The 136,453-nt window shown below is 39.5% G+C and overlaps 1 protein-coding gene and 1 long non-coding RNA gene across 3 annotated transcripts; one reads left to right on the forward strand and one right to left on the reverse strand.

Moving 5' to 3' along the window:
- Positions 1–17,600: 17,600 nt before the first annotated feature.
- Positions 17,601–37,997, forward strand: LOC146424675 (uncharacterized). Its single transcript, XR_014846947.1, has 2 exons — positions 17,601–32,723; positions 37,622–37,997. It is a non-coding gene; the product is annotated as an uncharacterized LOC146424675 (long non-coding RNA).
- Positions 37,998–47,174: 9,177 nt separating this feature from the next.
- SYK (spleen associated tyrosine kinase) lies at positions 47,175–97,831 on the reverse strand. 2 transcript variants are annotated; one of them, XM_085043005.1, is made up of 14 exons: positions 97,180–97,829; positions 79,286–79,738; positions 77,667–77,827; positions 68,546–68,684; positions 67,024–67,105; positions 66,124–66,170; positions 61,880–61,948; positions 55,675–55,765; positions 54,830–55,007; positions 53,427–53,636; positions 52,815–53,004; positions 51,335–51,475; positions 51,012–51,124; positions 47,175–49,448 (listed from the first exon to the last, which is right to left on the reverse strand). In XM_085043005.1, exons 2-14 carry the CDS (start codon positions 79,697–79,699, stop codon positions 49,376–49,378), a joined length of 1,908 nt encoding a protein of 635 aa, XP_084899131.1. In that variant the 5' UTR covers positions 79,700–79,738; positions 97,180–97,829; the 3' UTR covers positions 47,175–49,375. The 2 variants fall into 2 exon arrangements, with proteins under 2 accessions (XP_084899131.1, XP_084899132.1); XM_085043006.1 differs by lacking the exon at positions 61,880–61,948 and having other exon boundaries at positions 97,180–97,831.
- Positions 97,832–136,453: the final 38,622 nt, after the last annotated feature.

A 136,453-nucleotide genomic window follows, 5' to 3' on the forward strand; every position in this document is an offset into this window, starting at 1 on the left:
TGTGAATACAATGTAAATGAGGCTGCAGTTCTGCATATTTCCTGGGTGAAAACAGGCTTTTAGATGCAGGAGTGTCATAACATAGTTACAAGACCAGATGCGATCAAACATGTGAAATGACCCTGAAATGCTTTTTGGAGGCCAACTTGTTCTACCAGCATGCTTGAACTTTTATGTTTCAGCAGTGTGAAAGCCAGTTTAGACATGAATTACTTGTTATAGAGACATCATCACTGAGTGTTACTAAATGATCACAAACGAGCAGTTAGCCATTTGAAAGCACTCAAATTCTGAAATGTTTATTTAATGGAACTGATATCCTAACTAATGCTTGCTACAGGTCAAGTGAAAAAATGCGGATACAAAATCAGATATAATAAAAATACATTCCAAATTCTACCCTGCTTTCTGATTTTTGTGCTTATTTTCACTTTACCCATGAGGTGCCATGTACAAAAGCTCATCTTTATAAACACTTATGCTTGGCACCACTGTAGTTGCTGTGGTGTGTTAAAACTGAAAACTGAATTTAACTGTCCAAAATACTATTTATTTCTGCAATCAGACACTTGTGCATGGAACAATCAATTTCTTACTGGAAACAGCTCTGTATGGCTTGTACAGGTTTACACATGATAACCATCAGTACCCCAGAGTGAGCTCAGGTCTTCCACATCCTTGGCAAGGACCTTAGGTAATACACCAGTTTACTTATGTTTCTCTGATGTTTTAAGGCACAGAAGAAACTGGGACTTAAGAAACAGTGAAGCTGCTACATAGCCAGTGTGACTCAGACAACTGTGAATTTTTTTGCTGTTTTGGTGATCTGCTGTGTAAAAATATATATATAAAAATTAACAGTGCTACAAATATGAGGGTTGTAACAGAGTTAGTTAACAGGTCTGGGTTTTCAAAAGGAATGTCTTTATTTTAGTTTTTTATTTTCTTGCCACTTGAGAAAATTCAGGATACAAGACCTGTGTTATTTAAAAATGCTCAGCGTCTTTTTTGGAAGGAAGACCCAGACTGTGCTACATTACCATCAATGGAAATATGAGTTGGGAGCCTAATTCTTTTGCAGCAGGGGAGATTAGAGAATATTGTGAACATGATTTCAGTATATATACTGAGTTCCCAAGGGTATCTCATCAACAACAACTTCAAAAGTTACTTTTATGCCACTTCCACTCAGCTGACAAGAACACTTGACATTTTGAGAAGGTTTAGAATAGAAAACATTAGCAGTTCGTGTTGATCATGCAACTCATTGGCAAAAACACTACTGTTTAAATATCATGTTCAGTCATCGCTGGATTGCAATCTAATGAGCGTAAAAGATGAGTACTTCTTAAAAGTGACTTGTTTTGTAACTTTCATGGTTACAAACTTGCAAAATGAAAACCATGGACATTTACTTCCACCCAAATGCTATTTTCAAGGTCAGTGTTCTTTTGTGTCTTGGAAACGCATTCCAAAGAGCTGTGAATAAATAGTCAGGATACTGTACTTTCTGCTCAGTGAAATCTCAATAGGAAATTTTCGTTATTATGAATAGGATGAGTGGTCTTGCTAATGGTATAATGACCAAGTGTGTTCTAGCTTGTCTTTGAACACCTCTAGCTTTAAGGATATATTTAGCCATTTTCAAGGAGTAGCATTCCAGGTGAGTCCTCAAATAGAAGGAAATGTGATGTCCTCTCTCTTCCAACTGGCATAATCACTGCTTGACTTTTCCTCTAATTGAACCAACTGGTGTTTAAAATTCACATTGGCATGGATCAAGGAGTGGGATTGCTGATGTCTTTAACTTGCTTGTTTATTTAACTTCCCAGTACATAATCATTTGTATAAAAATGACCTTCCCCTAAATATATCTGAGTGGCTATGTTATATTATACTAATGACTGCAACATGCAGAAAGCCAAAACAAGCACTTTGCCAGTATCAACAGAAATTATGAAAGTACAGTTTGCAGCAATGTATGAATTATTGCTGCCAGCTTGCAGTTCCCAAGTTAACTCCTGATGAAGTTATAAATTGTGACAATGAGTGCTGTTTCTATCTTGAGTAACAGTGTGGCCCAATTTCTGCTGTCACAAATGGAGACTAAAACCATTCCATTACAACTGGATGGTTCTATTTCTGTCCAACTAAACTCAGCTATCCTTCCAACAATCAAATAATGGTGGTGTAAGATGGACACCAGAATACATGGTAATTTCTGTTGTCTGGTTTCAGCCAGTTCAGGTACAGAGGTGGAAGATAACTCAGTGACTCAGTCTGAGATTTAACTTTCACCAAGATATGTGGTTCAGGGCTTTGTTCACTAACAAGCAGGTAAAGGAAATCTAATTTCAAGCTCCATTGGAAATTGAGGGAAGCAAACAATGTCTGAGAGATAGAAAGCAAGGAAGGGATAGGATAAGAATTAATGAGAGATATAAGGGGTGGGGAGAGGAATGGAATTGTTTATCTGAATCCTCCCTTAATGTCTTCAGAGACTTCATTCCAGACCATACTAGTTTTAGCTTTTTAAAAACACATCCTCCCTCTTGTTTTAAATAGGGGTATGCTAGAATTAGAAGCACTTACCCAAACCATCCAGGCTTTAACTTTCAGGGTTCAGAAAAAATGGGACCTGGAACTGAAACAGCTTTGGTTTGGCTTTTGCAAAGACCAAACCACCCCTTCCCCTTCTCTGCTGTATTTAGGATAAAGCCTGTGTCAGAGAACTAGCAGTGAATATATAAAACCAGCATGCACTAGGAGAAAGAAACACTAAACACTAAAAGAACAACTGCAATTCAGCTACTTCACTCTATGCAATGCAGACTTATGGGATACTGAAAAGGTAGTAGAAATGTTTCCGCCCAGAAGCAACTATGAAAAGAAGCAGAATCATTTGGGGAACATGGAGTCATTTGGGGAACATTGATGTAGCAGTAAGGCTGTCTACACAGACTTCCACTGACGTTACATCCTAAATCTATCTGTGATAGATAGCTTGCATCTTGGCTGAGAATAGCTGAAAGTCTGAAACATTTTCAAGTATAGTATGTGTACCCTGTTTTACTTCATCACTTTGCTTCATTACTGGGGTAAACTTCACTGCGTGTGTTTATAGAAAGCTTGTTCTCCAGGTTAGAAAACAAGATTTACTTTCATTGCTGGACTTCTTCCAAGCTCCATCATTAATTATAAATATATCTTCTTTAAATCTATTTTACACAATCTTTTGTTTGGAAACTTCACTATTTAAAGACCTGGATAACATCACAGTTTGCCAAAGGCCGTATTGTCTAAGGGGAAAGAGTATCCAAGATAAAATGCTTTTCTTCTTTTTCCCCTTGTGCAATAATGCCTCATTACTAATATTATTTACAAAAGGGATGATTTTTCTATTATCAACATATCTCCTGTACTGCACTTTCAACATTTAATAGCTGTTAAAAGAAATAAATTTTAAATATGTTTTGCTACAGGTGAGTTTGAATTAACTCCCTGTCAAACTCTAAAGTCTTTAGGACTTTTTAAACAGTAATTTGCCAGGACTTTTAAAAAGTTTCTGGAGCACAGAAAGCTTGACTATTCTAATCATGATGAAAGCATTTTAGATCAGTATATTCATTCTGAAAATATTCCCACTAACAAACAAATTATATGGAAAAAATTTAAAATATCTCAGAAAAATCCCAGGCAACCCTAGTGCATTTGTCATTAAATAAATCTCCATTTTATGAGCTTTCCACTGATCCCTTTCAGTTCTTTCATCTTCTCTTCTGTATGTTTTGTTAGAGAATAGTTGCAAACTATTTGTCTTTTCCAGGTAGGATATGGAGGGGTTGTTGCACCTACCCTGGGAGTGTCTTGGTCAGGTTTTTTACTGGAGAGAACAGAAATCATGTGTACTTCAGATACTTTCCTGCACAAGGAAACTAGATGATCTAGGACGTATTTTCAAATAAAATTGTTGCATAAGATTGTAAAACCTATCAAACAACAACTTCCTCACCACAGAAAACATCTGTAGAGGATGATGATGTGTACAGAGCTGTGATTCAAAATCAGTGTAATTTCCTGTAACAGCCAAATTTTAGGACACTGCATAGAAGACAAACATCTTCTGCTGACTCACCCTCATCTTGCTCCATGTTCATATATTACAGTATCTCTGGTCAGTATCACCCTTGGGTTGATGCTGCTCCTGTCACATCTGTCCTGCTTTTCTTCCCTTCTATGGAAGGAGCTCAGACCCAGCTTAAGCAAGATGTGAAAAGAGATGAAATTTCCACCTGCACTTTTACACTGTTTTTTCTATGCAAGAAAGTCTGGGGTCTGGGTTGGATTGTTTTGGGCTTTTTATAGTTTGAGTTAACATCACAGATAGACTCATGGGTGGGTATATATCCAATATATATATTGCTCTATGAACAGGTGGGAATAGCTGTGGAGATTCATTCATTTTACTGTTCCACTGTTGATGCCTGAAAATTACATGCTGCTTTTCCCCAGCCTTTTTTGAACAGGAAGATCTGCCAGAAGCTTACCCACTGTTTCCACATAAGTAGTATATGATCTGAGAGGTGTGAATTTTGGGGTGGCACATCCATTCACTCACGTCTTTTAGACAGAACTAAAGCCATTTCGTTTAACCTGGATGGAGAGGTTGCTCATATTCACTAGAGAAGGAGTTGCTGCTGCATTTAACAGACATGACTCCCCTTCTCTGCAGATACACATTTGCTGGAGCCTGATGGATGGGTCTGTTCCTTGCTGGTGAAGGCAAGGGCAATGAACAAATGCTGTGTGAGACTATGCAGTCTCAGTGGTGGTAGGCAGACAGCAAAGTATAGTATTACTTGATGTCTTACCTTCTTGAGAAACTAGGGTCACTAAAATGGGAAAATAGTTACTTCAATCGACAAGAAAATTGGCATAAAGAAGAATTGTGAGAGTTTTTATATTCCAAACAGAAGCAAAAGAAGGGACTGGCAACATCACTGCCTATCCTTTTTGCCTATCCTCTTTTTCTGCAATAAGTGTTGGAGCATGCTGTCCTTCTGGCCTACAATGACATTTCCTCTCAAGTGAAGCATTTAAGTCTATGGTGGTCTCAGGGAACAGAATGTCTTGTGGAAGCTCCATGTCACCCCAAGTGAAAAGAGTGACGTGTTTGTTTTAGGGACTGGTGTTTCTACTGTTGCTGATGTATCTTGGTATATTGGAAACCTTCAGGCATGACCATTCCTGGGGAGTGGAGCAGATCAGTTTGCTGTGGGAGCACACACCATCCTCTACTGTCCCCTTTTACTGGCAGAGAGGCTTGGGGTACTGCCTTAGAACAACACTCACCGACCTGGTTTGTTCCTAGAAAGAAGACTATCTCACCCAGGAAGAATACAAGAGTGTATTGAAGGACCCTGTAATAATTTGTAGACTGAAGTTATGCACACCAGAGCATGGGGTGAGGAGAGAGGAAATGCAAGATGCTGTTGAGTCTTGGCCCAAGAGAGGAAGAGTATGTAGCAATGTTAAATCTAGTTTGTGTGTGATGCTCTTTGTTGTGCTAGATAATTTAAAGAATTACAAACTGCACTTATGAATAAACAAATCAGAGCAGTGCTGCAGGCACACTGAGAGCACAATATGTGCACGAGATGTTATGTAGTAAATAATGGGATGTTGTCTTCATGATATTGCGGCCACATGCTTTGCATGGAGGACTTAAACATTTTACTAGAAGTAAATCCATTAGGAGAGACAATTGTTCACTCATATTGACTTTCTTCAAGCCAGCACATTGAAAAGAGGCTGTTTCCTTCTCCAGACATTCCTTTAGAGATGACAGGAACTCCCCCACCACAGCCTTAGCACAGGAACAAGTTGACTAGTGCTCTCTTTTTACTCAGAATTTTGTGTTTTGGATTTTGTTGATGTACTTCTCCTGCCATCTTAATGCAGATCCCAATGTGATCTTGAATTTAGGGAATGGAAAATACTGATAAACATCCGGGCTGCTGTGAATGCAAAGGACAAAGCCTTTGTAGTAAAACGTCTCTGACATACGCCCATGAGAAGTGTTTGATGTGCTGTAAAAGACATCTGTCTGAAAAAAAAAATGTTTTTCCTCTTTGGCTTTGTTGAGCAGGCTGTAGAAATAAATGACACAAAGTAACCCTTCTTTTCCTCTCCTACTGCCCCCCTCTTTGTTTGATCTTGCAGTGATGTGATAATGGTGAGTCTGTAACTTGAAAGTAATTTCTGTAAAGACTTATACCATGAACAGAGGGGGTTTTATTTTCTGCTGCTAAAGGGAGATCAAAGTATGATCTAGAGATTAGACCTGTTTTGAGAGAGAAAACTGAGTGGCCTATTTCTACCTCTGTCACTGAATTTCTGCACCAAACTGAGCAAGTCACTTAACTTCTCTGTGCCCTGGACCTTTTCTGTGTACTGTCACCTTCAGCTCTTGTGCTAATAACAAACATTTTGCATGGCTTAATGATAAATGATTGCCTGTGTGCTAATTAGCCACAGTCAGTGCAAAGTTTATTATACTTGTTTTCAACCTTTACACCAATTCAGGGAACTGGTGATGGCTGGTTTTGATTTAATTTTGGTCACAGCTTGCAGAAGGGAAAGGAAGAAAACACTGAGATCCACAGAGGAGCTGAAGGCAATGTCACAGACTGCAGGCTGATGGGAATTTGTGGGCTCAGGGCTGTACTTTACAAAGGATGCTGGCATCAGAGAAGCATTATTACAGTGTTTTATATTGGCCTGGATGAGTTTAAACAACCAGCTGAGCTGCTAGCAGCACTGTACACAGTGCAGGCCAGCCTTCCAAATAAGTCCTGTGTCTCACGCTGACTGCACTTGACTTTTGGTCACCAGGTTTTTGCTGTTGCTCAAACTAGTTCAAATAACTCTAGCTGAGGTATGCTGGCCTCCTCACACAGCTGTATTATGGAGGTAGTGCTTGCTTGTGAGCTCAGACTGGCAAATGAAAAAGTCAGGTCTGTAGTCTGGCAGTGTGCTTGTATCTGCACGAATGCACAATCTGCTGAAAAGCACTCAACTGCCCAAGCCCTTCAAATACCAGGGTAAAGCTGTGTCAACAGTTGTCTCCCTGACAACCTTGTGAGCACTCTTACACATGGAAGAAATCAGTCAAAATCAGTCTAGGAGGAAAAAACTTATGGAAATCTCTCTGCTCTAGACAAGGCTGCAATTTTGCCATTTGTAAAGAGGGAAAGATGGCAGGAGTGTCCCCTTCTGTGGCAATACTGTAAATTTAATCTGTAAGTGCATGTAAAGGCAATGTGATTAAATTAGAGGTACAGGAGCAATACAAAGCGATTCTGTGCATGGAAGCAGGCTCACATCAGTTCTGCATTTTGTGCACGGGCAGCCTAAGAGAAGAGACTTTTTTGATTCAACATGTCTGCAGTCTGTGTCCCTGGAGAATCAGCTGGAGTTGAAGAAAACTTCCAAATTTTTCATGCATCTGTGAGGGAAACAAGAAAGCTGCCTTCTCCCAAGATATCAACAGGGAAACCCAGGAATAAAGGGATTAACAGGTCCTGTGCAGGGTGCAATGTGTTTTGGTGTTTGGATTTTTTTTTGGGGGGGGGTGTTTATTATTGGTTTTTTTTGGTTGGGTTTTTTGGTTTTTGTTGGTTTCCCTTGTTTGTTTGTTTGTTTTGGGGGGTTATTTTTTTGTTTGTTTGGTTTGTTTTTTGTTTTTTGATGCATCTGAGAAAGCAGCAAATTCCCTGTCTTTCCCAGCATGACATGGCAAAGTAAACCCCATGAATCCCTGCAGTGGCTGCAACAGTGTCTTGGTGCCCTTTGTCCTTCTAAGGGGAAATGTTGGGTAGCCTACAACATTTAAAAAGTTAATGATAGGCTAGCCAGTAAAAGTGGAGACTTGCAGCTTTGGGTTGCAGTGGAGAAGCGGGAGGGCAGCCTGTTCATACCAAATGTCTGAGAGTACCTTATTCAGGGAAGCATTGGCAGACTATAAAGTACTCTGTTAATTATTGTTGACATTGCATAGAGAGCTTCATGCTGTTCTTTCTCTGCCTGCTTTGACTTAATTTGTTTGAGAAAGTACTTTTTCTCTGCTGCAGATTATGTAAATTCATATACTCTACTGCACTGACAGATGTGTCTTTGTTTTAGAAGAAGCCATTATTTTTTTCAGTGCTGAATGTGAATGGAACATTTCACACTGGTGGCTTCCAAAAATATTTATAAAGTGAAGCTGAGCAGCTCAAAATATTTTGCCCTCCTACACTGACATTCACAAGCCTTTATAGCAGCATTATCAAAAGCATTTGCAGTGGAACGTGCATGAGTTGGCCACAAAGACTGGGTTAGTCAACAAATGACTGAAGGCGCACATTTTAGTCAGCTCTACCCCACACAGTGTACAGCAGAACCCAGTTACAACTGTAACTAACAGGGCAATTATTCTATATTGTGGGTCAAAGACTATCTTATAATGATCCCTTGCTCTCATAACTCCTGCATATCTGAGGGGACAGGATGAAGAAGTAGAAAGTGAGTAAATTTCTCCTTTCTCCCTCTTTCAGCTGGTAAAATATGGTTTGACTGTTCATTGACTACCACAGGCAGTGCTTATTCTGAGGGTTGATTGCTGTTCATAGGTCTAATAGTCTGGCTGTGAGTGATGGCATTGTTTGCCTTCCACATTTACATTCCACTTCCACTGACCATTGCCTAGGTGTCCTTCAGCTCACTCTCCCACTCTTTGACTCTTCCTGAACATGCTGCTAAATAGTGAAGTAATCTGCATCCACCTGAGCAGAGAGAAAGGCTCCCTATGAGTACATAAATGCATCAGACTTTTAGATTTCACTATAATTTAAGATGACCTCTCTGCCAATTGATTGTAATGATTCCATAGTCTTCACCACTGTCTTGAACCCAGGGCTTCCCACAAGGAGTTATCCAAGAGAACTACACCTGCAATCAGTGCCCTCCAGCTGCACATAGAAGAGCATGCCTGACTAACTTCATTAGTATGGTGACAATAATTGACACACAATTATTTTAGTGATAAAACCAGATGTACTCCGTGTCCATTCTCAGCTTTGTGCATTTCCATCTTTGAAGTTTTAAAATATATCAGTGAATCCAAGGAATCCTACTTATAAACTCACTAACTAATGTTAGCTTGGTTGGCTTTGGTCAGCCCATCCCTGTCCCCAGGAGCTGGGGCTATGCATCACACCTAAAAACCCTGATTATGCTCAGCAGGCAAATGGATAAAGACATTTTAAGATGGGGAAGTCTCTCTGCCTGAATTAGTATAGAAAGGTGCTCGACAGCACAGAGGGGCAGCACTTGTCATACTATCCTGTCTTCCTAAACACAAATTTGCACTGATGAAAAAACACTGAGCAGTTTTACTCAGCAATGAACAGGAACTCCAATTTATCCCCCTTCTTCATTATATAGGAGATAAAATATCTCTCCAGTATACCCAATGATTGCACCCTCTGTAGGATGCCATTTCCCTTCAATGGGTGTAGAAGTTTCTCTTCTCATAATCCTTGCATTGTTTGGACACAAGCCTTTTTTGTACATTTGCATAGTTCCATTGCTAGATTTTTTTTTTAATTGCTGATGAGTGTGTGACCCTTTTGTTGTCTATATGCAGTGTTAATTCTGTGGTATTTAAGCACGTTTAAAGGAAAAGTATCTCAGTTGAAGATCATTCTCAGTGATTTTTTTTCTGGTAAAAAGCCAGTTATTTTGGCTTTCTTGGTGCATTTTGGAGGAGTGTACATTAAAGTTACTTCTAAAACCTTGAAAGAGGAAACACTAGGACACTTTAAAGCATGTGTTGCCATGTATTCTCTACCCCCTTTCTTACAGCTTGCAGCAGGTGAAAAAGCAGTAGTGGGTGACTAAGAATGCAATAAAGGAAAGAAATGTGGAGAACAGTAACAGCAAACACATGTGGCCTTTTGTATTCTTTTGTATCCTGCGAAGTATTAATTTCCTTTAGTGAATTTGTGGCTTAATTTACAAAACCCCAAACAAAATCTAAACAACAAACAAACTGAATTTTCCCTTTTGCTCAGCACAAAATAAGAGAATACTAATAATTTTGATCAAAATATTACTGAAGAAGCTATGCCTCTAGTATTTTTGGACTTGTTTTGAACAGAAATGAGATACAGAGTTTGCCTCTAATGCAACCATGCCAAGGAAAGTGGGAATTGATATGACAGATTATTTCAGACTATATGAAGAACTGGGTTATAGGATGAGAGTTGACAGGGATGTTCTTCTAGCATGAGGTAGCCCTCCAGATGAAGGTTGATGCGTGTCTGTGCAGAAGGCATTTGTTTTTGATGGCCAAGCCACGACTGTGAAGTAGGCTTCCTTTTCTCTGGGACCTTATCTCAGATTACACCAGCTCCTACTGCAAGTGAAGAACACCTTTCTTTGACCTTGACATTTCTGGAATAAACGTTTAGGGGCATGTAAAATCTCAAAACAAACACTCCTCTCCTTGGGAAACAGATAAGTGAGCAAACACGTGACAGATGATAGTGATGTGACTTAATGCGTGACCGATTCGCACGTATATTCTGCTCTCACTGAAACTGTAAGTGGCCACAAAAGAAAAACAGGTCATGTTACTGCTGTGCCCGCTGTATTAGTGAGCAGGTCTGTAAGCATATGCCTCTACATAGATGCAAAGATGCTGGATTTCCCATGGAAGTCCTGAACTTGATTGTCTTGCTAGAACTTTCGAGCTTTGTAAAAATTCCGTTTCAAAATTCACCTCCCACCCAAAAAGTACAAACGAATTTTTGCAACCAGCTCATAAAATCTTCCCAATTGCAACACGGTGACTCTGTCTTGAGAAAGACTTTTTTTGAAAATTTTACTTGGGATTGCATGCTTATGATTGGTAGCTGTACAGTCCTTATATGAACCACATTTTACCGAGAACAGGCCTGACAGTGTCCCTCATCAGGAGACAACAGATGCCTTGCAGCAGCTAGCTACAGGTGTGTAATGCTCACTGAGATGTCCAACTGCATGGAGAGATGGGAGAAACAAGAACTGCCCAAACTGGTTCTGGAGGCCCCGTTGGGGGCTCCCTGATGCTGGGTCTTGTTCAGGCAGTCTCTGAAGTGCGATGTGACAGGGTGGCTTCCATTGGAAAGAGCCTTGCACTCCCATTTTTTTTAATCGTCTCTCACTCCCATTTTTGTCCTAATTCCTTCTCCCCTTTTTATAGCGTTTTGTACGAAAGAATACGCTGGCAATGCTGAGTGCTGCATTGGAGGGAGGCCCCGGTTAAACCGGCTCCAGATGTGCTGTAGCTGGCGTGGCTGTGCGCCCCGAGGAGCGCAGCCTGGCTCTGCGCGGGGAGCAGCACCCATGTGCCAGGCGATGCACGTGGCTGGCTGCCACAGCCACTAACCTAGTATTAACTGCATTAATTGTGGACATAAACAGTGTTTAGAGCCAAGCATGTCACAAGCTGATTATAAAAGCTGTGGTGTAGGCAGAGTTTCAAATTGTGCTTCACTTTTAATTTTCAGCGCCCTTCCCTCCCCTCCTCCCCCCTTCCCCTCTACTCCCACCCCCTCCGAAATTCCTTGAATGTGTCTGTGTATTAACCAAAATACAAATGTGTACCGAGCGGTAGAGCTATCGGGCTGTAAATACTGAGTACCTGCTAATGGCTGGGAGCAAATTGTCTGCAGACGCCCGGAGTCAGGGCGGGAGCGCCTGCAGCCCCCGGCAGGGCAAGGCAAGGCAGGGCAGAGCCCCCAGCAGGGCAGGGCAGGGCAGGGCAGGGCGAGGCAGAGCCCCCCGCAGCCCCCCGCCGCCCCCTGCCCCCCCGGCCGGTCCCCACCCGCCCCATCCCGCTCCGCCGCTGGGCGCAGCTGACCTACTTTTCCTGCATTTCTCCCCACACTGCCCCGACCCCTCCCACGCATGGGGCTCGGAGGCTTTTAACCCTTGGGAGCGCAGCAGCAGCCGCGGCTCCCCACCGCGGCGGGCCCCGGGGCTGGGAGTCGGAGCGCGGCGGCCGCAGAGCGCTGCTGGTCGGGCTGGACATCACATCCACGCACCCTGTGCCCGCAGCACCACCCGCCGGGCAGCGTGCGGACACGGAGCCGCCGCACGGCTCGGAACCTCCGCTTCTGCTGGCTCGGCTATTGCCCGAAGCTTCCCCGGCACTGGTGTCCACTCGGCCACCCGCGATTCTCCACTATTTCTCCCAGCAACGAGCCCTGAACAAAACTAATAACCGTAATGAAATATGAAGGACCTAGAAATCACAGAAATGGTGCTTGTTGACATTACCGTACAATGCAGCCCCACCTTCCTGCAAGGGACAGGTCATCAAAGCGTTTTGGAGTGGCTCTGCTCTTTGTGGCTCATGCTCTGGCACTTGGTCTGGGAAAGGCTGAGTGATTATGGTGACAAAACACGTCTGACACAGCATACACTGAGTACTGCCTCGGTTTGAAGAGCACATGGAGGTGCTTTGTATTTGATGTGCTTAATGTCGTAAAATAGTGCTCACTATATTCAGCTGATTAATTTTAACTCACTTTTGAATTGCGTTTTGCCTTCCTGTGTTTTTGCTAGAACAGTGGGATGTCTTTTGCTCTTTTTAGAAGAATATTAGAGGAAAAGCTCTTTAGTTGCACAAATGTTTGGAAAGGAGGAAGATAATATGGTCACATTTTTAAATATAAGATTCTTTCTAGAAAGGCCAGAAGTAAAATGTTCTGAAATAAAAAAAATTTCCTTGGATGCACACTTTTTAGCGTGCAAAAATCTTTGCTTGCATTGAAAAGTGCCTGCTGGGTTTCAGTAAAGATTATTAGACAACTATGGAACTTGTCAGCAAAATATTTCTGCAAGTATAGAAACACTATTGAGTATACAAACAAATTGCATTGAAGTACATGAAGATAATGGAATGGTCACTTTGTCCGAAAAAGTTAAATTTTCTCTAGGGCAGCTGGTGAAACTTGGAACAAAAGTAAAACTGCTGGGAAAGGATTTTCCCAGCAGTGTGGATTTCATAGGTTCAGGACCAATGGGCATCCATGGAGTAATCAAGCTCTGTGGTCACTGTGACCGTGGAGTAACAGCTGTGGGTCACTCTTTTGGCTGTTGTTGAAGGATGGTGGGGACAGGCAATGGGCCTTGTTTCTGTTCTAGAGGAAGGCCACTTACACAATTGGTGAGAGCATTATCTGTGTTTTGAGAAAGTGCTTAGCTGTGCTCCATTGCTTTAACACGTTTCCACTGAGTGGTCACTGACCTATTTGTAACCTGTATTTCGCAGAAGTTTTATTTTGAGTGTGGTAAGTGGAGAGTTGCAGGGACATCTGGGCTTGATCTTCCCCCTCCCACAAAGGAGGCATCTTCAGTCAAGCTTTGGGCTGTCTAACGGTGTTGGATTATCCTTAGCTAATGTCATACTGTCCTGCTGTTAAGGGTAATAAATAAATCCCCTCCTGACTGTCAGATCTTTCAGCAGCCTTGATAGGAATAACTGACAGGTGACAGTGATAAGGCTGTGGTCCTTGGCAGCACTTTAGGGTACTTCCATGAGATACTGGGGTAATTCCTAGAAAAGCAGGATTTTATAGAGGGATTATAGGTATTTGTTCACCTAAATGGGTCAGAGTGCTCCTGCTTCCCCTATGTCTTTCTCAAAACATGGTATGAATATTGAGTTGCAGATGGCTGTCACTCATAAGCATAAATTAGAAGGACTGCAGGGTACAGCCAGTGAAACTCTCTATCTCCTTTGCAGCTGTTTCTGAGTAACTACCCTGGTTATCAGATGGTTCAGTGAGGTTGGTTTCTTCTGCTTGTTTTCAAAGAGCTGTAAGCAAGCTGTAGTGAACAGTAATGTGTAGGGACCAAGAATTTGCACTTTACACAGTGAGTAGATTTTAGGTACCCATCAAAGCAGAAACATGAAGATTCTGCAAAGTAATTGGTAGGCAAAAACATCTCAGCTCAAATTTAATGATCAATTTAGTATCATAAAGTGATCTTCAGGGATTTTTTAAAAAAATGAACTATTTCTTTACATCATTAATGATTAAGTCAAAAAGTGAGAAATGACTGCAAAAATCGGCCTTAGTTAGAGAGTTCATAGGATAAACTTACTAAGCGGAATTTTTTGCATATTTTTAGGTTAACCTAGAGAATCTGTGGTATGGGAAGTAAAAATGATGTTGAATGAGTGCCACCAAGTGTCTTCCTGCAGTATATGAAAGCCCAGGTCTTAAGTGGGAGCAAAAACAACATTGCACCACAAAGTACTGTAATTTTAAGAGGGACATCTCAGAGACAGTGAATTCTGTTAGAGTGAGAGGAGTTATTATTCCATTAAATTACTATTCCATTGAAGTGCAAGAGTAACCTCTGGAAAGCTGATAACGCTGGTGAAATGTCTGTGGTAGGGGCAGAAAAACAGGCATAGTGCTGGGTATGTATCCAGTTTGTCTCTCTGCTGCATTTTGCTTATCTTCAGAGTGAGTGCTCACTGTTGACACTGTGCTACCTGCGTCTGTGCTGTGCTGTGTCAGAAGATGGTGTGACACACCTCATCTCTCCTTAGTGGGGCTGGCATGTGTCACGGGACCTCCTAACAGGTAGCATGAGTTACAGAGCTGGCTGTTAACAGCTCCATCTTGGCCCTCCTTCGGCTGCCATCAATCCCAGTGCTACCCATATCGATAGCTGCCCCGGGGGAAGAACATCAGAGATCCAACAGAAAAAACAAACTACGTATTGTACAATGTCCTCCAAGACGGTTTCATCCTGGCTTCCCTGTAGATTAAAAGTTTCTGATTGATCTTTAGATTTTCAGTTCATTCACAAGTGTGACTAAAGAAGGAGGGTTTATATCAGTCTTACAGCTTTCTGAATTTCAGTTGATTCAAGCAATAGATACCCACGTGTGTTGAAATTCCAGTTGCATTTCTCTATGCTGGAGGTTGGGGCAAAAGAGTGATGCCAAAAAGCCATTTTACATTGCACACAGCAATAACTGCTCCTTGTCATGCTGGAGTTCATTGCCTGAATTTCCACACTGCAGCCAGAAACCATGTCCAAAGCAGCTACACATAGAGTTGTGGTGGGTGGCAAACTGATTATCTCTCCTCAGGAATATGAAGTGCCTTTTGTTCTGGTGAAACAGCATAAGGAGAGTAGACTAGGACACTGGTCTACCCAAAGGGTCTGTTTATGGCGAGGTTTTGGTAATGTGCTTGTATTTCTGTATTTGGACACAAACAGTTTAGGTAATGAAATTTGCTGAAGCCCGAGTACAGAAATTTAATGATTTTGCTAGAATATGTTTATATATAGATGAACTGATCAGTCTGTGGTACATGGCACCCATTAGACTTGGAGGAATGCCAGGAGCAAAGACAGCACCATACATTTTGGGGACTGGGCAGTGAGTGAGCCGGCGCAGAGTCTCTGTTTAATCAGCAGCCCATTCTATGTCTCAGGGCCTTTCCACAGAAGTTAATGGGTGAACAGAATTCTGCTGGCACAAATTTTCCATTGTAGCACTCTGTCTTGCTCTGTTTTATTATTTCACTATAAATTAACTTAAAAGAGTCAGGTTTACCATTGTCTGAGCGTGCTGTGAAAAACGTCACCTTTGAAACAGTGTATGACTCTTTGTGTGAAGAAGGGTGGAACGGCAAAGTACAGAGACAGGCATCAATGTATTGACCTTGAACTATTTGAAAGCACTTTCACCATTTGTATGTGTGATATATATTTTGTGGTACTTATTGTGTCCAAAGGGGCAACGCTCAAGTGATTTGGTCTCACTACACGTATAATTTGTGCTATTGATTTGGTATTTACCAGTATGCAGAGTAATTACACGCCACACCACTGCATGGTGTGCTGTTTAACTAGACTGCCCTCTGTGTATGAGAAGGCAAAGCAAGGTGCTAGACATATAAGAACAAGGTGAGAAGTACCTTTGCATGCTTGGTTAAATGTCTAAGCTTTGGTTTAGTCAAAATTAACTTTCCATACAGAACACTAAGTAATTAGCTGTCCTTTTCCTCTTGTGCCCTTGCCAAGCACAATAGACAAAGTTATCAGTATTCTTGCCAGTAATTGACCTATTATCTCAGTTTAAAAGTATTTCATTGTTTCAAGGACAGTTTTTAATATACAGGAGAATGTTCCTGTCAGGCTGTGATATCTGGGCATGATCTCACCATTCATTCAAGAGGAAAAATAAAAGCTTCTTCTCTGAAATGGCCAATCTTACTACAGCTTTAAAAGCACTCTTTGGGGAGCTGAATGAAAGCAAATGGCAAACTGAAAAGTGTTGCTAAGGAACAAATCCAGATGCTTCCAGATTTTATGGAAAAAAAGAAAAAACAAACAAACAGAAAAAAGGTACACAAGGACACACCCACTAAATTGGACTAATGATTTCCAAAAGGAAATTATCAGATAGATAGATATTCTTCCATTATCCAAAAATTCCTTACTAAATAATGGAATAATAATAAAATAAGAGCTTTGAGAGCCAGTCTAATTAATAAACATGAATGAGGAGGCTCTCCAGAGGACAAGATTTGCACAGGACCCGAACTTATAGTAAACATTCTATTTTAATAACGTCTGTGGAAAATCACTTAAACAAGTTGCACAGTTGATTGGACATGTTGCACTGGCGAGAATAAGGTGGAAAACCCACAGTAATGGTCTCCTTTGACGCAAGGAAAGTTCATGTTGTCATGACGACTATTGTGTGATACGTGCAGACATGCCCTGCAAGGCAGTCCCATACTCCCAGTCACTTACCTGTAGCAAAAGATGTTCTCAGCTTCCACTTTTCAGCTATTCAGTAGTTGTAAGAGAATGACCTCAGAGCTGTAGCTGTTCCCAGACAAGTTCCTCCTTAATGCACACAGCTTCGGGTGTTTGGTTTTCTGTGTTACCTATCAGCATTTCTTCATGTTTCTACTGAGCTTAGCTGGCTGATGAGGTTCGGTTTTCCTTTGATTCTTAGTCTTCTAACCATGTGGGTTTCCTCATTGCACTTATGAAGAACCATGTTGATGTATCTTAATATCTGGCAACAAAAGGTCAGAAATTATACAAACCAGTTCAGGAATAGCTGATGACCAAATGAGTCCTATTTTTTTTTCAATGTGAAATCTTCTAGTTATAGCAACTTTCTACAAGAAACGTTTACTGTGAACAAGTAAATGACCAAAGTGCAGATAACTGGGCAGAATTTACTGGAGTGGAAAGCTATGGAATACCTCTCAAAGTGAAATGGCCAGTATGTTTTTGGCCTTGGAAAAAACTATGGTTACCTTAGGTTTTATTTAATTACATAACACAGGAATATATTGATTTTGTGACTCTATTGTCCCATGTTTTTCTTAATGCAATTATACGTTTATATGTCTTTGTCTAATATTTTTTTTTTCCCTAAGACAAATAGTGTATGTTTTTTATTACAAAGAATTATGTTAAAATGTTAAATTGATTTTAAATAATTACATGACACAGAATTTTCCTCCTTCAACAATGAAAATATTTCCATTTCTAGCTAACGGCAACAATAAAAAATGTTTATTTTGTTGAGGACAGCTTTACTAACACCATGCTAATTGATGCTTAATCCAACTTCTTTTGAAGTATTTCTGCTAAAGGCATTTGGAATGGACTCTCTAATACTGGTTCATAGGGAGGAAGATAGTTATTTTGACTTTTTCCCTAAGGTTTATTGGACCTCCCTTTAGCTGTAGGGTGAAAAAAGTTGGCGTTCTTCAAAGAGCAGTTTCCTTTTATTAAAATCTGCAGTCAGAGAAACACAGCTTTCATTGTGCTTTTTCCTATCTGAGTCATGTTCTCAATGGGTGATTGATCAACACTTCGTCAAGCCTGGACATGGTAAACTACAAAAGCAACATGATGAATGGGATTTAAAATGTGTTTCAAAATAGAGTTCCTTCTTTATGATCGAAATGAAGGAAAATATTCCACCAGCACCTCAGATCCAAAAAAAAACCTGCCAAGCTAAACATTACAAAGTTAATTTAAGATTATATTCTGACTGGCGTGTACACATTGAAAAGTCAAACAGAACAAGGCAGATCAACAAGTGGACTAAGCAATGTTACCTTTGGATCTCATCATTACTCAAGCATCTTGAAAAATCAAAGAAAAGTGACAGTATTTGACCACATTCCTGGACTAAACTGTCTCTCCTCCTATCATATACCTCTAGTCCAGATCTCTGTGGATAGTGTCCAGAAGGTAGATGGAAGTTCTACTTCGTTGAATGTGAGGTTTTTGATTACTGTGATTTCCTCCCATATTCAGTCTTCTTCTTTAATTATATTTTCCATTATTTTTTTAAAGAAATGGCACCTGGAGGTATCAAAATATTCTTCTCCCTTTATATGCCTTTTTCTTTCCCCAGCTACTAACCTCAGGTCTCACACTACTTTACAAGGTGGCATCTGCATTTACCTTCAGTCCTGTGTGTGTTCTTGTAGTTTTGGACTACAGGCTTTCTGGGATAATTCCTTTCCCAAAAAGCTGGACAGCATGATCTTGACTAGGTGCTTAAACATAGTAGCACAGTAAATAATGAAAATGAACAGCTTTCTTTTATCTATAGCAGCAAAGCTGGATTTTAGTGTGACTGTTAGTTAAAACAGGGATGACAACATTTTACAAAGTTACTATCAGGCAGCTGCCAGTGGCCTGATAGTAGCACCTTGTGATCAAAGAGTGGCAGTTTCAAAAGTACGCCCATGGTAAAATCTCAATGGCTTTTTAAAAAATACTTCTTCTGGTTGATGAATGTTGGTGTCCTAGGACTGAAACACGTGCTTCTTGTCATCCAACATGTACAACTTGGATGTGCTCGTTGTTAGACGATGTGATTAACTGTGTGATTAGTTATGTGATTATGTGTAGCTCCTCAGCCTGACAGGGCAGCCCAGTGTCCTGCTGGAATGGTGGAGAGCCCCAGGAACCCAGCGAGAGACCCTGCTCCATCTCCCCTGGGCTGCTCCAGGAGCCGGCTGCTGGAGGCATCCGTGCCGTGTATGTACACGGATTTATTTCTCACAAAGGGCCATCGTTCCGTCCAGCCAGCAGGGGAGCAGGGCGAGGTTGCCAACAAAACGAGTGTTTGTGTTGGCGTGAGAGCTGAGCATGCCCGTGTGTGTGGCTGCCCTGCCCTGCCCTCACAGTGGCTGCGCTGGGGCACACGGGGTGGTGTCACCCTGACCTCTGTCAGGCCACCAGCTCCGTCAACCCCAAAGTTTCATAAATCCTTTGCACGTCAATAGGCTGCTGTTGACAGGGAAAGTGACACAATGCAGCAATTCCAAGGTGTTTCAAATGTCTTCAAAATAGCATGTCTGAAAGCTTAAAAAGCAAATAATGCCTATTTATACATTTTGTTAGGAATTTTAGTTTGCATGCATGAAGTGACTGGAAGTATACTCCTGTATTTTGATTAATGATATCTTCTTTTTAATAAGAGGGTGTTTGAGTGAATGGTGATTGTTTTCTTCAGTGTCTTCTCACAGGAGACTTGTCAGAGTTTGAATAGGCTAACCTAACTTTCCTGTATCCCAAGAAGATACCCGCAAGAAAATCCTTTGATAAAGTTTAAATGCACATTATTTCGTTTGGTGGATACTGTTGCCCCCTGGAGGCCATTTCTCAGTTATCACAATATTAGATTGAAACTTAAATTAAAACTTAGAAATGTTTGCTGTTATAAACAAAATATTCCCTTTAGTAATTAAAAATATTGTGACTTTAATTAAAAGGGTTTATGAGCTTATCAGAGAAATAACTGATTTGCTACTATGCTAATTATTTTTCTACATTTGCTGTTTAGATTTGCAAATTGCTAGAGAGTAAAATTTAATTGGTTTTTAAGGGAGATGAATATTTAATTTGAATACAGTACTTGGGAAAAATAAGGATTTCTTGAATATGTGTGTGTGTTTTTTAAACAGTATAGATAATCAGCCCAGAGAGTGTGAATGTCTCCACATGCACTGTACAGAGGTTTGTGTGCAATGCTACTATAGCTCACAGAAGTGTAAGAAGAAGGGCAGTGCAAGGTTGTGAGTAAAGGCCACCCTGGGCCTCGCTCAGGCTTTGTGGGTGCTGAATTGCACCAGGTTGGGAACAGTGCTGGAGTGGACAGCAGCTCATGGAGCTCAGAACTTTGTGCAGCCATTGACAGCAAGGGTTCAGCTAATGGCCAAGTCAGCAGTGCCCCTCAAACCTCACATCCCTCTCCTCCTCCACTGCATGGCCTCCTGGCAAGGGAGCCCTGCTGGGCTTCATTCTGGAGGAACACAGGGTGGCCTTCTGAAGTGGAAATGAGATCTCTGCATTTGTGTTAAAAATGTGTCCCCTTTTCCCTTCATTTCTGGGTCTGCTAGAGTCTTCAGGCCTTTTACAGCAGTTGGTGCTTGGCTATCTGCAGCTGACATTCAGCCTAGACAGCAAGGAATGTCAGTCACTGGCCATTGGAGTAAAATTTGAACTACTGGCCCAATTACATAGTTAAAAATTAATTGGGCTGCTCATGCAGGAAGATCTATTTTTACGTGACTACCAGTCTATTTCTAAATATTTATTTCTTACTGGCATTTCTAAACATTGTCACTAATGGTATGAATTGTTAATTTATACATGTTAAATTGTTTAGCTTTTGTAATTATTCTCTTGCCTATGCATGTAATAGACATTTTTCTTCACAGGTGATGTACAAATCAGCTGGTTCTCTGATTCCTGCTGCCTTCCCAGTGATGGAGGCACTCCACCAGTGGGGTGCTGGAGTTAGTTTTGCTCTTCTGCGCCAGGCTTCCTGCCCTGGTGAGCACCAGCATTTCAGGACATAGCCATGCTGGCAAAGAAATGACCCCGTACTAGTGCAGACAGCCTCAGGTGTGTGAAGGGAACAGAATAAGGACAGTGCTGGGTACTGCTTCCCCCATGTGTTGTCTAACCCCAGTGAGGCTGATGTATCTGGTGGTTAATGAGCCATACACCAGGACAGACTCCCAGTTTTAGAGCCCTTCTTGGTATCTGGCTGTTGCTTTTACATCCTCACATCCGTCCCATGCTGCAGGAAGTCTGGCAGCTTTCTGAACAGACTTATGGAGAGCATTTGTTTCTCCTTGCAAACTCTTTTGTCTGAAGCCTGTAAGTGTCCTTCCTTTTCCTGCTCTTTCTTTGCTTTCTCTCCTCACCATAGGTTCAGTTCTTCATTTTATGTGAAATATAATCTGGTCTGTTGCACTGAGCTTCATTAGCACTTCATGTGAGCTGAGTTAGTGCCTTTAAAACTGCTGAAAATCAAAGGAAAGTGCCTGTCAAGGAGTGCAGCTACTGGGCTTGAACTGGTTATTTTCTGCCAGTAATGTCAGTATCACTTGCAGTAGGTTCAGGTATTATAATATAGCAGGGTAACATCAGTTCAAATTATTACCCTTTTTTTCTGGGTGCACTTTTGAATAAACATTTCATGTCATATGAGATTCCAGGAATTTGTCGTTGAAGCTCTCTTGATATGCTTCCTAACTAATGAAAAGAATTAAATTTTCTTCTGGTGGGAATGTTCAGTCCATGACATAGCTCAGTAGTGTTGAAAAACTGAAAATATTTAAATTTTGAGGATGCTCTGATGATTTCAGTCTTATCACATGAGATTGCATGCATATGCTTCCACCTTGTTTTTCATGTCTCTTGCATATATTAAACACTTATATGTAAACCAACATTAACAATGTCATACTGTTCCTTCCAAAATTCTAGCTTTAGAAATTAAGACATACACAGACAGAAAAGCATTGAGGATGCTCATTGCAGTGAATGGAAACATCTTTATTCTCCTGCCTCTCTGCAGGTTCCCTCTGTTTCTTACTGCTGTCTCCCAGCCTGCTTCTACGTACCTAATCCTCCAGCCAGAATCCTTCTTATGTTACTTTCAGTAGATATATAAACATAAACACATATATAAATATATAAATATATAAATATATACATACATGCAATTTTTTTTATTCTCCCCAGTTTCTGAATGACTGTAGACGTCAAGTAAATGAGGTTACCCTGCAGTTGTCTCCTGCACTCCTGCAGCAAAGGTGCTGGCACAGCCTGGGCAGGTGGGGATCCAGGCTGAGGCCACAGCCCAAGGGACCTGAGCAGCCAGTTCCAGACAGAGGCAGAAAGGAGTATCAGAGGAGCAGGAGGATGTAACATGGAAGGAAGGAAAGGACTGCAGAGATTTGCACCCTGTAAACAAGGCATTTCAGAGGCAGGTGGGATGTGCAGTTCATCCTCTGGAAAACATCTGGAACAAACCTGCCAAAATTGTCAGAACAGGTCTGATTGATGGACCTGAGATTGGGGTGAAAATGGGCTTTTAAGGTGTGTGTGATTAAGTTTCACCAGGTTGAAAATGGATAAAATATCCATTTGCTATCCTTTTGTAAGGGAAAAATATAAATCTATGCATTATTCACAGGCAGGAGGCTTAAAATTATGAGTGAATGTCTTGGTTTCACCTGGGATACAGTTAATTTTCTTCTTAGTAGCTGTGGTTTGAATTCATTATGATAATAATGTTGATAACATACCTATGTTTTGGTAGTTGCTAAGTAGTGCTAACCCTAAGTCAAGGACAGCTGGCCTGAACTGGTAGAATGTCACGCCCAGAGAATAAAGTGGGGAGAGATTTTTGGGAGCTGCTGATCTCTGGAGGGAGACAGGCTGGGCTTCTGTCAGCAGGTGGTGAGCAAACAAGTTGTACATCACTTGTCTTTCTTGGGTTTTGTTTCTCTCTCTGTTTTTGTTGCCTCCCTTTTAATTACAATTAGCACTATATTTATGCTGTTATTGTATTTTATTTCAATTATTAAACTGTTCTTATGTAAACCCACCTCCACATCCCCTGCTGTGTTTAGGCTGCAGTAAGTGAGTGGCAGTGCAGTACTTATTGCCTGTTGGGGCTAAACCATGGCAGGGAAAAATCATTAGCTTTTCTTTCAAAATGCAATTTTTAACCTTGGTATACTTGAGACTTTGGTTGTGACTGCTCTTGAGAAATAAAGACTGCATATGAAATGAGGCCTCTTGGGAGAAGAAAAGGGCCCAGGCCTAGGACTAAAGCTGAAGGATGATGACCAAGGTCAAGGCAGATCAACAGCACCATCTGCAAGATAAGCCTGCTCAGCTTGTACTCCAGTGAATGTGAGCAGAGAGCCTTTACCATAATGTTCAACACACAGACGGTTCTTCCCAAGGAAAAACCTTTGAGAAACCTGAATAGCCATTATGGGGAGGCTGAAGCATAGAGGAAAAATGAGATATCTCCCCAGAAGGCAAACACAGTCTTAGAGATAAAGAATCCTGGCATGCTGACTTCTGCTCTGTGTTCATTCTGTTGGTTAAAAAGCTGGGGAGGGGGGAAGGTGTATCTCAAGGCTGTATTGCTTCAGAGAAGAGGAAGTTAAAATATCCACCTCTGTTTGAAACATACCTCTTTTTCCTGTTAATACCTCCAGTTTTAGAAACAGGGCTTTAACGGTCACCACAAGGAAGGTTTAGGGCTAACCGTGATAGCACTGACAGCTAATCCCATCTTCTCTTTCTGCTCTGACCACAAAATGCAACCCCTAAGAGGTTTATAGGCAATGATGAGGTGAGAGCTGCCCTGCCTGCATGCTGGGTGGTATTTACAGCTACAGAAATATGAATAAAGCATGCTCCAGAGGGGCGTTAATTACCATCAGTTATGAATACTGCGGCAGGAAGGAGAACTAAAACCAGCATGCAGCTTCTTGTGTTGGTGATGGAGAGCAAGTATAGCCACAAACAGAAGATTTGTGATAGAAAAAGGTATTTGTAATTAACAGCAAGGAAGAATTCTAAACTAGAGCAATTTTACGGTGACAACAGTGCAGCCCTGGGGCCATTAACACTGCTAGCATGGTTGGAGCTTGGCTTTCTCTGCCTTGGCAAATGGGTGGATAAATAGAAGATGACATTGCTGCATGTGTGTGCCTGAAACAGCTGGCCAGTTGGCAGGACTTCCAGCACTTTTCTCCCTACTAGAAGAGAAGTGCAAAAAAAAATCAAAATCACTTACTGACACAAAGAGGTGTCGGGCATTGTGAGGAACCAATAGCCCCATCCTGAAAAGCCCTAAAAGTCACTTGCTCAGTCTTCTTCTTTCTGGGCCTAACTTACTCAGCCCAGTAAACCCCAAACCTGTGCAGAGCTATTCTGGTCTAAGACAGTGTGACTGACTAGGGGGAAAAAAGCCACACAGGACCTTTGGAAGGTCCCTTCACATAAATTGCTTCCAATTAATTATTTACAATTTACATTAGCAGCCACACTCTATGCGATATCATTAAATTTTACAAGTCTGTGAATAAACAGCTTCATCTTACACCATATTTTTTCATCTTTGCATGTAGGACACTGGTTCTTTCAAGGCTGTACCCTAGGCAAATAACATTATTTTTTTATTCAGTCACAGTGAAAGCTGCCATTACTTCCTTGAAAATTTATACCTCTCTTTAGTGAGAAGTATTAACAGTATTCCTTAAAAGTTAGTTTACTTTGGCCTTACAGGTAAGGTGTGTGTGTGGAGAGGGGGGCAACGTGTTCTTAGAATAATTCAGCAAATGAGTTTATTTCAGAATTATGGTTACAGCATACAGTGCTAATGACTCATGGCATAGAAATCTTCTGGTGAATACCTGTCTTGGAGAAAACTCCCTTGCCTTCCTCATCATGTTAATGTGGGAACTTAGGCAGCTGTTACATCAAAGGCTTAAGGAGCTTCCCCTGCTCAGAAACCGGTGATGCTTTAAGCCTGGGCAAACTTAGCCTAGTGGTGTTATGGTGTTGAAGTCGACTTTGCTTGCATGCAAGCTGTCACAACACAAGGGGAGTTGGTACTGGGTTGTGACTGGACTTAGAGGGCTTTCTATACATAGGGACTAAAGCACACAGGGTCTTTTGCAATGGACTTGAAAGAAGTCTATTCCTCAGACACAGCTGGCTGAATGTGCAGATCAGTGAGGACAAAAGTAAATCAGTTTTTTCTCGTAATGCTAAGTGTGGAAATGTTGACTGGAATCCATACATCTGTGTGCTGATGACTGGATAAATTTGGCATAGCAGATGTACCTGGAGCAATTGTGTAGCAGCCACACTTGGGCATCTGTCAGCCTCTTAACCTCTCCCAGCTTTCAACCTAAGAGACAGGGCCTGGCAGTTCCTTCACTTCTTGAAATACCTTCACAGAAGGGATATGCCTGTACTTCCCATTCCAGGCCCTCCTTCCTGAAGAGACCTGATGTCTCCAAAACAAAGGACAGATCAAAAAGAGCAATGCTTCACTTGGGTAAGAGGGTGATGGACAGGGAGAGATGGACAGGTGCCCTAGGACACTGCTAACTGGCTTTTCCCAAACTGTCTTGCACATTTGCAATTTGCTCCTGACTTAAGGAACAGCATCCAAGTGTGATTTGTTAATTGACAAATGACAAGAAATTAGGTGGCTGCTCTTCTGATTTCTCTTCCTTATAACCAAGACTTCCCGTTCTCCCTGCTGCTCAGCAGAAGTAAACAATATTCCCTGGGACAAAATGTAGCTTTTCTCTAGAGCTTCATAACACTTAGCTCATAGCATTAACACTTAGTTAATGCCATTAGTCAGAGATCTCCAATTTAAGTGTCATAAAATATTAATTGTAATAAGGCACTCAATGTCTCTCCCCAGGTGTACCTGCTCAAGATTCTGCTGAAGTCCTGTTGGGCAGGAATTATGGGGACAGAAGAAGAAAAATGTTTTGTTTGTGCTGTGGAAGAGGTTAATTAGCAAACCTCTCACATTATTGGTGAACCTAATTAATTTGATTACTTTAGAAGAGAGTCCTGATTACACCTGGAAAAGAAAAGCCCAATAGCAAATTATGGGCAATTTGATACAAGACCACTCAAGGTTATGGTTACATGGCAATTGTGTGTTTTTCTGCCTTTTGAGTAAGAACTGTGGCTAAGACCTGGGCAGAAGGAGCAGCACAGAGTATCCATGGGTCCAAAATTGCCTTGTTCTGGTTTCCTGGGAGGAAGTCTTGATGATTTCAGCGAGTAAAAGAGAATGTTGCTATGGAAGGAGACTCACTGGTTGTTCCCTATTTTTACTAAGCAAATTAGTTTTGGAAACCACTTTTCCAATGATACTGTTTATCAAACTTTAGCTGCATGACCTATGTTTAAACTCTATTACACAGTATTAATAAACTTCATTCCTTATTCTGTCTATGGGTAAATAAATAACTAGATTTTTTTCAGAGATGTTGTGCATGTAGACTTACATGAACTCAGAGTTTATATGACTTTTAAGCCACCCTTCTACACCTGTTCTTTGAGAAGATGTGTTTCAAAAGCCGTTTTCCTTCCAGCTGCCGAGCTGATGATACGTGCGATTTCATCAGTAAGGCAGATAGATGCAAGCTGATGTCTTGGTTGAATCAGTTATTGGAGCTGGGGGTTACAGAAAATCCTTAGGGATGTGTGAACAGGCACACTGGTGAAACCGCCAAGGAAAAGAAAAATATAAAGTAAGTCTATGTCTTTGATATTGCTCAGAGCTTTGGTAGTTGTCCCAAAGGTTAGTCTGGCTTGGAGCTACTGTCTGAATGTAAAGAAAAGCTCTCTTCAGCTAAACACCTGCATTTTATTTTTCAGCATCTCCTTCCTTATAACACATTTATTAAACCTTGCATATTAATGTAATAAATATGCTGTTACGTCTGGCTTGCTATTGCCTCTTGCTATGATTGCTGGGAGGCTGGCAGAGTTTCCCAGGGTTCAGCAACACTGGTAATTCCCGCTGAGGTTTTTGTACCATTTCTTCCCTTAGCTGCCAAGCTCAGTCTGGGTTCTGGCAGCACAGGGTGGGGGAGCAAGGCCTCCTGGGCATGTGTTACCCCATGCCACTGGGACATGCAGCAGGGCATGGGCACAAGGCCAGGGATGCACCACGGAATGGGGAGGTTGTCTGTGAACATCTGGCTGCCTTGAGTAATGAAACAGGGCTTATGTAGTGAAACGAAGGAAAAATAAATCCTCTGCTAGGACCTCTGTTAATACAACAGGGAAGTTTTTTGTATAAAGTATTTCCTTTTGGATGTGTTGGCAATTGTTGGCTTTTTGCCAAATTGATCTTGCATCTAGAACTTTCGCCATTGTAAGTGTGTTAGGCAGGGAATGAAAAAGAAATCCAAGCTGCGCTGACAGTACCTTTCAACACTGATGAGGAATCACACACAGAGACGGGAGGTGAGTAAGAGACTCAAGGCCACGTTCTGCTCCAGCTATGCAGAGACAATATGCTGAGGAACAATAAAGCAGAGCAGTTTGCTTAGGAAAGTCTCTCAGGGCTGTGGGATTTTGGATATGTGCCCCCATTCTTTTGGGAAAGTAATAGCATTAAGTCATGGACAAGAGAAAGGAAGACACATACTCTTCTGAAAAATGGCATATTTAGTGTCTGCTTTTCTCTCTCTCTGTCCAGGGAATATATTGTGCAATGGAGGTGATGGAGGTTTTGCATCTACAATATCAAAAGATGAGAAGTATTTTCTTACAAAACTCAAAATCAGGCTGGGTTGTTTAAGAGAGCAGACTTGACATTGCACATGGTCAAGGGTTGTACAAGTTGTATATGTACTTCCATGTTGTATATATCTCTCTCCTATAGATTGGGGATTTATAGCAGATTGTATCCTGCCCGGTGAAGTTTCATGCTGTTAGTAGCATTAGGTGGTATGAGACAATTTCTGTCTGGAACCTTTGGCAAGCAGAGTCTCCAGCTGCTCTGAGCCTCGCAGCATCAGCCTGAGTGTTTGTGACATGCAGAATTTTGATCTACAAAATTTGAATTGTTCAGATTTGCACGAGGACTGGCAGTCTTATCTTGCAGCCTTAACTTTATGCTATAGTTTAAATCTCATGAGTAGGATCTCAATAAAAGACAAATGTCAAGTCTTTGTGTAAGCATGATTCGTCTTTTCTGGATATGCAATGTAAGTATTAAAGTCTGAAGACATTTTGCCCACTTCAAACTATCAAACCCATTCCTGTGTCAAAACTTACATCACACTGAATACTTACTTGCTGTAACAGTCCTACAAAAACTGTAGCAATACCACTTTAAATACATTCTTTTCAGCACAGAACTAACATGACTGTAAGGCACAGTTTATTTTTTTCTAAATTTAGTTGCTAAAGATCTGGCTGTTCCGTACCTACTAGCAAGTACTGAAGTGTTTATAATCATGCCAAGCTGCACAGCCATAAGGTGGTCAGGAACACATCCAAATAAGAGCTGAGATGAGCCTGCATATTTAGTGGAGAGTATTTCTGTAAACAGAGAGGGAAATCAAGCATGCATATGTTTGGGAACAAATTTCTTAATTTATGGAACTCACTGCTGCCCAGAGGAAGCTGTGACAGCTCCTTGCCTGCAGCAGATCTACCCCTTGGCTGCTGCAAGTGTGTCTTTGTATGGATTATGTGGCACAAGCTGAATGTGGCCATCCACACTGACTAATGTCCTCCCATGGGAATGAGACACCACTGTCAAAACCATAACTTTTGCAAAGTTACTATGTCCTGCATGGTTGTATTTTTTTTTCTTTTTTTGCAATGCAATACAATGATGCTACAGCCTGCACTCAGACTATTTCTTATCACGTTCTTCTTAAAAGCTCTTAAATTACATCAGTGGTAAAACTCCTAGTACCTGAGAGGAACTATCTGACCAAACTAGAATACGTCTACAAACTTCAGCATATATCCTTACAGATAAGAATATGAAATCACCTTTCAAGGTGTTGATATTGAAGACCCCAGCATGCCTCTAGGTCTTACTGATTCAGACCTCTAACAGGAGTACCATTAAATAGGTTCAGGAAAGATTTCAGATTGCATCTTCTCATCTATATAGGGATTTACTGTTACTAATGGGTTTTCTGAAGCAAATAATTTTGCCAGCAGTGTGGAAATTAATTTGGCCCTAAAATAAAAAGGGAAAAATCCATAGTTGTAAACCAGAACTACTTACAATGAACTTGTAAAGGAAAACTGTTTGCTATCCCATGTTCAAAATACAGCATAATTTCTCTAAACTGATTCCTACTTGTTTTCTTGCCCCTGTTGGGTATGACATAAAGGAACAGAATCAAAATAAGGGATGAAATACTTAGGCAAGGCAATAAAGCAGAGATAGTGAAGTGCTGGGACAGATTGACCGGAGAGGCTGAGGAATCCCCACTGCTGGTATTTGATGTTTGTCTTATCTCATCTAAAATAAAACAAGCATTTGTAAAGAATGACAGAGATAGTGATTTTGTCCTAAGAAAAAGAGTGGATGGCTTCTTGAAATCTCTTCCAGATCCTTGCCATCCTCCCCTCTACTTTCCCTGTGATTTATAATTCCTTGGGGTTTCTGCCTGCCATCTCCTATTTTCTTAACTGTGTATTATGGAGGACTCACATATAATTGTTGAATATTTGAGTGTAACAAGCTGTTTTTCATTTTCTTTGATTTTCCAACTACATTTTGGTTGTTACATATCCAAAATAGCATATGACCTTGTTAAATTGCACTTCAGTAAACCGTAGTTTGGAACGAAGGATGCAGATTTGGATTTGAAGTTCAACATAGAACAGACCAATCTCCTGCTACTGTTCTGCCAAGGAAAGATGTGGTATGTTTGAGGTGAAGGCCTTCAGAGACTACTCAGAGACCAGTGAACCATCTCCTCAGCCACAAAGTATATGGGCTGAATCATAGAGAGGGTATTAACCATGGATCATCTGGGTGGTCTTCATCCTTCAGCCTGGCTGATTCACAAACTATGCAAATCCTCACTCAGCAGATGAGCAAGTGAAAAAATGGAAGAGTACTTCTTTTCATGGTAGGTAAACAACATATTTCACTTTGCCCTTCAATCATGTCTCTTGAAGCCAAGTGGTTGAGTCATGAAGCCAAAGAAACCACTCTTTCCCCCGTGATGTTTAAAGCTAAGTCACATTCTCCAAAAATATAGTTTTACACAGAGACATTAGGATACCCTTTCTTGAGAAATTTTACAAAATGTCTATTGGAGACTGAAATGTTATATTTCATGACTTAAACATCTTCATGAAGGACTTTTGCCTAGTATAGCAAAACTGTACAAAAGCTGCAGAGAAAAACCAGGAAAACCTGAATAGGCTTTCTGACTGAGGCCCTGAACCACACTGCTCACTGCCTGCTGATGCAGATAAGTGAACTCAGGAGAAGAATACATTTACAGAGCACAAGCTTAGCACCCTTGGGGTGGAGACCACAGCCCCAGGATCTCAGCTGCCAGGAGGCACAGAGCCTCACACCAAAGGGTGGGGGAGAGGTTTTGGGAGTGTGGGGAGAAAGCCTCTGGTCAGAGGCAGTGAATGCCCCCCCTGTGCTGAGCAGGGGAGCCCAGGGGCAGAGTTCCTTCACCCTGGGGAAAGCTGATCCACAGCAAGGACAGCTGAGGGGTGTCATGGCCCATCAAAAGCCCCCCAGGGGCTCCCCAGGCCCTGCAGCAGAGATGATGCAACAGATCCAGTGTTGCAAGGGACATTGTCAAACCTAGCCCTCTGCAGGGGAGGCACCTGGGCACTCCCACCTGGCCCAAATGCATATTAATCCATGGCTTTTATATTCCTTGGCATGGTGGCAGTGGCAGGGGAGCCTCACCACCCAGCAGACCAGATAGAGGAGAGCAAGGAGACATCGTTGGGACCCCTGGAAGGGTGATATGTTTCCATCTAACCTCTGTCACTCTCTCCCTGTCCTCCCCCCCCCAACTCTTTTTGTACTTCTGTCTTTCTTGCTTTTTCTTTCTCTTTGCCTATTTTACTATTAAATAAAATATATCAATATTTTGGCACCAACATCTAAACTTGTTTGGTTTCAATCATGTTTTTTTGGTATTTTGAACCTTTCTGGATTTGATCTGTTTTATTCACAGAGGCTTAGCTTTCTTTGCTCTTCCATATTTAAACCAGATTGTAATAATGTCCAGAGTAGAATTTGAATATTTTCTCTCTTTAATGCATATATCCATACAGATATGGGAATATGTCTATGGCTAAGCAAGCCTACAGGCCAGGGCTGGGTGCTGCAGCTCTTACACAGATAATCCCCTGACTTCATTTTGAATATGTGCCACAGATAAAGCAAAAACCTTAAGAGGACTTACAAATCTGGGCTGCACACTATCTTCTTGAAACCTCAGACAGCATTACCTCTAAATACAAAACATCTGTGAGTTTTATCTCACTGCAGGCACAAGTGACAAGTGGTTTTTCTGCAAGAAGCAGAGCAAATAGATTGTGACAAGGTTTTCCTTCTCTCATCAAAAGTATAGTGGGTCAATCTGATAAACCATCCACTGCTTTCCTGCCCACCCTTTGTGCTTGGAGTACCCATTGATGCTGACAGATACTGGATTAAGGCAATAGATACCTGGGTTTAGACAGTGGCCCTAAGTATTGTATTTCACATCACAAAATTCACCTTAAGAATCAGCTATGAAAATAATGCGATGATTAAAGTGAAAAAAAAAGAAAAAAAACCCAAACTTTGAGGCTATTATTGCATATTTGTATTGTGTTGCCCTGAAGGAACCAGAGTCTGAAACTGGCACTTGAATGATTGTATTTGAGACAGTGAGTGTGAATGTGTGTGGGGGGGCATGTTTTTCTGCTCATACAGATCAGCACTCCCCTATAATAAGAGACTGCAGGTCATGAGGTCCTGACATAAGCATGCTTTCAGTTTGTCTCCTCACTCAAAAATAGGATTTGGGGGAGCAGAGAGACATGGGGGGGATATTGCAGTTTTTGGTTTTTGCACAAGGTGTACCTGACATAGTAACACAGAACATGATTGTTATCAGTTTAAAGCAAGCTGATTTGTTGTGTTTTTTCTGCCCTTAACCAAACCTGAGAAGCAATCCAGAGCTGTGGATTCAGCAACCAGCAGTATGAGGCTGAACTGTGTACAATCGGTGTTGGGTTTCCAGCAGATGTCTCAGATACCAAGCCATTAGGTCCCACCACAAAAATAGTTGTGTAAAATGTTTGTTCATTGGCTCTGGACTGACAGCAATGGGACTGTTGCCCTTCACTGAGCGGGTTGAAATATCCCACTTGGGCTGTGGTTTATGTCCAGCAAGCCTTCTTCCTCCATGGGATGGCAAGGTTCCTCTGTGCGGGAATGAGAAAGGGAAGATACGTGGGAGTTTTCCCTTCACTTTTACAGTTGTGTTTTTAAAAACTGACATGCATTTTTCTAACACGCTGCTGGCCCCTAGGTTTGCTGCCAGGAGGAGTAGGAGAAGAAAAATAGCAAGGCCTAAGGCTTCTGACTACTGTTAGGGTGTTGCCTGGCTTCAGGAGAAGACAGCCCTACAGGCAAACCCACAGCTGATGACAACTGCAGAGACCAATGATAGCAGCACTGGGAAGCTGATTTACACTCTCTGAGCATCTGGCCCTGCAGAAGAGGAGTGTTTTGCATGGCAGAATATGAGAACGTAAGGAGCCTGCACACTCAAGAGCATTTCTAATGTCAAGGCTGCTGTTGGTAATTCTTCTATTTCAGTATCTTCTGCTTCCCTCCTGTGGCCTTTCCTAGCCTTGATGGGGCAGAGCTGTCCTTTGCAGGATTCTAAGGGGATAGCTATTACTGACCACCACCCACACATATTTTTCAACAAATCTCCCTATAAAAATCATGCCACAAATTTTCCCAATTCTATTCAACTCAGTGAAATCATGAAAGATTGCTGCTTTTGAAAACAAAATGTTCTTAGGCAGAGGAGGCCATATGTTTTGTTCAGGGACCTTCAGACCTGGCTGAAATCTGGCTCTGGTGTCTTTGTCATTCTTGGCTTTCTGGGATGTGTACTGTCAAACTGAGCTGTGAAAATGGGCCAGGCACCACACCCAGAGAAGCAATAACCTGGCACCCTCATCAGCGAAGTGGTGGCGTCACAACCCCCCTTGTGTCTCTATGTGTGACAAAACCTATGTTGCCTGATGTGCAGGCAGACTAAACTTCCCCGTTAGAAGTTCAGTATATTGCAGCCATGCGTGCACATGGGTTTTACAACCTTCACAGCCCACAAGAGGCAGTAGTTTAGGGTGTGCTAGCAGTTTTTTTGTTTATTTCTTTTTGAAGAATCTTTAAACACAGTAGATTTTTCCATTTTCTAGGAGAAGCACTATAAGACAAGAGTGAGAGTATGAGCAATTGCAGAAAAAAAAATAGAGTAGTAAAATCATTTAGGTCAGAAAAGACCTTTAAGATTATTGAGTAAAACCAAACCTAATACTGCCAAGTCCTCGACTAGAGCTCTACTGTATAAAAGACACATGTTCCTAAGCACTGTGTCTTTTAAATACCTCTAGGGAGGTGACTCAACCACTTCCATGGGCAGCTTGTTCCACTGCTTGACAACCTGTCTGCTGAAAACATTTTTACTAATACAGAATCTAAACTTTCCCTGGTGCAAATTGAGGCCCTTTCCTCTTACCCTGTCTTGTTACCTGGCAGAAGAGACCAGCTCCCACCTCACTAGAGCCTCGTTTCAGGCTGTTGTAGAGAGTGATAAAGTCACACCTGAGCCTCCTTTTCTCCAGGCTTAACAACCCCAGCTCCCTCAGCTGGTCCTCCTAGGATTTGTGTTCCAGACCCTTCACTGTCTCCACTGCCCTTCTTTGCTCCAGCACCTCAATGTCTTTCTTGTAATAAGGGATCCAGAATTAAATACAGCACTTGAGGTGCAGCCTCACCAGTGCTGAGTACAGGGGGACAATCACTGCCTTGGCCCTGCTAGCCACACTATTGCTGATACAAACCAGGATGCCACGGACCTTCTTGGTCACCTGGGCAGAGCTGGCTCATGTTCAACCACTGTTGACCAAAATCTCCAGGCTGTTTTCCACTGGGCCGCTTTCCAGACACTTTGGCTGAAATCTGTGGCATTGCCTGGGGTTGTTGTGACTCAAGAGCAGAAGCTGGCATTTGGCCTTGTTGAACCTCATACCACTGGCCTTGGCTCATTGATCCAGCCTGTCCTGATCCTTTTGCAGATGCTTTCTATCCTCCAGTGGATCAACACTCCCATCTAACTTGGTGTCATCTGAGGGTGATCCCCTTACACAAATCAGGACTGTCCTGATACTGAGCCCTAGGAAGCAGCACTAGTGACCACCCACCTGTCCCTGGGCCTGGCCATCCACACAATACTCAGCTCACCAAAGAGAGCATGTGTCCATGTCATGGGAAGCCAGTTCCTCCAGGATAATGCCTGGGAAATGGTGTAAAACGCTTGGCTAAGGTCCATGTGGAAAACACCCACAGGCTTCCCCTCATCCACTATGTAGGTCACCCTGTCACAGAAGGACATCAGGTTGGTCAACCAGGATGTGACTTCCCTAAACCCCTGCTGGCTGGGTCTCGTCACCTGGCTGTCCTGTACTTATTGCATGATGGCACACAAAATTATCTGTTTCATGACCTTCCCTGGCACTGAGATCAGGCTTACAAATGTGTTGCTCCCTGGATTCCCCTTCCCACATTTCTTATAGATGGGCATCACATTTTCTAATCTCCTGTTACTTGGGCCCTCCTTGGTTAACCAGGACTGATGGTAAGTGACTGAAAGTGGCTCAGTGAAAGCTTAACCATCTCTCTCAGTATCCTTTGTTGGATTTCATCTGGTCCCCCAGACTTGTGTGTGAAAGTAGCTGGTTGCTGACCATTGCTCTTTGGATTAGGGAGCTTCATTCTGCCTCGCATCCCTTTCTTCCAGCTCAGAGGAATGGGTACTTGGAGCACAACTGGTCTTACTATTAAAGACTGAGGCAAAGCAGGCATTAAGCATCTCAGTCTTTTCCTCATCCTTAATCTCTCTGTTCTTGCCCCACATCCACTAAAGGATGGAGATTCTCCTTAGCCCTCCTTGTGTTGCTGATGTGTTTATAAAAACATTTTTCATTGTCTTTTACAGCAGCAGCCCTGCTAAATTCTAGTTGACCTTTGGCCCTTGTCATTTTCTTCCTGCAATATCTCACTAGTCTGGAAAGCAAGGAAACTAAACTGACAGTACAAAATCAACCATATAGGTTCAGAAGAAATATTAGTTCACTCACATGTCCAGCCTCTGACATATGCTTAGACCAGAAAAAAAATCACACTCCTAGAGCGTTCTCTAATACAAAACTTCCTCGCTACCAGTCAGGGTCAGAGACTTGCTGTGCTGGAGGCTGTTGCTTCTCTCTCTCTCTCTTCAGTAGCCCTTTCAAGGACCTTCCATCCCTGGCTCTCCCTGATGGCTTTCTAAAAACTGAAACATTTTATGATTCAGTTAAAAAACATCTCGTGGTATGAGTTTCTCTGTTTCACGAAATGAGGACAGAGCGACAGGCTGTCACTCTTTAGCCTGCTGAAAGAGCACAGAAACACAGAGAGCACAGGGAGCCCCACTGGATGTCAGCACCAAGTACTGATGTAAAAATCAGAGATGTATGGTGGAGTGGGATTTGTCTTGTGCCATGGAGCAGCAACATCTACTACTAACTAAATGTTACTGCTAGCTTTCTTCCAGGTTATAAGGGAAGAGGCCTGGTGCCAGGCCCTTGTCCTTGATGTGCTCCTGACTGCTAGGATATCAGTAATATGGATCAGTTTTATTCCAGCAGTACCTAAAGGCCTTGGATCTGAACTGTGTCTTTGAAATGCAGCAAGAAATCAGTCTCACTAACCAGAGCAGGCCATTGGACTATTTAGTGAAAAAGAGAAGTCAGATTTCAGTGTGTGCTGTAGATAGCCCCCTACCATCCTTTTGCTATTTCTATATTTGCTGAGTGCCTTATATGGTGCTAGACTGTGCAGGTTTCAGGAACAACTGTTAGACCACAACCAGAGAATTGAGGCGTACCAGTCGCTTTCTCAGCAAATTACGATGCTCTTTGAAGCATTCACTGTGCTGGGATGAAGTGTGGGACTTAGTCTGATTTATCTGCCAAATTAATTTCTGCTCCTGATATGCCCAGAAGGTGTTAGTTCATCCTAACAGAGGCTCTTTTCTTGTCAACATTAGACTCTCAGAAAGGCAATAGAAGTGTGTGTCTGCATGCTGGCCAACACGGAGCTTCCCTGTGCAGGAGTTTAAAGGGGAGGGTGCCCAGGTCACTGTCTTTGCTCTTTGCCTTCTCCAAGATGTTTCAAGTCTGAACCATTGTCTGACAGCGAAGACAAGACAACCTCTTCCTCTGCTAGCTACAGTGTGTTTTGAAGTACATTGTCAATTTCCCAACTAGTGATAAAAACATAATGCCTATACTTTTTTTTTTTTTGGTCAATAAACCAGAATATGCCTGAATGACCACACACAACTGATAGCTTACAAATACTTTTCCATAAGGATGGAAGCAACTTAGGAGCTTATGTTGCAATAGATATCTAAAGGAGAGTTTCTCACAAGCACCTGAAATGTTATTGACACTCTTGCTTTTTGTATGCAAGTGTATTAGTCCTAAAAAATGCTTTGAATTAGTATTTCATATAAACCAACTGCAAAAGCTGTGACATGCTGTAGAAAAAAAGAGGCAGTAATAACTGTGTTTGTACAGTAAGTGTACTCAAAGTATTTGTACCTTTTCAGATTGACTTTTAGATCAGAGTTGAAGAACTGCCAAGAGACTTCTGCAGGCAGAAAGGAACAGGGTGGAAATGGCTCAAGTTGTTGAAACAATCTAAAACAAGATCATTTATTCCTAGATAATTGCATCAAGTCAAGTTTGACGTACATGCAATTGTGCCTGTGGAGGGAGATAATATAACGTAGCTAATATAAAATAGGAACACAGACGTCATAAGCAAAATTAATTCCTAATATAGCTTCAGTGGCATTGGTAGATATTACACTGGCAATGGATATGACTCATCATATAGAAATTATATATATGACCACAACCTTTTCAATATATATGAAAAAGACCTTTTTAATATGTTAGGAATCACTTTTAATCTGTTATTATTAAAGGCCGTGTTTCCTAATGAGTTAGCTTGTAAAAGCATTTATCTAAGAAATTTTTAGTCTTGGGAGAGGTGCAGCAAAGTGACATACCTGCTTATTACTACACCATTTTGAACTGATACCATAGACCATAGTAAACTCTGAATTAATTTGAGAGAAGGTGATTACTCTGCCAATATCCCTACAACAAACAACAGCTTCAAAATATAACTGTAGTGTCCCTAAAATTAAGTTCTGTGCTCTGACCAGAATATATTGTCTAGGCTTAACAGTGATTCTTGAAATAAAGTGTGACAATTCCGGGGAGTAAATACTCAGAAACTTCTATGAAATAAAGTGACCATTGTGTAAAACTACTCAATCTAAACCAACAATTGTCTTTGCAGAGGTCAAGATTATGAGGTGCATCTAGACCATCAGAAGATTTCACACTGGTATTACTGTCAGAGGAAAGTGACATTCAGAAAGAATGAAACATTCAGAAGGAATGAAACATGGTAAGATCAATAATCAAGAGAGGAGGTTGTGCCAGACCCCTCATGTGGGAATAGTGCTTGAGGGGCAAATATTCTTCATCTCTCCAGCTAAGTTCAGTTCCAACCAGCACATTGATCCAAAAGGTGCCCAAGAAGAAAAGAGAGTGGTGGCTGAAACTTACTGAGACAAGTGGGTCATCCTTCTGTTTATGTTTATGTACCCTTTTAAATCCACTTCCTCCCACAGAGAGCTTGAGGAGCATATTGAAGTGAAACTAGGATAAAATTTGTATAATATAAGAAGCTGTACAAGGCTCTGAAGGGTAGTGATGACATAGGTCATACTTACCATTTGTCTGTACCAAGCACTGATCATGATCTTGATTATGATCTTAGTGCCTCCACAAGCTGTCAGACCTACAGAATGACTACGAGGCAGACTAGTAGCAGCACTGAGAAAATATGAAAAATGTGTAAGTACTCAGAATCTGAAGGGACAACAGTGTTTTTTCACTTCTGCTTCAGCCCCCTCTAAACACATAAAGAGGGCAGAGTGCATGTTTCTACTAAAGAAATAATAATGAATGAGAAGTGTGAAAGAAATGCAGTCTAGTACTGCTTTGGGCAGCATTACCTTTCTTCCACACCAAGCCTTCCTCCTGCTCAGCCTTGCTATGGCCAAAGTGGCTACAGCAGCTGCAGTGTCACATGTTGGACAGCCAAGGAAGGCAGAGGGGGTGGTTAGCAGCCACAGGGACAACTTGCCCCAGCGGGCAATTTTCCCCATGGTTCCTGGCACAGGCGCTGTGGGCTTTGGCACCTGTCCTCCACCATCCATCCTGTCACTGCTGGGGACACCTTGGCTCATCCCTCACCTTGCTCTGCCAGGACCAGACACTTCTGCCTGCAATGACCACAAAATATCACCCGGCCTAGACAAATTCCCAGGAGAAGGACATTTTCCTCTCTACTGCCCTATGGCACATATTTCCTGTACAGGTCAGAGAGGAAATCATCAACACTACCTGTGCTGAAAAGAGAGACAGGTGATTTCCATAGATAGAGATGGAATCTGGATTTTTCTAAACATTTATTTTTACTAGAGGCCTATTCTCGGTAAGGTCAGTGGTTCAGCAAAGGGGGAAGAGTGGATAATTTCTTCATTTATTTCTGTGGGCTCACTGAATGGTCTGTGGCTCACCAGAGACCCCAGCATAGTACAGAAATGTAGTTTTCCATGTGTTTGTTTTCAAGTAAAGGACAAGGCCTTTGAGTTTGCTTGGGATGCACTGAGGCATGAAGAGTGCCACTTCAGTTCAGAGCTGGTAAATTTGTCCTAATTTATTCCTTTGAACAACGGTTTGATCTGTATGTCCATAAAAGTTTTCCTGATTGTGTATGTGTGTGTGCATGTCTGACACACACAAAAGATGCAGTAAAGAACTGAAAAGAAAAGAAATCCCATTAAGTATTTTTACATGAAACAGCTGTTTGTCAGGTCTCTTTAGCTTTATGCTAATTTCTGATAAGTAGCTTCAAATTTTTCAGTGCAAGAACCTTGTTCTTTCAGCTATTATGTAAAACTTCTCTTTTAAGCCCAGACATCAACGTTGCTCTCTTTTCCCCTTTTTCCACACACATCTTCATCAAACAGATTATACTTGTTCAGCAAGACAGCTAGAGTCTCTGCCTTTCAAACTTGTGCTATGTAATACATTCTCCTTCTTGACTCTCATTTTAAATAAAACTTTGTTCTTCATCTACTTGTACACCAGGAAAAGGAGAATTTGACTGCAAAATGACATGTTCTGGGATCAAACGGAGCAGGGAATGGGGGCTCATGGAATGGGTGCAGCTCCACATCTGAGTTTCTATTCACCTTCATCTTCTGTCATTTGGGGTTTTCTGGGTCTAGCAGTAATCCAAGTATCTCATTTTGACAGATTTAGAGTGTTTCATAAGTTAATTGGAATCTCACTGCTTTAATGTCTTCATTCAAACAGTTCCTCTGATCATGGCACTGAAAGGGAAGTCTTACACTATACATAGCTTTATATGAAAAAAAGGAAGTTTATGTGATTATGGTAATAGTCCATAAAATCCAGCAGACAAAGAATAATTTAGAATTCATTTATTCATAACAGCAGAAGTTAATATTCTTGCCTACAAAAGAATTTCAGACATTAATCTTTTCTTCTGAATTTCTGTTATTTCTGCAGACTGCAGAGGTAGTTTGGTTTTCTTCACCATTACCATTTCCCTAACTTCTTCTTTTTTTTTTTTTTTTGTCCTTTTTAGTATTTTCAAAATACTGTTTTCCCTTAAGTAAATAAAGCTGATTCCATTAAGATGGTATCAGAGATGTCTTCCAACTTTACTGTGGATTTATGTAAGTATTTGAACAGAACATTCAATTCTGGTCTCTGTTTTGCAGCTAAATGTTTTAATGGTACAGAATAAATCACTTCCCTACAACTGAAGGTTTAGAATTTAAACAACTTTACATATTCTTTCATAATTTGAGAATTTCTGTTAGTGGTGCACATTTACTTTGGGAGCAGGGGAATAACGTGGGCATGTCTGTTTATATATGTAATTTACATTATTTCAGTAGGATACTGCTTTTTTTTCCTTTTTCATGCTGCTGATCATCCTCTTCAACATCTGCCTTATCTAAGATGCTTCAAACCTCCCTAAATGTCATTTTGAACTGAGCTCATAAAAGGCTGGCAACAGCTTCAAATACTTAACTAGTTACTTGGGACCAAATTGTGTACTCCCTTGGCCTGACTTTGTTTAAAGCCATGCAGTTGAAAACAGAAAAATTTTGGCACATAGCCCTGAGAGAATTGAAGAGTGACAGCCATAGGAATAGTGATTCATATTAATCTTTGTATTAAATTCACTGAAGCAATGCATCTGGAATGTATTAAAACAATTTTGTCGTGTGATCTGTCAATTCTGTGCTATTATTCTAGAAGAGAGCTCTTAAAAACCCTCTCCTCCAGGTTAAATGAATTTTGTGACTGCAAGGTGACAGATCACAGGAGATGCTTTTCCTTTCCATCTTTGGGGGGAATCTGCTGCATTTCATGTTAGGCTCAATGCCTCTTCATTATTTTACTGGGGAGTTGAAAATATAGGAAAAATTGCTTGTAATAAAATTTGCAGATGACAACAGAAACAGAGATTTGCTAGCGAAATAGGAGTACAGAGAAGGCAGGAAATGTTAGAATTAGATCCTCCTATTTGCCTTTTTCTTAATAAGGCATTTTGGATAAATATCCCTGAGCATGCATGCCTCTGTGTGTATGTGTGTGTGTATGTGCATTCGCACAAGGATAGAGATAACACTGTTCTCTTTCTTGTTAAACTTTGGGGACCTCTGGTGATCTTCTTGCATACTCACTCTACCCAAGAGATCTTCAGCTGAAAGGTGGTTTTGTCCTTTGGCTCAGAGAGAGGTTGGATGAGACCACCTGTTGAGGCCATTCAGATCTAAAGGTATGCACCCCAACTTCCCTGCCAATCTCGGCAGCTTTGGAAGCCTGGCTGGTTTGAGCTGGTTTTCTTTGTGGTGTTGTTGAGTTTATGGCTGGGTAGCATTTCCTGGAGAGCTTTAAGGGAAGTGACCTTTTGGTTTATTCATTGTCACATGCAGACTGTGAGGAGCAGAAACAAGTAAGTTGTTGGCATCACAGAACCAATTTGAAGTGGTTTTGTGTTACATGTCAAAAAAAAAAAAAAACCCTTGAAATTTATGGGCATTTGGCTATTCACTCTAAAAGAAGTCCTTTCTGGGTCCTTTAGCTTCACTTGATTACCTAAAACTAGGTAGGTAAAGCTAGCTATGTTTTTCAATCTGAAAAAAGTCATATGCAGTAACTAAAAAGGGGCGGGGGGGGGGGGCAGAGTTCATGCTCTGCTACAGAAAAGAGACACCTTTCCAGAATATAAGAAAATTTCCCCACCAACAACATGCACATTTGCTTTGCACATCATTATTCCTATGATATAGGAATATCATATAGAGCCTCATTTCTTCCCTTGCTTTCCTTGCGCAGACAGGTAGACTGGCATTCTTGTGGGACAGCCACTAAACACCCTGTCTGAAATACAGGGAGAGGAAACAATTCATTAGACTGATCAGCAGTTGTCTGAAAGACAGAGACAGCACTGCTACCAGCCCTGCATCTGAGGTTTGCCTTGGCATCCTCAGTGGCTGCCCTTGGCTGTACTGCAGAACAGCTGTGCTGCATGGCTGTGTCAGGGCTGTTGCCACCTCAGTGGAACAGGATCCCAGATCCTGTTCCCCAGCAGTGGCAGAAGGTGGTACCAGGTGTTCTTTGCCTTTTCATCATTGTCTGGAGCATTTTCCCACAGAAATCTCTTATGGCTGGCAGCTGTCCAGTGCCCTTCGCACAACAACTTGCCAAGGCCCAAAGGAGTTTCTCTGGATGGCAGAAAATTGCTGACGAGTTCTGGTCAGCCCAACCGAAATTCAGAAGGCCATGCAGAAGCACAGGACTAGGGAGCACACAGCAGGATCTACAAGATTTTCCTCCTTGAAATGGGTAGATCTGGATCAAGTTTGTCCTGCTGCTGTGAGCTTCTGCAACCAACACCAAGACTGGAAGGTACTTGCCTGTTAATTAGTGGTGAGAATAAAATATTTCTGAAGTAAGGCATATTTATACATGGTGGCATGTTGCTAAGCACAGCTTAAGGAAAATAAATAAATCAACCAAAGAAGGCACATGAATTTAATCTTATATGGACACTGCTTTTACAAAATGAAAGGCCTTTTCTTAGCTGTGCTCTGTCACATTGCCTCTACAAACATGGTACAACTTGCTAGGCTGCAAGTTGAGCCTTACTGGTGACCTGAATGTTCCAGATCTAGTTTCCAGCTAGTTTAAATTTTTTAGCTTATGAGTGAAAGTGTGTTTCATAGGCTTTTTTGCAAGTGACAAGAGTAGTGTCTGTCCTCCTTCCCTTCCTATCCTGCCCCACCTTTTGAAGTAATTGATTTTCTGGTGGTCTCCAAAAGGTGTGTGATGACATCTCCTAGCCAGGACACAAGCATGCTGGCAGCAGGTCAACTCCTTGGGTAAGAAGAAGCAAGGACTGGCTGCATTTACTGGTTATAGGGATGAACGCTGCTTCCCTTTAAAGTCCCATTTTGGATGGCATTTTCAGTTCATTATGTTTATGTTAGGTGCAGAGGGTGTGCTTTTGGGATTTTATTTCACAAATGCTTGTTAATGTGTGGTAATCAGCAGGCTCCTGCAGAGGCTTGGTGGCCAAGCAGAGACATGCTGGCTTCGTGGGCCTGGCAGCATATTACCACCAAATAAGGCAGTTTTCAAGAAAAAGATGTAGGTACCACCAGTTTCTCAGCTGTCTCAGAGACCAGTTTTGGTGTGGCATCTGATGTCGTCATCCCTTCTAGCTGCACTTCAAACAGACTGAGACCTTTTCACTCTGGGGGAAAGACAGAGACTTTCCTCAGCCCAAGCAAACCTTGAGTGTATTTCTTTGTTCAGGCCTTGGCTTCCTTGTAATTAAATGACTCATAAAATTGCTCACATACAGTTCTGCAAACAAACACAAGAATGTGTCATATTATTAAATCTTGTTGGGTTTTGGTGTTCGGTCAGGTTTTTGTTTTTGTTTTTTTTTTTTTTGTTTTATATAGCTGGCATGGAAAAAGCTGTGGGAGTTTGGGAACAAACTGTGAGCTTTGTACTTGTGCTTGTGTAGCAGGAGTTCTGGTTTGCATTAACTTGGGTACAATGTGACACTGGAGGGTGAATTTCTGAGACATGATTCAGTCTGTGCTTTTTCCTGTAATCTAACTTGTGCAGTACTCCAGCACCAACAAGAACCACTACTTGTTCTGCTTATTCCTTATAAGTAGAAACCACAAAAAGATGAGGAATGCCATGCTCACTCCCTATGGCAGCTACAGAGTGGACAGATAAAAAGGAAGTCATGGCTGACTGAGGAGTTTAAAAATAGTACCTCATTGCTGCATGCCTCTGGGGAACCAGTAATACCAGTGAATATAAAATTTTAAAATAGCCAAAAATATGCATGTATCTATGACAGAGTCAACCACACATTTACAGAAACAAAAAAAGGAAAAAAGAAAAAAAAGAAAAAATAGAAGGATTTGTGCTCTAATGCATTAGTAGCCTGTAAAAAATGAAGTGACTCCTCAGTGCAAGGTATGTGTACGGCCCCGTTACACCAATGTAATCTGATAATAGATATATGTACCATTTTGTATTTGCTGTCTTAAAGAGGCTCTATTGTCTACAAAACCAGACAAACTGGGAGAAGGAGGTTGGGAACCTTCCCTGTGGTGGAAGCTGCTAGAACAGAAATGTAGCTGTATACATAGAAACAGCCCAGTTTGGGGGATTTATTAGCAAATTAGTGGAAATCCTGCTGAAACAAAATGACATTGATAATCTAGGTTTTCATACACAACTATGGGTATAAAGATGTGCCATTACTGGTGAAAAATAAGGAAACATTGGCTCTGAATACATACCTTTTGGGAAAAGAAACATCAAACCAAGCCAAACAGTCAATTTACATCTGCTCCAAAGTAGAGAGAAAAAAATGCCCCGAAGTGCTGCTCTTTGATATGGTCAGTAATCTTGTTGCTCCCATGCATTTCTTCATGTATCTGTTCTCTCCACAGTCATTCCCCTCCATGCAGCTTTCTTGTTATCTTCTAGAACTATCACTGGAAACCAACACTATTAATTCTTTGCCAGCTGGTCTCAACCTCAGATTACTGGAGGTGCAACCTGATACATCATTCACAGAGAAATTGTTTGATAACATTGGTGAAATCTGCACATAAATTAGAACAAGATATGAAGATACAGCTACAATGGCTGGGCAGCAAAGACTGAGGACAAGTCATTATTGACCCCAAGTGTGAAAGAATGACAAGAAATACATGTGCATGTATGTATAGGTGTGCAATGTTTTTAAAGAGAAGTCTTCAAGCTGTTCGAGAGGCAGCCATAAAAGTTCTCCACTACCTGTTCTGCTGCTCAGTCAAGAAATTATAGACTTGGCACTCTTGCTGTTGCTGAAACGGGCACAATGTCTCTTTATCATAATTTCTCCTTTAGTAAAGGAGAGAGAACAGGTGTTAATGTCAGTGCAGCCACCGGCAGGTGCAATGTGACAGGACAGTGCCATTGACCTGTTCTTTGCAAAATTTTTTCTATTTTTTTCTGCCATGTGTTGCATTTCTAACACGGCAGAGGCATGGGGAGCCTGGCATTCAGCTGCCCAGACTGCTGACACACAGAACTTGCTAGGTGAGCAGTGTAGCTGTGGGTGCATGGCAGCAGCATTCCTCCACAAGGACTTTGACAGAGTTAAGCAAGACTTGGCCCTAAGTTTCTTAACCTGACATTTTAAGGCATTTGCAACAGTGGACAGATGAGGAGTTAATGATTTGTGCACATTTATACAGGACTGGTCATTCAGGGACTATTTACATTTGAAGTAATGAATTTTAATGGACAGTAGTGTGATGTTTTCCCCCGCTGCCTCTTATTTCTTCTCTTCTCTGGTTATCAAAAAATGTGCACACCTCCACTGCCTCGGGGAAGCAGAGTTTACACTCCATGCTGAGTTAATTATATGCCAAAGAAGCCAGTGGGTCTTCATCTCAATTATCACATATGTGACAGAAAATAAAAAGAAATACCTAATTGGAGATAGATGCACAGCTCTAGCCGGGCTTCAGGGAACTGAGTAATTGGTGGTCTGTTCTCAGGATTTGTGTTACATCTGACTGTTTTTTAACAGGAATCCATTTTTCTCTTCTGCATGACTTGCAGACTTTCTGTCCTCACTAAACTTAGGGCTGGTAATTACAATTGCTTGCCTAATGTTTCCCTATATTATTCAATCCATATGCCACCCTCACTCCCTTCTAGGCACATGTGGGACATAATCTATCTTTCTGTATGCAATCTCTTACTGCTGCAATCACTTAAAAGACACGGGGACACTGAGTCTCAGAAGTCTTTGTTAATTATCCACAGCTGACCATTCACAATATAAATAAATGATGATTTGTCCTCACGTGCAACATTGCTTCACAGCAAGGAGCAAAGAGAGTGTGTCCTCCGTAACACAGGCACAGCAGCAGCCAGGGCAGAGGGGAGCTTGCCAGAAATGTCCAGACAAGTGCATCACTCGAACAGTGTTCAGGCATTGCCACCTCCTGGCAGGGCTGGGGTGACGACACGCTGCTGTCTCGGTGTACAACCCGTGGCCTGTGCAGGACACCTCCAGATGGGCTCTCTAGCAAACTTGCAGTGATGACTGTGAGGATTTCAGGGGTGAAAATTATGGGTATTTCTCTTTGTCTGATTAAAAGTCCCCTTTCTGCATAGTGTTAGAAGCAAGGATGGGTTGGACCAACACTTTTAAGATGTTTGGGTGTGTCTATATGGGCAAAAGGCACGTGGGTGCCCACGCTTCAAAAAACTCAATGATTTTGTGAATTTGATCCCTAACCAAAGGCATAATTACACTGTTTCCCTCCAGTGAAAAACCCTCCTAGCATGTTATCATCAGGTCCTTCTTCTCCACCAGCCTCCCTAATAACACGCTGCAGTTTTCTACCCCTTAGCTCTTTCATGACAATTGCTTGTGGGCTTACACCACCAAGTGGCATTTCTGAGACAAGTCAGTCTAAAAAGACAGCCAGATATGGACAGCAAAAAGACAAAAGTCCCTTCACACCAGTTGATGGTGCAGTCCCACAAGTGGGAAGGTGTGACAATTAGGCCAGATTTGCCATGCAGGAAAACAATCAGAACAGGGTCAGTCAGTCACTGACTGATGCCCCCAAAGGTAAGTAACTGCTTGTCTACCTTTCTGCCTTTCTTGTTTATTATTCAAATTCGCATTCACACCCATCTAGCCTTAGCTTTCCTGAGAACTTGAGTGTGCTGCAAAAGCTAAATGAGAGACTAGGATATTGCTCTTTTTATTTTAGAATACCTAGAACAGCTGTCTGCATCTATGAGGGAGGCTCCATGTAATATAATGTGACTTAAATCCTGCATAGCTGACATCTTTAAGGCAGAAATTATTGTCTAGTTGATACACTGCACTTATATACTGACACTTCTAACCTTCCAGATCCAGCCCAGTATTGTTGTAAAGCACTTTGAAAAGACCTAGGTGCAATAACAACCTGCATATTTTGGGAATTTCCTGCTGTTCCTGAATAGCTCCAAAAGCAGCCCAAGCTTCAGTGGGTTTATCTGTCCTGTCAAGTACCTTTCATTGTCCATAGGAAAACCTCAGTCTTCAACAACAATCACAGTAACTCAGTACATATACACACTCTGCACAGCATCAGGATTTTTCACAGAGTATGAAATTTTGGAAGGATTCTTGTTAAGACAGCACATTTTGTAAAAGTATCTTTAATTAACATTTTAAAACCTAATCCATTTATTTCACAATACTTTATATTCTCATTGTAAACTTTTATTATGTAATAGTGAAGTTCAACGTAATCAAGTAACTCCAGAAAGTGATGTGGACATTCACTCAGAAGAGAGGAGAAGAAACAATCCTCCAATTTTGTTGTATCAGACACCACTTCTAAAGAGAACGAGAGATATAGTGGAATATATCTCTCAGTCTGGTAGATTGAGTACTGTCACTTGCTGGTTCATAGAGATTTGTGCAATTTGTTTATGACTAATATCCCCATAAATGTACTAATTGCACATGTAGAGATAAATTCTCTGCAACATAACAAAAGTGACAAAACACCTACATATAACTATGGCTAACTTCTACACAAGCTGGTCTTGTAGAAAAACTTTTCTTAAAAACAAAACAAAAAATAAATCATCTTCAAGGTAAGTCACGTTTGGTCACTTTGAAACATGATCTGTTGCATTTGACATCTTTCAGTAGCCTGTTGTTTCTGAAGTGTCTTGCACTGGACACCCAAGACTAAACGAAACTACTAAAAGTCACCCGGTATTATTTAACAAATAGACTGTAAACGTTGTAAAAAGAAAAAAAAAAATACAGTAGCTTCTACATTTGTTTATAGTCCTGTCTTTTATGAAAATTATTTCACACTTTCTCAGTTTAATTGCTCACACAATTTCTTTGCTAGAGGAAAAAATACCACTGCATCTCTAAGAATACCCTATTCACACAAAAATTAAACACATATACTCTAACCAGCCATATGCAATAAATATATCTAACTCTAAATCTTATTCTTTATATTCTTCTAAAATATCTATATCTAGAAGACACACTGCATGAAGACTCCTGAGATATATGCAAATCACAACTAAGTAGCTGCTTCTGAGTAATGAGTGACAGAAATGTTGATACTGATAATATTTAAAATGAGATTGGGAAAGCAAAGTATAATGGTAAAAACAGAATTAGAAGTTGACTACAGTATTTGTTATTACTACTCCTAACCTTCCAATTTAATGGAGATGTATGCGGCATTACAGAATGATAAGAAAAATGCCTTTTCCTGAGATGCCCCCAGGGATTGATAACAGGACAAGTACTAAAATGTTGGAGCAGACAAAGGTAATCTTGTCATCCATATGCCCAATTATAAAATACTTGAACTAGAAATTCAACTGTAGAGGTGATAAGGTGTGGTAAAATTCTCACAGATGCTTTTAAAGAAAGGTTTTAAGAACAGATATAAATGATTGCTGCTCAAAATACAACGCAAGGTGCTGTGGTATACCCAAATAGATACATGGAAAAGATATGTCTGGAGAATGATGAATGAGCACAGAGAAAGGTAAGTGCTGCTCCATCACAGGTGTATTTTCAGGAATGCAGTGTTGGAGTTTATGTTAAAATCCAGAATCATCTTAGGTGCTGGCATGTTTACTTCCAAGATAAGAGCAAGCCCCTGAGTTCCCAGTTTTCACCAGGAAAAAAAAATAACTTCCTGAGAAATACCTGGGCTCCACACATGAGGTGAGGAACAGAAGAAGATGGTCACATTTAAAGGACATGATGATGTTAGAAAGTCAAAACTCCCAATTCCCCTCTGCCTACTTTACTTTTAAGAAGAATGGGATTTGATTTTAAAGGGGCTTGGTGATAAAATAAAACACACCATCAGTCAAAGCGATGGACACACATGCACAGTGAATTTGCTTCATATTCAGAAATGTTTATGCTATTCTTCCTTGAGGAGAAAGAAGGCTGGAACAACTAAAGGCTAAGAATATTAATGAGAAGAATCCAAATTTCAATCTGCATTCCAATACAGGAGAGAAAGAGGGCTCAAAGTCATTAAATAGGTTTTACAGGATGACAAAATGTAATGCAAATAAAACTGTAAATGAAATGGAATGTAGCAAAATTATAAGCATCTGCTCTGGCGTCCTTGCTGCTCACTTTGAGACCATTACACTTCCAGTACTCTTTTGGGGCTGGATTTTGTGCAGAAGGCAAGAAAAGGCAACCTTAAGGACACAAGGCTCAGCTCTGAGCTTTGCAGGTTGAAAATGGAAGTACAAAAATCGAGTTTGCTTGGTTTTGGAAAATGAACATCTTCTCAGAGGGTGCTGGCTGGAGACGAGGAAGTTGCTGTTCTTCATGGTGTTAGTGGGAAATGTCGTAATAATAGTTACGTAACCTCATCTCGACTGCAACAAATCCTGGTCGGTCGTCAATACTGTGGAAAGATGGAAAGTGTCATTGTGTAGGAAGGAGAGAGCTGTAAAGGTGCATGGGCGTCATAATGCTTGGGATGCTACCTCAGTGATAGCTCATTTAAAGATGCTCACAATATTTTAAGGCTACCAAAATGATGCTACAAAGTTAATATCAAGTGGCAAATACTACTATAGAGCATCCAGTCAATGGGTTTACTACCATGTGTGTTACTTTGTGGTTGGTGAGGGTACTAGAAGAAAGAAATGGTAAATCAGCTCCATTTAATTTTCTACTTCATTTACTTGAATAATAATCTGGAGAAAAGAAGATTTGCAGTGCAATATCTGCCTTATAATAGGTAGTACAATAGCAGAGGTGTTAGAACCAGTGAGAGGAGCCTACCCACACACGATATGACCGTACCATCTTTTATATCTGCAATTGTTTCTGTATTTGAAGAACACAATAAACTGACAATAAGCCCGTACAATTTTATATTACATAATGAGGTAATTACTCTGTCTGACCTAAATCTTTTTTTTAACATTTATTTTCTTTTCAATATATAAAGATAGTTGAGTACAAAAAATATATACCAGCATGCTTTATGATATGTTTGTTAATAATAACAAAACCTGATCCCTTTCACTGTAGAACTGTTAGAGCATTCTTTGAGTCAAACCAAAAGGCAGAAATTACTTTTTGCTGCACTTTCTTTGTAGGGTACTAGATGTAATAAAGCTAACAAAGAAGCAAGGTAACTAAAAATGAAGTACCAGAGCTCCTTAAATGTAGACCTTTTTTGGACAGACCTATCCCCCAGATGGTGAACTGGAAGAATAAGTGACATTACAGTCACTTTGAATACTTTCTGGAAATTTCCTACAGATAAAAATGACTTCAGCAAAATAGTTTAAAACAATAAATTATAAAACAGTTTTAATATATTTCTGGAATATACTTATTAAAAGTTAGCTCTTTTTCCCCCTATATTTCATAATTTTAAATTATAAATGGGTATGAAACAGAAAAAAATGTTTCTGACATATCAGGTATGACCTGAAAAAATATTTGCCTCTAACTGATAAGAAGTCAGTGTGGGATCCAATCTGAATATATTCAGTAATGAGACAAGAGAAAGACAGGTCAAAACAATTAACTACTGAGGAATGGAATAAACATTTTGGCAATATAATTTTGAAATTTCAGTAAAGTCTTGGAAATGAAAATGAAACAAAATACAATCCAAAATGAAACAAAAATATTGCTTAATTTCAAACTTTCTTTTCAAAATACATTAGACTGACCTTTCTGTGGACTTACATTTTTATGACACCCTGTATGTTGTATATAACTATTCTGGAAAACTCTTTTATACAAAATGGGCATTTTGTAATACAATCTATAACTCAAATAATTTTTCACCTGAAAGTGCAATTGGCTCCTTAGCTTGGAGGATGGTTGCAAGTTAAACACCAGCTGAAAAGATGTATTCTGAAATAACCTCTCCTCACCCCTTTGTACCTATTAACCATGTAGATTAAAGTATAGTTCTATCAAAAGAGCATCCCATCACACTCACTTGTATGTCCAACACAATTTCATTAGACTGTAGACTTCTGTTGGACAGACTTCAGGACGTTCCATTCGTTCTCCTCTTTCAATCATCTGTGCAACTTCACCACCTTTCATTCCCTGCGAAAGGGTGACCAGAACAGTCAGTCACTGAGGTAGCAAATGATTGCAGCATGCAGGATAGCATAAATCAAAGTGAGGTCTGGAATTGATTTTTGGGCTATCACTTGACTCATTTGTTGCATCAACTCTTTTTAGGTAGGAAAAGATATTGGCTCAAATTTGCTCTGAATTTTTACAGAAAAAACATGGCCAAATATAACCACTCACCTTATATGGTTTTTGTCCATAAGAGAAAGCCTCCCACATCAAAACTCCAAAGCTCCAGACATCACTTTTGCTAGAAAATTTGTAGAAATTCATGCATTCTGGAGCATACCACTTTACTGGCCATTTTCCATGACTTTGTGCCTAAAATATGTCATAATAGAAAGTAAAAAAGCAGGCTAGATACAACGATAAATAGTAAACACCAGCTGAATGCACATAATCCATGTTAACTTAGATCTGCACAGATTTGCACTAACCACCATAACATTTCTGATGCAGTTAGCATGAGAGACAACAGGTAACAGCTTCTTCAGAAGTGTTACAAAATTGTTCCTAATCTTCCACTTCCAAAATTATGCACTGAAATGAAATCTATGGTAAAAAAAATAGCTAAATGACCTGGGGTCATGTTTTTAGCATAATTTAATTTAAATTTGCTCTTTAAAATTATTTTCTTTCCATTTAGGCTCTCCACAAGTGGTAAGAGAGATGTCCAGATGGTTGGAGTGCGTGCTCTATTTCAAAGCACAGCGACTGCCTTGTGGCAAGCCACAGTTTGCCTAAATTGTGCCATAACCCTGCATTTTGACTGTTCAAGTGTCAAGCTACATCAGCACAGTGCTAGATCTAGTGACAGAACCCTACTGCACCCTGTGGAGAACGTGGGCTTCTGATATTAATTCTCGAGGGTCTAAGACTGAGATTGACAAGCATCTCTGGCTGGGCTGGTGGCAGTAATTTAAGATGTCTTTTCTGGCAACAGTTGCTGTTCCTGTATAGGAAGGCCATCAGAAAGGAGCATGTGCTTGCTCCTCCTCTGCTGTGCTTCATGGGCTCGATTATTAGTTTTAAAGGACTGATAAAAGGGAATTTGTAGAAAGACGGATTAATTTGAAATGCAAGAGTAATATATCAGGAAAAAAAATACAGATATGATAGCAGCATTTGTCTCCCACCTTTTGCCATATTAAATGTTTCAATTATTTTTATGTCTTAAGCTGTACAGAGGTCCAATGAATTTAAAACCAAGATAAACAAATTTTGGTTAATTTATTATTTAACAATGGTGTTCTTTCAAATCCTCCCCTAATTCTGTTCTATTAGTCAGTCTATTATGCTAGCCTACATTTTCCTTGGACATGATAAGAACTGTTTTGCAACAAATACATTTTCCCCCTTTTACATAAGAGAGAATCTCATTTAAATATTTTATAACATAAATTTCAATCTTCTAATGACAAGTTTACCAAAAGTAAAGGAAAGTAGACAAGTAAAAGGAGAAACAAGCTTTTTCCTCCCTGCATGTCTCTTATTGTTGATCACATATCTTGGATATTGGTAATTTAACATCAAGTTATAAAATAATGAATGATACATAATAGTTCTAATTTTCAACTTGCTAAACCAACTGCATTTCAACTGGAACTAACCTTATTAAGCTATGTTACTACACAGCTTTCATGTCTTGTTCAAACCTTACCTTGTAATAACTTTCATCAGCACTAAGAGCTTTAGAAAGTCCAAAGTCACTAATTTTGGCATAATGTTGGGTGACTAATAGCACATTTCTTGCAGCCAGATCCCTATGAACAAAGTTATTCTCCTCCAGGTATTTCATCCCCATGGAAACCTGATGCACCAGCTCTGTTATATTCTTCTCTGTGACATGTCTGAAAATCACAATTGAATTTTAAAGAGGTCAGTAGTTCATTTCCATGAATTTTCACGAATACAAATCTTTATTATGAACTTGTACACATCACCCCAGGAACCTGATCCACTTACATTAAGCTAAGCTTAAATTGGAGAAGGCAACCTAGGCTGCTTGTCCTGGGCAAGATGATATGCTATCACATCAATAAAGGAGAACTTGAAGGACACCTGAAAATCCTTTCATTTATTCAAAATACACTATTGTGGCAGAGATATTGGACAGGTTTGAGAGATGTAAAAGATAATCATGTGCCAGTGAAGAATAACTACAATAATTAATTACTACACTAAAAACATATCAATTTTATTGTCCTTATAGAAAAATAAAAAATAAAAGAAAGGACCTGTGTACTGTGGAATGGAATAAAAGTTTACGTACCTATTTTTTTGCAAAAATTTGTTCAGTGGGCCAAGTTCAGCCATTTCCATTACTAACATCCAGGCCTCAGCTTCACATATACCTATCATTCGGACAATATATGGGTTATCCAGTTGCTGCATTACATTTGCTTCTCTCAGTAATTCATCCTTTATGGCTGGATCATTACTCTCATTCTTCAGAATTTTTACAGCTACTGGCTTGGCACCCCTGCAAAAGAGAATCCAGTTCTGGGACTAGTTGCTAAAAAAATCTCTGCTCTAATGCACACAATCTTCATCAGATATTTCCAAGCACATAATAAAAATTGTGACAAAAACCAGAATTGACATTCAGAGGAGAAAAAAAACCAGCCATAATGGGAACATCTCTCTATCAAATGCTCAGAAGACAGCTAGGCAAAAGAGTGAGAATGAAAATAACCTGAGAAAATTACAGATTATCATAAAAATTCCATAAGAAACCTGGAAAAATATACAGTACAAAATTTTCTTGCACACTCTGGCAAGGATGGTATAAAGCTCTTCTGAGAAGAAAAGCTAAAAAGAGCTTTCTAAGCACTGGAATTTTTTGGGGGTGAGACTGGAACATGCAGCATTGCAAGGCCCCCAGTCAAAGCTCTGAAATCCTGAGAATCCAAGCCTACTTCTGCAACCTTCCATTCATACAGCAAACTGGAAGAGTGACTGATGAGATCAACAGAGCTCAAGTGTGAAACAAGATTTAAAAATACGCAAGCTGAGATCAGAGCCCTTTAAATCCCTACAGCCTGTCCTGGAAAAATAAAAGTCCTTCCTGCCTATGAAAACCTCGGTTAAAGAAATGCCTCCAACTTCAAGAGATGAGAGTGCGTACATAATCAGTCCATGCACGTAAACAGCATACTGATAACATTTTACTATGAAAATGCATGAACAGGCAAGTATAAACAGGGTCTGTTCCTACTGACATTACATGATAAGAAATGTTACAACATGTTCTGTCTTCTTGAAAATCAACATTCCAGCTTCAAGAGACTGGTATTTATCACATTTATTTTAGGCAAAAATCTCTTTGCTATAGGTAAACTGTCCATGGCACTCTATGTTATTTCTGAAAGATATGTTGTACAGATGGGAAATGCTGTGTAGCATTATTGCTTTTGTGAACTATGGAAGAAGGCAGTGGAATTCCCACTCTACTATCCCCGTCTGGAGACAAAATAGTCATAAGCAGCGCTTTCCCACTTTACAGACAAAAAAGAGTGCATAAATGTACATACAAAGAGAGAAACTGGTGAATATTGGCCCAAATTAGTTAGAGTCTGTCACCCAAAAAGACATGCAAAGATTACTGCTGCTCTTAAAAGGAAAGGCTACAGCTTTTATACATCAGACTTAATGAAAACAGAAGGAAATACTCACTTCTTCATCTTATAGAACCCTTTCTTTACAGTACCAAAGTTGCCAGAGCCAAGTTCACCTTCCTCCAAAGTTAACAACTTCCTGTCAAGGGTGACATTTTTTGGTTTAATTTCATCTGGATCAGCATATGGACTTTCATAGACCTCAGTATCCATGGGTAATGCCTCTCTCTGATCACCTGCATTTCAAACAATGAAAAAATTAGACATGATTTTAGACATTTTTGCTGTCACAGCTAATACATTCACCTTTTCCATGTTCAAGATCATCAGTGTGTTTGACTTGTAAGGATAAAGAAGCACATACAGTCCATCTAAATGCACTTGAGAACATGCCAAAAGACAGTGGCCTCCCTCCCCCTGGTGACATGCTGTAACTACTGGACATTTGTACAGTGTGAAACCAGGGGGTTCCTTAGCAGAAGGAGGGTTAAAGTATGGCCCTTCTCTCCTTAGTATTTCCTACTGGTTACCTCACACAATTCTTCACTCAGAATGGTGCCTTTTATGTATTTCATTCTTGGGAACCCAACTTTAATTGCATTATGCACGGCATTGTGGATGCAACAGGGCACGATTCTTTTTATGACATGCAAGGATACAGTTTTCAGAGTTAAGGAAATAATAGTACTCCACTTCAAAATGGAAATGGGGGCTTATGCTAAATTATTTTTGTTACAGATGGCGACATCTGGCATTTTCAACTACCAGGCTTGAGTTATGGTAGTGGCTATACCAATACATAGCAGAATGTGGAATATATGAAAGAAAAAAGAAATATGGATTGCAAGAGATCTGTGCTATAAAGAAGAGAATTGTATTAATGATATATATTACTCTGCCTACCTCTTTCTGCCCCTGTAAGAGCTCTGTTCCTTTGCAGCACATAAGGATTAAAAGGTGCTTCATCTGGTGGGTGGCCAATAGTGGACTGAAGCTGTAGCACACAAATAAAGCTTTTCTGATTAACAATAAATAGGTAAGTTAAAAGAACTTTTTTTCCCCCCAAAGATTTTGGCATAATGGTTGCAAGAGACCCATAGGTGAGAGTCAGAAAGAAAGGGATCCAAAAGAGGTTCTTTCATTCTGGAGGTTATTGTTAGAGAAGGCCAAAAGCATAGACAGATATTACAAATATTTCAGAGCATTAGATAAGAGAGAATTAACGTTAGTGGGTCATGCACAGATCTTACTCTGCAGATATTAAATTTACATGCTCTTTTCAAATCTGCCATGTAACTCAAGCAGTTGTTAGGATTTCTCTTTAATCTGTCCTTCTTCCTTCTCCAAGTTATCTCTCCCCCATCTTGGCCATAGAGAAATTGCTAGCACAAATGAAAACAAAAACCAATTTCCTGCTTCTCTTGTGGATATTACAGAGGGATTCTATTTTAAAGAAGTGGAAGAAACTGGAGTAAAAAGTTACTACTTTAATAGGCTGGTGTAACATCAGGGACAAACATCATGGACCAGATATTAGGCCAGTCTGTCTACTCTGAGGAGGGAGAAAATTACCCAATTAACTGAGCATCTGATCCAAATACAATCCCTCTGCCTTTCCTGTCAGAGAAATAATATGGAGTACACAAACCATCTCATCCACTGTGTGTTTGGAGCTCCTTACCTGGGAATGGCACAATAACGAATAGATGAGAGAAACTACTAATCTGGTCGCTTCTGTTTGTGAGCTGTTGGGAATGGGAAATTACAGAACCTATTTATGCAGGTTAGTTCCTTTTCAACTGAAGAGAAACAAAGCTCTAAGGGAAGCTGTCCCTGCCTGTGACAAAGGGATTGGAACGAGATGAACTTTAGGACCCTTTCCAACACAAACCATTCTATGATTCTGCGAAGTTTCCTATAGTGAACTATTGTATGCAATAGAAGTTTTATCATTTAGAAACTGTGTTTAATAGGGGAAATGCCTGACCTGGGCACTACAGATCTTGAAATCATAATGAAGTTGACTGCCTAATTGGATGAAGTAGAAAAGGTTTCACTACACAGATTTTTCTGCAAACCACACGCAGGAAGCCAGCTTTCAGCAATATTCTGGCTTTGCAGGATAAGCACAGTGACATCAGGTACTGTAAGGGTAATGTTTCAGACTTGAATTGCTCAGTATTAGGAACAGTGTTAAAAGGCCATTTGCTAGCAAGGCAAGTCACAAAACCCCTGAGACAGTTCTGGGATAGGTCAAGGAACAAACTGACCCACCAATCTCGAGAATAAGGATGTAAATGAAGGAGTAAACCAAGATCCTTGGCTCTAGTTTTGTTTTTCTAGACTGATTCACCCTGCCAGCTTTCCAAGACCTGTATCAGTCTGTTTCACATAGGTAATTCACTAACTCGAAACCCCCAACTTAGACTGGAAATCAACTGGCATACTCTGAACTGGCCAAATGTAATTAATGTAGACCAAATTTGTACACCTCAAGAATCCATTCACCAGTGAAGAGCAGCTGGTAAAAACAGCTCTGGCCAAGACATAGACGAGTACTAAAATTGTACATTTAGAGACATTTCTGCTCTTTGCAATTCAAGAACAGAAAACCCAAAAAACCAAAACAAACAAAAAAACCCCCACAACAAACAAATAAACAAAAGCAACAAGAAAAAGCAACACAAAACCAAAAAAAAAACCAAACCAGAAAGGATTGGATGCTCTTGCTCAGCAACTGCTTTAAAAATATAAGTAAGTACATCAGTTCCATGCTTGTAAATAAAGCTCTGCAGCTGTGACTTGGAAGCCACACAGTGACATCAATTATAACAAAGCAGATTCTCTTTCTTAGCTGCTTGTGTTGAAGAACAATCGTAATGTCTTATATATTTTTACTTAGCTTGCTTAACTAATATGTGTGGAATGTTATTTCTAATTGTTGCAGATTGATTAAATAGCTTAGTAATGTCTTTTTCATTACTATTCCTTCCTTCCTCTCTGGAAGGAAATAGGAGGCTTGGCTACCCTGGAGAAAGAGAAGCCTGAGGTTCTCAATGACTTTGATCCCTCAGTATTCAATGGCAAGGGCTGTAGCCACACTATCCAAATCGAGAAAGGCAAATGCAGGGACTGGAAGAACTCCCTATTTCCACTGTAGGAGAGGATCAGGTCTGTGATCATCTAAGGAATTTGGATGTGTACAAGTCCATGGGACCCTATGAGATTCATTTGAGGGTACTGAGAAAGCTGCCAGACAAAGTTGCTAAGCCACGGTCATTTTTGAAAAATCATGGCAGTCAGGTCAAGTCTGTGATGACTGGAAAAAAGGAAACATGACCCCCATTTTTAAAAAGGGGAAAGCAGAAGACCCAGGGAGCTACACACCAGTTAGTCGCACTTTTGTACTAAGCAAGGTCATGGAGCAGATTGTCCTGAAAACTATGCTAAGGCACATGGGAAACAAAGGGGTGTTTGGTAACATAAACATGGCTTTACTAAAGAGAAGTCATACCCGACAAATATGGTGACCTTCTATGACAGGGCTGCATGCAGCACTGGTGAATGGGGCAGAGCAGCTGACATTGTCTACGTGGATTTATGCAAAGTGTTGGATGCTGTTCTGTATGACATCCTTGTCTCTAAATTGGAGACATGTGGATTTTACAGATGAACCACTCAGTGGACAAAGAACTGGCTGGATGACCACATGAGAAGAGTGGTGGTCAAGGGCTCGATGTCCATGTAGAGACCATGATGGGTGGTGTCCCACAGGGGTCAGTACCGGTGCCAATACTGCTCAGCATCTTTGTTGGTCTCAAGGACACTGGGATGGAGGGCACCCTCAGCAAGTTCACTGACTGCACCAAGCTGAGTGGGGCAGTCACTCTGGAGGGAAGGGATACAATCTGGAGGGACCTGGACAGGCTTCAGAGGTGGGTCTGTGCAAAACTCAAGAAGTTCAACAAGGCCAAGTGCAAGGTACTACACCTGAGTCAGGGCAATCCCAGACACACCTGCAGGTTGGGCAGAGAAGTGATTGAGAGCAGCCCTGAAGGAGAAAGACTTGGGAGTTATGAAAAAGTCAATATCCAAAGCAGCATGGCCAGCAGAGTGAGGGAGGAGATTCTGCCCCTTAACTCTGCTCTGGTGAGACCCTGGTGTCTCACTCTGGGGGAGAGCTGCATCCAGCTCTGGTGCCCCCAACATGGGAAGGACATGGAACTGATGAAGCAAGTCCAGAGGAGGCCACAAAGTTGATTATGGGAATGGAGCACCTCCCCTTCAAAGACAGGCTGGGGAAGTTGGGGCTGTTCACCCGGAAGAAGAGGAGGTTGCGTGGAGACCTCATAGCAGCTTTCCAGTATCTGAAAGGGGCCTGAAGGGAAGCTGGAGAGGGACTCTTCATCAGAAACTGTCGCGATAGAACAAGGAGTAATGGGTACAGACGGAAGGAGGGAAAATTCAGTTTAGATAACAGGAAGGAATTCTTAACTGTGAGGGTGGAGAGGCACTCTAACAGGTTGCCAGGGGAGGCTGTGAATGCCCCCTACCCTGAAGTGTTCAAGGAGAGATTGGATAAGGCCTTGAACAACCTGGTCTAGTGGAAGGTGTCCCTGCTCATGACAGAGGGGGTTGAGACTAGATGTTCTTTAAGGTCCCTTACAAGCCTTAACATTCTATGATTCCATGATTTCTGGTTGAACTACAATTTAATATTTCAAAGGCCCCTTTTCAGCTCCTATTAATAACTTGGGAAAACTGTGTAACACTCAGAAAACCTCAAATATTTTTCTTTAGTCCTGTCAGTCATGTATTCATGGCATGTATGCCCTGCATAACTTTGAATAGGATTTTCTACTAGGAATTGGAATTTTCAACCATGAGTTGGATTTTTTTTCTCTTTAAGTCAGGCAACACTGACTAGAAATAGGGCAGGAGTTATGCATCATTGCATGTACAGTGATCTGGGTGATAGTAAAATAAAATTTCCTTTTTATTTAACTGTCATTTAAATGCAGGGTCCTTTCTGCCCTACACTTTTGAAACAACAAGTTTAATTCTGCAGATCTGTTTTGAACAAAAGGACATTTCTCTTAATACAACTAGGGTATAGGATAACAAATTACTTCTTGTATTCTTACAAGAAGCGGAGAATGGACAAAATGACCATGGATTTATTCAACCAGTGAAAAGGAATACAAGAGTCCTCTAGGGCAGCTTGTTAAAAATTTGTCATGCAAGTGAAATGGCTCCAACTACTCTAAATCTAACTTTACAGTAAAGATGGTAATTTTATAGTAAATAGGACAGTAATATTCTCATGAAGGCAATCTGTACAGCATGTGCAATTTTCTTTCAGGTTAATAATTCTGATTAGAAAAAATGCAGACCCTAAAGTCATTTTATTAAAACTGAGTAGAGAAATACTGCATGTCAACATCTCATTAGCCATGACCTCAGTGAGCTTAGGCTAAGGCATCTCAGTTGCCACTAGGTGGCAGGGATTCATTTAAATTGTCTAAATTAACAATTTTAGACTAGTAAAACAGTCTGCAAAATTTTGATCTGGATCCTAAAATTTAATACAAATAGTTAATTTGTGAAATTAAAAAAAAATTCCCAAGAATGAGTAAATATAACATAACAAATATAATAAACATACTTTTTCATGTTTACTGTCTGAAAGCTTTTATCGTAGTAGAAGTAATTGACTAATTAACCAGGTCTAAAGTAAACTCTGCCTGCTAGGGTTAACGAATGGTAAATTTTTGAATTGTTCAGAGCAGGACTTTTGTCTAATGTCTAAAATCTGGCAGTATGGTGTGGGTCTGAGTATTCAGGGTTATGTACATATAAAAGGTGATCAAATCAGGTTTCTGAATTTTCTTTTTTTTTTAATGATTGGTCCTTCTCTGACAATATGCTTCAGTCTCTACTCTGTGTATGTTGCCCAGAAGGCAGGAAATAGGTATTTGACAGCAGAAAGAGACCAGAGCAAGATGTAGGTTTTACCATGTTAACAGCAGCGTGACCAGAACCATGTCTAAGGAGTTCAGACCTCACACTCATTTTTCTGAGTCAACCCAAAATGTGCGACAGTTTGGCATTTTATTTCAGATGGTCTAGAGCCAATCCTGAGCCTGCCCCTGTATTTGTACATGATAAACACACTTTGAAGAAGAGATGTAGGTCCTGTAGGGATACACAGCCAACAACAGCTATTGGTACCTCTGCATAAAAGTGAACTGCAATTGTAGGAAAAGTACATTTGCTATTTATCAGGATTATCAAATACAGTATATATCAAACACAGCTTTTCATTCTGAACAGTAGCATACCTCTAGGGATTTTCATGCCTGCTCATTTTTGTTGAAGAGCAACTGGAAATAAATCAATAAACATAAAGAGAGACTCATGGATCAAACAGGGGCATACATGTTATTTTCAACATGCAAACAAACTCATAGCTACATGCTTCAGAACTACATCAATTACTGGACAGCACCATTTCCAGGCCATGCAACAGCATTTTCACTAGGACAGGATTGGCTCCCCTTGGCTCCCTGGCATCTTACCAATTTTCCCATTCTGATTGGTCTTGTGATATCTTACACTTGCCTAAGTGTAATTGAATGCATAACAAGATCTGTGTACATAGGTTATGTAAGTATATATTTTGTTGTTTTTATCGTTCCCTGAATGTACTCAGTATTAACATAGTTGTGTAAGCAAGACAATTTTCTGATTAGGAAGGAAAGTATAAATATAATTTTGTTGTGCTATAACTCAGTGGTTTTGAAAAACACTTTATCACTTACATTTCATTTGCAGAAATATTGAGATCTGCACTAATATTTTGGTATGTCAGAAATTACATAAAAGGAGTCCCTCTATATTTAAAACTTCTTCAAACCCATTGCTTCAGTTATAAAATCAAGCCCATAATTATGCAGATGATTAGGACAGATGCAGAAAGCTTACAAAATCTTCACAATCTAATTGTTAGTAGTCAAGACAGCAAGCAAAAAGAGGGAGAGAAAAGAGTGAAATTAGTCGTGTAAGTATTTTAACTCAGTCAAAAACCTAAAAAAAGTATATGAGGCACCTTTTTGCTGCCAGCCTTTGGAAAGGTGTACGATTTGAGTCTTGAGATAATTCCACCTCCTGCCCAACTCTAGAAACCACAATGTCAAAGAGGAACAGTAAATGTGTCATGAAAATAGCCAAAGGTATTTCACGAAACAAAAATACTCTACAAGAACAAAATACTCCCAACCTTTCTGTTGCATGTGCCTGCAAGTACACATATGATACATCAAACAAACGTAGGATAAGAAATCTTAGTACTAAATTTTCTCTCATCTATATTACTGTCAAACCATCCTGAACCTGTAGACAGACATATCTTAAGGCAGTTTTTAAATTCAAACACACTGCACTTTCTCCATATCTTTATTTATGGAGTATGCTTCATGTTTTTCCTGCCTCTGTTACTGAACTTTAGCCACCCTCCCTCCACCCCGAATATATTTAGCAATGTAAATGAGTTTGATAACTTTCATGCCTGGAAGTATGACTAATTATTGAGCAAAATTTGAAGCACACTTTGGTCATACAACAAACAATGTGGTTATTGAAGCAGAAAGCAGACAAAGTGATATTAATTCCAAACAAAAATGAACAGGCTTTACATTTTACACACACACGTATGTTCTGTGTAATGATACCTTTAAAAGATATGTGAATATATTTTCCAAGAATACATTAATTTAATTAAATGTCACATATTAGCATTTCTAGGGGTTACTGAGAGATCATACCTGTGTATTTAATACTGTGATGGAGTACTTATTGGTCAAGCATTTAGACTGAAGCTGAGGCTGAAACAATAATCTAAGCCACATTCCCAGTCACTTTAAACAGCCTTTGAACTCACTTAGATGTTCTGAACTTTTTAATGGTGCATTTGTAATTTTTTATTATGAAAAGATATATTTTTAATTGATAGTTTTGGTATATTTCCTAGTCATCTTCTAAAAGAAAATGTATGATTTCACTTTAAAAAAGGTGTCATTTGTTTCAAAACACCTAGGATAGTTTCTGATCCCTGTTGCTGGGAGAACAGACACATTTTTGATCCTTGACATTCTTATAGCTGTGATATACAATAATTCAGTGCATATTGAAAAAGGTTACTGAATCAGCTGTTTTCTTTTACTTCATGAAATTGTCTTTCCATACTTCAGGGAATAAATTAAACCTGAAGTACTACTTAGCTACAGTTTTGCACAAGATAAAGTCTCTAAGTTCAAGCGCTTGTTTGCACAAGCTGAGCATGGTTCTCATTATAATTTTCCAACGAGAGTGTCTCCCAGCACTTGAGTGAGCAATCACCTGTTGTGTCTTGATGTCAATCTGCTTAACTCACATTTGTATTAGACCTACCAATACATGTTAAGATGAGTACTTCATCAGGGACAGCAACAGTACTCGTTACAGTCAAACTGTGCTCATGAAGTTTAGGTCTATTATTACTACCTGAAAAACTGTGACTAAACAAATAAAATACCAAGAAACTTTAAGAGGAGACTTTGAGAAATGGCCAGAATTTGGCAGCTTCAGTGTAATGTCATCAGGTAGAGCACTGAACTAAAGATTCTTTTCAAAAGCTGCTCTGCATGTTTAAATACATATTGGGTTGAAATTGATTGCAGGGAGAAAGAAGTAGTTTACAAAATGAAAGGGGTCAATATCCCCTTAAATCTAGCCATGGAGCCTCTGGTGAAAGGCAAGAAAAGTCATAGCCTATGCATGTTCTGAGAGAAGCAAGAATGAGCAAGTCTCCATATACTGCATGGGAAAATGAGCTTCAGTAAAGACTTTTAGCATGAAGTCCTTTCTTTTGCAGAGGAAATGTACTAGTATCACTAAAAAGCAGATGTCCTTTTATGTGATATTACAATAAATTTAAGCGTTTTGTTACTCCAAGTTTGTTCATGGAATAACAGCAATGCTACACAAATCTGATGTAGATTTATGTCCCTGATGCAAATTTTACTCCAAGCCCTTACACACCAACACTTTACAGAAAAATTAGTTAGACAGTCTGCCTTGCATATCACCCAGCAGGTCTTTCTACCTTGCATGCACTTTCTTAACTTCAACTTCAGATTGGGCCATGTGAGTCCATTAAGACTTTGGAATAGCACCATTGTATTTCAGGCTGTAATACATATCAAAATGAAAAAAATTGAAAAATTGGTCTGGATGGGAACATTAGTATTAGATTGTTGCTCAGAACTGGCCATTCATTATATTTTGTTTCTCTACTCTCTCTTTTTTGCTTCTTTATTATAATCAATCCTTTCTCACAAGTCACGATCATTCCTGTTGATTTGTTTTGGATTATCTCCCGCTGGACAACAGTCTTCAATGCAGTGTCAAAAATTGGTGAAAGTCTTTCAGCTGAGAACTCAGCCAGTGTTGAACAAGCTGGAAACACATTGAAGCTTCCTTTTCCTCTGCCAGCATGGTGGTTGCTCATCCTTGTTCCCATTCTGATTCATTGCAGGCATCACATCCTCTGAAAAACTGTCTCTGCTCCCCATTGTGATCTATATCTGACTATTAGAGGTGCAATATCTTTCACCAGTTTCTACTGAGCTTCACCCTTTTTTTCCAGGACATTTCTCTAATTCATCAAAATTATTTTGATAGCCAATTAAAAAATTCAAAATTCCAATTTAATATTTTGGCAATCTTTTTCATAAATTAAAAAAACCCCTGTGTAGTATACTAGAAATGTCAGAAACTCTTAAATTGTAATTACCATGGTGTAGATAATAAGAAGATAGATTGCACATCCTCCACATAAGACTGTGTTTGTAGTACATATGTTTGTGATTGTATTCATTCTTTTCAGGCTGTTTTTTTTTTGTTTTGTTGTAATTGCTATAATTGTATTTCAGGCATATTAAAAATCTTCATGAGTTACTGCTTTTGCACATAGGTATTGATGTCTGAGAAACTGGAAATACCAAGTGAAGTCTTTGAGCTCCATAAATAGTAATAGTAATCTTAAATTTTCCACTTCCTATGTTTATATATTACAAGAAAGTAACTTAGCAGATTCATTTTTTAAAAGTCCCTAAGAGCAAAATTCAGATTTCAGTTTTAAGAAGTTCAGAATGTCAAATACATTGAAGCTTTAAACAATTTTTTAGTAGACTCATTGCGAAATATGCACTCTCATTCTTCTCTTTGGTGACTTTCTTTCTTGCTACCATGACAGTACTTAAGCAGTAGTAGTTAAATTTACATTTATACTGTGAATTTTTCTGTGGATATTATGAAATGTACACAGTATTTCCCCACTGAATGTGCTTGCCCTATATCTACAACTGTGTGTATACCAGATGAAAAACGTGGTCTCATATGCTTAAACTTCATGCACATCCTTGTAAATGGCACAGATCCAAACATCAAGGCAATATTTAATAAGAAAAGGGATTTATTTTGGTTGCTTAATTTCCAATGATTTAAAAGGGTACCTGATTTTCAGAAGTGCAGGTATGAGAATGGCTGTTCACAGGCCTGCTAAGACTCAATAGTACTGAAAGAAATGCAATTGCCTATTTGAACAAAAGATTTTTTTCTATAAGGTGGGACTGAATCGAGATAATGACCTAGATAATTAAGTTTTCCAGGGAAATGACTAAAATTAATTCTCTATTTCAGATGAAATCAACTACATTGAACAAGATAGTATTATGTGAGTCCCTGTATGTATCACACCTCACATAGCTCCTCTAGTCAATGGACTCCAAGAAAGTAGGTAATTATAATAATAGGTGGACTTGCTCACTCTTCATGGTGTTGATGAATGAATCACCCCTAATGCAGTGCACAATAAATGAAACCCTTGTGGAAAGTCTGATGTTAACTGAGCACACCAAATATGAAAATAAATTGAACCTCCATTTCAGCTCTAGCCAGCAGATTCTCAAAGTGAACAAGGTAAGCAATGTGGTATCTCTCCTCCTAGTGTTGATACAATCACTATAGAATATGACAATCAATGAGGCACTTTTTCTATGTAAAATACTGTTTTTTCACATACATTGTATGTGTAAAATTTAACAAAGTTAAATGATGATTAGCACATACAAAACATTGATGAAATTAATACCATGCTAGAATATGTTAAGTTTCTTTGCAACTTACTGCTTATAACCCTGGAAAAATGAACTCACAGATGCAGTAATATTCAAGAATTAGCATTCCCAGAGCAGTATCTGACTGTAAGCCTTCTCAAATGAGTGCTATTGCTATATCACCAACTACACTTACCTTGGGAAGTGTCCCAGAAGAAGGATGAGTATTAAAACCAAAACTATCTGTAAAAGAATCAAATGCAAAATGATACTGAGCATGGCGAGAAATTTGTGTCAGAACACATAATTTCATAGAGGGCGCCAACTGTCTAGTTTTTAAATCACATTACAGTGTTTCTCTTGGAATTATCTTCTTTGCTTTTGTCTGCTATATGCAGTATACTCTGGTACTTGCAGTCACAGAGACACAGATATGTGCAGAGCCTAAAGGATTCAAAGGAGCAGAAAAAGTGACGGGAAAAGCATGTAGAGATTCAAAGGAGTGTAAAAAATAAAAACTTCAGGGTTGGACTTGATGATCTTAAGTATATTTTCCAGCCTGAATGATTCTGTGATTCGATTGTGTTCTACATCCTCTCACCATGGTGCTAGTATCCAGTTAGAATAACAGGCAGCCTTAGAGAGACAAAACCACTTCTGGAAGAGCACAAGTTGGGCATAGATCAGTCAGATGGATCTCTTCTCCCCTTTCAGCCAGGGCAAGAGGGAGGACAGTGTCTCTTCAGTGTGACATCAAAGACATCAATGACATCAAAGAAGAAGCAAGATAAAAAGCACACTGAACCTCAGGACACTTTCCCCACATCTTCTCCTCCTTTCCTACAAGTCATCCTCTTTGAGCAGCAAAGCACATTTCTGATCTGACAATAAGTTAGACCCAGCAGTAATTTGATTTGGTAGCCTTAAACTACAGGATCTGCCTCCATCATGCACAGTCTGGCAGATACTAACTCATTTGAAAAGTAGAAAATCTGCACCCATCTACATGGCAAGTGGAAAAAATGCACATACATTTATCATAGTTATCCTGTCTTTTAATACATACAAAAATAATAGGATATTATTATATACTCACCATTTTCTGAGCCATGTTGTGGACAAGGAATGGTAAGAACCCTTAATAATCCATCAGGTTTGTATGAATAGTGCTCAACTAACTAGCAGAATGAGAGGGAAAGAAAAAAAAAAGAAATAATGAGAGAAAAAGATATGAAAATATAAAGGTGATATCCTTAAATATATTGTCTCTTTAGAACTGTGTGCATATGTACAATAGTTGATATATATTACAACAAATGACCATGGCACACAGCAGATCTTTAGTGCACATGTTCTTTACTTCTGTTTAGCAGGGGTGAATGTTTCTGAAGTAACTTTGTGGATGAATGCAGAACATGATCCAGGAATTCGATTTGTAAAAGTCAGTATTCCCCACCTGGTTCTGCCACTTAACAGCTTTGTAATACTGAACAAATAACTTATTTTCATATCTTGAGTTCCCACCCTATTTTTTTTTTTTTGTTTTAATTTTTGGTCATCATTACAGTGCAAGAATAGTCCTAATATGCGATGCTTTCTTTGGACCTCAGAATTGCAATGGGATAAGAGCAGTTAATAAATGTATAGCACCAGTAGTTGTGGCCATTTGTGCTCCTGGATTGTCCTCTGCATGCCATTTTTTAAAGGGTTGTTACTGCTATTTTCTATTTGGTGCATTTGTGTATAAAGGAGAAGGTCTGTGAGTGAAAGAGTTTCAGATATGTTCACAGAACTTGTAAGACAGCAGTGCTACTTTTAAATTTCCAGTGATGCCAGGAAAAAACAAAAAACCTACAAATTAATTTATGCAAGCAAAGATTCTTACATTTTTGACTCACTTTACTTGTTTTAATGGATTTTTGAGCAAGAGGACATAAGAGATTTCTGTGGCAGTTTCAATTCCCTTAGTATTTTCAGTTTACACAGTTATTTCATCAGTATTCAGTTTTATTATCAACTATGGCATAGTCAGCTATGGACTCCTTAATTGCTTAATCTTTACCAGGATTCAGACATATTTTGGTGGTAAGCCTCAGCAAGTCATGCTTTTGCAGACTTGAAGGTAAAGAATTTCAAAGCTAAAGACTGCATTATGTGTACAGCATCTTACACCACCCCCTTTTTGCTTCCTAGAATTCTGTTTGTTGCTGTAATAAAGGACATTAGCAAAAGGCTAAACCAAGCATTTCCATTATTGAATATGGTTACTTGCAAATGCAAATGGGCTTTCATTCTAGAGAATATTCATCTGAATGAATAATTAATTACAGTTTTGAACTCAGCCAGGCTGCAACATTACATTTAAAAATTATTAAAAGCTCTACACTCACATAGCTTTCTACATTAACACATATAGAAACCTTACGTACGTATGCACATGTATAGCAACTTTCATGTGTAGAAACCACAAAATGTTGGAAATGTACGACAAATAACCTGCCAAAACGTGTTGGTTTTGGCCCAAGACTCTTGTCACAAGCCAAAATAAAACAAAGCAGCCTTGGTCAGTTATACAGAAATGTGACGACAGATATCCACATAATACAAAATTAACAGACCTGCCACAGGGTGTCAAATCTTTTTCCATCCGGTATGGATAGCTTTCCTGTCTTATCTCTGTCAATACGATAGTGCAGTACTTTTCCATCATTCAGCAGGCACAGGGCATAGGAACCATTGCTGTCCCTTTCTCGGATACTGTAGGAATAAGGAAGATTTTCAGGGTTACACTTTACTAGGAATGAGTATTCTTTTTTGAATCACCCTTTCCTTAAAGCTTTTGAATTAAAAACAAAATAAAATCAGCACTGCAACTTCTGAAGACATTTTGTTAAGCCTTTAATTTATTTCTTAGTGTAATTAATTTTCAGATAAATTGCCTAAAGTTTCTCTTTTTTCTTCCAAAAATGTAACAGATTAAAACAGAAAAATCAATGATGTAAGGCACTCTGTTAGGCAGCTACAGAACACTGAGCATTGCATAAAGCACTCTCTGAGCAAATATGCATTAGAAAGCACCTGCACTGCTGGCTTACCTCTCTTGTATCTTTTATTTTGAAATAAAGAGATGACAGTAAGAGCAGAAGGTAAAGCACTGAAAAAATGTAATGTGAAAATCAAATAAAGGGGAAAATTTTGTGTCTGAAATAGCTTGTTTTATGGCTTGGAATTTAAAGAAAATAATACGTTTCTGTAATCATTAATTCTTATAATTTCAGTAAAGACATTCATGCTTTGTTGCAGATTGCACTTAAAATTCATATGAAACTTCACACCGTATTGGGGTGTAAATACCTCATCTAAACTGCACCATGGACAGATCACTGTAATATAAAAATCTTGTCTAAAGTTCATAGGTAGTCAGGACAATTTCCTTCTTCCAGGAGACCTGCAAGCACCATCTGAGATGCTTAATAAAGCATGACAGAGTTGTTTTATGTGTACTCAGGGCTAGCTGACACTGAGATCAGTGTATTCCAGTCACTGAACCTATAGTAGATAGGAATTTATTACTAGTTCCATCTTAGGTGGTGCAACATTTCTGAGTTTAGAAAGAAGGGAACCCTTCTTCATGGGAACCGTTTCAGTTGGGTTCCCATGCTCACTTACAGCTGACAGTGAGACAGCATTAGAGTTGGATTAAAACTGTCTGGCCTTTTTTTTTTTTTTTCTTTTAATGAAAAGCCTAGATTCTGCAACACTAAAACATTTCTTGTTCTGGTGTGCCTAGAAATATACTTACTCTCACTTGAATTTTTGAACAGCCCTGAAAAGAAATATAGCAGCATATACACACTAAGGTGTTAAGAAGCTTTGTGCTGCAACGCTGGAACTTGCTATTATATCTCAGAAGATTGCAGAGGCAAGTATTAAATTCTGCTCCTCAGCTGACTCAATCAAAGCTGAAGTAAAACTGTGCTTTGTCTGAATTACTCATGCACTTATTCCTTTCAAGTAGAGTCATTTTGTTGCTTAAGACGTGAACAGGACGCTGGCTAAAGGAAAAGGGAAGTAGGGTCAGTTTTTTGTTATCTGAAACCAAGGTAACTTGCCTAAGTCTCTAAAGCAAATTGAAACACATTGTGGTTTCCTCATGACATGCAGGTGTTTTCTCACCATGCTGATTTCCTGTGCTGACTGACCAGTGAAGAACAACAGGCTCTGCTAAAATGAAGACTGACTTTTCCTTTGTCTTATTCTGACTTGTTCTAAGCAAATAAAGCTTAGAAAAATATTTTCGGAATAGCGGGCATTGTTTCTAAAACACAAAAATACAACATTTCATTGCAAGCAGACTTCTGTTCAGAATAGAGTACAAATAAGACTATAAAAATGCAATGGATTGTTTCTCAGTAACAAATACCCTTCATGCTTCGCATGAGGAAATGGCTCTAATACAATTCGTTCTACTGAAACTGGTTCTCATTTGCAAGAGTATTTACTCTCTCTCAAAGCATTGCAAACATTTCTTGAGAGCATGGGAACCCAGGGGAGGGGAGAATCCTGATTTCTAAAATCCATGGCACAGACGCAAACAGCCCTATCACTCTTCAGTGCAGGGCTTAGGCAGAGTTCAGGTTTATAAGGTTGTATTGCATTTTGGAACTTCTCCTAAACCCACAGCTACATAACTCTGGAGCCACCTGCAGCTCACAGTCACGGCAACTTCTGTCAGACAGGTCTACCACTGCACATCCTAAAAACACCTCCATTCTAACCCTTTTGTTTAATCAGGGTCCAGAGGGAACCTCGGGGTTATGGAGCAGGTGGGTTTTAAACTGTGGTCAGTCAACTCTAGCATAACCTGGATCCCTACAAAGGACATCCCTACTACATCTTTCCAAATGCGTCTGAAGAGCAGGAGTGTCAAGTGCATTTAATTGACAGCCTAAATCTTAATTTTGGCAAATAGATCCCTTACTGAGTTACATGGATTGCCCTAAGCCTTTTTTCAAAATTTCATTTTGGTTTTGTAGACTGTGGTAATGACTGCCTAGGTTAGGCTAAGCCTCCAGAACTGCAGCTGGGTAACAGTATCCAGTTTGGTGTCAACAGATGCTGCAAAAGAATAGAGTCAGAAGCAAATGCTGTTCAAACTAAAAGGTAGTAAATGGGAACTGCTTTGAATGGAAATGAAGGTTTCACATCTTCTGTATAACTCAGGGCATTCACATCAGATCTGAAAGCTCTCTTCATATATGGAACTTTTCTTCTGTGAAAAGCAACAATTTTCAGAATGTTGAGAAAAAAATTCCAAATTCCAAATGCATCCTCTGCTTTAAACTGTTCTGAAATTAAACACAATATTTCCTGTTCTTCGATAAAAACTAATAAAAAAGGTATTAATCTTAAAAAAGCTTTTTTTTTTTTAAAAAAAATCACTTTGGCAAGGAAGGAAGCCAACCATGAGGTATCCATTTCATGGATACCATGAAATTTCATGAGGATACCATTCCATTTCATGAGGTGTTCAAATGGAACGCCTCATCCATGAGGCGTTCCATTTCATGCTGTTGCAGATAATCCAAATATTTCATCTATTGAGACGAATCAGAAATATGAGCAACTTCATTGAGAACAGACCTGAATAGACAAATGTATTAGAGAAGTGTTGAGGGATCTCTACTTTTTATGACATATGTTTTTAAAACAGCAGAAGAAGGAATGTAGAAGTTCAAACTGTTACCTGATACAATACAAAGAAAGCTTAGGTATTGATTTTATATTTCATGCAATTTGTGTTTGAATATTTTTTGTGGTTTGGTGTGGTTTGGGACTGCAATCCAGATAGCAACTAATAGCAATTTGGAGCATCATTACAGACAGTCTAAATAGCTACCCATTCCCTCCTTTGATATTACCATTTGGAAGCAAAAAGAACAATGCTCCAGTTTTTTCTGCTTCCATCTGAAAACCCAAACAATCCCTCTCCTTCTAAAGAAAAATATCCCTAAGGGTCAAAGAAATAAATTGCTATTACAACATGCCTCATTGACTGTGTAGAAAAAACCCAGAAGTCACAGCATTCTGCAGTGGAGAATTATGAAGAAAATAAACTAGCAAAATGCTTGCTTTAGGAACGTTGTGAAATTATTCTTGCTTGTGAATCCAAAGGCATGCTAAATTTTATTCTCAGCATTGCTTTGCCTTCTCAGCAATAACAACTTTGTTGATGCCAGAGATATCGACAATCCCCAGTGCTGATCAAGCTCCTGCATGTCTGCCCTTCTGACCATCTCTCTGGTAATGCTATTAACAACATGGCTACTCATTATCACTTCAAAGATCTGCTGCACAGGGCATATGTTCCAAGTTTGAGAGTAATAAGATATGAACTTGGTGCCATCTGTAAAAGAATTATATAAAGGGCAAAATGGATTGACTGCTGTCTTCATTTGCATCATTTCTTCTCCCCTGTTCAGTAACACATTCACAGCTGTTTCAGAAATGTCAGAACACTACAGAATTTAGGAGAAAGCTCAGCTTCACTCTATTGCTATCTACAATGGAACCTAAAAAATCACCTCCTGGTGAGTCTGCTGCACAGGCACAAAATACTTTTGTGAGGAGGATTGCATCCACATTAGTCTATTTAGCTGACTTCACCCTGGCAGCAAAATACACCATGACCCACCAACCCCCTAACAAACAGCTCTGCTGTAAAACTGCTCCTGAAATAGGGGATCTTCTTAGTACAGCTATCTCAGTTAGGGATCACAGCTTTTCTTCACACCTCGGACCACTCTGCTGCTGAGGTCTCTACTGCAGAGCTAGCCTTGAGAAGCCACAGCCCTGCTGCACTGGTCTGCAAGATGCACCCAACATGCACCTAACAGAAGATCAGTAAATAGCTCTCCCAAAGAGTCATGTGCATCATCCAGGCTGCTGTGGAGAGGAAGACAGCATCTCCAGAAACACAGTGCACTGTCTGCATATTATCATTTATCTTGGAAAATTTTTATGGTCATCTAAGCCTAGCAAATCCTTGGCACTTTGAAGAGGAACTTCATTATTAAGGTCACATTTAATAGGATTATTTTCATCTTCAATGATGTCAACAACATCCAGTTCCTTTTGTGGATACAAATTTAATACTGATAGAATTATTTAAAGACTTCTCTTCCAGATCAGAAAAGTGACCTAGCTCTGTATGCAGCCCAGTAGTGGCAAATCCACAGAAGAGGGCAGTAAGATTAGTGTAAATATTAACTGCTACTTATACCAGAAACAAAAAATTTTTGTCACGCAAGAAAACTCTTACAGACAGCTGCACTTCAAACCTTATTATTTTGAAATACTATTGTTAGCTCTTGTGACATATAAGAGGCAATTTAGTTCAAATTGTCATGGAATGCCATGATGAATATTACTGTGACTCATTATAATAGTCTAAACTACTTTTGTCCTCTTTAATATTCTCATTACATACTGAAGACACTCATATGACACCAAAATAGTTTTCTACTTTCCTTTTACACAACTGTTTATATTTCATGTGAACAACATACAGGTATTGACAGGTGTATAAAATTTATATAGACTAAATTTATATAGACTGCTTATTTGCAATGACTTCACTCACAGTTTCCCTAATGCTAATTTTTTTGGTTTAACAGTATTTCTGAATTTTCTTTATCCTCCTCTAACTTCAGAACTTCTGTTTTTTAACACATATGCAAGATCACGTATTCATATAACTGAAGTGGTCATTACTGATGGTAAATCAAGATGTGCCAACACTTACCACATACCAGACTTATCTCCTATGTGAAACTACAGACAAAACCAACTTTTCTGCTCTTTGCTCCTAGCAAAGTTATAATTTAGTTTTCAACAGTTCCACGTATGCTTGCATTCACATAGATAATAACAATATGATAAATATTTAATGATGCATTATTAATAAAATATGATTACAATATTAATAAAAGTATTACCAATATTAATAGTTTGATCTTTAATCAATGCTCCCTACCAGGCAAAATGTAATAAACCCCAGTTTGTTTGGTCAAAAACCATCATCCAATATAAAATGTAAAACAGTGTTAATGACGTTAAGTGGGTTATTTTACTTCTATTTCACTGCTATATTTTTTTCTCTGAAATTTGTGCCAAGAGTGGCAATCTTACATGAAAGTTCTTCGCAGAAGAGGTAGGCACTACTTCCTATTTCATGTAATTTTATTAGACAGTTTCTGTGTTTGGGTTTGAAAACAAACTCTCTAGCATCAACATACATACATCACTGACTTTTAAGCCATGACAAAAACTTTAAAAAAATCTGTGAAAATTCCCTAGTAAAACACCCACAGTTAGCTCAGCATTTTTCCTTGGATGCATTGCAGTGTTATCTTTATGATGTTATTAATGACATCTTTAACAGCATTCAGGAAGCGTTTTTACTATTTTAATATTTAAATTATTAAAAATAAATCCAGATTTGATAATCTTGTACCTCTGCAAAGCAGTGCTAAAGAAATCTATATGTTAGTTGCATTATTACAGAGACTGCTGTATTGGATTTTGTTTCAATTTAGGTAGGTCAGATGGATAGCAAATTTCTGGTGTAATGAAGTTTTGGAGACCCTTGTTAAAAATATATGGAAATATTCTAGTCTTCTAATATTTATTATTTTCTCCATTATAAACAATATGATTTTTATAATATACAAGCAACCACTTGTGGACTTGTTAAATAGCCTTGGAGTACCTGATTTCTTCAAAAATCTAGCTACTCTCTTTGTTTCAAGGTTATACCTCAACAAGCAAACATCTCTTAGACCTTGAATGTTTTAAATTGTTACCTTTCAGTCAGCTACCGAGCTTGAGTATCTTGACCAATGTAAGAAAAACAGTCCCTGAGCATCTACATTCACAGGCACAAATTCAAAGCCTTCAATCCACAGATAAACAGAATATTCTGACAAGTACTGCTGCTGGCTAAGTAAAATTATGTGATGTCTGTGCCTGAAATGTAAAACAATGCACCACTTTCACACTCAACAGTTTTGCTGCTACTGCTTCAGTTAGCCAGAAATGAGTGGTTTATTTCTCAACACTTCCTGAGCAAGCCCATGTTAGCCAAACCACTGCAGAAAACAATAAACCTCTCTGAATTAAGACTGGTGGTTTGTTATTAGTGATGGCCGTCTGTCTAAGGGTCTGAAAGCTAGAATGGCTCAGAAAGGTAAAATAACTGATTTCTGACATGAATGAACAACACATTATCTCCTCTTGCTACACTGTCTACTGAATTAGGGGGTAGATAAAATTCTCTTCCTCTTTCTTCCCTGGGACCATAAGAGCAAGTGGCAGCTGAGTGGTTACTAAGGTCTAAAATGGCCAGATGGGAAGCCTGTGAAAGAGCAATTAATACATTGGAAAGCATCCTACAGATGCAGAAGTAAACAGTGTTGTCCTTAATAGGAAGGACCCTAGCTCAACAGACTAACAGTTAGATATTCATATTATCTGAGCTTCTGTGTCACTTCTCATGGTTTAAACAGAGCCTTAGAATTAGCATTTTCTCCCCTGTGGGTTTGTCTACCTGATATGAAAGGAAAGCAGCCACCTGAGTTCCATCAAAACTATATAAAATATGGATCCATTGACATGATCAGTCCCACGGGAGATGGTCTGAATGGTTCCCCATAACTCATTAAGCATGTCACTGAGAATCGCAGCAGGAACACCTCCTAGGCCATCTTTCAGTAATACAGGAAAAAGCTGGGAAAATATTTCCAGTTAGAGCAGTAGGAATGCTTATAGAAGATTTAAAAGGGACTAGTGTTTATAACAGAGGCTGAAAATGTCAAATGTCTCCTTAACAGGGTGTTAAGTAAGGGTGTTAAGTAACACCCTTACTCCAAAACCTATCCCTGTTGTTAAGAAACGTTAGCTAATGGATCCTTTTATTTGAAGAAAAATTAGCTTCCTTTTTTTCTCTCTTTTCCCCCCCACTTCCCCCCCTGCCTCCTCCCTTCCCTCCCTGCCCCAAAGAGAAGTATTTTGGCCACATAGAAGCCGATGTATGCCTGAGGCAAACTGGAAAAGCTGCCAGTTTTAATACAGGATCAACATCATGACTCAGCTGATACAAAGTTGATTTGCTAAGGCGTTTAAACAGAAAGCACAAAGCAATATATTTTTAGCTACGAAAGTGTCATTAAAGAAGAATTGATGTTTTGTTTCAGATTATGTATCCACCAGACCTTAGGTCTAAAATGTAGGAAAAGAAACTAGCAAAGTCACACCTCAAGAAAAAGGAGAGGTTGTGTGATAATGCTGGGCTGGTAATCTACAACAGCAGCTGTGTTCATCAAATCCTCTAAACACCTGTGCAATAGGAAGAATTTTTGCAAATTTTTGCAACTTTTGTAACACTTGTTTTATTGCAAGTGTAAAAAAATCTGCAATAAGCTTTTGACAAGGTTTTGTTACATGCGGCAACAAAAGCAACTGCGTAAATGAACCTCTGGATGTACTCCCCACCAAATGGGAATATGAGGCTGAAAATAGGGATGCATGGCTACTTGGGTGAGTGGCTATGAAACACAAAAAATTCAAGAACTAGCGGACAAAAAGAGAGTTCAAGAAATGAGATGTGACTGCAGTCAATTTGTAGGTAAGACCTCATAGGAATTCACTCTACCTGAAACAGGATTTAAAGGAGTTACTGGCTCCTGTCAACTAAGGCTGAAACATGGAAACATGTGAGGGTTGCACCCATGTTGGCGATTAGTACGGCACATTTGTGGCAAATCAGTAAAAATGAAAAAGTTGGCACTGAAGAGGCATATCCTTCCTGCACTCTCTCATGGGGTTCCACTTTGGACTAGCTTTAAAAAAAGCCAAAGGAAGCTGCATCGGTAGGTGATGAAATTTCCCTCACAAATTATACAGCTCTTAGTGATTCTTTTTTTGGCCATGACTTTTAAGCCTAATTTTTTATCATTATATAATTACTTTCTGGGTGTGGGGGACGGGGAGGGAGGGGTGTGGAAATGACAAAAGATACCTCTGTTAAAACACCTATATTTTTCAAATGAGGATTTTCCAAAAAAATCCCCTTTATTTCTTAGAAGACTTTGTCTGACTCTAGTCCACACAAGATGATGGCTGTCAGTCACTATCCAACATGAAACATTTTTGGTCAGAAAACAAGAGATCATCAGACTGAGTAAATGGAGAGAGTAAGCAGCCGACGAAATTGAGTGTTGTCAAGGTAGAAGCAATTCATTCTGTTGCTTAACTACAAAACAAAGCACCACCACTGTCCCTGAGAGAGCTGACAGATACAGATGCCAGCTGCTGCCAACACAGGCAGTTTGTCTATAATTGTACCAGTTTAATAAGTCTGTGTATTGGTTGCAGGTGGTCAGGCTTTGACAGCGGGGTTACAAAGGCCAGAGGCTGCCCTGGGCTGGTCATGACTGGTTCCAGCAGGTCCCAGTGGACACCCCTGCAGGTGTTCCCTGCTTTTGTTATGGTTTCCTGTCCTTAGTTAAGTGAGGGACTTGCTTCAGGCAGGAAGTATCACATCATGTAAATCATGCTGAACTGGGCTCCCTCACTGCGGATGAGCCACCTTTCAGGGCATATTCTCATTTGAGATTTATTCAAAGGAACTGTACAGTAACACTGGAGGCAAACAGCAGTACCACCGAAAAATGCACTCACAGAAATTTTCCATTGCTTCTTGACCCAATGAGGATACGGTGTTCTGACTCCTCCCGAGAGATCCTCCCGTGGAACCAAGGCATCTTCTCATGGGCAGTGGTGGCAATCAGCTTCTCCAGCTGAGGCTTCTGACTAATGATAGCTTGCTCAAGAGCATGCCCCTAGAGAGCAGTGGAAACACCATGAAACTGTCAAACTATATTCTGCAGCAAAAACATGACAGGTAGACTCACGGTTATTTTGGGACTTGCTTTTGGGACATCCAAAATCTGCACATATTTGTTGCATGTGAAGAAAAGGCCTAGTTGCTATAAACATTTTGAACCAGAAACTAGCATATGATAATCTAAACATCACAAAGCCAGGGTTCTCCCTTTACCTGAGAAAAAGAAAAAAAAATTACCCAGTACATGAAACCACTGATATATCAGCATCTAAACTTAAAATGAAGTCATATTTTTACGCTAAGCAGTCACAGACAAATAGTGTCATTCTGAGATTTCAAACATACCTGCAAATTACATATCCTATAGCAGTATACTAAAATGAACTGAACAGGCTTTGCACTGTTGCAGCATGTCTATGTCAAAGACATCAATGCAAATTTTCCCAGACAGAACAGTCTCCATTTTAGAGTGAATTATTTAGAGCAATATTAACTTAGACACTTCTAACCTTATCTACAACCTACCACTTCTAAATTTGGCCCAGAATCTGAGGGCAACCTCCACTAGTTTCAACAGTTTTAAACTAAAGTTCATCAGATTCATCAGCTTCTAGATTGAGCTCAGATGTGAGCCTCAGCAGTTAGAGAAAATGTAGTATAAGTTTCAGGGTTTCCCAGTTTGGGGATTGCTCCAAATATTTTACAGAGCAGAATTCATAGGGTTACTTGCTAGCAGCAAAAGAGATTTAAAAACCTTCTGCAACTCCATCAGTTACCTCCATAAATGTAACTCATGGCATCTCAAGGTGAAATAACATTCCTTTTGCAGCCTCCTACACCGGTGTTTCCATGTTAAGACTTTTCATAGTCATTCTCAGGAAAAAAACCCAGCCTCTTGCTCTCCATATGGAAAATTCCTGCTTTACGCATGCAGCACTGAAGATGTATAGGCAGTGCTCTGCAGTGTAGAAATTGTTCTGTTTCAGGAACAAGTTCTGTTTTGGACATAATCTAAATTAGCATCACAGAAACAAGGCCAGTTAAGAGAGGAGGATGTAAAACAAGTCATCATGTCACCATGATTGTCTGCATATCAATCCATAAAAAAATCAGAATTAAACGCAATGAAACAAACCATTTATCTGTCTTGTTCATTACATCTATTAATTTTCTGTTCAAATCTGATGACATATGTTAGTGCGGTGGTAGATAAGATTATGGTAGCCCAAGACATTATAGAAATTCTAAGGTTTTTGAATTTCAGGAAAACAACACATTGCCAAGTTACTGCATGTACTGGGGAAAAGAAACACCTCACTGTTAAAACTCAAACAGCTATGATTTCATTGTGAAAAAATACTGCCTAGCAGCAGCAATAGCTGGAAACAAAAACTGCAATCTCTTTTCCTCCTAGCTCAAAAACTACTTTACGGCAAGATCAGCCTGGTTTTACCTGCAAATTCCAAGTTTGCTTGACATACTCTCTGATGAGGTTCTCTTTCAAATCTTCAAAGGGTCCTGTTTTGGGTTCAACACCTGGTGGTCGGTTGAAAGGTTTTCTCAGTAGACAGATGAGGCCATCCGCTTCCTCTGAGTGATAGTTAATGAGTTCAGCAGGACTGGCATGCGACTTGCCTCCTGTGATAGCATAAGAGCCACTCAGCTCCCTCTCAATCGTATAGTGATGAACCTTCCTTCCATGGGCCAAAGATAAGGCAAAGCCCCCCAGGTAATTTCGGCTCTGGCGGAGCAAGTATAGTCCATCACTTGCTCCTCCTTGCATCAGATACTCCTCGGCATCTTCGCGTGTGATATTGCCAAAGAAGTATGGCAAATGGTTAGCAGGGTTTGAAGTGCTGGAAGCCATGGTTTTTCTTTTCCAAGCAGCACACCTAGAATACTATATCTGAAAATACAAAGACAGAGACATGAATATTAATAGATAAAAGAGGATAAACTACTAAGATGGCTGTTCCCATGCAATTTTATTCAGAGAATCACAGAATGATTTAGGTTGGAAAAGATCTCTAAGATCATCGAGTCCCAACTTCAACCAATCACCTCCTTGTCAACAAGACCATAGCACAAAGTGCTCTGTCCAGTTGTTTCTTGAATACCTCCAGGCAGGGTGACTTCATCACCTCCCTGGGCAGAGCATTCCAATGTTTAACAACCCTTTCTGCAAAGAAATTTCTCCTGCTGTCCAACCTGTACCTCCGCTGGTGCAGATTGAGGGTATTTTGGTAATATATTTGTTGGTGATACATATGTTGACAATTAGAAAAGTTATTTTAAAATGAAGATTGCATTTTTACTTTTATCCTGTTATAAGTTGTCTTTCTAAATCCCAGCAGGTCTCTTTTCCCACTTGCCATCACCTTGCTAGAAGTGGACAAAATGATCAGAAGTTCAGTTTCTGCTTCTATTGCTGTGAAACACACTGGAGTTAAAATATGAGCCCTTCACAATAAAATGAAGCACGATTTTAGGGAAGCCATGCAGCAATCTGTGGAATTGGCATTAAACAATTCAGGTTGTATGGGTATGGGGTTAATACCCCTTTTGTCCCGCACCTGGCTGAAGTGTGCAACTGGACTATGTGAGGAAAAGTGTAGAAGAATTTACGGACAACTGTGTAGAAAGGGAAGGTCCATAATGCAAAGGTATAACTGAGGAATGGGAGTCTTAATGCAGTGTGTTTTGGCACACAGCACTTCAGACTGACCCCTTCCCTGGCAGTTCTGCAGCAGGCAGAGCTGTTTGTGCCTGCTGCTTAATTAATACATGATCCATTAGTGGATCACAGCTGATTTGCTGTCACTTGTGCTTGTGTCAAAAAACAGTGGCAAAATACCTATGCTACACTGTGAAGGGGTGGTGTGGGGAGGGAAAGAGGGAGAGGGAACACAAAGTCAAATCAACAAGGCTCGCAGAGTATAGAAAACTAGACAGGACACAGTCATGACAAACCACATGCTGTGTAGATCTTCCAGTCTTCTCCCACCTTCCCAAATAAGGGAGACATCAAAGTTGCAAAGATATTGCAACCCTACAAAATAGAGCTTTGTGCAGCATGTTATTTGTTAGTCTTGTGATCTGCAGCTAAGAGTTAATAGTTTAAGTTCCCATACTAGTCTAGTAACATAGCTTTTGCTTCTTAATTGCAAAAGAAAGTTTAACTGAACAGACAAGAGGCAGTCCTCACTATGTCACCACCAAACATTGATTCTACATAAAATACTATGCAAAATGACCATTCTGACTGTACCAGACAAAGCTTTCCTCAAATGGAATAGATTAATTCAGTAACTCAATGCAGGGCCACAGGATTGCAATCAATAATACAAGGGTCATTTAGAGGCCAGTTAATAGTGTCGTAACCCAGGGTCAGGACTGGGATCAATATTATTTAAGATTTTCATTGAAGTGGTGGACAGTCAGGAAAGTGCAGCCCCAGCAAATTTACAAATAATACAAAACAGAGAGTAGTGGCTGAAACATCACAGGGTTGTGATGTCATTTAAAGGGACCTGGAACAGCTAAAAAATTTGAATGAAAGGAATTTAATGAAGCTCAACAAGGGGAAATATCATGAGGAGTGAACTTCGCCCCTTTTGGAGCATCTGCCTTCCTGGCTGGGTGGCATCTCACACCCTTGTAATGTCACCATGGAAGGGCTGTGAGAGCCAGTACCCTTGATGTTTCCAGCAGGGTCTGTGTGCCCACAGTTTGCCCAGGGCCCCTGCGGGTGCACACACAAGGCATGCAGGTTCCATCAGGACACTTGGCTGGCTCTGCCAGCTTAGGCACAGGGGACAGCAGCACTGCACAGGGGCAGCCTGTTCTGGTGTCTCGCTTCCCCTGCCCAGCTGCACAGTGCTGCAGGTTCCACAGGAGCCTGTTCTGGGACAGGGGTGCAAGAATGCTGGTGCACTGGTAACAGGAAACACTCCCAGACAGTTCCTCTTTCTTTCCTGACCACCTTCTCCACTATGCTAACCCGGTGGTGACTGGCAGAGGGTATGGGGATTTAGGGTTGTGAGTATACAAGCTCTTCTCCCAGGGCCCCCTGACACCTTGCCAGAGCCTACCACATACAACTCACACATCTTAGCTGGAGCATGAGGCAGGTGGGGAGGAGATCAGGGCTCTCCCCCTACTCTCCATCTCTGCCATCTTTCCCTGCCTTCCAACAGGGTGCAGAGATATGCACAGACTAGCTGAGCCCCACATCTCTCTGCCCTGCCCCAGGGCTGCAGCTGCTGCTTTCAAGCCTTCAAGGAGAGCCATCAGGAGGCTCTTCCATTGTCTCCCCTCTCCCACAACCTTGTGATGCCTCCCTGACTTTTCTACTCCTAGCACAAAGCAAGATCCAGCACTTTGTATGTCTCTCTTGGCAGGATGTGGCATCAGGCACCCAGGAAGGCACTGGGGACAACAACTCTGCTGCAAGGGACAGTTGAATTGGCCAGACACCCCAGGCAGGGCTGGAGTCAGTCTCTTTCTACATGAGAGAATATGAGAGGAAAAGGCCTCAAGCAGCACTGGGGAGTTTAGATTGGATACCACTGGATTTCTTCACGGAGGATGTTTTCAAGCATTGGAACAGGCTGAGCAGGGAGGTGGTTAAAACACCACTCCTGAAGGGATTTAAAGACCTACAGACTGGTGGTTAGGGACATGGCTTTGTAGTGGTTTGGGTAGTATTAGGTTTACAAGTGGACTTGATGATCTTAATGATCTTTTCCAATCTAAATATTTCTATGACCCTTTGATTCTGTTACTCTGGAAGTCATTATAAACATGGACATTTTGAATGCTCTGGTTCCTCTTTCCTTCACTCCTGCTTATTTGCTTCCCTCACACACCCCCTTGTCGTCCTTTTTTATTCCACTATGCACCACACATACTGCTGGTTAGAATATGAACAAACACCATCCCACCTCTGGCAAAGTGGTCCTTGAAGGCAGGCTCCAAATCTTTGATACCACCTTCAGGGAAGATGGAAGAGAACAGATTTATTACTAGGTTTTTAGTAAGGAAAGAATTTGGATGCGTGAATGATCGACACTGGCTCCTCACCAGCACCGAAAAAAAGAACAAAATAATCCCATAACGTGTCTCATGACAAGAATTGCTCAATACATCTCAGTAATATGTATAGAACAAATATAAAAGAGAAAACTACTACCACAGTGTTAGTCTGTAGAAATTTGTTTTCATGAATGTATTGCATTAAAGTTCATTTTTGCCATACTTCTAGTTTCAGACTTAAAATAATTTTAGGACCTAAAAAATAAAAGAACTTTGGAACAAAAATAACAGCTAATAAAATAAAAGTGGGGCATAGGCCAGGGTTAGAGAGGATAAAATCATCTTCACTGGCTACAAAAATATTCATGGCTACTGAAATTTAAAGTCACTTTGACTATGATGTGTTTCAGATCAGGCTACTGCTCAGGGTATTTTTTTGTCTCAGACCAATCTCAGTATTTTCTACACATTCTTCAGGATGATTTGCCCAGAAACAAGTTCCTAAAAGAAAGGGGGGAAATGAAAATCCACTGCTTGCAATTTAGATGGAGTGTCAGTGATGGCACTGGTGAGGGACTGTCTCTTAAATCTTCAGAATGTAAAACAGAGAAGTTCAAGGTTCAAATAAATGACAAGGCCTGCCATATAAGAAATCTATAAAATATTAAGAATATTCCTCAGTTATGGAAAGAACAGCAGCAGGATTATTATGATCTCTTAGATTTCACAATTTTTTTTTAGAACTGTTTCAGAAAACAGTGACCTGATTTATTTTTGCAAAGTAGGTTACTGTTGGTAGATTTAAGGCAAACTTTCTCTACCCCGTGTTCTAATATGTGAAGAATATTCAGTGTTTAGCAATGGTAGGAAATGTTTGGACTGCGCAGCGTCTACTGGGCATTTACAGAGCCAAATAAACACACAAAATTTCACATAATGGTTAAAAACTTTTAAAAAATTTTGGAAGGATTTCTGAATTTGAAATGGCTGTTCCCTTTGGTTGGAATTTCAAAATCTTGTCTTCCTTTTGGGAGTGTAATACCCTTCTAGATCAGTAATGGACTAGAAGAACATGTTCAAATTCACAGTTTTCTCCTCCTCTAAATTTTTCCAGGTGACAAATATTGCTGCATTTTTCAAGTCAGTGCAGTTTCAAAGGTGAGGCTGTAAAATGTAAAATAGGCTCCCTAAGGGTAGAACGTAAGGCTTTTCCCTTAAGAGTGCTGAAGGAAGTGCGGCTGGTTACCCAAGAGAGGTGCTTCAGCATAACAAAAGTGCAACTAAAGGGCAACTCTCCCCTAAGTTGTTAAATTTGACTTCTAAGGAAGCTACAAAGGCATGCAAATATCAGGCTTATCCTATGTGAAAGAAAAAATATTACGCAAATACATAGGAAAATTAGGTACCCGCTCCCCCTCAGGTAGGTTCCTCATCAACTGCAGGCATAGCACAAGAGTTTATTATCTCACACATTTCATGTATACAAGGAAGTGAAACAATCTCTCAAAACAGATGAGCAAAACTGGGGAAAACTCACCTGGAAGGTGCTAGAAAAAAATCTATAACCATGCTGCTGCCCACTAACATCTTAATTCTATTTCATCTCATATTTAGACAAGGATAAAGAGAGAATAATATCTGTATTAAAAAATTTGCCTAGCAAAAAGGATACTATTACCAAGGTACTGATCTCCAATCTAAAATAAAAAATTATAAATAGGCATATGAATCTTTCTAAAAAGATTAAACAGCGATGTGGAGGGAGACTTATGGATTTCTGATTAATTAGTTTATTCCTCCAGGGGTAAAATGACTGAAGTGTGACAGATCAACAGCCATGTAATGGTGAAACAGTGTAACAAAAATATTCCTGATTTGAACAGTTTTTTTTTTTTACTTTTCCTTGTTTTTCAAAGTAGCAATCTTTGAGCAGGGTATGAAAGTAAAGAGGTAAGGTTTAAAGCAATTGTTTTTTGCATGTACAAGTATGCATAAGGCTCACTAGACATTGCAGAATGACGAAAATATGCTTACTGAAACAATTCGCTCCAGCACAGGTGACATTTTAAGCACCCACAGAACCTCAACAGTTCTCTACTCGCACAAAGAAAAACATTAATAACAAAAAAAATTATTTGATTATGGATTTTCTTCTGAAATTCTTATTTAATTAGGATTCTAATTAAGATTTCATTAATTAATTCTTGTAATCAAGATGTGTGCCTCTAAGAAAAGCAGTACAAGTTTTTTCTTTAAGATTCTTCTCTACATTTCCAACTTATGTAGCATACCTGAAAGCTAAAAGGAATTCAACGTGCATAGAACTAGAAGTACACGTTTGATGGTGACTTGATGTACTATATTAAATATTTTGGTACTTTTATGGTTTAAGGAGAATCTAAAAGGTATACTTCAAACTGATGTACACTTTGACAGAATTACTGTCAAAGTATTACAAATCCATTGTTTTTGCCTCACTTTTAAAGAAAACCAATTTAAAGAATTTTAACAATTAATATGGATTTGAATTACTGTTCTATTCTCAGTTTTTCACCTTTAAAATCACCTTCCAGTGTGCATAGGCAGCTGAGTGGTGGTCTTAATTGGATCCTTCAGATTACCTTTAAATGCTTTCTTTATCTTTTTGCATAAAAATTGAGATTTAATTTCTATCCAGACCTTAGGAGTTTTTATGAGCAAATTATGCAGAAATAGAAGAACACAGCAAATGTTTAAAGTAAGTTATTAGGGCAGGAAATTAGGCAGAATATAATTTTATCGAGTAATTCAAACAAACTAGTGTTTGATCAGGACACTAGAGTGAACTTTCTGACCTACTGAAAAACATTTGAAATCCTTTGTAATTCAACTGGTAATACTGGTGATTTTTGCCCAAACAATGTCTCATTCATCATACTGAACTGGATGTAGTACTGTCTAAAAGGGAGAAGTGACATTCCTATTTCTTTGAGCTACTAATCTTCCTCAGGCAAGTGCCCTTTTTAAGTGCTGATGCTTAGGGCAGTGTCTCAGTCTGCACCTACTGTGTCTTAATCACCCTACAGCCTGCAGCAACATTTCCATCACTCATATTTGGGCTTCCTGCTCCATGTGCTTTCTCCAGGTTCTCCACGAAAAGCTTGCCTCGTACAATCAAACACTCATCTCTGAATGCTGCAGCCTTTTTCTGACAATATAAGTGATGCTGCACTGTTTTTTGCCTTGTACTTCATACTCTAAAAACATGCCTTTTTCATCTCCAAAGACATTTCTGTTATTCCACACATGCTCCTGGCCTGTGCTGACAGATACATGAAGCGTGCTTTAGTTTTTAGCAAGTTTCACTTTTATTATTTCTTCAACACTGGTCTCTTTCCTTAGCACTTCTACAAAAAATATTTTCTTGGGTGTGAAGTTCCATATTTTATTTTGTAACAGTTCAATTCCAGAAGCATTTTCTTTCTTTCTTTCAGATATTTTTGACTTATTGTGATGTTTTTAGGACAACAGTGGTGTTTCTACTAGGGTTTTTAAACAGTGAGATATATTCTTTACCAGAAACATAGCTTAATTAAAGTCTGTCTGGGAAAAACAGAGAACTTGGTAGCTTTCAGATGGGGACTTTTCTGATGAGGAGTTTCGAACATGGATCTAACAATACGATCAGTGAGCTTTGGGATTGTCCCATCTGGAGCAGGTTCGTGTTTCATCATTATTCTGAAAGTCAGTGGCCTTGCTAGCACCTTTCTCAGCTTAAGAGAAAACAGTGTTTGCTCTTGTTCATGCAAATCCCCAGCATTTTGGCCATTTCAGAACAAAAAATTGCCTGCTAAACAGATGGGATTGGTATTTCATCTATTAGGTTCAGAAAAAAAACCATGTATCTCCCCTCCTGTATCAAGGAGTCACTCATAAAAAGAGCTGAAAAGAAATGTCACAAATAGATCCAAATTTATCATTAGCTTCAAAAAACTGTGATATAAAAAATATTTTCCTACAGATTTACTCTCTGGAGTCATCTTAATCAATACTGTAGACAGACAATGGCTTTTTCTCCACTGAAACATGCCAGATATGCCCTCATTCAGTCTAAATTGCATCTGACATTCTGATATCATCAGACTACACCAGGCACTGTAGCTATTGAAACATTTCCTGAGGAAAAACTACTTGACCTGTCAACACAATTACTGCCCTATTACAAGGCAAACAGATGTTTAGAAAAAGCACCACAGCATTCGGGTTCTATTCAGGGCTTTTCTTTTAAGCTTCTCTACTGAGTTCATGGAGGAGAATTCATCTCTAAAAAAGCATTGTTCACTGATGGTAGGAATCTAGTGTCTCTCTTACACAGCACCTTTCTTTTGGGACTCTCCTGTCTTTGGCAGTCTCTTCCTCTAATATTTTTCCCCTAATAAGGTTTTTCTGCTTCGAACATTTAAAAAGCTCAGAATGCTACTGAGAAAGAAATAAAAAAGCCAGGCATCTATGAATTACAATAATTCTTTCCCTGGAATTACAAACCCTATGATTTTTACACACGTTAAAAAGAAAAATAAAAACAAACAACCAAAAAAACCCAAACCCAAAACAAACATATTTTTCCTTTTTGAAAAAGAAACTCCAAAACCACTTGCATAAAAATACAAACATTTTCTTTTACATTCTTACCATCCTCTATTAGCCATTCCCTTACCTACTTTTTCACTCTTACACTGTTACAAATGCAAACACTGCCTCTCACTAAATAAGTCTGTTGCAAGCTTTTCAGACTTAAAACAGGTGGCTTCATTTGTATGGAAGCCAGCTCCCTTTTGGACAAAGTACTCAGCTGTGATTGGTCCCTATTAATTCCCCATGTAAGCAACGGAACCACTGGGATGAGCTACATCTGAAGGAAAGCCTTTAAGATACTGCAGGCAAACCCTTCTCTAATCTCCCATTTTCTTGTTGTGACACGATGTGAACAAACTTCTTTGGGCGCAAACAGACCTTCACCAAGACCAGCTGTGGCTCTGTAGTGACTGCAGAAGAGTACAGGCATACACAGCAGTACCGTTTCCTCCCAGTGCTGGGGAAAAAAAAAAAAAAAAAAAAAAAGAGCCTGTGTTGGGGTGCCGCTACAAAAATCTTACTCAGGGAGCCCCAACTATGTCTCTTCAGGAACTACTAAGCTTAGCTACATTTATATATATATATATATATATATATATATATATACATCTATATGTAAATATATGCATATTTCCTTTATGGTTTTGTTTCAAATATATATTTCCTTTCCAGAATTACAATAAAAATAAAACTCCTTTATGTACCACAGAGCCTACAATGACTGCACAGAGGGAGCTGTGAAATGAACTTACAGTCAGTGAAAACATGTGAAGAGCAAAACAAAACAAAACAAATTATCATCTTTCTTGCAAGAAGAATCACAAAAAAAGATGGAACTGCCTAGTCAATGACCTGTGTATTTTCAGGTTCAAAGTTACAGTGCCATTAAATACAAAACCATAGCATGTTTCCAGGTGGAATATATTTTCGTTTATACAGAAGAGTTTTTACAAAGACAGCAATAACAAAACTGTTATGGATAAGATGGTGATAGCACAGTAAAACTAAGACACATCTAACTATCACTAAATTTCCCACTGACCCCGAATTACTCCAAAATCTGCTTTCAAGGTTCACTACTGTCTACTGTTTTTCACAGCTCAGAAAGAAGTTGCGAGACAAATGAGATCTATCAGAGTGCTATACAAACAACAATGTTGACTCAAAATATTCCTCCTTTTCCAGGAAGGCAAAACTTGGAATACCTGTCCAATTTCCAAACACACACAAAAAGAGTGTCTTGGGACAGAGCCAGTGATACTGTGAATTTTTTATTACCATGAGAACTGAGAAAGGCTGGCTCCATTCAGAAGGATCAGGGTCCAAATGAGAATGCATTCACAATCCATAACTTTGATTTTCATTCTTTATGACATTTTTTAGCAAATTTGCTTGTACACAAGACATCTCAGAATCAAAACATCATCAGTTCTAGAAAGAAGTCGCTACAATCAAACAGAAGGTAAAAGAAAAATCCTATCCACAAAAGAATACAACCCACGAGAAATTCAACATTATTACAGCAGTCTTGGAAGTTTATAGCCATACAGAACTGAGACAAAATGCCATGTTTCATTCAAAATTTTGGATAAAACCCACTCTGATTTTACTGGTTGGCAGACCAAAAAGGTAAGGGGCTATTTTACATTGCAGTAAGTATCTTTGTTTTACTTTTTTTAAGATTAGAATTGTTGCCATAGCTGACACTTTCAAAGCTATTCTTCATAATACGTTCATGTATAAACTCCTCTGCTTTGTGCAGCTCTGTCTCTACTCAGTTCCAAGCCTAGAGACTACAGATGTAGAGATGATCTCAGTTTCTCAGCCATGAATATTAGCCTTCACTTATTGTTAAGCAAACGACAAGCCAGGAACACTTGGAACCCCATATACTTCATTCATTTATCTTATATTAATTGGTCTATCTTCAGAATTGCTGAAATATTTGCTCAATAGATGCCTCAATGGACTGGCCCCATGAGTCACACTGGCAAAATTAGTAGGTTCCTCTTTCCGACCAAGGCTATTTTGTCATCTGAAAAAGTCTGCAGTATCCTGCTTTATATATTAAGTACAAAAATTATTGCAGGAACAAAAATAACTTGCCTTTCATACTCCTAGAATAGGCAAGCTTCTACAAAACTGGCCAAGCCTTCTCAGTGCCACTTTCTGGAGTCTGTAAAAACCACGCCGTGTTACCTTGTTTTTTAAAAAGCTTCTGCTAGGAGCACAGGCCATGTAAATGTTGTGCTATAGACACACTGCAAGCACCATTGACTCATTTCTTACTCGCAATTACACTCAGAAAGAATTCACACCCACAGAGGTGGAAGAAAGACCAAACATTTTTGTTTTTTGAAAGCAAGATGTCATACTTGTTCATACAGCCAGACTGTCAACATTAAGGATGAGTTTATTAAAATCTATCTAATAATTAAAATTATAGAGCCGTAAGATTGTTTGGGTTGGAAGGGACCCTAAAAATCACCTAGTCTCAACTCCTCTGCTATGGGTAGAAACACCTTTCACCAGATCAAGTTGCTCAGAGCCCCATCCAATATGGCCTTGGACATTGCCATGGATGGGGCATCCACAACTCCTCTGGTCAACCAGTTCAAGTGCCTTAACCCCCCTGCAGTAAAGAATTTTTAATTCAACAGCATTTTTCGTAGGAGACAAGGGAATGCTTCTCTTGAAAAATATTGTTGTCCAACAATTGTTCCAGCTCTTCTTGACTAGGTTTATGAGGACACGCACATCATGAAAGACAGACTGATTTGCAAAAGAGACTCTTCATAACAATTAGTGCATCAATCAAACAGCCATCCAGAAAAGACTAAGTCTGCTTCCCATATCAGCCTTTATCATCAGAACAAGCAGCACAGATAAAACATACTTCTCTTTGGTATAAAGAGAGAATTAAACAGTCTTTTAGCAGGCAGGAATCCATTTTATCCAGCAAACAAACTGAAACCTAACCTCTCCTCACACATAACACATAGAATGTTCCAGAAACACTACACAGAGAGAGAAGCATGAGCTCTCTCTCCCTTCCTGCAAAGTAAGCCCATGTGCAACCCCTGGACCAATGAAATACCCTTGACAAGGCCAATTTATCACTCTGGGCAGAGAGAGGATGCACCTGCCTCAGCATGTTCTGGGCCAATAGGCAGAATTTCCCTATCTGTTGCATGACAAACTGTGAGGCTGGAAAGTACAGCTAGTAGTCAGGCTTCTTTTTCATGGTGTGTTGTGCTCTGCACAGCATCAACAGTTACCTCACTAAGTGGTCCATAACTGCCACTGTGGATAGCTACCATATCAGGATAGCAAAAAGCCACTTCTGTTTGATCAAACTCATGCCTTGAGAGTTGGAGGCAACTGGATTTCACACTAGCAGCACCATGGCCTCAACACACCACTGCTTGCAAGCAAACAGAGCTCTGCATCATTTCAGAAATCATGTTCCAGTTGCTTTGAGTTTGCTCATCCCTTACTGGATTTTTTTCCTGCACTTCTGTGCAAAGAAATAGCTGCTGACCAGTTGTTCAGGGCACCTGAGGCAGTATGAGATTTCTTGCCAACTGCACCTGATAACTGAGGACAGAAAGGTCCCTCAAACCCTCTCTCAAAGCCACTTCATTTCTGGGGTGTCAGAACTGTTCAGCACAGTGCTTTTCTGCTTGACACTTATTTTAAATAAGTGATCATTTTCACTTCACACTAGCAAGTTGCTCCACTGATTCAAAAGATAGTTAATCCCATTATCCAATTTGAAAAATACTCTTAAACATCCTGCTTGCTTTACTAACTCTTGAGGAAAACACAGTGAAATTCATAGGAATTCTATGAAATGCAGCAGTGAAATCCATCATTTTATGTCAAAGTTGACAATATTAGTGCTTGGTCCTTTGCTTAACGTTCCCCATATTTCAGGTATTGAGCAACTTGGTCTAATAAAAGGTGACCCTGACCATGGTAGAGCAGTTGGAGCTAAATGATCTTTAAGGTCTCTACCAATCCAGAACTCTGTGCAATTCTGTGATATCAAAGATTATCACCTTGACAAAATCTTAGGTTTGGAGTTTTTTGCATAGAATGGACTTCTTGATTCAAGTTACTAAATTTGGTCTGAGTTTCCCAGAGTAGGAACCTACCCATAAGCAACGACTTAATATACATGTACCAGCTTCCTTTTCTATGTTGTCTCCAAACAAAATGATGGAAAGGGTTTTCTTCAGTTGAATTTTTTCTGTAATTAAATTTACAAGAATTTTAGGAGGGAGGAAAAGCTGTCTTTATGGCAGATTTCTAACCTCAGTTTTTGAATCTACACTAAGAAATCAACTTTTCACCTATTAAAAGAAATCAAGAAATCCATTTTGTAAAAAAAATGTAGACATTGTTTTAAACTGAGCCAATTTTGAAACCAATACTAGAATTTTTAAAAGCAGAACTACACACTCCGTGGTCAGCAGCAACATACACTTTAACATTTTAGGTCTAGCACCCCACACATGTTCTCAGTCACACTGGCTTTAGCTAAGATACATACTATAGTGTCTCTATATATTCTGGATTCTATTTTTCCTATGAGCTCTGGTCTTAGAAGTTTTGTGGTTTCTTCCTTTTCTTCCCCAACCCATTTCCTTAATTATTTTATACAAAGAGGGGTGAGAGGGGCAGAAAAAGAGCAAGTCTATCCAAGGGGGAAGGAGTAGGCTGTGGTTGAAGCACTTAATGGTGACACCTTATTCATTTTAATCAAACTTTTGTTTAAGATAAGGATATGTGATATTTTAATATTTAAGTGATTGCCTGTTTCCTTGGTACATATCCTACTCTTAACACTTCCTGAATGTATTTTCTCTCATTGCCATCAATCACTGTTGTGTTTTCTGTGAATTTCAACTCCACCCCTAGCCAAGGCATTGTCTCAGGGATTTACACGGCTGGACTTACATACTATCATGTCAAAAGTCCTGCTTCTCTATCAAAGATTTTATCACCTCACATCTTACTTACATGCAGTGTCAGTGCTGAAAGATTCCTTCTGCTGCCTTTTTCCATTTTGAAAGCAAGAGAAGTTGTTGGAATTATTTCTGGACATTTTATCCATTCAAGACACCTGAAAATCCATATCTGTTTGGAGAAACACTATCTCCAAGCAAATGAGGACAAAACTGGAGAAATGACAGAGTTGTCCTAGCTGGTCAATCAATACATTCCAACATCAGTTTATTACACACTGAGTGGTAGTGAAACCTGACCAACTATCTGTATCATACTTGTGCCTGCTGGTTATTTAGGTTCTAATACATGTTAATTTTTCATTAGTTGTTCTGGTACCTGGTACAAAAGGAAGGCTTGTGGCATTTTGCATATCATAGAATTGTAGGATGGCTTGGGTTGGAGCGACCTTAAAGATCATCCAGATTCAAACCCCCTGCCATGGGCAGAAACACCTTTTACTAGGCCATGTTTGTGCAGAGACCCACCCTGGGTGGCCAGCCCCAGCCTGGCCTTGAACACTCCCAGGGATGAGGCATCCACATCTTCCCTGGGCAAACTGCTCCCGTGCCTCACCACACTCACAGGAAAGAATTTCTTCCTAATATCTAATCTAAACATACACAGCTTTAAGCCATTGTACCTTGTCTTATCACTACATGCTCTTATTAAATGTCTTGCCATCTTTCTTGTGGGTTCCCTTCAAGTACTGGAAGGCTGCACTTAGGTCACCCTGAAAGCATGTCTTTCCCAGGCTGAGCAATCTCTCAGTCTTTCCTCATAGGAGAGGTTCTTCATCGTTCTAATCACCTTAGTGTCTCTCCTCTGAACTTGCTCCAACAGGTCCATGTCCTTGCTGTGCAGGGTCCCCAGAGCTGATGCAGTGCTCCAGGTGGGTCTCACCAGAGCAGAGCAGAGGGGCACAATCCCCTCCCTTCCCTGCTGCCCATGCTGCTTTGGATGCAGCCCAGGACACATTTGGCTCTCTGGGCTGGGAGTGCACATGGCTGGGTCATGTCCAGCCTCTCACTCACCAGCACCCCCAAGTCCTTCTCCCCAGGGCTGCCCTCAGTCTTTTCATCCCCAGCCTGTGTTGATACTGGAGATTGCTCTGACCCAGCTGCAGCACCTTGCCCTTGGACTTGTTAAAGTTCATGAGATTCCCATGGGCCCAGTTCTTGAGCTTGTCCAGGTCCCTCTGGATGGCATTCCATCCTTCAGGTGTGTCAACAGAACCTCACAGCTTGGTGTCATCTAAAAATTTTCTAAGGATGTACTTGATCCTATTGTCTATGTCATTAATGAATATATCAAATTCAAATATATTCAATTTATTAATGAATATATCAAACACTGGTCCCAATATGGATATACCAAAATCTCTTTATAACATTAGAATCCCTGTGAGTCTTAAAAGTATTTTTACCCTTTCTTTCATTTTTACAAAAGCCACTCTTAGAGACGAGGTCATTTAATCATCTTATGTAAAGGTATAGGAAAATATAACCTAATTTTAAATTTGGAATGTAAAGACAAACTACAAAATTGTATTTTATTTCTTTGAGGCAGGTGATATTTTTGTGTCAAACACAATGTTTATTTATTAATTACCATTTCCTACAGCAAATCCTGGAATATTTTCTTTGTGGTTCAGGAGCACACGGGCTCCTTCACACTTCTTGCACTTGCAACGCTGATGTTTTCCAATTGCTCAAACAAGCAACGCAGAAATCAGTGGGAAATGTTTTCTTCTGCTTAACTGTCCTCTACATGCCTCCTTCTGTGAAATGCCTCCACATTATGCAGTGTCATGAAATTAAAAGCTAAACAAGATCAGCTGTGTATCCTTGCTGCTGGAACCTTAAAATAAAATGTAAATACTAAAGGATAGCTTTGTGATCAAATCATTTTACCATGACTCAAATAAATACTAATAATTGCGTATTGTACTATCCTACAATGTACAAAAGATTAGGGAAGGATACTGCAATGTCCAAAGATTTTTTTTTTCCTCATATGAATGATTGAAAGGCTTAAATCCAACTGCAGAAATTAATAATATTTTTCTGCAAAAGTAGTGCAGATATTAAGAACCTTTTTTTTTGAAAAGTGCTTCTAGAAATGCCAGCTGAGACATAAAGTGAGCTGCCCTCTCATTCTCTACAAAAATTTTCTTATTTTGTCAAATGCAAGCAAAACAAATGCTAAACTGACCTACAAAATTGTTTCCTTATGTTGATGTGGGATTTTACTTTTTCTTAAATTAGAAATTAAGAAAAATTTTCTTAAATTAGAAATTAACTGTAAATCCTTGCAAGAAAGGAAGTTTTCATTCTTATGACTGAACCTTACTACTGACAACCACAAATACCTTCACGTACACCTTCAGCATTTTAGCAGATACCTTGAGTGGTACAAGTACTCTTGACCCAGTGGAACAACTCACTTAAGCATATGTTTACATTTAAGTAAAAAAGAAGTAGTTTTTCAAAGTAGCTAGCTGTTTATGTTGAGCACAAAATAACATATTAGAAGACTCATTTTGAAAGGGTTTTTCTTTGACTCTTACTCACAGTCACAGATAACTCTTGTTGTTGTGTTATAAACCCAGACAAGTTCCCCTTTTCAGCTGTGCTATTCTGGAGCTAAACACACAAAACTGAAGGCAGATTCTGGCACAGTCTGTGTAATGCATACACAACAGATTTTGAGGCACTGATCCAAAAGACCATAAAGCTGGAAAAAGGATGACACTACCTAGAATCTTCAGTAGATTCAGATGTAAACAGAATTTCTTACAGTCACAGATTTCAAGCCAGCAATGGCAATAGACTCATTGTTTTCTGGACTCATTACAACATGTAAAAAGGATGAGGAAGGAAAAAAAGAAGTGTAATTTGCAAAAAATGAAGTAAATGATCATCAGGAGACCATGAAAAAAACATACATTTAAGAAGTGATTTCTCCCACTTCCTATAGCTCTGTCAAAACAGATCCAGAAGAAAGGATGGGAGACTAAGGAAATGACTCTACATTTTTTCTTTTCTTTTCCTTTCTTTTCTTTTTTTTTTTTTGGTCATTTGTGTCTGCAAAGGTGCTTAAGACAAGCTTATAATTGCACCATCAGTCTTCTAAGCTGTTATTTTGTGATCAACATAAACTGCTAGCTACTTCTAAAAATAAATTTGTTTTTGTCTTCCTGTGACTTCGGATCTAATTCTGCTCTTGTGTCAGAATTGCAACAATGTGCAAAAGCAAAAGCTGCACAGTACACCCTTGCTTTGACAGTGTTAATATTTTTTATCTGAAACAAAACCAGAATTAGTCAATCATATTTCTTATGGTATTTTGCAGTTATTTGAAGTGATTGTGAAAACAAAAACAATTACATACTTTGATCTATTTCAGCCATTTTTAAGATATCTATGACTATAATCTTTCTCCCCCACAAGATAACTGTCACAATATAAAGAACACTGAAACTTCCTTATTTATCTCTCAAAGCTCAACAGAGGGATGAAGGGGAAAAGAAAAAAAAAAAAAAAAAGAAGTCACAGTTCCTCTAAGTGGACTGCCTCAATTTGCACTGCTACAGTGTATGGCCTTCAAGACTGTAAAAATACAGAGCTTTGCATGCTGAAACCAGACACATCTGTACCGGAGGGCTCTGCCCATGGATTACTCTGTGGATTCAAACCAAGGACTCAGGAGATCTAAGCTTCTGTGGATAAAAAAAGCATGAAAGAAAACTAACAGAAAAGAACATTTTAAAAAATCATAAACTGTTAATGCCCCAAAGAAGAGTAACTTCGTTTAAAACTTGTTTTAAATAATAATTTTAGAATATTTCATGTAACTTGGCCAGACTGGGACTCTACCTGCCTCTTGTCTAATGGTTTGTTTCACCTAGCAAAAGTATTGTTTAACTTTGTCCAAAATAACACCACTTCGGATTAATCCAGACAGCTACAACATGAACTGTATGCAGTACAGTTCTAACAAATAATGCTGGAAGAACACAAATGAAGAGGAATTACTCTGGCACCAGGCTTGAAGAATCAACTACTCTCAGCAGTTCTAGTGATACAATAACCACAGCTGTTTTCTGGGAAACAAAATAGGGAAGTTTGGTAAGAAAACCCACATTTTAAAAGATATTTTGTCAGGCTTTCACAGGCTATGCACCATTCAGACAGCAGCCCTACTTTCGTGTACACTTGGCTTTGTTCAAAACAGGCCACCACAATAACGCCTCGAGATAAAGACAAATCACTTTTCTTTTGCACCTGAGTTTTAGATTTAAATTCCCGGGCCCTGGGCTAGCGGCTTCTATTCTGCAAAGCACTGCGATGCAAGAAGGTTTGAGGCTGTTGGTTCGTTTCCAGCAGCCCGCTCCCTCGCCGACACGAGTGCCCCTCTGTGCCGCGGCTCCTCACGGCTCTGCTGTGTCCCAAGCGCTTCACCCTTGCTCCCGCCCGCTGCTCAGCGCTCCGGCGCTCGTTTCTGCCCGTGCCCGCAGCCTCGATCCCCCGAGCCCCACAGCAGGGGCAGCAGCGCCGCCAGCCCCGGTAGCCCCGGTAGCCCCGGTAGCCCCGGCCCGGCGCGGCGCTGGCGGGGAAGGGGCGGGCGGTGGCTCCGGGCCGGTGGCGCTCCGTGTCCCCGCGCTGGCGGCCCGGCGCCGCTACTCACCGCTCCTCGGGGTCACTGGCCTCCGCGCCTTCTGCCGCTGCCGGCGGGGAGGCAGCCCTCGGGCTGGCAGGGGGCCGTGCTGTGCCGTGCCGTGCCGAGCCGTGCCGGGGTGCGGCCGGGAGCGGGGCTGGACCCTGTCTTAGCGCCGCCGGATCCGCCGCTTCCTCGTTTTCTCTCTTAGCCGCGGCCACTTCCTCAGCGCGGTGTGGGCGAGCACTCCCTGCGCTCCAGCGGGCGCGGCCGCCGTGCTCCGGACCCTCTTTGCCCGGCCAGGCACCGCTGCAGCCCCGCTCCCGCCGCGGTCAGCTCTCCCGCGGGCGAGCACGCTCCGTGCCCTGCGGACCCGCGGCTCGGGCTGCTGGCTGCCGCGGGTCGCTCGGTGCCCTGTGCCGGGGCTGTCGCTGGCACCCTGCGCTGCCGGCTCTCCGCGGGACCCCTCCTGCCTCGGGCTCCTGTCGCGGCGGCGGTGCCCCGCGGGCATCTGGCGTTGGAAGATGGACGTGCCGTGCCTCGGCACCACGCCGGGAACAGAGGATCGAAACGTGTGAATTGCGGGCTTCTTGGAAGGGGAAAACGAGTGTGCACGTATTGGTGCACACATCAATTGTGAATTGGTGAATTCTGAAATATTGAAGTTCTGTGTCTGATGCTTTGTGTGTACTTCGCTGAGAAAAGGACTCTTAGAGGGCTTCCTTCTGGAGTAACACGGGCACCTGCCATAGCACAATATCACCCTTCTGGCTATATTCCACGCAAAAAACCTGTCCCATATTTTGTTCAAGCATTTGTATCAGCTCCAGGTGTGAAGGAGACTTCACTGTACCCAGGCACTTAGCTTGAAGGAAAGTCCTTCTTCAAGGCCTCCTCAGCACCCTGTGTGACGAAATTAATTCCTGTGGCAGATGAGACCACACAGCCCAAAAGTGCAGTCCCTCTCACTGTCCTTTGCGAGGGACTGCCCAGGGACAGACTGCTCCTGATGTGGGTCATATGGGACTGATGAGTGGCACGAGGGACCTTGGGTGAAGCCTGAGTGGGCAGGTCTCCTTCAGCGATGACTCTGTGGTGTGACACAGTGTGGTGTCCCGTGACGGGCAGTGCTTGCAGCAGGAAAAGTCCACTTCCTTCCTCATAATAAACTGCTTTTATCACTAATGTAGGATACAGGCATTATTTTCAGTGTCAAAAACTGTCTCTCTTTCTTTACTGTAAAATGGTCTGTACACCCACCTAATATTCAGTAGAGCTGACAACGTTCAAAGCTCTCATATTTCATGCCAGTTAAAAAGGTCTCTGCCTTTCCTTCATTTCAATGAGACATTTGGTAGTTGCTGTAATGGCAGTACAGCAGTGCATTTTTTATTGGCACTGTCTACGTGTTAGAAAAAGAGAATAACTTAGAAAACTTAATTCTTGGACCTGTTTTGATGGTATTGCACTTTTCCTATTAATATCCAAGTGTGAACAGATCTGCAGGAAATAGCTTTTGGAAAGGCATGATTGGTCTACAACCTGTTTTTTAAGGGGAAATCTCATCTTAAGTTGGTGAAAAAATCACCAGTTGCATAAGCAATTGTAGTGGACCTAGCTAGGAAGGGATTAGCTTCCATTACTGCAGCCAATGCAGCACTATATCTTTGTTTTTGTGTAAAAGGGTATTGATACCACACTAATATTTTGTCTATTCCCATACACTACTTGCACAATGTCAAGGCTTTCTCCATTTCTTGCTCTGCCCCTTTTCATAGTGTGTAAGCTAGAGGTGCACAAGGAGTTTGGAAGGGACAGAGCTGGGACAGCTGCCCACAACTGACCAAAGGGATAGCCCTTACCATGACTGGCACTCAAAAGTGGGAATAGATGAAGAAGTGTGGAAGGGTGTGGGGTTCTTCCAAGGTGGCCACCAATCTGAGATTTTCTGGTTGTCACTGCGCTTGTGGGAGATGGTAAGTGACCAACTCTGCATCATTTGGTGAGGTTGGGATCTTGGTTTTTTTCCTTCACCAATTAAATTATGTTTATCTTGACACATGGCTTTTTTTGATCTCCCTGTTCTGTCATCCCCTCTGTCCTCCCCCTCTCCCCACTGGACAGGAGGAACTGAGCATTCAGCTGTGTGGGTGCTTGGCTGCTGGCCCAGGTCAACTTATAGCACCAGTAGAGGGGAATTCCACTAAACAAAGTAAATAATTTTTAGGTTGTCCCCAGTTTACTTTTTCTTTCATTTCATATGAGATTTAACACAAATAGCTGACTTCTGCAATACTGATTTTTGGTAAGGTGCTCAAGACCATGGAGTATATTATTTAATGTGTTACATGTAATGCTGCATATTAGTGTATCCTAAAATATATATTATCAATCTGAAGCTTTCCTGGGATGTGTGGCCAGCTCCATATAAGGCCAGTAACCAATGAAGTAAGATAATTCCTCCTTTTTTCTGGAAACATTTGATAAGTGTAAGTCTGGATTTTCTGTAATGATTCAGAAAATTTGCGGAATTTCCTACACAACATTAACACATGCAGTAGAAATTAATAGTTTGTACAGGTTTCAACTAGTTGTGCAGTATAATAACATCAATAATGAACTTTGTAATACTCCATACATTTTGGGAGTATCTGAGGGAGTTTCAATGCTTTTACTACTGCAATATAGTTTGAAAGACCTCTGCTTTCAGGAGTCATGGCCGTTTGCTTAAATGATTTAAAAGGATATTCCCAAATCTAATTTCTTTACTATACTGACTCTAGATCAGCATAATCTATAAGAGTGAATTTTACAATTGAGTGTCTCCAAAATTTGCAGATTTGGAGTTGTAATGTGTCTATTCTGTTGCCTTCCTACTACTTCTGTTGCCTTCCTTCTGTCATCATTGTTACAGGGTCTAGGTGGTTTGGGGAAAATACAAGTTAGTGTGTTGAAATAAGCCTTTCTTCAGTGAAGGTACCATACTGAGGCATTGTTTTTTATTTCATCCTCTAAGAGGGAATTTGGTTTCTGTTTTAAAAGTGTCGTGCTACTTTTGCAGACACTGGTTGCACTGCTAGAATTTTTCTTGAGCACAAGGGATACCACTGTGGTCTATCCTTTAGGTAATTACAGGCTGAAGCTGATCATTTTTTGAAATGCCATCTCCATTTCTATAGTAGCGAATGCTGAAGCTAAACGGATGCTTTGTTGCCTGATTGAATGTGAAATTCCCTAAAATCCATAACAACAAGAGATACAATGCCACTGACAATTTTATTGGAAGTTCAAATTCTTACTGTGTGACCATACCTACAGCTAAAAGCAGAGAGTCTCTATGATAGAATAAGTTAGTGTCAGTAAGATGGGACTGTACATCTCGACAAAAAGAATGCAGAAATGACTCATTTTGCTTAAGGCATATAAAATTTCTGCACAGCTCATTGAATTCAGTCATGGTTTGAACAAAAAGATGTGCTATTTGGAAGTTATTTATTATCTACTTCATTTTAATTTTGATGGAAGCAGTGATTCCATGTTAGCACAGTAGCAGTAAACAACATTTAGAGAAAATCAAAAGCCAATAGCCTGAAAACAATGTTGTGACACAAAAGCAAATGTCATAGAGTCATAGAATCATAGAATCATAGAATGGTTTGGATTGAAAGTGACCTTAAAAATAATTTCAACCCTCTGCCAAAGGCGGAGTTTCACTAGAGAGGTCCTGTATTAGATTCAGAAAAACTGAGCTGGATAACAGGCTTCAAGAAGCAAGGACCATAATCTCATATCCTTTGGCCTCCTTCTGTTATCCAAGGAGTTGCAAAAACCCCTATTTTATATAAGAACCAGGCCTGGAGGTATTTAAAAGATTTTAAATACCAGGTATATATGTTCATAATAATTTCACTTACAGCTCAATTTAAGTGGAAAACAGTAGTGGCAATGCCTAGGGGAAACTGAGTACAATTAAACAGAAGCAAACGGGGGGAGATGTCCAACAAATTAATTGAATTGTCTGCTCATTGTAAGAATCTATAAATTATGACTGTTTTGGTTACATACCAAGTTATTACTTTGACCAGAAATATCAGTAGCAATACTCTTTGCTATATGAAGTCAAGAGTAATAATTCATACTGTGAAGGTATTTTCCTTATCAGTTCACACTAATTGTAATTATATCTTTGTTATTTTATGTCTATATAAGTATAACTATTTGAATAACATATTTTTGCATGTAATAGCCACCTTTATCACCTTTCCCCCTCTATTTTTACTTTAAAACAAGAAATGCATCACACTTATTAGATATGTCTGTTATAAAATATAGATAGTTTTTTTTTATCCGGGATGTACTTTTTACACATTAAAGACTGTGATATGAGGACATATGATGTCTAAAATTAAAATTTTATGTGAGACAATGCAGGCTAAGATTGCAGATTAGTTGAGAAAATATGTATTCTGAGCTTACATGGCTTTATAAAATACATACTTACACTGAAATGAAGATTTGGGCCAGTCTGGTTTTTATGACTTCCTGCACTGCATGCCCATGACTAGTTACTGGTTCTAGCTTTTGCTTTTATAGCAGTTATGTGTCTCTTTAAATGAATATCAAAGAATGGTGCATTGCATGAGAACAATGGCTGAAAGAAGGAAAAGAATATAAAATAACAAGTTATGATTGGACCAAAACTAAGGCTTTTATAAAAGTAAGTTTTTCTTTAAAATAATTACCTAATTGTAGCACAGAAAATGACCACGGCACTGGGCTACATAGAGATGACAAACTGATTTTTAAGAAGATTTGAGCAAAATTCTTAAAAAGAATTTATTAGCATTAGTAATCTCTGATTTCAATGAAAACCACCATAAAGATGAAAAACAAGAGGGAGGATACATAACCACCTTCTATCTGTCAAAAGACTGAGTAACTATGGGGGAATTCTGTTTCAGCACCATTCCAGAGGTGTTTCAGTCTGTAAAGTGCTGGAAGTGTTTGCAGCCTCTGAAAGCCATCTTGGACTGTCACAATGAGCAAAAAAGACCAGTGTTGGAAGCCATTGTGTCAGAGCTGGTGATTGCACTGACAAAAAGTTTCACCATCAACAGAAGCCTTGGCTGTGTACTGACATGCCAGAGCATGGAGAGCATTTTCTTCATCGTCTTCCATTTGTGGTTCCCCCTAGTTGCAGGACCAGTTAATGGATGGGGTAATCCACCTTTCCTCCTCTTGTATACTGTAATGATTAGTGCTTAGAAAGACATTCCTCTTAGAAATACAAAAGCAGAGCACTACTGGATGGATACATCCTGGGAAGGGGGACTGCATTGGGTGAGATGTGCGGCGTTATTAGCTGTCAAGCCTCCTGGTCCTGCCTAAATGCATTGCCTTTTAGGCATCTCCAATTTCATTCAAAGCTAAATATATTTTCATACAGATAAGAAAAGCAACCACATTTATGCTGAATCAATCACATAAGTAAATAGAGACAAATGGACCAAATTTTCAGGACCTTAAGAGCTGTAGAAATGAAAACAGTAAAAAATGTTCCCATTGTAAGCCTACCAGTGGAACACAAAGTTCCTGATTTTTTATTATCAACTGAAATATGATTGGATGTAGCATAAATTTTTAGTATACAAATTACTTCAATAGTACATATACACACACACGCACACACACACACACATATATACACACGCATATATATGCACACACTTAAGATTAGAGTGAAACCAATTCGGTATAAACCCACTTTAAACCCACTTAAGGGACTTTTCCATATTATTTCTCTTAAATTCTCATGTCATGCCTTTGTCAATGAGCCCCACTCTAATCTCAGGGAACGGTGAGCAGACATAAGAGAGAGAGACCCTGCAAGAATCAGCTTGGATGCAGCTGTAGTTTTATTCTGTCTGTAACATTTATCAGCTGTTTCCTACAGAGCCAGTCATTTGATCTTCGCACTGTGGTCAGGGCCCTTGTATTTGCTTATATGCAGTGCTGGCACAGTCTGCATCTCTGCATTTATGCTTTAATCTATTAAACCCTTCTAAAAAATGAATTAGCTGTCATCCATAGTACTCAGAACTGATAATCTGACATAGTCCCACACTGCTTTCTGAAGAAGCAGAAAGAGTATTCCAAATAGCAAGAAATACTCCTCTTTGTGAAAACAGGTTGTGGAGACACTCAGTATGTGTTTTTGTAAAGCCAGTTTATAGTTGTCTGAGTATCTGATTGATGCACAAAAGGCAGATGTACTATTTCTGGATTAGTGCTAGCTCTGGAAGGGCCATGAAGCATTTCCACATCACTGCACCTGAACTAATGAGTCCTGCCAGATCTGAGCTGACCTTGCATCCCAGTCATAAATATTCTTCCAGCCAAACAGCGTGGGCACCTCCAGTTTAGGATTCACTGTCACATGAATCAGGCTACACTATACTATAAAATTATAATGCAAAATATAAACTCTCTGTTCATATAACCCACATTCCTTTAGAGTCAGAATAAATATTTAGTTAATATCAGTGTTGTCAAGAATAATTTAGTTTTAATTTGTTTGCTGCTGCATGGTGTCTGGGGTCTTTGTGCTGAAGCAATATATATGAATATCTTAAATATAAGGAATATCTTGAAGTTACACAAATGGCCCTTTTCAGTCTTGGATCGTATTTTATTTTCTGGGGCTTGATTTAGGAGTGGCTTAACTTTTCCATAGCCTGTGTCTGAACAAAAGCTACGCTAAAATGTGTAAAAAACCCCTAAACCTGAATTCTTCCAAATGCTTTGAGCACTGTTATCTTATCTATGATGGAATTGATTTGGGAATCATTGGATTGCAAGAATGTTAACATTCCTTCCAATCTATAGGAGTAACAGAAGTTTGGCTATTTAAATGAATATGCCATATGTATTGGTACTCGTGACCTAATTTTGTGCATACAATAACATTTTACCAGAAAGAAACTGGACGTCTAACAGCTATAATAATTCATGTCATCAAGAAGACAGATTTTCTGCTAAAAAGCAGAAGGGTTTCCCAATCAGAGTTTACTAATTCTGAAATTTTAAGCTTGTTTTCTAGTATTTCTTTAGTCCATATGATACGAAAGATAAGTCCATAGGATAATAAAGACATACCACTTGGTCAGGTCTAATAATATATTTTTCTCTGTATGTGTACAAATACACACACACACACTGTTTAAATGTCTTTAAACAGTGTCTAACATTATATCTTGGACTAGATCAGTTTGAATGAAAACATTATTTTGAAAACACACTTGCCTTTGGAATTATGCAAGGCCATCAGAAAGAATTAAACCAACATGTAAATAGCTTTTTTTCTTTTTTCCCTTTGTTACCCACAGAAAAGATGCAGATGCTCTGTGCAAGAATGAAAGTATCACATGGCCATACAACACCTTTAGAGCTCTAGGGGGCAAGAAATGAGCAGCATCTGTTTTAAATAAAAATGACACTTAAAAAATACTTAGAATGAATCATGAATATTGGAAGCTAAAATGTCTCTTTTATCTTCCCCGAATATTAACATGGGTAAAATAATATCAACCAAATCTCTTTCAAAGTTGGTCCAAGTGCACACATAAAAGCATTTGTAATTCCTTGTGAACTGAAACTGTGTGAGATCTCATAGTTTTAAAACTGAAAGCAGAAGTTACCTTGATTTTAATCTAATTTACATTGATGTTATACAACAATGATTTCTCTATGTCTGGTAGACTTCTTAATTAATGTTGTCAAAAAAATTTTTGTACCTATAATAGATGTTGTTTCTAGCCATTTTCATTATGAAACAAAACTCTTTAAGAAGCTGCACAGAGAAATGAAATGAAGAAACCTTATATGAAAAGGAACATTTGTCTAGACTGTTTTTAAAAAGTAGACATGGTGTCTGAGACAAACAAAAAAACAATAGCTAAAGAGCAGTAGTGGGGGATTTAGTCAGATACTGTACTGCATCACTGGGATGGAAGTAGAAGAACTTAATTGTGCCTTGCAACATTGATCACATATGAATAATGACCTTTCAGAAGTGTCACAACCACAGCACTTCTAATAGCAAGTGAATGGTAAAGAACTAAGGCATGCTACCTAGGGAGTATCAAAAGCTGGTTCTTTTCTTGTTAGTATCTTCTTTTTTTATTTTTTAATATATGTTTAAATGTGTGATGCAGCAAGCATAAATAATTCAAATAAAACAGTCTGAAATTTGGAGTTATTTATAACAATCAGGTTTCCTTTGCCTGTCTGCATGTATGGAGCAAGGTGGAGTGGTTTTGTTCGTTTTTTTTTTTTGGTTTTTTTTTTTGAGCAAAACCTCTCTTTTCTATATTTAACATTTTTCAAGTGCAAATCATGAGGCTCTATGTGTGAATTCTGTACATATTGTCATGTTAAAACAGGGAAAACCAGACTTTGAGACTGAAGAAAAGTACACTACAGGAAAAGTTTGAAGGCAGATGTGTTCAAAAGACTCCAGATGGCTCCAGATACCCAAACAACACTCAGGTCTGGTCTGGAGTGTCTCACTGAAATACCTGGAGAACTGATGCTTGGTTCTTAGTCCCTAGCAAGCCTGGTTCATCTCCTGCAAGTCATACAACAGTGCAGAACCCATAGTGCTGAAAATAGATATGTATCTAAACTCTGCATGGTGTGTTTGTAAGGGTGGAAGACATGCACTGTGGAAAACAGAATTAATTGAATGTCACCAGGTTTTTAGAAAGACACTGCAAATGGATAGCATTGCTCTAGACTATATTCAATTATTCTTCCATCTTGCAGTATGTTAAATCATTTAAAGGCAGCTCCATGGTGGTTGCACTTTTTTATCAATATCACTAGCCATAGATGAAAAAGTTTATAAAGAGATGTTGATGGATGAAGGAGATTGTAATTGCAAGATTACAAGTTAGAGAAATATTTGTACTGTAACAGCTGTCCTTGGACTCTATTTTGAAGAGGCATTTCAATTGTAAGATGTACTGTATTCTTGCTGGGGACTGTATACTTTTTCAGACTTCACTTTCAGGCGTTTCAAAATCCAGCCAGAAGAACATTCTGGTTACTTTCCCCCCCAACTTATTTTTATTAAATGCCACCTTATTTTACCTTAATTAATTATTCTTTTCTCCATATGGGCTGCAGTAGTTACAGCCAAATGGTAAGAACTTAATTCATACACTTTTTACACCCTGTAAAATGGATCAGTAGAAACTGAGAGAGGTGGTGTAGTTGGTGTTTGGATCTAAGGAGGCACAAAGGTTTTTGATAGCTTTGGTTGGGTACTTCACAGAACTTGGGACAACCTGAAGGTGTCTCCAGGTTTCTTCAATAAAGGGTTAAGAGAAACAGTGGAGTATTGTGGTGACTTTGATTACATGGAATCAGCTTTTTTCATGAGAGGTTTTTTTCAACTTTGAGGCCAAACCTGTGTTCAAATTTTTCAAAACTGCTATTGTCTTAGTTTCCAACATTTATATTATAATTTTCATTTGCTAAATTTCTTTTTGTGTATGTTGTCTCATTCACATTTAAATGCTGAGAAATCTGTGATGAGCATTATTTTGAACATACTAGGATTTCAGCTGTATGGATCTACATTGCTATAAGACAGTGGTAGATCCATGACTCTAGGCACAGTTGATTTACTTTCTATGATTTCCTACATCCAGTCATGCACATGTGTACATTTGGAATTCCCAGCATGCTTCTCTCTCTTTCTTTCTCTCTCTCCCTCTCTCCACAATAGATATTCTTCTTTTGTCACATCTGTGCTCTTGTAAAATGAACAAAATTTTTTCAGTAAAGTAAATGTCATTGAAAGGGCAGTGCAGTTTTTTGAACAACTCTGCCATATAAAAATACTGGCTGCAAGAATTACTACCTTTGAACTTCCACCTCCATAGCAGAACCATGTGCTGCATTAGACCAACTATGGAAATATAATTTTGTATTGGATGCAATAAAGTACAGAAAAATATTTTTCCAGCACATCAAATCTCTTTTTAATTGTACCAAGTGAATAAATATCTCTGTGAGTCAACACAGGCAGGCAGCACAAAAACACAGCTGAAATGCACAGAGTAAATTTAATTAATTACCTTGGTGGAGGGAGGATCCTGTAGCAACACGTGGGCAGAGACACCCGAACAGGAACAGAGGCACCGTCAGCCCATCCTCATGGCCAGCGGGATTGCTGTTGGTGCCCTTTTATCAAGGGCTCTTGCATGTGTAGTTTACCACCATGCTGGGACCTCCCCTGTACTTTTTTATGATCTCTGAGCTTTGATCTTGTCTTTCCAGAGAAAGGCAGCTCAAGCTTATTTGTGCGAGTGCCTCCAAATCTCTCCAAACACCTCTGTTATGTCTACACAGAAATTCTACTTCTCAAAACAGACGAAATGTAAACAGTAGCAGGCACAAAATCTGGGGTTTCCCACACTGTTATTTTCCAGGCCTTGGCATTTCCAGCTGCAAGGTTATTTGAGAGAATCTGTCGTCCTACTCACTATTCTCTGCTTTCAACCCATTTCTCCCAACAACAACCAGTTCAGAAGTCCAGCAAGACTTCATAGTATGACTCCACAATGTAAGCTTATGATTTGTTTTTCAATTTATTGTTATTTATATAACATCATAGAGATGCATGACATTTCAGGGATTTATGAGGCAAGTCTCCAGCCCTGTGGATGTACAACCAAATATGAAAATTAACAATGTTAATATGTATAGATAGGAACAGTGTGAAAATAAAATTAAAAAAAAAAAAGACAGGACACCTTGCCTAAGGAACAGTATGCATTGAAACATATATAGAAATAATACCATAAAAGACCACTGAGGTGACAAAATTAAATATGTGAAGTTAAGAAATGCTAGAACTTAAGATCCCATGCAGTGTTTTAAATCATCCTTCTTGACTACATCTGTCTTCTGAGATTGCGTGGCCCATAAGCAGTCTTTTTCCAGGAACCCTGACTCACAGCATGGATAGGCTAGACTTGCTCTGGTGTTGAATCAGGTTGGATAGAAATTAATTTTGCTGATGAAATTTTTTAGCTGGACTGTACCTTATTTGATGAATGAGGATTTTGACAATGAAGGGAATCTATATATTATATATACATAGACATTTAAAGGACAGTAATTTTGAACTGAGCCTTCTCTGTGGTTACTCTTCACTGCAGCTGAGAGTGCCTTTCTGTGTATTAGTTTACTGCACTTTCAGAGAGGAAGGCCCTTCCTCCCATCTGCCTCTTCTCCTCCCTCCCTGTGCTGGGGGTGGCAGTGACTGCCTGTGCAAGGGGGTTAGGAGGACGGCTGATGTCCTGTCAGCCTGCATTAGAGCTTACTGCACTGCACATTTTGATGGTAGATGAGCATTAATAAAAACTCTGAAATATTGGCAACTTGCTTGTGAAATAACTGCCAATGCTGTTATGAAGTGAATGAAGCAGGGGTCTTGCAAAAAATTTGTGTTTGTACAACTAGGGATTGTGTACTATAAAGCATGCACATAGTGATTTATAATGGGTTATGCATGTGACTTCAGTCCTGAATTTTATCTTTTGGTGTCCTAGCTCTGTAACTGTAATGCAAACCTTAGCCAGACTAGGATGAAAAAGCCATTACATTTCTCACAAAATATCACATAACATATATCAGATCCTTATTTCATTGGACAAAATACTACAATTCATCACCGAGTGGCTGAAAAACAAAAAATATCTTTATTTTAGCATTCTGAGGGGAAAGAAAAGCTGCTTGTGATAAAGTTTCAATGAAATTATGAAAGATTCAATTTTATGCAGACAATGAAGCATGCAAAAAAATCATTGTTAAAGGTCATGGTCTGATGAAGTTATAAACAACTGACATCAGGGCTTTCTGGAAAGGTCATGAACCTCAGCTCTATACAGTGTAACAACTCCATCTCCAGCCTTTTTCTACTTTTTGTTTATATTCTTTTTTCCCAATGGATAAAAATATTCAGAGTTGATTTCAGGACTTGAAAGCCAGAAGGAGGAAAAGTTAACTAAGTGTTTAATGTGTTTAATGTGTTTTTCTTTTATTCAAATGTTCTTTTATGTTTCATAAGTGTTCTTGAAAGCTGTCCTTGTCAATTTAAGGGCCTACAAGAAAATTTATGAACTGTGTGATCAGCTGAACTGCATCAGCCCAGGAGTTCAAACTGAAGAGAGGCAATATATATACATCAGGTAAATACGAGTAACATGAAATGGATGGCTGATGACTGGTGGTTTGTACAGAAATCTTTGTCTACTTGAAAAAGATACAGTACCTGCTGAATGAAAATAATTACCTTCACAAAAGGTATTTAGCTGACAACTTATTTGGTAGTTTTGAAGAAAACAGAGAATGATGGATAGAGGGATCTGCATATACTGGACCCCAAAAGCAATTGAGCTGAGTTTTACCTGAGGCAATTTTTCAAATAGTGTTACCAAGCTGAAACCATGCCTGTTCTGTGAATCAGTTAAAAAGCATCTTTATCCCATATTGTCAGTCTGGTACCAGTAGTTACTGCTATGCCCACCCACTGTTTCTCTCCTTTTGATTTGTTTCCTTGATGGATGTCAGTGCTTGATTACTTAATAGGTGCTTAGATGTTGAATGCCCAAAGAGTGGATGAAATGAACCTTGGGGTCCAAAACTACTTTTGGAATGCACACTTCAGTCAATATGAGATAGCTGTATATAAGTCTAATTATGCAAATACTTGTTACTTTAGAAAATGCAAATATCAGTGAAGGAAAAGTCAGCTGGTGTGTGGTGAGGAGGACTTGTCTAATGTCATTCTGACCTCACCATAAGCATTACTCAGTCACAGAAACAGACAATAGAAACCATCTGCCTTCTCACTGTGCCACACAATCCCCAGTTCCTCTGTTGTGGGAAAAGGATGACCTTGAATATATGAGGCAGAGAGCTGTATGACACAACAGTGAACTTCATCACCATAAATCTCTTTCTGCTGCTGTTTTAGCCCTAAAATGTGGCAGCTGACATAAAGAAGTAGTTCAGACAAAAAAGAACCTAAAAATCCATAGGGTGGTTTGAGCTTCCCTAACAGCAGTGACAATTTCTAATTCCCGAACTCAAATACTTAGAGAGGTGTGGTTAAGTACATTGTTACACAGAGTTGCAGGTTTTTACTCACATGACAGGGTAGAACATGGAGCTCATGGCATTGTCATTTTTCTGCACAGAGCATTTATCCAATTATGCTTAAACATAACTTGTAAAAATATAAATAGTAAAAATTGTGGGTGGAGTGAAACTGGAAGGCATCCCAGGTTGGAAAACAGTATTAGATTTCAAAATGGACAACAGATTGGAGGAATGTTTAGAAAAACTATTTCCATTTTTGACATAAATACCAGAAAGTACATGTAGGAATGCGTACCAATAGCACAAATGAGGGGGAAGGGAACTGCTCTGAAAGTGATCAAGATGTTACACTTTATAACAACTCAGTGTGAATTAAAAATATCATGATAATACTAAACAATACTAGAATTTAAGAGAAGGAGAACAATCATCAAGGTATGTGAAATAATTCTTCTGTTCTAGACAAGATTACTACAACTGTGGTTGGAGAGTAATTTTCAGTTATGAGCACACATATTTCCAGAAATATGTAGAGACACTGTCTAGAGAAAAGTGATTTAGAGGTAGTTCTGTCCAGTCCAAAGGACTGGTGAGAGATCCAGGAACCATGCCCTGCAGAGCTATTACTATGAACAAAGGATTGAACTAAAGGGAATAACCTTTACGTAACAGAAGGAGCATGGCAAAAGAAAATAAATAATCTGTTCAGTCTGTCTTTGAAAAACAGCTTGCATGAGAATTAATGTGCTTAAGCTACAGCCAAAAATGTCCATGATAGAAATGAGGGAAAAATATTCCAATAAGGAGGGCAGCAAGTAACTGGAATAAATAATGTGGGCAGGTTGTGGAATCACTGTCTCTGAAATTCTATAAAACAAGTCTCTGGCATAAACCTCATCCAATCCTCTTCTGCGAAAGAAGCCTGACATGGAAGACCCCTCTCTCTTCCCCACAGGTTTCGTTTTCTACAAGTTTGATAATGGAAAACGATTAAGTTTTATTTCTACAGTAAATTTGACATTAATACAGATCCCTACTAGACTGCTTTTTGTTTCCAGCCAGCAGCTTATAGCACCCCTAGCCCCAGCCACAGGCAAATGTCCACAAATGTCCTCAAGTTATTTCCTGACTGCACATGGAGTACATTTTTGCCTTATTTTGCTAAAGAGATATAACCTGAAAAATACCCTCAACATGCTGTTTTGGTATCTGGAAATTACAAATTGCATAAACTAAAATGAGAAGTGTTTCAGTGTACCCCATGCAGGTACACTGGTAACGTCACTTTTTGCAGATTTCTTCTATTACTGTCATATCTTCCAGCAATAAAATTGAAATAATGCATTGCTCCATCTTCTGGAATCTCATGCTTGGGTGAAAACATGAATATGTCGGGACACAATTCTGAGTGATAAAATGAGTGTGTCAGGCTTGGAGGTAGCCTGCTTGAGCAGAATAATTTGTGACGTGTTGTGATTCAAATTTACACAGTTCACATTCTGCATGAAAACTCCGTGTTAACCCACAGCTCATAGAAGGGGTGGGAGTCATCCAATCTGATTTCAGACATCTTCCATCATCTAAGTGGTATGTATATCTAGTAAAGAACAGTCATCTAGAATCCAACATATAAGAAAGGCTGTGCTGAAAGATGACTGATTACTTAAGCGGAAAAACTTGCCTTCTGTGTATTTCATTCTTTCTCTCTTTAAAAACTGGAAACAGTTTAGGCTAAATGTCTAACTTCTGAAAGGCTGAAATTATGTGAGTGGTGATTTCTTCTTCATTGCAACTGGCTGAATGAAAATCTAGCTTCAGGTTTACCTGTGGAGTCGTCTCAGAGCATTTAGCAACATAGATCACACTTTTAGAAGAATACCCAGCTAAAGTTTTTTGACATACATTTTGACACATGGGTTTCTGTCTCATAAGCTTATAAAATCATATCCTAACTTACTTAGATTTTTGTATATAAATGGTTGAGGAAAGAGACCAAAAGATTAGATTAAATTAATTGTATTTAGATGGGGCCTTGATTAAGATGACCAAAGTGTAGCTTACTTGAGATAGTGAGCTAACGTCTTTCAATGAAGTGTGGGAACATTCCCAATAATTAAATAAATCAGCAAGTTCTGTTTAGAATGTGCATTTCTATAAGTGACTACACACATTTATATATTCATTTAAAGTTAAGGCATAAATTTATCTGTAAAGTAAGACTCAATATTAAATATTGAATTATATGTTTTTCCTAATATCAGTAGTTGTGAAGACAAGAGTGCAATCACTGCTTTTAAAAAAAGGAACATATTAATATCTTCAATGCCCAAGCTAATTTTTATTGTCTAAAAACAAAATACTAAACTCTGCTTTGGGTTGCAACTTTTCGCAGCCTGGAAGAAGGTCAGTGGACTTATATGAATAGTCAGATGGGTTTGTGGAGTTTATTTTGACACTGCATTTTCATTCTTGGATGTCTTAGCTAGGAGGTGTGTCAACAACAAATATAGATTCAGAAGAGTCTGCAAGAATTAACTTGACAAGCTCTTATTCTCCCTCTATTTTTTTAAAGTGTTTATTTTTTAACATGAATAAGAAGATCATTCAGCCAGGACAGCTGGCTTCAGTTGAACAAATGGGTATCCCACACCATGTATCACCATGCTCAGCAGATTTCCATGAGGGCTGCTGCTCAGGAGCTGGCCAGGCTTTGGCTGGTTGGTGCTGAGCAATTGTTTTCAGTTGTATCACTTGTCTTTTTTGGCTTTTATCTCTCTCTCTTTTTGTTATTTCTCTTTTCACTAAAACATTATTAGTATTAGCATTAGTATTTGTATTATTTCCATTATTATTTTATCTTCATTATTAAACTGTTTTTATCCTAACTCAGCGGTGTTCTCACTTTTACCCTTCTGATTCTCTTCCCTCATCTCTCTTGGTGTGAATGACTGAGCAGATGAGCAGAGCCTTATCTGCCAGGTGTGGTTAAACCACCACACTTTATTTATTATATATTGCTGTTTCTGGTTTACAGGTAAAGATTCTTATTCAGAATATTGTCATACACAGCATGGTAGCCAAAGTAATTTGAAATAATCAGCAGAGTGCCAGGTAAATGGTAAGCTCTAAAGCAGTATTTTGGAGTGCTCCTGCAAGATCATGGTGAATTCATTAGAAATATTTGAATATATTATCCATAAAATATAACTGGGTAGAGAATCAAAATATCCTCAATTGTCATTTCCCAAATCTGACCTCAGTTGCAGTTTCAACTCCTGGTTTACAACCCTTTTTATGATACTCACTTCTGCAAGTTTATTTCTGTTCAGTTCATTCCTCTGTTGTTGCATGCCACAGCATCTGCAGAGGTTATTACCTTCATTTTGGGAATTACTGCCTTTGATGCAATGTCCTAACTAGCATTTTGCACTCTGCAGAAATTAATACAATATCCAACTGGCACCCAGAAGGCAGCTTTTACATATATGAAATTGTTGCTGTTTAACTCTTAGTCCACTGCTTCATATTGTACTCCATTAATAGTTTATGTCCTCTGTGACCATAAAGCATATTATGCTGTGTCCATTAGGACAAAGCCTTTTATTAACTTTCCCTCAGGGAGCTATGCTGATGGTTGCTATTCAGAAAATATTTGAAATGAGCACTAAAGATTCTCAATTCTTAAAGTTGTTTCTTTTTTCATCTGGTTTAAAAGGTACTTCTACAATCAGATGTCTGTAACTGTTGCCTACATATATGCATTTTATAACACTGTCATCAGTGAAGTACCATCTAATGGTCTACATGGAGACTCCATCTTTCCTTACTGTCAGTGGGGAAACATTTGCCTGAAACAATTTTGTTTGGTCCCTTTGTGTAATTCCCTGTGGGGGATGAGCATAAGCTACTAGTCAAGCAGGGGACTGCGGGAGTCCCGTCCGTGGGTGCCCCAACCACCCCGAAGTTCGGGGAAGGGAGAGACTGCGGGAGAAGGCGGGGCCCCGAGGGAGCGCAGGTGCTGTCTGCAGGTCAGCGAAGCAAAACAGGAGATGCAGTCCAGATTGTCGGTGCTCCAAGAAGGGTTTATTAGGGTAAGGCGTCAGGGGAGTTGGAGAGGTCTCGGGGCATCGACAAAATGGCCCCGAGCCCTCTTGTACAGTAACTTTTATAGGGGGAGGGGAAAGGGAAGGAGGAGATTCGGGGAACAAATGGGGAAAGGGGGATTTCTGAGCGACAAATCATATATCCGAGGAAATAACAGTACTATAAAAAGAAAACCAACCAAATAACTGCTTAAACATGAACAAAGAAGAACACTCTAGAATCATAACCATATAGGGAACCAGGGGAGGGGAGAGGAGTGGCTGTCACCTTGTCAAGCCTGGGTGCCTTCCAACTGGCCTGGAGAGCAGGGGGTCCTGGGAGTGTACCAAGCCCAGGATCCATCCCCATCTCTCTCCCAGGGGGTTGGGGCACCCAGGTGAGCCATAAACACTGCAGCAGGGGACATCATACTGAGATTTCTGTGGAAAAATTTTGTATTATTTGCAGCATTTTTATCCAGGTACAGAATTTTGTAATGACTGTATTCAATCAGAATTCATCAATATTGCTATAAAGTATGACCACAGAAAATACAGTCCATTTACTTAACCTGTGTCTTACCACAGTAGGCTGGTCAAATGATAAATTAGTTTGTTAACAAAATCTCTGTTCAGAGTTTCATAATTTAGATTTAATGTCCAGAAAACCATAAGTAATACTTTTAAAATAAAAAAAAATTCCTGGAAAATTATATTTCAATACTGAGCAAAACTTGGCACCATAAATCCTTAGTAAGGTTTAGCAGGAGTAAGATGTCATACTGGATATCAATAAGGAACTTTCCATTCACCTTAAAAGGCACAGGAGTACATAGAAAGACCTCCTGTCCTTTTCCTCCTCTAAATGTCTGCACCTAGCAACATCACAGAGGCAGATTTTTTCTGCTGTGTTCTCAGTATCCATTTGATGTCATTTAAGCCATGTGAAATCTCTTAATCGTCAGAGTGGTTATAGAATCTGTTACTGCATTTGATATCTGGCAGGAGCAGCATTTCCTCTGGTGCTTCAGGGGGATTGCAGAGATCTCAGCAATGAGCTGTTTGCATACATTGTGGTGGAATGAGTGCTAGGTAGCAGATTATATGGTCCCTTTCCTCCATTCTGCCATGCCAGGTGTGTGCACTGGGAAACAGCTCACACACTAGGCACACAGGACTATTGAAATATGTGCTGTTAAGTGCTTTTGGAGCTCAGTTCCTCACTCAGCATTAGATAAATACACTACTAAGGGAGGAGTGAATAATTTGCAGTCTCACTGTAAGAAAGCCTCAACAGAAGAAACTGCGAGTACTCCAGACCTCACTACCTCCAGATTGTTCCTGGTGCTGTAGGACTCAAACATTTTTGAAAGTTTCTATTTCTTCCTCTTTTCCCATTTACAAGACTTCTGACATGCTCTTCTCACACCTCTTGGTTTTGGCTCTGGTGCTGACGACATACAGCCTGAAAAAGCTCAGCTTGACCTGGTTAAGTGTGAGTGTGTCCAGGGACTCCTTGATGGCATCATCTCCTACACTCCTGAAACTCTGTTTCCTGGTGTACTGTGCAGTCGAATATCTTGGGCTCTATGAATCGTCCCAGCTCACCACTATTCTGTTAACAAGCCTAACAGTCTTGTGTACACAACAGAAGAAATAATGTTTTGTAAACCAGGCTGATAAACAATCTATAAAAATGTAATTGCTCACAATAGTCTGCAGCTCATGTATCAGCACAGTGCTTTAGGATTCAGTTCCTGCTTGGCTTCTTGGCTTCTCTTCTTCAACTCAATGTCTAACAATGCACAGTCTTTCTCAACCATTATTTAGACAGTTGGTATAGAATATAGTCTGATCTGCATAGTAACATGGAGGAAAAAATGAGGGTTTCTAACAACTTGGATGATAATCCCTGTAAATAGTATATCACAGTGGTGAACTAAAATTTCATATGAATATTGACACATACATTGAATATTCAATATACATTTGACATACATATTAAATGGAATAATCCTATTTCAATTTCACAAAGTGACATATTTTTTTTTCTTTCAAACATAAAAGAAAAAGTATTTTCTTAACTATAATGTACCTACTCTAGAATGAAACTTTTATTTCATGCTCTCTGTATATTGTGTTGTAAAGTTTAAGTTCCATATCTGATCTATAATGTAATTTTGTAAGGTCTGTAGAGGAAGCTATATTTATATAGCTTATATCATAGTGTCTTATATTTTTCTTTTGGATTAATTCTCATTTTCACTTGGCTTTTCTGTAGAATTGTTAGACTTTTGGATTTGCATATATTTATATTATATTTATTTATATTATATTATATTTATATATTTATGTTATTTATATAATCAAAATTATGTAAGGTAAATTTGCACAGAGCTATTTATGTATTATCTATTTTATTTACATTTCTTGATTTTCATTTGCCACATGGAACATGGTTTTTGAAATTTCAGTTAGTTCATATCAGAAAGGAAATTCACATTGTGCATCAAGAGAGATTTTTTTGAGAAAATGATCTATCTACCAGAGACACAGTGACAAAAAAGCCGTTATATTATTCAAGTAGTCTAGAATGACTATGCAGTTCCATATTGTGTGTGTGTGTTTGTATGTGTGTATGTGGGTGGAATTCCATCTTAAATCAGCTGCCAAAGTGTGATGGAATCATGCAAAAATTAGAAGAAAAATCCTACTTGTTATATTCCACAGCAGGATTTCATGTGGATCTCTGGCTAACAAATCAGAAGATAAAGTAGAAAGAGACGCGAAAAATAGATTCTGAGGCAAATTTATTATGACATTTTCTCTCTCATGGTTAGGTAGGTCAGGTAGAGAGGCAAGCACAGACCTTATGATTTTGTTTATGCATTACTGTATCACTTAAGGGCAAAAAAACTTTTGCTAAGAATAGTCTTGTGTTATATGATTGTAGAAAAACCTTCTATATTGCCACTTAACTGCTTTATGCTGGGTCCTTGCCTTTCTGTTCAATTTGTATTAAATGCAGCTGTTTACACTATGATAGCTAATATAATAAAGGCTTCTATTTTGAAAGCAATAATGAAGATAGAAAGCAAATCATTAAGCCTCTTCAACCTAGCAAAGAGACAGGAAAGATTTCATAGAGGTCTATAAAAGAGTGAGTTGCATAGAGTGAGTAAGTTGAAGTTGAGAGGACATGCACAAAACAAAGGCATTGCTCTTCACAAAGTGTCTGGTTATCTGCAGGAGATCTTGGTATGTGTTGCTGTAGACTACAAAAAGTTGGTGCTAGATTAAGAGGAAAATGGCCATGCCTACAAAAGAGAATTCTCTGAAGATTTTTCAATAGAAAAATCTTTCTATTTGAAGATACCATGTCTGAATCAGGACATCCCTCAGACTCAAGTAGCTGACAGTTGGGTAATGCTCATCAGGTTTGCCCTTTTCATGTAGACTTCCTTCACCATTTGTGTTTAGATATTGTTGTAATCAAGATTTTCAACTATTGTCTGTGTTGTCTTTTATGTTCTTGTTTTATAAAAATATAAACTGCCATCCAAAACATTTTTAAAAACAGAGGGAATCCTGACAACCTCTGAAAAATTTTCTTTAAGGAGCAGAACTTGTGAATGAATAAGAGAGCTTGTAAGTGAAGATACACAGCCTGAGAATCTTGAGAAACAGAATACAAATACGGCTTTTACATAAAAACCAGAGCTGGATGCAGAGTTCCAGGTGGGTCTGACCAGAGCAGAGGAGCAGAATCCCCTCCCTTCCCTGCTGCTCACACTGCTTTGGATGCAGCCCAGGACACATTTGGCTCTCTGGGCTGGCAGTGCACATGGCTGGGTCATGTCCAGCCTCTCATCCATCAGCACCCCCAAGTCCTTCTCAGCAGGGCTTCTCTCAATCTGTTCATCCCCAGCCTGTGTTGGTACTGGAGGCTGCCATAGACAAGGTGCTGCACCTTGCACTTGGTCTTGTTAATCCACAGGAGGTTCCCATGGGCACACTTCATGAGCTTGTCCAGGTCCCTCTGGATGGCATTCCATCCTTCAGGTGTGTCAACTGCACCATTATTCATCATTTGTAGTGTCATCTAAAAATTTTCTGAGCATGCACTCAATCCCTTTCTCTATGAAATTGATGAATGTATTAACACTGGTCCAAATGGATTCCTGAGACACACCACTTGTCACTGATTCCCACTGGGACTCTGAGCATTGACCACTACACTCTGGATGCCACTATCCAACCATTTTCTAATCCATCTACCAGTCCACTCATCAAATTCATCTGCCTCCAGTTTAGAGACAGAGGTGTTGTGGAGGACTGTGTCAAAGGCTTTACAAAAGACAAATGACGACTGTAACCCTTCCCTTGACGACTGATGGAGTCACTCCATCATTCAAGGCCACAGGGTTGGTCAGGCAGGACTTGCCCTTGGTGAAGCCATGCTGGCTGCCTTGAATCAATTCTCTGTCCTCCATGTCCTTAGCACAGCTTCCAAGAGGATCTGTTCCATGAAATTTACAGGCACAGAGGTCAGGCTGATGTTGGTAGTTTCTAGGGTCTTTCTGTCCTTTTAAGAGATGAGTACAATGTTTCCCCTTTTCCAGTCGCCTGGAACTTTCCCTGACTGCCATGACTTTACAAATACCACGGAGAGTGGCTTGGCAACTCCCTCAGCCAATTCTCTCAGAACTCTGGGATGTATCTCATTGGGTCCTGCTCCAGCAATGTTTATCAGGCAGGTTCACCTTCTTTCACCCTCCATTTCTAATTAATGTACCTATAGCAGCCCTTCTGGTTTTTCCTTGTGTCCCATGCTGGGGTCAGTCCCAGCTTTACTTGGTCTTCCTTAGCCTATCCCTACACAACTGAACTTCATCTCTATACTTGTCCCAGGTCAGTAGTCCTGTCTTCAGCAGCCTCTACATTTGATCAATTCCCTTTAGTTTGACCAGCAGTTCCCCATTCAGCCATGATGGCCTCTTGCCTTCCTTGCCCAATTTCTTCCTCCTGGGGATTGCCAGCTCTTGTGCTCTGTGGAAGGTATCCATAAAGGTCTGTCAGGTCAGTTCTGTTGTCTTGTCCCCCAGGGCAGTCTCCCAGTGGATCCCACTGACTCACCTCCTTGAACAGTTGAAAATCTGTTTTCCTAAAGTTCAGGAACCTAACTTTAGTCCTTACCTCAGTGTCGCTGTTGAGCAGCTAGCAGAGTAAACAACTCAGTTCTCAGTGGCAAGAAGGAAAGACCTTTATTGTTTTGATTTCATCATATATATAGAGTTTTCACAGGTCACCCAGACTGGTTGGCCAGAAGCCTCCCCCTAGGCCTGATTGGCCAGGCCTGCACCGTCCAGATCTTGGGACACTGTTTTTAATAACATCCAAACTTTATCTTTATTTATAAAACACAAAAAGAATTCTCATGGGAAAGACCTGCGCTAGCCACACCTCAGCCATATCCCTCAGGACTGAAAACTCCACCATTGCACTATCACTGCAGCCCAGGCTGCCTCCAGTTTTGATGTCCCTGGTTAGCTCCCTTACCTTGGTGACCATCAGAGCCAGTGTCACATCCCCCCCAGGAGGGCTATAACCCGCCTCAAGAAGTTTTCCTTCATGCATTCCAGGAGCCTCCTGGATTGCTACAGCTCACTGTGCTACTTTCCCAGCAGATGTCAGGGTGGCTGAAATGCCCCAGCAGGACAGGAGCCAGCAAGTGTAATGCCTCCTGTCGCCTGAGCGAGAAGGCTTTGTCTGTAGGCTCCCTTTGATCAGGGACATTAGTTTGCCTCTGCAATATCTTGCACACAGACTGTCATGGAAAGGTAATGGTAACAGGAAAAGCTGTGCTTTTTCTTGATTTTAAGGCTTTTTTAATCATCTTTTTCATTCACTGTAATTTCATTGTGCAGCCTGTGTATCATGCATCAAGGAGAGCAAAGGAACAGGAGGAAAATTTGCAAAGAAAGCAAACAGCCAAGAATAAGACTCAAGTAAGACTCTGTAGGCCTCTTTCTGTGTTGGGTTGGTTTTTTTTCTTTTTTTTTGTTTTGTTTTTTGTGAACACCTCATTTTCAGGGGGAGTTCATGTAAGGTAAATTAATAAAGAGCGAAGGAAACTGATTTTGAAAGGTTTTGAAACTGATGCTTTTGTTGAAAAGGGGTTTGAAAACATAGTGATGGACAGATTTTATATAAAAGAGTACATTCTAACACACTGTGAAAAGTAAAGTTCCTAATTCTTCATACTTCATAAACTAAAAGGTATCTGCTCATTTCTTCTGGGATATTTTTGTTTCAGTTTTGGATTTTGAATTTTTCTGGGGTTTTTGAGAACTTTTCTCCTCTAACGATACACCATGATGGATTTTTAGCATAGAAATTTCAAATTGTGAATAGGGGAGGGGTTATGTGTCGCCTTAAGTAGTTGGAGTAGGTAGGTGCTTTTCAAACGTCACTTTGCAGCCTAGCTGAGAATAATATTTTTATTATCTCATTTTTCTGAGCTCAAAAGTCTTATTTAATGTCTAGAAGACAAAAAGAAGAGAGAAGAAAATGTTCATCTGCATTATAATACTAAAAGAAAATATAAAAGATAGAACTTTTAAAACAAGTAAGTCTATCAATACATTTTGTTATTGTTTTCCCATTTAGAGAGATGTTTTTTCCCAGCCAACATTCTGTAGTAACGCTGGTTTCTCACTGCTTTTTATTGGCTTTTTCATCCACTGTAATTTGACTGGGGACCCTGTATATCATATCTTCTCTTGATACTCATATAATTTTGTTAGTCTGTATGTTATGAAACAAAGATTTTTTTTCCCTACAATTTCAGTTTAAAATCACTATTTGCTTCTTTTATATCTTACCTAAAGTGTTCAATTTTGTTCACATCCTACTTGCAGTCTGTGAGGCTGTTTGAAGTAGCCTTCAGACTAGAATTTTCTAATGTAGTCTAGGTTCTGGACTAGATTAATCTTCAGAAGCAATTTTTTTATGGCAGACTGGGTCATCTGTGCAGATTCAGCATTGGATATGCAGCACCACATACTTAGAAATCAGAGCACATAAAGTCATTAAATAATGCATTATTAAGAAGTGAAAGGACCCTTACCTGCACTGTGCTGATGTTTTGAATCTTCTTTCTTCTTTTACTTTTCTCTGTACACAGGTTCAAATGCTATTGTCTGTACTGCTAAGGACCTATCATGTTATTTGCCACCATTAAGCTGATCTTTAATTTATTTGACACCAGTGTCAAACTCTTGCTTCTCAAATAAGCCAAAATAATTACTTTCAAGCTGTGGAGAAAATGACTCATCATAGCTTTGATTATTATTGATTTGGTAAAAAACATGGGTGTGAAGGAGATCAATATGGTTCAAGATAAATGAATTAAGGGTTCCTTTTGCATTTCTACGTTATAAAAGATAGACAAATTTTTAGTATTCATTACTGATAGCAAATTAGAGACATTTTCAAATCATCAGCCTGAGCCAGTCACTGCATACAGATCTTCTCTTGTCCATGCCCATCTGAATGGACAAGAAAGACAGTGATGCCAAGCCTTATACAATTTCCCAGGGAAGGTGATTTATAGTTCTCTTGCTTAGCTGAATGATTATTTCAGAACAAAAAATTCACTGGTGGCTGCTGGAGGCAAGTATCTCACTGATATATACATTCCTGAAAATCCCCTCTGGAATTTGGTGTATAAACAAAGAAGCATAAAGTAGTCATCCTGCAGAATCCTGATAAAACATCATTCTTTGGACTGTATCTCTGTACTGGAGTGCTCTCCTACACTTGTATAACAATTCACGTTACACCTGCCTGCCCGTTGGTGTGATATTTTGTTATGATCAAAGACTCAGGGTGAAACTCTGGTGCAAAATAGCTTTTGGAGTTTGGAAATTTCTTGGTTTCCTTGGAAGAAAGGAGGCACTGAGTGCCAGGGAGCCTATGCACAGCAGCAGTCTGTCTCCTCCCCTGCCCCACACTTTTGGCTGCCTTCCCTTGGGGCCAATCCTGGTACTGTGTGTCCTTACATCAGCCTCCTGGGGAAGAGCTGTGTGAGAAAGAGCTGGGAGGTGTCTCAGTGCAGCCTCCTGCCCTTGGCTCAGAAGCCAGGCTACAGCTGAAGCCCTTAGCAGGACTGCACAGCCATGACCCTGACCATTCCTGGCCAGCTCCCTCCTGGTCCTGGCTTGCAGATCTGACACCTTGGCCTGGCCTTGGTCCTGCCTCAAGCCTGTGACTTGCCCACTGGCCCTCTTGGCTGATCCTGAGTTCTGTCACTAGCCCTCCCCCACTCTCCCAATGGCCAGGGAGGACACTGCCTGTCCTGCTGTCATCCCTCCAGCTATGGGGCATCCCTGCCCTTTCAGAGCAGCTGCCTTTTGCTGCTCCTTTGTTTTTAAAGGAGAATTGCATGCAGGTATTGAGTACTAACTTTATTAATAGTATTATTTGAAACTTTACTCTGTGCAACCATCTGTCCGAAAAGACATGCTTGTCAAAGGCCAAATCTACTGTGTGGAAATGCCAATATAAAAGAAAATATTAAAGGAAGGAGCCAAACTCTCTTCTTCATTAATGCAAATTTTCTTGACTTCTTGAAATATTATAACAGAAACCTCTGAACAAAAATTACTGAAATATGGTACCATTACTCATGATAAGAACAGAATATTCTGATGACTTTATAATTAGTTTTATAATTAGTATAATTATAAAGAATTTGTAATATTTACTTTTCTCCAGAATTGTTCCTGTTTTGCTGGGGTTTTTTCCTTCAAGCTGAAAGGGAAAAAAATATAAAAGGAAGAAAATTAAAAACTGAAATGACAGAAATTCTAGAAAGAAAGAGAAATATCTAGTAAAGAGATATTACAGAAATCTTCAAAGAGATTTGCCAATATCTGTTTCCATGGGTACTTTGATTAGGCAAAAAGGAATTTAAATATTTCATTTTAGCATTGGCAGAACTGAGTGAAAAAAATTATTGTTCAACGCATATAATGTAAAAAGGAATGCAATTTTAAAATAATGGTGATTTATATTTTTATGTGACTTCTTTCTGCTTTTTCCTGTATTCCTAGAACTCTTCCCACAGAACAGTTTGTCCCAGCATGAAAACAAAGATACAGTTTTTTTCAGTGCCCTGACATGAAAATATGCTTTGTTTTATTCCCCAGTTTAATGTTCCTACTGAATTACTCCAAACCATGCACTGTTCCATTGCTCCCCACTCCCCACCTGCTCCTGCAGTGGGATAGAGAGGAGAATTGGAGGCACAAAAGATAAAGAACATGGGTTGAGATAAGTATGATTTACTGGAAACAGCAATGAGATGAGACAACAAACAGTAATAACAACAATACTAATGAGAGCATGTACAAAAAAAAGGTAAACAGTTCACATGTGGTAGCTCCCTGAGGAACCTCTGACAATAGAGAATACCCAAACCGCTCTCTCTGCCACAATATGTGACCCAGAAAGGATCTCTTCCCTTGTTCCCACAGAGAGTTGTGAGGTTGTGTAGAATAACCCCTGGGTCTTCCTGGCCACGGCAAAATTTGACCTTGTCCTAGCTGGAACCAGGACAATGTGGGATAAGGAAAAGAGGCATAAAAATTCCTGAAGGTATTTTGTCATCCGTGACCATGAAAACCTATCAAAGTATTTAGCAATCAGCTGCTCCCATGTAGAGCAGGAAAGACATCTGGTGAAGAATTAGTGTCCAGATGGCTATTCCAAGAGCTAACAAGATGGCTTAATCAAATGCTAAAGGTGAAGGATGCTAGAGCCAAAACTGGATTTAGTTCATATGTTGTCACAAGGGTGCCAAGAGCTAGCTTGTAGAAGAGCTGCTTGCTTAAAGAACATGAAAATACTGCTTGTTAAGGTTCAGCAATATATAACTCAGGAACACAGTTAGATGAATGCTCAAGAAAGCCACCTTTGTGGTTCTGTATTTCAAAACCAAAATCATATGTAAACACGAACATCATTGAATCATAGAATGGCCTGGGTTGCAAGGGGCAGTAAAGATCACCTAGTTCCAGCCACCTGCCATGGACAGGGACACCTCCCACCAGTTCAGGTTGCTGAGTTCTGTCCAACCTGACCTTGAGCACTTCCAGGAATGGGGCATCTACAGCTTCTCTGGGCAACCTGGGCCTGTGCCTCGCCATCCTCACTGTAAAGAATTTCTTCCTAATATGTAATCTATACCTACTCTGTTTAGTGCCATAGTCCCTTCTCCTATCACTACATGCTCTTGCAAACAGCTAGGTAGTCATTAGTTACTCTTGTAACTAATTGCTCTCCATCTTTCTTGTGAGTTCCCTCAGGCATTGGAAGGCTGCAATTAGGTCACCCTGAAGCCTTCTCTTTTCCAGGCTGAACAATCCCAATTCTCTCAGCCTTTCCTCACAGGAAAGATGCTCCATCCCTCTGGTCATATTCATGGCCTCCTCTGCACTCACTCCAACAGGTCCATGTCCTTCCTGTGCTGGGGATCTCAGAGCTGGGTGCAGTACTCCCAGTGGAACCTCTCCTGACCTGCTGGCTGTACTGCTTTTGATGCAGCCCAAGAAGCCCAGGATGCAGCTGGCTTTCTCTTTAGCTCTCTTGGATATCATGCTACTTAATCTCTCTTGGCTAGAGTCAAATAACTACAATTTCCCTCTGCTCTGCCAGGGCCTGCCACAAATCTGTGGATCAATAGTAGACTAAAGTAACCTGTGACCAGTCCCATGCCTTTCTTCTAATGCATTTTAACATTTATGGAAAAAATGCCAATAAATTCTATGAAATTCCTGGATATCAGAGATCTTCAGAAAATATAACTTTGATCTTACAAAAACATTGAGTGGGTTATAAAAGGGAGTAAGTCCAAAATTATTTTATGCACATATGCAAAACCAAAGTCATATAAACTTTCATAAGTACTTAACTAGAGAGTGGGGAAAATAGAGGATGCAAAGATTTCTTTTGAAGAACATGGTAGGCGAAGCAACAGACTCTCCTGGGAATGATTTTTACCACAGCCTTGCTCAAGTGGTTTGCTGAAAGCAAGAGAGTGCTTTTTAGTATCTCCTCTCTGCTTCCTAAATATAACATTTGCTGGGAAGAAATTTTGGGACCTGCAACTATTATTGCAGGAGTGTTTGGCAAAAGACTCACACCAATATTTCCAAGATGTCAGTGGAGAGACAGTTTGTCATGGCCAAGTAATGCCATGATCAGGAAGATAATGGTGACTGATGGCTCCTTGTCTTAATAGGCAATGTTTTAGCACTGAATATAGTGTCCTGGGATGTCATCATAAGTGCATTAAGGTAGACAGAGGAGATGGAGCAGATGGAGCAAAACCAGGAGCATTTTCACAATCTGCAATCACACAGCCACAGCCATTGACCCAGGGTCACAGACAAGAATATCTTTGTCAATAAGACATTTCCCTCATGACTGCTTATCCAGATGGAGCAAGGGATTCACTGTCATTTCCTTTCTCTTCTCATAATCAGAAGTGGAAGTAAAAGTTGCATTTTCTGTGGTATTTGTTTTTTTTCGTTTGTTTTTTGAAGGCTCTTTGGGTTCTTTAAACAGCAGACGGATAATGCTGAGAATCAGGGACAGGCTTGTGTGCATGGAAATGGCAGAAATTCACATCCTTGGGACTCGTCATTCACTCTTCAGCTTCCCTTCAGTGAACAGAATAAGGCCTGGACATAACAAACCTATTAATTATTAACAGCAACAGCAAGCAAAACACTCAGGATACATGTAAGTAAATAAAGTTGGTTCATTTCCCTTTATGGGTTAATAAAATGTTACTTCACCATGTTTCCCTTTGGCTGGCATTCCTCTTTAGCGCTGACTCAGTAACAGGTGAGCCAAGGATGCATTTTTTCCATCATATATTAATGACACCTCTTTAATATCTTCTTTAGAACAAAATGACTGGTTTTTTTTTCCTTTTACATCCTGATTTATAGTTGATCCATTTCATAAAAAACAAAGATGTTTTTAAAAATGTCACTAATATCTAAGTAGTACATTAGCAATTTGATTTTTTGCATGAAGAGAGCTATTGCAGAGAGATAAATTTTCTTTTTTTCATGTGGATCTCTAACTTTTTGTTTGTTTGAGTGTTCTTAAATTTGGGGAACAAACGTCACTTCCCTTCTTCCACCTGCATACAGATTCCATCACAGGTCATTATGAATAATTATTCTTTAGAAGATGATAGAACTGTTTTGAAATAGAAGACAAATCAATCCATAAAAATAATAGCTTAATTTTATTTTTTCAAAGTTGACTATTTTGCATTTTCTGTGAACAGAATCAGTTTCTGGTTCTGTAGGATACCAGTAGGACTTATATGTCCAGCTTAATTATACTCAGCATGACAGAACTGAGCTGATATGGGGTGAGAAATGTATCCTAACCATCATGCCAATTAAATAATTTGATCTTTGTAATCAATACCATATAGAATCCAAAGCTTCCTTGATTCTTTTTCTAACCATTTCTAATGCTTATTCCAAGTCAGAGGGGCAACAAGAATGGTTATAAAAAGAGATGTGTGAAACAACTGACTCAATCTGAAGCACTGCTCAATTCAGATTTCCCTGCTATAGCTGCATAGGTTCATTTTATTGTGGTCCCACACTGCACCTGAAAGGGAGCAAGTACCATTAAGTGCCATGTAGGAGCCTGAGAATTGTTCAGCAATTGCAGTTGTAGGTGGGTGAAAAGCAGAGTTCCTCAGAATTTTCACAATTGGAGGGATTGGCCTTATGCACTTTAAGACTGTATTAACTTTTGTGCTCAGGAAGAGTTCTCACCTGCAGTAACCTCAGATGACACAATGAAAACTGAAAAGTACGGTTTGTGCATAAGAATCCTGTCTGACTTTTCAAGACTGATTGAAGAAGAATAAGTCTAAATGTTTTCTGCCAAAATATGTAAATAATACTGAAATTCAGAGGAATATATTTGTTCACATAAATTTAGTTTAAATTGAGGCTGCAGTTTTTAGGGAGTTCTGACGCACAAGTACCAGCAGTTTAAAATGAAAATATCCAATGAAAAGCCATTAGTTGAATGTCTCTTCTTCATCCTCATCCTCATCCTCATCCTCATCCTCATCCTCATCCTCATCCTCATCCTCATCCTCATCCTCATCCTCATCCTCATTTTGGAAATCCCATTCTTCTCCTAAGATTTCTGATGTTCTGTTCCCCAACGTAGGTGTGGTATAAGAAGAGCATGGTGCTGGGCCTTGATACCATTCTATCCTAAAAATACTTAAATGTATTTCTTGATGTATGTTAACCAGCTCAATTGTAGGGTGGGTTTTGGGGTTGTGTTTGATTTATTTTTTTTTTTTAGGGTGGTTTTGCTTTGTTTTTTAGGTTTTTTATTTTGGTTGTGTCTGCTGGGCAAATTTCCAAACCCTTAGGAAATGTTAGCTTATGTGGGTTTCAGTTCCTAAAAGTGTTCACATGGGATCAGTTTAAGAAGCACAAGGTTGGCAGCAGCCCACTGGTTTCCAATTCAATTACATCAGCCATGTTGCACTGCTTGAAGCAGAAAAAGACTTAACACTGCCTTTTCTTACTTTGTGACCATCATCTTAGATGGTAAAAAGACTGCAAGATCTGTACTAATTGCATTTTCTGGATAAATTTAAAAAATTGCATTAATTACCCTGCAAATCTCTTTTCCTGGGATTTTTGCATTGGTTGGCCTGTGGAAATCAAATACATAAATTCACAGTATCCAATCCCTACAATAAATACAAGTGCTGTGATGTGGCCAGTAATCAGCATAGATTCAATGATCACTGTAGCTGAGATTCTCAAAAAAATCAGGCAGCAGCATGTGTTTAATGAATAAGCAAGACACTGGGAAATTGTCCAGATCTTTTAATTTAAATGTCTCTGTTTGCCCTGAATTTTGAAATGGAGGAAGTAACCGACAAAGTAGCTATGAATACAAATAAGTGGGGGAGTTTTGTACAGAATTTTGAGCATACTATGTTCTATTTACTACCTGAATACACTGTAGTACCAGTGATACTGTGTTATTCATTGTTAGAAATAACTAATAATTATCTGGCTGACACATTAATTTCTGTTATATACCCTGTTATCAAAAAAAAAAAAAAATCTTGTTTTCAAGATTTAAATGTACACATGAATTAAATACATTTATTTATATGTTTACTTATAGTTAAATACATATAAATTAAGTTAAATACATATACAGAGATAAATGCATGATTTTAAAATACAGTGTAATTAGAACTGCAAAATTGCATAGATAGGAACAAATTTTTGTTACTGATTTGAGATGTCTAACCCTTACAACACCTGAATGTGAAAAATACATCTGTTCTGAAAAACAATTAAATTGGTGGAACATAGAGTACAATTCTGCTTGGTGACATGTTGTGTTCACCTAAAACTGTAATTCAGACAATTATGGAGAAATTCTAGCTACAGCAAAGCAAATGCTCCCTATTCTGGCCTGCAGACTTCATTGCAGCATAACAAAACAAGGCAGCTTCACTGTCTTTTTTATCAAAGTATTTCTTTATCATCTGTTAAAATTGCAGTAATCTCCACCTTAATGCACTTTTGGTACATTCTGTTAGAGGCAGAATAACCTTTATCACATCATTCAAGTCAAATATGTTATTTTCACTTTGTTCCTGCACTCTCTGTCCCTCAAAGGGCTACAGATACAGTAGTTTTCATTTCCCATTTCTATTCGATTTTTTGATTGCTCTTTATCACATGTCCTCCTGTTCAGTACATTAAACTGATCTTTCTGGGAGCTGGACCCTGAAACTCTACCCTGTTTGAAGTAATTTAGTCTGGCCAGCAGGACAAAAAGTTAAAGGGTCACTGGGAGACCAAATGAATACAGCCTTAGCTTAAATTTACTATTCTTTTAATAGAATGCAAAAGACAAAGCAAAAAACCTCAAAACAAAACAAAACAATATAAAACAAAAACTCAAACCAAACCTACTTCATTCATGTAGGCAATAGTCCTTAAAGATAAGAAATCAGTGAGAGTGTTGACAGTATTTCTTGTTGTAAAACATGCACTCAATTTCAGAATCTGAGTTTTGGGTCAACTGTTTTGTCATTAGCAAGTAGTATGTGCCCTAAATGGTCTTTTGAATCACTAACTGTTCTTTTCCCTGTTTTTGTCCTGCATTACCCCCCAAAAAAAAAAAGCAGAACATAGCACTGAATATCAGTTCACTCAGTTTAAATTTCTAGTGTTGCCTAAATTTTAGGCAATAAAGGTAATGTTGTCTTGAACCACATGTATTGGATTTCACGCTGGACTGTTGTCTTCACATAGACCATACTTAAAAAGACCAGAGAAATAATGTACCCTGGATGACAATATTTTAAAAATACCATTAAAAATATCACTGGAGTCCTAGAGTCATATATTTGGTCTTGGTCCACATCCTGTGTGACCATGGGGTGAGAAAACTATAGCATTAATTTGGTCTCTCACAGGCCTGGTGATCAGATGTCTCAGTGATGGTTAAAAGCCAGATGGCAAAGTCACCAGTGCCCCCTTTGAAGCCCGAGAGATCCAGCACAGGCCTCAAACAGGAAAATTGGATGGATGAATGATCCTGTCAGCCCTGGTGTTCAGAAGGGTGAGTCAGAAATGAGGTGTGGCACCAGCATGTGTCACCCTGGCATTGCCCGTTCTGGGGTCAGGCTCCAGCTACAGACGTTTTTGTGAACTGAGCAGTCTGCAAGGCTTCCAAGTACAGTCGTGGTGCTCCTGTGACCCTTGCAGAGCCTCAGCCAGCTGCTATAGGAGACTCCAGTTGGCACAGACCTGGCACCAACAGATGCCGTGAAATGTATTCTATCCATTTCTGAATCCCATGTTACAAAGTGTTTGACCAAAACCAGACAGCCTTGCCATTCAAACACCAGGCAAGTGCGACCTCTTTTCACTCCCACATTGCCTGAATACATGATAGACCTACTAGGAGATATCATGGCTTCAGTTTTATACTCAGGCTATTCAGCCAAACAGAAATTTTCTGAAAGCAGAGCCTGCAGAATCAAGTCTGATTTTCTGTATTGGCTTGAAAAGAGGTATTTGTGAGACAAGGTTTGAAGGAAGTACTGCAGTGTGGAAACCTGCACCTATATGCCAAGAAACTCTCCAGAGCAGAGTGCTAGTGATTTGTTGCACATGGACTGTCTGTTTTCACTTTCTTAGCTTTGTTTGTGATTAGTCAGAATTTTATTACTGTAGAATGTTTCTGGTTAATTTACACAACTATTAAGTGGTGGAATAAAAAATTGTCTACTGGGAAAATCAAAGCATATTAGCATGCTACAAATCTTGGTGATAGTATGGTGGCCTGGTGTCTAAACATACCTTATTGGGGAAATTTGGATGGTGATATGCCCTTAAGTATTTTCTGTATCTCATTTAATAAATTTTCTGTATCTCACAAATAGATTTTTAAAGCTTCTCTTAGTTATTTTGATTAGTACATTTTTATAATTTCTGCTGGCCATTCAAATTCGTTTTCTCTAGTTTTCACAAACATTTATCAGCACACTGCTGTAGTACATTATTCCTATGAGTTTTCACAATACTGGAGTTTCTATGAAACCAACAAACACTTCAATGTTTTCAAGAGGCAGTGGAGAAATATTTATGATAATAGCTGTTTAGTACACCATGTCATATATCATACATATAATGTATGTCATGTATGACATATAGCACAGTGCAAGAAGTTATCAAAAATATGTAATTTTTAGCAATGTGTTTCTGTGTTTTTCTGATCCAAAGCATTTTTTTCATTGTGCTCTTAGTTAAACATTCATATAATAGATTTCTAAGACATTGACAGTACTTTTGTTTGTGAGTATAAGAAGTGGAAATTTAAAAAAAAACCAACCATTTGTTTAAAGCCACTAGAAACTGAAGTTAGTCTCAATGATACAGAAAGTTTGATAAAAAGATAGATTGTATAAAGATCCATATTTGCCTTTCCATACTAATTAGACTTTTGGGTATTGTTTTATATTTTTAAAAGACTATTTGTGTAATATATACTATAGGATGAATTTGTTGCTGGAATAAATAATTTTAACACCATTTGTTTCAGCAGAGCTAAAACTGAACTATTTTTTATATTGTCTTTTCAATCTTTTCTTAAAGAGGTAGAACGAAAATGAATCTTTCCACATATAACTTAGCAATTAAAAAAAAATCTCCCTTTGGCGTGCTTTTTTCACGGTGAGATATTTTCAAATTTTTTTTTTTTTATTGCTGCAGCAGCAGGGGACACACCAGATTGTCATTATTGGCTAGACAAGCACTGAAGAACTGCTGAAAATGGAACAGACAGAGAACTTTCACTCTGTGAACTCCTTACAAGGTGTAATTTAAGACATGGTATAAACTCTCCTTCACAGCTTTCTTTAGGGTTTGATAAGCAGGGAATCAATTCTAGTGACTGTAGCCTCTCTCGGTGTAGCTTTCCATACTGAATTTCCAGACAGACTGAGGAATTTCAAAAGAGCATTCAGAAAAAAGTGTTGGTAATCCCATTAAGAAGCTTCCTATTTCTGATTCTTGGGGTAAACGCATGGACACTGTGCTTCTGGAAATTCCTTTAGCAGAAAACTCAGAGCAAATTTTGTTAAAGCATGTTCAACAAAACCTGCATGAAAAGACTACAGTGCAAGGGAAGGCAGCAGGGCAGCCCTGACTATTGTGCTGAAGCCAGCCCTCCTGGGCAGAACAGGACTTCACCCAGATGCTGGGTCAGATTTTCCTTGTGAAAGAGGTACCTCATTTTTACATAGCATGAGGGATCACACAAGGCATTCACAGTTTAACATTTGTATCCTGAAAGCAGACGAACAGGCTGGAAGAGGAAGCTTTCAATCTGCAGAACTTATGCTACTCTTCTACTGGGGATACAGGAAGTTCTGTGGATTTAATTTTAGAAGCTGTGTTATAAATCCTGGTTTTCAGCTCTTAAAGTGAGCTGTGAAGAGCTCAGGCCAGTTGTGACGAAGTTTATTGCCTTTGCAGTGGAGCAATGGTAAGGACAGCATCAGAACTTTAGATCATATAAAGGCTTCACAGAAATACTGATGGATGGAGTACTTTTGGGAACTGTACATCAGGTGTGCATACCTTTTGCAGCCTTTTAAGCACTGCTGAGGTCAGGGGACTGGTGTGGGGTGCACATACCTGTACAAAAGCAAGCAGAGAAGGCAAGGATATTAAGTGCAGAATAATCTTCCACTAGTAATGTGAGGCCACAGTATGAACACACATAATGCCTTGGCAAAAGACGCTGATTCGTTCAAGACTTAAAGGTAGTTAGCAAATTTTTTTTTCCTTTGTTTGTTTTTTCTTGTTTGTTTATTTGGGTTTTTTGTTAGTTTGCTTTGTTTTTGTTGGGAGGGGCAAGTTTGGATACTTTATAAAATGGTAGGTAAAAAAATATATCTTTGTACCTGCCCAAGATATTTGTGCTGATGCTTTTTTGGTGTTACTGCCTCTGAGGGTGAGGTTGGAAGTGCTGTGCCATGCTGAAAATAATTCATACACTTGCTCAAACTCCTGAGCTAAGCTATAGATTTTACTCTCTGAAATGATTGCAATGCCAGGACTTCTTGACTTTTGGCACTATGACAAGATCTCCAAATCTGACCCTGCTGGGCTAATGTTTATTTTAAAAACCCAAATAAATAATCAGGTGAGATTTCTGGATTCATTATGAAGGGAGAACGTGACAATATCTAGATAATCTTTTGCCAATAGAAATTTAGTGAGTTTGGGGTTATTTTGTGGTGATTGAAGATAAAAAGATCATGGCGAAGCTTTGTAAAGCAATAATATACACTCAAAACCAACAGAAGAAGAAGCTGGCATACTGTATTTAGTCAAATTCCTCAAACCAAACAGGCATGTATATATAAAATTTTGATTCAATAAAGTAACAAATTACAGACTTACATGGAACATCTTCTCTTTTTCTAATAGATAGGTAAAGAACTTAAAGGAAATCTTTTAAACTGTTTTTCTTTCTTGCTTTCTCTGGTAGCTCTCTTCCCTAGAGAGAATCCTTTGTGTTTGACAGATTAAGAATCCATCTCCAAGCAAATCTTTTCTATCCATAGTGTTTCCAGCCAAAATTTGGTTTAATATACTATTTGCCTGATTCTAATTTGTATACATCAACATAGTTCTTCCTGAAATTATATTCAGATTATTTTATGAAATGAAATATTTAATGCCCACACAGAAACGAATTAGAGTTTATCTGTGAGATGTCAGCAAATTTAGTAAGGGAAGAGCATTTGCTAGATTTGGTGAGATTGTTTTACTCACAGAATGATGAAGTGGCAGCAGTTAATGCAAGTGTACTCTCTCTGTCTATGCCAGCACAAATGATTTGAGCAGAATATACCTGCATTCATCCTTGTTCCAACACTGCAGCAGTGTTACAGGATGGAGAGGGCTCATTTATTTAGAACCAACTACTCAGAAAGGTTCAAAGTCTCAACTCTGCCAGCTAGTACATCTTGAAGTCAAATTTTGATGAAGACAGGCTATCACCCACTGAGTGAGGCTTAAGACTGCTTTACCTCTTACAAAAATTCCAGTTTATTCTGAGAAATCCAATTTTTTAGCAAGTTACATTACAGGAAAAAAAAAAAAAAGAAAGGTTACTATACAAGTTCTAGCTTCAAGTGAAGTCCACAAAGTTCTATTGTAAAAACAGTGAGACTGACTCTACAAGTATTATTACTATAGCTGTGTCATAATTGTCTAGTAGTTAAGTGGGCTTTTCAGGAAAATTATGTTCTTGGGAACACCATTTATATACTCTACTGACTCCCCATAATGAATGTAGTAGTGTTAGTGGTTGCATGGCTACACAGTAAGTAAACCTCTTACTGCTGACAATGCAAACCTTTTATGTTTTGGTCACTCTATAGGCTCTGGGCCCTCTGGACATGCCTGCCTGCAGCATATATCTGTGCAGCACAGGATCTGGGCACTAGCAGAGGTCTCAGGTGTGCAATCATAGTATCACTGAATGCTTTGCACTGCATTTTTCTGCAGAACCACCTAATTTGAGAGAACTGATGAGCCAAGGTAATTGTACTGGTTTTGATTTTTTAGCTAACTTATCTAACAGAGGCTCAAGTTTCTCTGTACAGTCCACACTGTGGGTGTTCTTGAGACATATTCTAAATGACCCAGAGCCTATAAACAGAAGCCATAGACCTACCATCCAATTCTACCACCTTTCTTCAACAGAAATGTTCAGGCGACTCAAGTTTTGATTTAGTAGTTGCCTAGCTGACTGTCTGAAAAAAGGCTCTCAGGATTGCCGTTACAATCCTGGTGTCTTGAGGCCTTTAAAGCTCCAACCAAAGCCATATTTTTGTATATTAATAAGAACCAGAATTAGAGTAAGAGTGGCAGAGAAGAGGGCAGAATCAGCTTGCATGAATGGTATAATTCTTTAATTTTTCTTCATTTTTAAAGTACTGATTTTCTTAAACAAATATGATTATGCTACTCTGAAAATGTTCCAGGCTAACGTTTCTTATTTCTTTCAGGGAAAGCAAATTCTGTCTATTCCTACATGATGCACAATATAATGGCACACAGCCCACACAGTGGGTAATTTGACTGAACAGCAGGCCTTCAAATTACACTGAAAGGGCTGTTACATTTCAAGCAGGGAACATTTTTATTACAGTCACATTCTTGACATCCTACAGGATGCACATGCATTTTTTCTTCTCTATTGATATCACACCAACAGGCAGCTAGCTGGAATAAGTGGGCATTACTGAAACACCCATAAACTGTTTACAGATACAGGTACCTTGGGTTTTTGATGCTGGGATGTTTTGTACTGAGAGAAAACTCTATTTTATACTCAGGAACTGTACCATAAATTGCGTGCAGGAAGCCTCATCACATACAATCAGTGATGCACAGTTTCATTCAGAGCAGACAGCCACTAATGGCATTATTCACCCCAGTGAGCGGGGATTTGTGTAATGGGGCTTTCCAAAAGTATTAACACAACACTGAAGGGAGGTGGCAGCTCAATATTTTCTATTAGTGTTTGACCTATTATCATGCTTTGGACCTTGATGCAGCCTTAGCTACTTCCCTTGCTCTCTGGAAAAAGACAGGCCATTCCTCCTGTAGCTGTACAAGGGCTCAAGCAGACAGTGGACTTACACCTACATCTTTAAACTGTGTTTGCTTTCTCACCTCTTTAGCTTCCTCCTTCCTCACACTTACTCTCTCTTTCCATTCCAAGGCTACAGAAGTTGTAGTTCATTATAATGAACTGCAGTTCATTAGTGGTGCTCTCCCAGCCATGGAAATTCCTTTCCAGAGACCTGACACCCAAACAAAATGAGCTAAAAGATTGGGAACGTCAGTGTTCAAAGACTGTTTCCAAGATTTATATCACCTAAAAAAGAAAACAAGCACATCTCAAAATTCATAAAAACGCACACGTTTTAATGCTACTAAACACAATGGAGTATAAATGTCTAGGCATCAAAATGCACACATGCATTTTTGTTAATCTTTCCATGTGGCTTAAGCTGTGTCTTTATTGTCAACTGATATGCAGAATACACATATTCAAGAGAGCTATCCATGAACTGGAGGAAGAGCTAAAAGGGCAGAAAGCTCTGCTAAGACTCAGCAAAGTCTATTCTTGGCACTGTTACCAGTGGAATAGATGAGCTTAGACATGTGAATTCACCACTCCAGACCTCAACTTCACTCACTGAAGTACGGTGACATCTATCTGTCCTTGGGTTGTGAACTGATATGTAATTGGGAAAGTTTTAATGCCCCTCTTATTGTTCACGTTTAAGGGTAAGTGAAGAACATGCAAACTCTGCCTGTAATCTATTCAAACTTGAGCAGTATTCTAAAAATTCAAGGTCT

This window comes from Lichenostomus cassidix, chromosome Z (genome assembly GCF_008360975.1).
Source record: "Lichenostomus cassidix isolate B80296 chromosome Z, HeHo_3.0, whole genome shotgun sequence".
Lineage (NCBI taxonomy): Eukaryota > Metazoa > Chordata > Aves > Passeriformes > Meliphagidae > Lichenostomus > Lichenostomus cassidix.

What these genes read in the sequence shown, in the direction of transcription:
- SYK (XM_085043005.1), bottom strand. Translation starts at nt 79,699, where the DNA reads ATGGCTTCCAGCACTTCAAACCCTGCTAACCATTTGCCATACTTCTTT. An exon ending in CTTCTGGGACACTTCCCAAG is followed by an intron (nt 61,949 to 66,123) that starts GTAAGTGTAGTT and finishes TGTGGTTTCTAG; the next exon opens with AGTTGGGCAGGAGGTGGAAT. An exon ending in TCTTACAGGGGCAGAAAGAG is followed by an intron (nt 55,008 to 55,674) that starts GTAGGCAGAGTA and finishes TTTGAAATGCAG; the next exon opens with GTGATCAGAGAGAGGCATTA.